Consider the following 116,607-nt stretch of genomic DNA (forward strand, 5'->3'; position numbering starts at 1 on the left):
TTCAAAACTTTTGCATGTTAAAAGCTCGGGCTTGCTTTTCCTTTCCAGCGCGCAGCAAAACGAAAGCTGCTCGGGGCGGTCTGCACTGGCTGCTTGGGGATTTTTTTTTAGCCCTTTTTCGTTTTTACTGTTTAAAAACTTGCCTCCTTGTGACCATGACGACAGTTTTGATTTGATTTTTTTTTTTTTTTCCCTTCCGCATCCCCTTCGAACAGACACAAAGCCAGGGAACGTGGGAAAGCCGGGACAGCGAAGAGAAGCAAAACACCCTGGTCCTGTCTGGCCAGCCCGGGGAGGGGTCAAAGTGAAAGAAAAATACCCCAAACTCAATAAAAACACCCACAAACACTCCTGAGACCAGTACAAGAAGTTTTACAAAATGTGGAAACTTTCCATTAACATTTGGGCTCAAAAAAGGAAAAAAAAAATGTATTTTTAATATATTTTTTCCTACTATTTTTAGATGCCCTCTCCCATGGGCAGGAGATGGGGAGTCAAAGCCAAGGGTGAAGATGCCCCGAGGGGGGTCGGGAGCTGATGTTTGGGGAACAGGGACCTTCCTCCTGCGTCCCTGGAAGCTGGGTTGGTTTTACACCCCCTCAGGAAGGATGGGCCAGGGGTGTGCGGCTGGAGGGAGACAGGGACCATAGGAGGGTCTCTTCGCTCCACGTGGCCTTGAGACCACGGCTGGGGCTGCCGCAGGACACGGTAGCTTTGCCGGTGAGCCTTGGGGTACTGAAGGTGAGAGCCCCGTGTCAACGGGCTGAGATTTGCCAGCTGCTCTTGAGCTATTTCCACCACCCCCACCCATGGCCCCACCAAAGCTCGCCCAGGGCTTTGAACGTGGTCTCCAGCGGCGTGCAAGCTCGTGGTGCCTGTGGCCCTGGGCACTGCAAGTGTCTCTTCCCCCGTTTTGCATTTCCCAGGAATAGAATAAAAAAGTCCACAAGTCAATGCCGAAATAATTTTATTTAGCAGCCCCTCGCCCCGCTGCACCCAGCAATTATTTGGCACCACAAAGCCATCCAGGAGCCCCCGTCCGCCTCCCATGCCTCTCCCCATTGCATGTGGCTGCCACCACCCAACTCTTCCCAGGTCTTCGCCGCATGGAAAATGAAGATGGGGGGAAAAAAATGGGAATTGGAGGCTTTGTTACCTACCTGGCCTCCCACATGGTGCTCTCTCTGACCTGACAGGCGCCTCCGCCACGCACATGGGGCACTGGGCCATGCGGCCCCTCTTCCCAAGTGCCAGAAGGACAGCGGGGACGAGCAGAGCATCCGCAGCCTGGGAAGGGTGCTGGCGCCCATGGGGCGGGCAGTCGAGCGCAGGCACCCTCCCCCGAGGCAGGCACAGCCCGTCCTCCGCTCTCAGACCGCGCGCAACTCGTGACGGGCATGTGGATCGCAGCGGTGCTCTCTTCTCCGTAGCCCACAGTACACTCATCCATAAAGTAGGAAACACTACACCCTGCAGTGCTGTTTAGTAGTGCTTTCTACTTTATGGGTGACTGCACTGTCTCTCAGTCGGTGTCCAGCGGTTGCTCTCCTCCAACGAAGTGCTCGCGTCCGCCCGCATGGGGCCATCTCCCGCACCCCACGTGGCCCGACCATGGGGCCACCTTCAGCGTCAGCATGGCCAGGGACACAAATTGCAGGGCTGGTCTTGCCCCAGGGACAGAGAGCCTCTGCCAGTGTCACCGCCCGCCTCGGGGAGCTGTGCCGGGCTTGGGGACATCCTCGTCCCCACGGGGGAGATCCTGCCTTGTGTTCCCTCATCTTTCCTAAGACCCCATCCTGGGCACAGGGGACATCCTCACCTTGTCCCCATGCACAAGACCCTACCTCATACCCCATCGTCCCATCTCGAGCCCTGTCCTGGGCACAAAGGACATCTTCATCTTGTCCCCAAAGCGGGGAAGCCACCCGATAACCCATCCTGGTCATAGGGGACAACTTCGACTTGTCTTGTCCCCAAAGGAAGGACCCCACGTCAGACCCCATCCTGGTCATAGGAGTAAGCTCTCACTTGTCCCCCACAGGGAGTACTCCACCTAATACTCCATCCTGGTCATAGGGAACCACTTTCACTTGTCCCTAAAGTGGGGGACCCCACCTTAGACCCCATCCTGGTCACAGAGAACCCAAATGCCTTGTCCCTGCTGGTAGCGACTCCACTTCAAACCCCATCATCTCCTCTCAGACCTCATCCTGGGCACAGAGGGTGTGTTTGCTTTGCCCCCATGGGGAGACCTTCACCTCATACCCCACCCCATTCGCAGAGGACACCCTTGCCTTAACCACACAGGGGAGATCCCACCTTGAACTCCATCGTTGCCCTTCAAACGCCATCCTGGTCTCAGAGGACCCCCTTGCCTGGATCCCAAGGGTGAGATCCCACCTCAAACTGCGTCATTGTCCCTCAGATCCCATCTGCATCACAGAGGCCCCCCTTGCCATGTCCCCATGAGGGGACCCCACCTAAACGGCACCCTGGTCACAGAGGACTCCTTTGCCTTGTTCCTGTAGTGGGGAGCCCATAGCAAACTCCATCCGTGTGATGGGGACCCCTTGCATTGCCTTGTCCCCATGGTGGAGATCTCGCCTAAATACCACTCTGATCACAGAGGACTCTTTCGCCTCGTCCCCATGGTGGTGATCCTATGGCAAACCCCATCCCCACCACCCTTGAAATGTCCCCATGGGGGCCCCCACCTCATCCCCCCATCCTTTACTGAAGACCCCCTTGCCCCAGCCCCCAGCCTCTGAGGCCACGGGAGCTCTGTGGACTGGGGCTCCCCATGGGACCCCACCTCGCCCCATCTGCCAGCAACACGGAGACCCTTTCGATGCGCCCATTGCCCTTCGGGCCATGTGGTGGGGGTCATCTGGAGGTCCCCATGCCCAAGGCCACGCAGACCCCAGCCCCGACAGCCTCACCTCGCCTGCCGTGCCAGCCTCCGTGTCCACCCGGTCCCGTTCCCGCTGCCACCGAAAACCCCCTGGGTGGCACTTCTGCTTTGGGCACTTCCCGCCTCCGCCCGCCCGTCCGCCAGCGCGGCGCCTCCTCCCCCTGCACCGTCCCACTGTACCCCGCTCCCCGGGATGGGGGAGCACCCCCTTACCTGCCATCAGCCCCCAGCACCCACTGCCCCCCTCGCAGCGGGATTGGGGCTGCGGCCGCCAGCACCCCAGGAGACCCCATGCTGCTCCTCGAGTGCCGCGTGGGTGCCTCGGATGGGTTCCCCCATTACCGGGTTGGGGCGCGGGTGGCCCACGCTAGGTGCCGATGGCTCATGCCTGGTGCTGGTGACCCACGCTGGGTGTTGGTGACCCACGCCGGGTGCTGGTGGTGCATGCCAGATGCTGGTGGCCCGTGCCGGGTGCCAGTGGCACATGCTGGGAGCCGGTGCGGTGGGGTGCTGCATGGGGTGATGGTGGTGGCTGGGGAGCAATGGGCCCCTGCGGGGAGCAGGGCCGCTTTTAACCCCATCCTGCCCACGTGGCCCCGACCACAGGAAGAGCCGTAGCTGCTGAGGAGATAACGGTGCACGGTCCCACCCAGCGCCACCCCGCAGCGCGACCGCAGCCGGCCCAGCCGTGGGGCGAGGGGCGGCCGCCGCCGAGCACCGGAAGCACCGGGGGCCGTTGCAGAGCAGCCAGTTACGCTCTCCTGGGCTTCGCTGCTGAGAGCGACAAACATGTTTGTGCAAAAAAAAAAGAAAGGGGAAAAAAAAAAAAAAGGCTCTTTGCACAGGGTGACAGTAACCGAACCCCCCCACACAGCTGCGTGGGGGCCGCGATGGCCACACGGCTCCACCGTGTCCCCTCACCCCATCCTGGTGTGGGACCTGCGCAGGAGCGAGATGACCCTGACCTCGGGGAGAGCTTATGGAGGGGCCGACAGCCCGTGGTGGGGGTCTGCAGGATTCAGGGTGCTGCCTGGTGGTAGGGGCGAAGCAGGTGAGGACACGGGTGCCAGCAGACTGCGAGCCCTAAACCTGCTCTTTAGGAAACGTGTTGCCCAAGAGACCTCCTGGAGCCTCTCACCCACCCAGTGCTCTGCAACACCAGATTTGCCCCGGCCCTGGGCAGCTGTAACGGCTGACGAGGAGGTGAGGCCCCCGGGAAGAAAACCAAAAGCTGGGTTTGCAGGGTTTGGACTCCCGGGTCGCAATGGCCGTCACTGCCTGATGGCACCGGGGCTGGAGCAGCCGCAGGACGCGGAGCAGGGGGAGTTTGCACAGCCAGCACCATGCCGCATGCTGGAAGCACGCCCTGCCCCAGTGCCAGGTGAAGCTGCCCATTAAACTAGATTAAAAGCTATGAGCTAAATCCCCAAAAGTGACTGTAAATGGAACCGCATTGAACCGTGCAACAGTTTTCATGCAGCTCTGCAAAAGGCGCTTTTTTTAGGCCAATGCGATTCACTCTTGACATTGATAATCTGGACGGAAATGTAAAAAAAAAAACCAACCTACTGGTGAGGGTTGCAGAAGGCAGGGGAAGAGCAAAGTCAAAAATAACCGAGCAGCGGCACAGTCAGAAGTGATTTGACTTGAGCAGCACGTGCGTTGACAACAGCAGGTTAGAAGGGGCTTTGGTGGAGAGGGAATTGGTCAGGAAACTCTTTCCAAACTGAGGTTGAACTGCTGGAAGAGTTTCACCGGAAAAAAACCCTCAGAAGTGGCTGGAGCCAGCCCGTCTGCCTGCCCAGCCGTCCCTGTGCCTCTGGTCCCCAGAGGGCTGCCCTGTCTCCCACCCTTCACCGCCCCTCTGCCCGTCTCCATCCCTTATGGTCACCAGGCTGGGGACATCGTGCTCCCCGCGCCAGTGAGCAATTCAACCGGGAAATCTAAGCGCCCATTGGTGATGTCCCCACAGGGTCTGTTTGGCAGCCGACGCAGCTCTGACCCAGGAGAGCACCCCTCTGCCTCACCGTAAGGCGAGCAGCTCCTCGCTGGCGGCGGAAGCCACCACGTGCACGGCTGGTCCCACGTGGAGGTGGGCTAGGTGCCTCCTGAGCTCCCTGAATTAGACCTCCTGGGGACACCTGAAATGGGTCAACATCATTTTGGGTGTGTGAGAAGGTTGTTCCCGACGCAGAGACACCCTCCCTGGAGACAGCACCCAGCGCTTGTCAGCCACCTCGGTGCCATGGGATGGTCCTCAGTCATGGTGGGTGCTGTCATGGGGGGGGTCAAAGTTGCACAGGGTACAGGCAACCATGGTCTTACAGCAGAGCTGAGGAGCCTTTTTCGGGGCAACCAAAGGGAGCTTTGGTCCCAGGGACTTTCCCCTGCGCTCCGGGGTCGAGGCCATGTCTCTTGCAGCGTGCCTTGCTCCGACAACAAGCTGGTCCTGCTAAATAAAGAGGGCTGGGAGGCAGGGAGTGAAGGCGAGAAGCCAGGGCCTCGAGAGAAAAGGTCCATTTAAGGCTCACCATGTTCCAAAGCAAGATGAAGTTTGTGTTTCCTAAAGGAGGCAGCTGGGACAGACCACGCCGGAGGGCAAGATGTCAGGGGGAAGGCAAGGCACGTGGCCGGTGCCAGGGCACGCTGTGGGGACCGCAGTGGGGAAGGAGCTGTGCCCTCCCGAAACGGGGCTCTCGGGCAGAGCACTGCGCACCGCCTGCCCGTGCTGCTGCCTGCACCCAACTGGGTGCCGGTGTGCCGAGGAGCCATGCGGGAAGGCCGCGGGCGTCTTCCCAGCAGGGAAGTGGGGGGAGGCGACGCTTCCTCTTTCCCTGGCAGCGCACGGACTGGGGGGACATGACATTTTGGGTGTCCCAAGCTGGTTTCCTTCTGCCAGCAGCAGCCACCCGCCGCCTGTGCTGCCTCTCGGAAAGGAGGAAATCAGCAGATCTGGTTCCTCGGGCTCAGACGAGGAGGTCTGAAAGTCTCCAACTGATGATGAACTTACCACATCCCCCGGCCATTGGTTAATTTTACCGACCCACAAGCGAGGCTGCAGGAGTTTCTCCCCCAGCCCTTGGCCCCGGATCGCTGGTCCTGCTCCGCTCGGCATGCCCAGCTAAAATAGCTCCCAAAGGGCTGAGAGCACAGAGGCCTTTGGGGGTTGGGGGAGGCTGAAACAGCTGCATTTCCTCTCCTGGGGACCTCGTGAGAGCGTTGAGTCCGCAGCCCTCCCGAGTCCCCCCCTGCACCCTGCCCACCTGCTTGGCATCACCCAGGGACTTGCCGACGGACCCCCAGGGTGCTGGGTGCTGCTGCTCCCCGACCCACCGCAGCTCCCCGGCCCAAACTGTCTCCCGCTGTGGCACCGCTCCCCCCAGCTCTGCCCTCCCCTCCCCTTGTCTCAGGGCACCCAGATGCAGGTCGGACACCCACAGCAGCCCCGTGCACCCAGGGGTGCCACCCGGTTTTTGCTCTGTATTGAGCACCGAGGGTGCCTCACTGCCACCACCCCCCAGGACCCAGGCTCCCTGCTGCCCCGCGGGACACGGGCTGTTGCTTTTCCAGTAAGTCGCCCAGTATCGGCGAGCGCAGGGCAGCGGGAGCCGGGGGCTTGGGGGGCAGCGGTGCCGCCAGCCCCGGCCCACGGGCAGGGGGAAGGGCCCTTGTCGGGCAGCGCAGCCCGGGCGCTGCGAAAGCGCTGATATTTCTTATCGCGCCTTGCAGCAACTTCCCCTCCTCGCCTGCGGTCGCAGTGCTCGCTGCACGCAGGGGAAGTGGCGGCCAGGCCGGCTGCCTTCAGCCCTGCGCCGTGTTTGAAGGAGACGAACGCCTGCCGGCCGCCTGACCTGAGGACACAGCCCTGTGCCAGGGGCAGGCAGCTGCCTGCTGCCCGGCCGTGCCCACGTGGCTCCCATCCATCCAGCACCGCGTGGGGCTGAGAGCTGTGCTGGAGGAGGAGGAGGAAGAGGAAGGGGGTGGCCTCACCCAAAGTCTCCCTCTGCTCCCCTAGGGCCAGTGGGAAAGGGGGTCTGCTAGCCACTGGGTCCACAGCCAGTAGCATCTTGTGACCATCATTGCGCCAGACCCCAACAGACCCACAGCGCCCCAGTCGTGTCACTGTTAACACTGAAGCCTAATGATTGTGTTCCCAACACTAGCAACCATCTCCCCTCTAAGAACAGGGAACAGAAGCACAGGGATGGGCACAGCTCGCTCTGCTTTGCAGCGCAAGGGGTGGCCTCTAAAAAGACCTCTGGGACAGAGGGCTCCGACCTGGCGATGCTCCTGGACAGTGTGGGGTGGGCTGCTGTTGCACCAAAAAAATCAAAGGTGCCAAAACCAGCTCCTAAGAGCTTTTCGGATGGGCAGAGGCATCGAACACCGCCATCCTGCCAGGTACAACAGGGCACAAGGAAGAACCACAGCACCTGTAGCATGGCCCCGCTTTCCCCGAGCACCCACCCCTGCACCCAAAGAAAGGGGCTGCTGTGCCCACAGGGCTGGGCTCAGGGTGAGACCCATCAGGGTGAGACCCATCGGGCTCAGTCACACCGGGCACCAGGATGCCAGTGCCGGGTGGGATACTGGGGTGGGCTCCCTGTGTGCTCCCAGCCTGACCCCGCTGCCTGCACCCTGCCTGTCCCCCTGGGAAGCGCCGCTGCCGGCGGGGCCGGGGTTGGAGCGAGGCCGTTAAAAGTGAGTCAACTAGAAACTGCCGGGTGAAACAGGCGGCGAGCGGGAGGCAAATGAGAGCGCGAAGGGAAACCTCAAAAAGCCGAAGTGACGCGCTGGGGCGGGCGCGGGGGGACACACGGGTTAACGCGGGCGCCTCGCTTTGCCCATATATAGACAAATCGTGGCCCGTCTGCGCCAATGACGGGCGCGGGACCGTTGGGCTGGCTCCAGCGGGGCACAAAGTGCCCAGTCATTTTCCATGTCACCTGCTGCAATCAGCCTCGCAGGTGGGGGAAGGGAAGGCCACGGGTGGGGGGCCCCGGCGCCCCCAGAGAGGCCCCCTGCGGCACCCGGCGCTGCACCGCGGCAGCGCAGATGGGCGACTCCTCTTTCCCCCTTTCCCACCTTAACTCAAGGGTTGCGCAATTTCCTGGGGTGCTCAGCACCAGGGTGGGCCCGTTTGGGATGGAGGATGCTCCAGGATGGAGCCTGGCGGTGATACAGGGAAGAAGGGATGAGAGCCGTCCTGCCGGGCTGTGGACCTCCCAGGGCAGGATGGGCTCAGGACACGTGGGGCTGAGCTCTGCAGCGTCAGTCCCTCCTTCGCCAGAGGTCCCTGCCCCCCACCAGGACAAGGCACAGGAAGAGCTGAGCCTCTCCAAAGTCCAGAGACCCCCAAGGAGGGGGACAGGCACCCAGGGCTGCCAGGAAGCATCGCCCCAAACCTGGCATTATGGCACCTTCCCAGAGCAGGCTGAGCCAGGCAATGCTGGGACAGCAGTATCAGAGCCCCCAGCCCGGCTGAAGGGCCGGATCCTGTGGCCACTGGGGCATGCTGGCACCCTGCCCAGCACCACACGCCCGAGCGGTTTGGGGACCCACCGGTGGATGTGTGATGTCCTCGTCCGGTGCGTGCCCCAGGGCTCTGCCTGGGCGCTCAGCGGCTCCTCTCCGACTCCCCACGCGGGAGGACCATTCCCACGGAGGGGACAAAGCCCTTTCCAGCCCAGCACGTGCTTTGGGCAGAGCCTGGGTGGTGCACACCTGGCCAGGAGGAGGAAGGACAAGTGCCACCCGGGACACAGCAGGAAGTCCAGGAGAGCTGGGGACGGGGCAGATACCGTCAGGTTCCCAAATCCCCCCGGTGACTTCAGCTGTGGTCTCGCGTTGTCATTTGCCCTAAGGAAACGAGCCCTCAGCACCCCCAGAGACCTCCACCATCAGGGCGAGACCTCACTACCCCACCAACCCTTGTCAGCTCCCTTTCCCGTGATGCAGAGCTGCAGGAGCAGACTGGGGACGTGAGAGGTCCCAGCCCAGAGGAGGTTTGAGACCCTCCACCAGCTTTTTGTGTCCCCCTCAGCCACCAAGACCCCAACTCTGTCAACAGACCAGTGGGTTTAGAGGGATCCACCATGAAGACAGCATCAGGCATGCAAGGGGTGGCAGAACCTTCTTTTGCAGGCCCTTCTTCAGGCACCAACAGCCCACCAGCCTGCCTCTCCTCCACAAAGCACGGCCTCCTCCTTCCACTGCAATTCCTGATGGGCAAACACCCAGAGGACCCATCTTACATCAGAGCTCCCCATTTTCCCTGCAGATTCCCTCAGCAGGGAACACATCCCAGTTCCTCGCCCACCCGTCTCCATCGCCAGTGCACCAGGAACCCCTTGGGACGACACACGTGGTGGCTGCGCCTCGTTTCTGCCACGCTTTGAAAGCTCTCATAGCTGCCTGCACCCCTGAAACCTGCACCCATCCCCTCTGCAGCCCGTCTAAACGGCTGCTGCCAAAAGCTGGTCGTGGGCCCCCTCCTCTCCCCGCCACATCAGACATGCTCGGGTGCTTTGGAGGCTTCTGCCCACGGGCCCTGACGCAGAGGTGATGGGCAGGATGGGCCAGCCGTTAACGGTGTGCACCATGGCTTTGCCATCTTCGCTCCAGCAGTGTTTCACCCCGGCCCGGCTCAGGCAGCATGGGTACCAGGAGGACAACCCCGATCATCTTCCCCTGCACCTCCACCCTGCCGAGGTCTCCTCAGCCAGTTGCCAAGGAAAAGAGTTTTAATCTGGGGTTTGGTTTTGTTTTTCCCTCCAGCTGCTAGCACCAAGGGTCCCTGAGCCCCGACTGCAGTCCCTGCACCGCTGCCTTAGCCAGCACCCCCAGGCGCACAGGGACGGCTGAGAGGCACTTTCCCAAAGTCCAAGTCCACACTCTGGAAGGCAGCGAGGCAGCAAGTGAAAGCAGATTTAGGGTGAAGCAGGCCTGATGCTGCTGCAGCCGGTCCCAGGCAGCACCTCTGCCTGCTGGCCTTCGCATCAGCACAGAGGTGACAACGGGGAAGGATGCCACGGCGTGCGCAGAGCATCCACGGGAGCAAAACTGGGGGGGCTCACCCCGCCTCACCCACAGCCCCGCTTGGCCAGAGCCCAACGCTCTCTAACACGTCCCCTTTCATCTGAAGCCCAGCTTGCCCAAGCTACAAGACAAAGGCCAACGTGAGCCGCTTTCATCCCCGGGCGGTGGGGAGCGGCGTGCGTGGGCAGGTCCCCGTGCCCGCGGCGGCACACGGAGGGGCCCCCACGCAGGTGGGGACGGCTCAGCCGGGCATTTCCCAGCGCCGCTGGCAGCTGCTTCACGTAGAAACACCGTGTGCTCTGTGGTTTTGGAAAGTCACTTTTCTCGCTCGGAGGGAGAGCCGGGGTATCGGTTCTCAAAAAGCGCACGAAGAAATCCACTGGCTCGTGCTTCCTGCTTGTGCTGCCGGGGGCTGCCCCAGCCCCCCCACTGCCCGAGAGCTGCCAGGCTGCTTCGAATGCCAAACCTGCAGGATTTTCAGGCCTGGCTGAAATATTTTAGCGTCATTTGGTGCAGGGGGAGGAGCCGTCTTAAATTGACTCAGATCTACAGCTCCCTGCCCCGTTGACGCTTTCTCTCCCGATTACAGCCCGGGCTGCCACCGCACATTTTTCCTCCAATTTCTTCAACGTGAGAGCTCCCTGCCCTACTTTTCTCAGCAAATAAAGCTCCCCATCCGTTTGCTTTTTGCTGCTACAAAACCCTGGCAGCTCCGGGGCTGGAGTCTAACCAAAATGCTCATTTCAGGTGGTTTGCAGAGGTCCAACGCTCAGCGCTGGCAGCCTGGGAGCAATGAATCACTTGGGCGGTGTGGGCTGGGAGATGCGGTGCATGTGTGGGCGAGCGAGCAAGCTCGCAGGGAAGAGGCTCACCGAGCCAGCCCGATTAGGGGCACCAGGTTCTTGGGAAGCGCTGTGAGTGCTGCAGGCAGAGGAGGTGCAGCTCTCTCAGAGACCACCGGTGTTCAGCCTGTTTGCATCACTGGTTTGGGGGCCCTATTGCACTTGCACTGCAGCCCCGGCCAGTCCTAACTCTATATAACCTGAAGCAGTTGCTGGGGTGAGGCCCCTGTGGGGTTTACAAGCCCCCTCACCTTCCCGGAGAGGCGCAGTGACAACGCACGCTGCTCCCTGGGGACAATTTCCTAAGCACAGTTCCCGGCCCTGGGCAGCGACCGCGTTACGGCAAGACTGCAGCTTCCCAGGAAGGGAGAGGTGAACCACCGTGCCTGCAGACCCACACCCAGCCAAAGCAGCCCACCCTGCCTGGGGTCCTGTGCAGAGCCCTCTCGTCACCTCCTCTATACGGTGGAGCCAGGGGACAGGGTGGCCTGGGACTGGGGAGGGGGTCCTGATGTGCCTCCAGCAGTGGAGCAGCTCCAGCATGGCCATGCCCATCCCTGGAGCCAGGGAAGGGGGACACAACCTGGGAAGCGAGTAGGGAGTGACAGGCGCTGTGAAATACAGCAGAAAATGGAGATGTGCCTCAGGTCCCTCTCGCTCAGGTCCATCTCCAGCAGCTTCACCCCAGCCCATCACCAGCCCCGCTCCACAAAGCCGTGCTGCCACCCCGTGGCACTTGAAGGGTGAGGCTTCGAGGGCTGGGCACGGCCAGGGTGGGTGATCTCTACCATCCCCAACATCCTTCCAACCTGGCTGGAGCCAAAACCTCACTCCCCAGGCCCATGTCCCTCCAGCTGGAGAAAGAGCCGCCCATCTCATCCTCCTCGACCCCTTTCATTCTGAATCTTGTCAGCTCTCGTCAACCTCACACGGCTGCCCCGACAGCACTGGCTGCAGCTTTCCTGGACCATTCTGCAGGGGATGAACGCACCCAGGGGGATCCCAGCTCACCCCGTGCTTCTCACAGCACAGCCGGTCTGAAATCGCCCTCCAGGGACCAGAGGTCCATGCCCAAATGTCCGAACCTGAGCATCCTGCGGAGTCATGCCCTGGGCTGCCAGGACAGTCGCAACTCCCTCCCACAGACTGGACCTACCGGGCATTTCCAAGGTACATCTCCTGCCCAGTCTCTGCAACCAAACAAGCCTGAAGGATAATTATCGGGAAACTCAAGTGCTTTGGACGTTCAGCAGGGATGTGTGAAAACCACGGTCAACTCCCTCCTCTGCCCGAGGACATGACCCTGCTGCTCCACCTTGCCAAGAGGCTCTAACCTGCACGCCAGGGGCTGAAGCACTCTCGGCTCTTCGAACAAAAGGCGATCTGCGCCTGGAGGCGTCTGCTGGAGCCCAGAGCCCACCAGCAACTTGAATTGGTCCTGGTCTGCACCAAGGAAATACTCTTGACTACAGCATCATGTCTGCAAGTCCCCAAGAGAAACACGGTTTAAGAGGTCTTTCACTGCAGTGTTTCGTCTCGACTAATGCTGCAGCCCCCACACAGCCCACCGTGCTCACAGGGGTCTTCTCCAGCCACAGGGGTCTTCTCCAGCCACACGTCTGCTCCGAAACACCGCAGGAAGCCATGCCATGCTCTGGCTGACCTGTAGCACTTGGGACTCTTTTTCAGGGCCAGCTCTACACCTCACAACCTCCGCGCTCCTGATAGCATCAGTCCCCAACAGCAACGCATTCCCTTCGCTGCAGCGGCTTTCATCCCAGATCAAATGCAGTTTTCAGGCTGTATTGGTTTTCCACTATTTGCCTACAGAAAACAAAAACTGATCCTTCCAGCTACAGGATATCTCAGGAAAAAAAAAAAAAGTGCTTATTTCAAAGAGCTACTGATGTAGGACTCTGCCCTTAGACAAGCCACCTTTGTGATCGGTGGCTGCTGCTGAACTGAAACAAAACAAATTAAGCAAGAGCCATCAGGTAAGGAGACCAAATCTCTCAGGAGCCCATGCAACACAGACGCTATCGAAGCTGACACTCAAAACAGCCAGACCTCTACAAATACGAGGCTGGATGGGTGTTTCCACCCCTGCTTGTCCATCCCTCCCTTCTGCAAGGCCCAGTGCTGCCTCCCAACCACACCAGCAACAGGCTCATCTCGCTTTGCCTGCCCTGGAGCCCAGCAACGGCCAGCTGAAGGTCCTTCAAGCCTGCTTCCACGTCCCTTGTACAGCACAGGGCACCGTGACCTCCAGATAACGACCTCCACATGAAATACTTAACATCATCTTACCTATTCCATCCAGTCGTGAGCTGTAAGGCACGGATTGCTAGCCTGCTTGTTCCTCCAGTGAAGTACACCCCAATTCAGCCGGGGCAGGATCTCCCTCTCGAAGCAGGAATGCGGTCCATGGCATAAGAAGTGATGGCAATCGTAGGCTCCAAAGTCTGGCAGGCAGGGGTCTGAGTGCGAAACCCCTCACCACACCATCCGCTCCCTGCGGCAGGTGAAACTAGTGACCGAGTACACAGACTCAACTCTGACCAGGCAGTATGTTTTATTGAAATATTTACACAGCTATATCCCAGCTCTCCTCTTCTCCACACCAACTGTAAAAAAGCTTGTGCATCACCATTGAACACCTCTTTCCCAGACCTACTCACGCCCTCCCCCTTGTCAAGGCTCAAAAAAATGTCTATGGTCTGTGTGGGCAGACTGTGGTGTGGCAGAGACCAGAGGTACTGAGCGAGAGGAGCCGAGGCAGCAAGCTCCCTCTGAGTCCAGGCTCACTTTCCCACACGCTAAAGGTAAAAGGTTTCGGAGCAGCGCCCCGTGCGCCCGCTGCCTCTCCGAATGCAGCACCGGGGAATTCTCCAGGCAGCACAAGAGGGCCTTAGGTTTTTATAGCTGTGTCTCGGGACTTGTAAGCCACGCCACGGCTCTTCAGCTCTCTGACGATCCCTGCAGCAAGGAGACAAACGCATTTCAGTATTCTCTAGGGATGAGGACCCCTGGAAAAATCTGGTTACTCTGTCATGTAGCCTTCATTGCAGAGATCAAGAACCGGACAATCATCTTCTTCATTTCTTCTAACAGAACTGTTAAGAGTGTTCCCTCTTCTAGTTTAAATGCCTAGATAGAGCTCCCAAACATCAACTCTTGTTTTGCCTTGGGAAAGAACCAGGCAGAGATGTTATTTACATTATTTCCTACCTGAAAATTGTTGATTATGACTGTACTGAACAGGACAAGCTCTTAAGGGTACTTCTTTCAGTCACTTCTGTGACCTGCCTGCATGTCCCACCTTCTCAGCAACCCCTTAAGAACAGGGATAGCAGAAGAGCACCATGGGGTTCAGCACGGCTCTCACCAGCACCACACACCAAGGGACAGCCAAATGAGTGCAGCCTGCTGGTTACCGTGCCCCCCCACATCCTCTCGCTCCTCCCCATGATGCAAGGATGGGCTGAGCGAGGCCAAAGACAGCATATCCCACCTGTACTCCCTCCGCCTGCTGCCCTGTGCTCCCTGCCTGCAGCTGCACTGAGCTCACACCGTCATCTGCGGCACTCCGGTTATTTCGGATATGCCCAAAGCTGTGCCAGCAAGCCTTGGTGTCAAGGCTCGTGATGTTCCAGCTCCTTCTCAACGCAGATGGCAGAGTTCAGGTCAGAAATAAGGAGCCTGGGATTCCAGACACAGGCGCCGCTTTCACCCTGGGGATACGGGATTGCAGCACTCCTGGGAAGGGGCACAGGTTAGGAGTCTGCTCTGGGGCCACGTACAGGGCAGGGGCTCTCAGCTAGACGGATGATGCAGTTTCTGCATTACAGAGATAAAGCCAACCCACTGCACCCTCTGCTGCACTTCTAAATGCACAAAACCCACCTGAACCTAAGCCCTCGGTGCAGTATTATGATGGGAAGGGGTATCTGCTCACTGAGATTGCCATAACAGCACCCTGTCCTGCAAAACTCTTTTCTACAGACAAACCTTTGAGTTTTCCTGTAGCTGAACAGTTTGAAATATGCCTGCTTTCTGGAGTTGCCTTTTAATCACAGTTTATTCCTCTGATAGCCTGCCTGGTATCACAGGTTTTAGTCAGCAGCATCTTCAGTATCAGCTTCTGGCAGGCACAGTGCTGAATGACTGCAGGTAGAAAACCTGCCTGCAGAACCCTCAAATCACCCTCCCATTCAGCATCTCCTTCCTGCAGTCACCTTGCCAATCCCTTCACCCACACGGCGTGTGCTCTGTTCACAATACACAGTGTTCACTGAGCCCCCAAATCCTCATTTCATCACACAGGTACAGCGCAATGCACCGCCCAGTCTGCCACGTCGGAGACAGCTACAGCTCCAACACCTAACGTGCAGAATAATCCCACAGCTGCCATCCGTGCAGGAGCCTCCCCTCAATACAAGCCAGCAACGTTACCTTGGGGTAGGCGGCCGGTCACAGACACTGCGTAGACACCTGGCTTGAAGTTACCTGGGGGAAAGAAAACACCGAGTGACCCCGCACGGCAGCGGCCGGGTGGCCAGGCATCCCTGCCAGCCTCCGCCTGTGCAGATGCCCCCTCATCGGGAGCATAAACCCCCTCCACAGCCCAAAGAGCATCTCCCACTGCCCCAGAGAAGGGTTTGCTGGAGAAAAGGGATCTCCGGCTCCCAAACCAGCTGGGAAAAAAACACTCACTGATACGCTGCCACTTGGAGACCCAGCTGTCCTCAGGGCTCATCATGGCGATGATCCTGCAGGAGAGATGGGAGTGAGGGGACGTTTCCCGGCCAGGTGACACCGCGGTGTCACCACGGCATCCCCAGGCACCCCGGGCAACGTGGCGGGCCCGGGCCCCACTCACCCGTCGAAGGAGGAGCTGGTGCAGTCGTAGACCATCTCCCGGTTGCCCTTCATCTGCAGGTAGGCATCGCAGTTGTCGCAGCCGTCGTACTCGAACTGCTCGATGGTCTGCGAGGGACACAGGCGTCAGCGCGGGGCCGGGCGAGGAGGGACGGGGCCCGGCCGGCACCGGGGCGGCCGCAGGGGCTGGGGAAGGAGGGGAGCGCCGGGCAGGGCCGGCGGGAGCCAGGGAGGCCTGCGCCGGGGGAAGGGAGGGAGCCCCGGGAACGCGGGGGGAAGGCCCGTCCGGGCGGGGAAGCGCCCAGAGGCCGAGGGAGGCCCGAGCGGGCGGTGGGCGGGGGCAGAAGGGCCCGGGCCGCGGCAGGGAAGCCCCGGCCGGGCGGGGGAAGGCCGGGGCCGGGCGGGTAGCGGGGCCGGGCCCGCTCGCACCTTGACGAGGGAGCAGAGCAGGCAGGCGCGGAGGTGCCGCAGGTCCTTGGGGACGGTTTCCAGCGCCATCCCGCCGCCGCCGCCGCCCGCGCTTCCGCCGCGCAGGCGCAGAGCGGGGCCGGGCCGGGCCCGGCAGCGGCGAGTGGGCCGTGTCCGCCGGCGGGCGGGGCCTGGGCCCGGCGGGGCGGCAGAGAGCCGTGAGCGGAGGCGGGGGGCGGCCAGCACCGCCCGGGCGGGCCCCGAGGCCCCGAGGCCCCGGTCACGGGCAGAGGCGGCCCGCGGGCCCGGCCGGAGCCTGCCGTCAGAGCGGGCCCGGGCCCGCCGCTGGGCCGCAGCCCCTCTCCCGGGGCCGGGGCCGCCGTCCGAGCGAGTTCTTGCCGTGGCGCTGCGCGGAGGCGCCTTTGGCAGCGCAGCCCCGGTGGGTCGGTACGATGAACAAAAGCAGGCGAGCAGACCAGGTACATGGATAAATATATTAGTAAATAAATATATTTCTGAGCACATCAGCATATTCACACATCTTTGTTTGTATCGGACATAAATACACAGTTTTGCATATATATAAAACATATTCTTCCTTTTTTGGGGGGTCATAATTTATTCCCAAGCCCGGCGAGCCAGGACAGACTCAGCAAAAATAAAAAAACCAACAACACAACAAAAAAACCAAACCTATATTCACATTTCAAAAGGATCTGAACATTACCAAAGGGAGAGCGGAGGCTCTGTGCAGGAAGGGAGGAGGTCCAGCCAGCCCGGCCCTGGGAAGGCCGTGGTCCCTGGGGAAGGGCTGGGGCTTCGGCTGCGGATAGAGGGAGTTTGGGATGCTCTTGCTTCCATCAGTTTTCAGCTGGGACTTTGGACGCAACGAAGGAAAACGAGCTCTGCTTCATTGCAGTGATGCTGAAGAAATTCGGTGATGGAGCCCAAGGGTACCGAGCACTCAAAAGCATCGCCCAGAAGTGAGAGGTGCAGGAACTGAGAGCAGCTGTTCCCCATTTTCTCAGATATTGCTTCTTCCTTTCCAGGCAGCCATGGATGGCAGTCCATCTACTGAAGAGGATCTTAAAAACCACCTTCATGGAGAGTTCCTCCCTCTCCCACCCAAGAACCCGCGGAGGCAGACCTGCACGCTCTCATTCAGCTCAGCAAGCCCCGGGGAGGGGGCCCAGCATGGATGGGATGGCCGTTTTCTAGATGAAAAGGAGCAGCAGCATAACATCAGGAAAGGAAAACACTTTAAAGCCGGCATTGCCCTGCACAACCTGGTAATACTGCAGTAGGGAGTGGAAAGGGTGCGTTAGTGCTGACCACCTTCTCCAAGAACCTTGGGGCTTGCTGCAGATTCAGAGCCCTCCTTTTTTTTAAGGATAAGGAGGGAAAGAGAGGAGGACTTTTAGACTGCAAACTAGACGCTCATTCCTTTGAGGCAGTGAAATGCATCCCTGGAGGCTCTCAGCCTTCTTGACTCCTACAGTAACCAGTGGGAGCACCCGGACTTCATCACCCTCCCCTCTGTAAAGTCATCTGAGCCCTCCAGGATGGTCAGGGACGTAGGGAGCTGGTTGAGACAAGCCATGGACCACACGCACAAGAAGTTGAACAGGGGGAATCTAGACCTGCTCCTGTGGTTTCTTCCTCTAGTTTAAGACTGACTTCCCTGCAAGGGAGAAAACATTGGAGCTTATGTCTTCTGCTTGCTATGTAGGACAAGCAAGAGGAGCCTGGAAAGGTTAAAATATAATTCTGCTAGGTTCTTTGATGAAAGAAATTCAGCTCTTCTCTAGACTGAAAGTTCCTGCAGTGGCTCGGTCACAGGAGACAAGAAATGAACACTAGCAAGGGAATAATGTTTTGTTTAAAACAGTGCTATTGGCTGACTTGTTAATACCGTCACTTGAATGTCAGTGACTGATTAACAGCCGGGACAAAGATGCCTTTTTCAAAGATTAAGGGCAGCAAACCCCGTAAAAAGCTTTCCTCAGCAATGAAGGAAGGCAGAGGCAGGATTATCCTGAACTGGGACTACATAACCAGTGCGCTGTCTTGAACTGGAGAAGCTGCTGCTTCAAAGGAAGACACAGAAAGCTTAGTGAGCACTGAGCAGATGGGCAAAGTCTGTCCCTACACCGGGTTTCAAATTGTCAGGAGTTACCTTCAGCTCCAGTGTTGTGTCCTCACCAATGCTCCATTGGCATTAACTCTGGAAAAACTTGGTGCCATATAAATGGGCACTTCACATGGGAATCTGGCTAATTCTTTGGTCTGAATGATCATTTAGGGCAATGAACTCGACAGTCTAATTCCCTGCTGTATGAAAACTGTTTGGGTTCTATATGTTTTGAATTTGGCAGGTTTTATTTTATTCGAATGTCCCCAAATAATGAGATGCAGGAAGTAAGAACTAGTGACATTCAAAAAAAAAAACCCCACAAGTGGGAGGCAAAAAAAGTAATAAACCAAGCGCCTAGCAATTTTTCAAGTTTTCTATCTCCATCATCAAAATGCTAGAAAAGGCAGAAGGCTATTGTGAAAAATTCCTTCGCAGGATCATTTCAGGTGTCTCAGAAATATGAAGATAAGGCTGGGTGATGGATGGGGCTCTGCTCTGCATTTATTATGGATGCTTCTGCAGGGAATTTTTGCTGTGTCTTGGGGCAACGAGGGAGGAAGGAGAGAAGCAGGAGCCACATGAACTCAAGGATTTTCCATGACTCCTGTGATGGGGGCATCTCAGGTATGACATATGCTCAACAAATAAGTTAACAGGGCTGGCCATCACACCTATTTTGAGGGTAGGTGGAGGAGTTAGAGGCTGAGTGAGAGACTTGTTCACATTGCCAGATGAGAGGGTGGATTCTTTGCAATGGGAAGAGCGTGATCCAGCTCCTTCCCAGAAATGCTGACATTGTCCCTGTTGTCTTCATCTCTCCTACTGCTGGCAAAATGCAGCAAATGGCTGAGATGGCGTCAGCTGTGGGACAATGAAGTGATCAAAAGTGGTGAGAGCTGTTGGTTTCCAATGAAGTCAGAAGAAGCACCTTGCAGGGCAGACGTGTGAGTGGTGTGATGTCCTGTGTCTGAAATAAGAGTGGAAAAGATAAATGAAGAAGTCTGGCTTTTGACCTAAGTGAGGAAATGAAGTCAGGAGCTACCAGGCCACAGAAAGTCATTTCTGCAGCTTTTGGTCTCGAAGGCTTGTTTATTTTTGAAGTGTTTAGCAAAACCTTCTGTGGCATGAACATGCCAAAATAGCAGCTTGCACTCACTCCGCGAGCTCTCCAGCTGGTGACTCCCAAGACCGATCTCGGAGCGAGCCAGCCCACCCAGGTAGATGCCACAGAATGAAGATGTGCTGCTTGTGGCTTCAAAGGAAAAGGGAACCTGGAGAACACGGCTCTGTGTTTGTGTGACCATTGCAATGTGGGAACGTGTGAGGAGACCACAAGTGTCACATTGCTTATTTGCAGTCCGCGTCTTGGCGTGGGCCATGCAGGTCAGAGCTGGTTATTACGCGTTGCCTGTGCAGAGAGCAAGATGTGAGCTCCTCTACGGCTGGTATGCTGAACATCTTTGTCCACTCCAGCTCTCCAGTAAGCAAACAGGCTGGTGTTTTATTAAACTGAGTGCTCATGGATATCCTGGACCTCTTCTGCAGATCCTGCATTCAAAGAAAAGGGAAAAGAAAAGTGTCAGCTGCAACTAGCTGAACATTCCCGGACTCTGCAGCTGCTGGGGCCTTGACCCTGCAATACAGAGAACAGATGCTGTAGTGAAAGCCACTAAGTTTCTCCCAGTATTTTGGAGGGACTTTTCTGGCCACCTCCCCAATCAGTTTATTCCTCTAAGTTAAAGCACAGTAAAACATAAAGATAAGACATCAAGCTACTCTTTAAATATTTCAGAAGATAGAGGCTAAGGGCATGGTACACCCCAGGATTCACATCGCTACTAGATGTTTATTTTTGAGGAAAATCATGGGTTTTTTCATGTTTGATCTTTGAGGAAAATCTGTACAGCTGCTTTAAAAATTATTAGCAACAGAAAGTAACACCAATTCATATTCACACAGTGCCTTGGCAGCACCTTCCAGGGACAGGGGACAGCAACAACAGAAACTCCAGACAACAAAAGCAGACTGCAAGTGATGCATGCATGCAAGAAAGGGATGGCACATGCATTTCACGATGTTCAAGAGATCGCACAAATTGCTTCTGAGTCCCAGACAAGCCAAACCCAACAAGTGGTGGTTGGCCACAAACGCCAGTCCATCATGCCCAGCCAGCAAGGACTGCAGCTCATGCTCTTCACCAGCTCCTTCTGCCTGGTGAATTATTGACAGGCAAGTGCTGAGTAGTTTACTTTGAAACATTCAACATAAGGGCTGCCTAGAAATTGTGTACCCTGAGTTACTGCTTCAGATAGTCCCTTTCTGTCTAAGTGACTGAGTGTTGACACACACACACCCCACGGTCCCTTTCGCAGACGTCTCTCAAGTCTGCCCAGAGCTCTCACGCAGGGTCAGCATAGCCCAGTAAAGACATACATGCGTTATTTTTCACATTTCCTTTTTCCTGATTGTTCCTGAGATCAAAAGGAAACAAATGCCCATATAGGCATTCACAGAGAGCAATTCAAAACAACTTTTCAAAAGTCACAGCAAATTCTTGTTTGTTATAAATTTGTTTGTCTGTAGGAACAGGACCTCTGAAAATTAAATATATGGGAAGAAAACAAATGAGATTCTGCTTTGAAAAGGTAGCTAATCAACATGGGAAAATTAGTGCACAGACACAGTGTTATACATATACATATGTGTGCAGGCATGGCCAAGGTACCAGAAGACAGAGTTTGAGTCTATCTGGCACTTGTGATTTGTGTCACCAGTACATTGAATAAGCCATTACTAACTGCTTCTCATGTACGCCAGCTTCTGTGCAACGCAAAAGAGACTGCACAGCTTCGATCAGTCAGATGCCCTGAATCTCAAATAGCATTATTAAAAGCATTATTAAAAGCATTATTAAAATATTTTCTGAAAACCGTGCCTGTGTGAGTGTCCTCTGTTATACAAACAGAAAGGAAGGTTAAAAAAAGGTCTTGAATTGGGAGAGGTGGTAGAGCCTCAGCTGCTAAACTGGCCATCGAGACCCACACAGGGCAGTGACCTGAAGGAGCACACCTTGGTGATACAACAGAAATCTTGTTATTTGGGTATTAGGTTTTAACAGTGGTCTTTTTCTGCCCTCTAATCCCTTTCCTCCTCTCTAGTAAAGATCAAAGACATCACATGAAAGGGAATGGCTAAGAGGATGAGCAGGAGATGGAGGAGAGGGGGAGGATGCTGACAGCGTGCTGCAGGAGGTGACATTTCCCAGAGAGAGAAATCAAGAGATTTCATCAGCCTGCGCTGGGAGTAATCTGGCTGTTCTGGGATGAGATCTGTGCGTGCTGGGGTGGTTTAGGAAGCCATCTAGCTGTAATTCACTGCTAGTTGTCTGACTTCTCTTAAAAGGATCCATTCAGCATTGCTTGAGGACTGATTCTTCAGTGCAACAACTCCCAGGTTTAGTCTCCCAGGCAAGAGAGGAAGGGATGTGTCTTTATGCAAACCCCACCAAGAAAAGCTAGTGGAGGTGCTCAAGGAAGCGGCATAAACTCCAAGATCATGCAAGCATCTTTGGGATCACCTGCGGTGCCCTGGTGATGGCTGCTGGCAGCGTTATTCCCTGTGATGCCAGTGCATGGCACTGCCTGCACAAGTGGAGTTTCTCCAGGGGCTGTGGACCAAGATTCAGCCTCACCTTGCAGCTGGGTGAGGTAAGCACACACCTGGAGGGTGCTGCATCCCACAGGAGCACCGTCAGCTTCTGGAAACCCTGGTTTAGGGACTTCCTGAGCCAGAGAGTGTATTTGCATCCATCTCTGCATTTGCTAGCTCTTGATCTAGGCTCTCGAACCCATTTTACTTCTGGCACCTACATCCTCTGGGCAATGAGCACCAGTTTCACTACACACTGTATGTTACCTTACCCAACCTTGGATGTTCTAAAGCTTCTGGTTCCCATTTGATGCCACCACTTATTTTGTTATAAGCACCAGGGAGGCTCTCTTATCTGCCTTCTCCCCTGCTCTCCTGATTTCATATCCTCTCTCTCATATCCTCTGCTAATCATCTTTTTCCCACATGAAAGTCTCTATAGTCTTTTTGTTTTCTCAGAAAAACCTCATCACTGTGATTGTACTCGATACCTTTCTGCACTTCTCCCAAGTCTGCTGTACCCTTTTTTGAGAAGCGGTGATCAGTGGCAGATGCTGGCTGTGAAAGCACCACAGATGTACGCGGCTGCATAACGGCACTTTCTGCTTGTTCCACATTTGTTCCCAGCTAGCTCCTAATAATAATTTGATTTTTACTTAGAAGCGGTTCTGCTCATGTCTGGCATTTTGCGCTACTTATATGGGATTTCATCCACCACTCTATTGCTCATTAACTCAGCAATGGGAGATCCTTCTGTAACGCTTTGTAACCAGTTTTGAAGCTGACAGTCCTGAAGGATTTTGTCTCTTATAAACTTTGCTATCTCCTCTCCTTGTCCAGGATATTTATGAGCTTGCTGAAAGGTGCAGACAGTTGGAGAACTCTACTTTCCTCCTTCTCCGAGTAACTTTCCTCCATTAAGATTGATCTGCACTTTGTCTCCTATTTTTTAATGAGTTATTTACCTATGAGAGCACCTTTCCTTTTATCCTTTGAGAGCTTCATTCCCCTAAAAGATCTGCGAGGCGTTATCTCTCTCTACAAAGTTGTGTTGCCTCCTAGCCTGGTTTTCACATTTAGCCATCTGCCTACAAGTCAGACCCTGTATTTGAATTTTTAACAATTTGCTTGGCAGGAAAGTCAGGCTCATCGTTCTGTGACTTCAGCTATTTCAAGCTGATATTGCCCTCAGCTCTTCCTTCTGGCTCTGGGCATGGGTAACAGGCTGCAGTGCCCGTTGGTGATTTAGCAGTTTTGTGCTTGAGCCCCTGCACGATGCCCAGGTGAGTGATCTGTAGCCCTGGCAATTTGTTACTCTCCACTTTATTGACGTGTTTCGGAAACGCTCAAACTGATGATTTGATTTATGAGGGATCCTCTACCCCATGCCCTGAACGGAGATGTACCAGGTGAGAACCTCCTCAAGCACTTCCGCGCTGATCACTAATGCAATAAATTCAGTTTGTTCTTCTGCTGTGCAGTTCCAGCCCTTGAACATCCCTCTTAGACATGCGTTACTCCCTGGACCTGCAGAGCCTCTGGCAGCCTTCTTCCTTCTGATGGAGTTGAAAATGTTTGCATTAATGGTCTCTCTCTTTTTCACAAGTTGTTCGTAGAAATCTTTCCTAGCCTGCCTCACCATGGCTCTGCACGTAGTTTTGCATCCAACTCTTTTCTGATTTCTTTGTCTAGCCACACCTTCGCTTTGGAAAAACGGCTTCTTGCTTCTAATTGCTCTCTCTGCTCTGCTGCTTGGCCAGCCCTTTTCTGGGGCTTTAAATGATCCCTGTGCCCAAAAGCATTTTGCTCTTTTGACTGCTTCTTTAAGTATTATTTGAAGAAGATTCTCATGCATATGCAGGCTCCTCTTTTGCAGCCTGTGCTAATGCAGGGTATTATAACCCTAATACCATACTCCTCCTACTTAGGTGCAATTGGGGATTTTTGTGTTACTTGTCATTGGACTTCACACTGTCCTTAACGCAGTGTCCCTCCCATGCCACCAGAAGAGAGACACACTTCTCCTCTCTGTAATTTCACCTGGGAATTACAGGGTCCCACTATTTGTTTTTTTTTTAAACTGGGTTTCTGAAAAGTTTACGTCAAAACTTCAAAGCCAGGCTTTCTAATGCATCCACTTATATTTTTAGCCTTACAACATTTATCTGGAGGCATATATGCATTTCTCCTTGGTCTCCTTGTCTATTTGCTGTGTCCTGCTTACATGGGACTGTCCATTGAGATTGTTCTTTGCTCTTTTTACTTGTTCTGTATTGATTTATGTCCAGTCCCTTTCTAAGATAAAGAACGGATGTGATTATAACTCAGAGGTTGCGTTATGTCAACAAACATGTTTTCAGCTTGATGGCTTTTCTGCATAAGCCCTGCATGAGCGCCCGCTCTCTTCAACTGTCCTCAGTTCCTAATAAAGTTAAATCCTTCCTTTCTATGTATTTTCTCGATCTTACAAGGAGATTCTGACTCTCTGGCTGGTCCTGAAAGCATCCACAGAAGCTATTGCAGTCAAACAGACATAGGGTCACATGGCTTTCAAACAAATTCGTCCTTCTAGCTCCTGGTAAAGGGAGGTAAGAGGAAACAAACGCTGTGTGTGCTTGGCAAAGCACGCTGGCACTGGCTCTGGGTGGGAGTCAGAGAGCCTTCCCCCATCACGGCATCAGGAGGAGGGCATAGATCTGGGCCGCTGGGACCATCTACAAAGAGACAGAGGTGTCAGAGCACGGACCCTTGCAATGCCCTGGCCACTGCAGCATCCAGCGCCCTGCGTTAGGTGCACAGACTCCTGCTCTGGTGGCCTGGGGACTCCTCCCAGTTTCATTTTGAAATGGGAGCTCAAAGCAACTCCTGAGCAGCCTGCCCTCGCTCCAGCAGGGCTCTCTCCATGTGGAGGTCCCCTGCTGTGATCCCGGGAGGGCTGTGTCCCGGCTATACCGCTGCCCACCGCCTCCAATTCAGGGGACATCAGCACTCAGAGCTACCTGCAAACCAGAGAGACATCTCTGCCCTGCTGCCTCCTTATCTCTCGAAACGGCAGCATCCCTCCGGGCCCTTTGAAGAACCTCCCGTATCACCTATCTGCAGTGTCAGGCACTTCTGCGCCTGGGAAAAAAAAATCTATTCCTGGGAGTCTGGGAGCCCGGAGCGCCGCAGGCAGCCAGCACCATGCCCCATCCAGCCTCTCCCCATCCCTGTGCCTCTCGGCAGGCGCTCCACCACCAGGAGCCTGGGTGTGGTGTAGTGCTGGATAGACGAGCATGGGGAGGAAGTTATTATCTCCGTGGCACAATGGGCACGGTGAGTCACGAGTTTAAGGCCAGCATTTTAACAGAAATTAGGCAGCTAGATCTGTATTTGGTACCTAAATCAAAACGATTTGCCGGAGGACCTGCAATGAGTCAGTGGCAGGGCGAGGAAGGGAGCCAGGCTCTGCTCCGAGCCAGCACCTGCCCATGCTGACTCGCAGGTTGCTGTATTCAGAGGAGCCTGAGAGAGCAAGACCTGGGAGCTAAACTCAGTTAGGTTCTTTCAAACAGCCTCATCTCAAACACATTTTCCCTCTCTCAGTGAGAGATGTACAGCAGTTAGGCAAAATGCCAAACTTTAATTACATCTGATTTCCAAAAGACACTAAAAAGCAACTCCCACGCAACAGAGGCAGGTGAGAAATGACGGATGTGCAAATCCATAAACTCATTTAGTTTGTTCTCCTACTACCACCGGCCATGCACACTTCCTTCCTTATTGATTCCAGTTAGCTGGGGTTGGCTAAAACAATTAGAGCCCAATAAGCCTTAACAATAATGACTCTGCCAGTATGACCTCCAGACTGACGTAAGGTCACTGAGAAACGTGGTCCCAGCCCTTACTTTGGGAGATACTCAGCTGCTAGAGATGTTTAGTTAAAAATAGCCACCTTATTTCTCATTTGTATTATTTTAGGATGAGACTGCAGGGTTCAGTGCACTCATTAACAGACTTGCTAATCGTTCAGGCCATCATCTCCAGACAGGTGAGCTCTGAAACGCTTCTTCTTGTCAGTGGTCCTGTACGAAAGCCCACCGTGAAGGTACCAGGTCTATTGGCAGCCAGAGTACCTTCGGCAAACCACCCTCATTCACCTGCTTGCTGCAAGAAGAGGCAAACACCAGACTTACCCTGACTACCCTGCTGAGACGGGCAGTGAAGGTGAAGACTCAGACTCTGTCTGTGGGTGCCCGTCCCTGAGAAATCAGCAGGAACTGTGCGGTTTCCCTCCCGTCCTGACAACCCCTCCTCCTGCTTTTTCAGCTCTGAGCCGGACTGCGGCACTAAACACTTCCAGAGCGGCCGAGAGCCCAAGCTGCAGGGCAGGGGAGCGCTTGGGATCAGGGGCTGGACTTCGGGCGAGCAGTGGTAGCCAGCGGGATGGCTGTGAGGAACGTGAGCATCGCAGGCTTTGGGCAAGGCTGAGTCCTCGGGCAGGAGAGCGGGGTCGGGCTCCAGGGGACACTTTCTTTTCCTTCGGTGATGACGGCTCTGTAAGCTGTGTCTCGGGGGCAGCGACACAGGGGATGTGCCAGCTGCTCCGGATTGTCTGTTGGCCTCTACACTGAAGTCCAACCTGTTTGGAGAAGCGGAGGGGGCATGAGGGGGCTCCCGGCCTTGCTGTGGACAGGCTGGCTGTCCTGCCGGAGCTGCCTCCCGGAGCACAGCGCTGCTTTCCAGAGGCTGCTGACAGTGATGGCTTTTCTCAGCCCTTTTTTGTGTCCGAGCACCATGGAAGCCAACTTTGGCCCCAGAGTACCGGGCTTTGCGCTGCCCAGGCCCCTGCCCGGCTCGCCCGGGTGGACACTCTGCATCTCTTCTGTAGTGATGGTGCTGGTGGTGGTGGTAGTGGACGTGGCTGAGCACCTGGGGCTTGGCTGGAGCAGCACCCCCAGGCACCATCAGGTCCAAGGACCTGGGCCGCGTCTCCCTTGGCTGCCGCGGCTGCTCCTGGCCATTGTCTGTGGCGGGTCCCTCCGAGCTGCAGTACACGAAGGGGTCGTAGTCACTGCTGAGGGAGCTGCGGAAAGTGGAGCAGCTGCCGTGGATGCCCTGCAGACTGACGTCTGTGCAGTTCAACATGGAGTCACTGGAGGAACCGTGGCAGGGCCCTGAGCTGGAGTCACTGCCCGGCCCGTCTGCCAGGTACCCGCTGTGCTCCGTGAGATAGCTCTCCCCGGAGCCGCTGCTGTTGTGCTGGTGCCCATGGCCGATCCCCCGGCGCAGGGCGGGTGCACGGTGCTGCTTCTGCGCCAGGGCTGCCTTCAGCCCCAGGCAGGGGGGCTGGGGCTGGAGAGAACAAGTCCTGTGGGGTGGCAGCGTCTGCCCGCACGCCGAGGGGTTGGGATGCTGCTGGCCCAGCAAGCCCGGGGATGGGTGGCCGCAGGCGAGCAGGGAGGTGGCTGGCCTGTAGGGCATGTAGTGGATGGTGCCAAAATCCAGCTGGGAGAGCTCCGGAGAGTGGAAGAAGGGGTTGCCATGGGCTGGCTCCGGGGGAAAGCTCCTGAGGTTCCTCTGAGGATACGGGTGTGGGAGGTGGTAAAGGGCATGTCCCGGGTGCTGGCGGAAAAGGTGGAGTCGCCGTCCGGGCTCCATGTCCCGAGGGGCCAGCCTGGAGCCAGCAGCCGTGACCTGGTCCACCGAGTCTCTGGCTGTGGAGAGAGAAGGGAGCATCGAGCATACGTCCCACAGCCCAGCTGCAGCAGCCCCAGCACCAGCGAGCCTCCACTGCACTCCCACTACGGTTCCACGTCCCACCCATGCCCTGCAACTCCTCACTGCCACCGCCAAACCGTCTTGATGGTCCTGCACACTCAGCACCCTCCCTGCTGCCCCAACACTCAGATCCCACCTCCCTTCCCCTCAGGTCCCAGGACTGGAAACCCCTCCTCTTGGTGCAGGTCCCAGCCCAAGCCCAGCACCTCGCTGTACACCGTGGGGGCTCACACGCACAGGGGCCCCTCTCCATGCACACACCGCCCTGTACACCCCCGTGCACAGAGGCACATACTCCTGCTGATGCACTGACCATATGCATCGCCCAAGGGTACGTGGACCTCCTGGGCACAACCCCTGCACCCAAGCCCATCCCTGGCCAGGAAATGCTGTGTCTGAGCCCTACCAAGAATATTGAACATGCAAAGCGGACACGTGTGGTGTTGCTGCAGCCAAGGGTCAACACACTCCCGGTGAAACTCATGGGAGCACGAGATGATCCGCAGCTCCTAGAGAGAGGTGGGGAGAAGAGGAGGAGTGTGAGCAAGGAGAACCGTGTCCCAAGACCTGGATGGGTCTTTCCTGAAGGAAGCGAGCCCTGTAGGATGGAAAGATGTCTAAACGTGAGTGATCTGCAGCCCAGCTTTGCATGGAGGAGGCTGTGCAGCAGCCTAGCAGCTCTGGTTCTGCTTGCTGCATCCAGATTTGGTTCTGCTCGCTGCGTCCAGCTCTGGTTCTGCTCGCTGCGTCCAGCTCTGGTTCTGCTCGCTGCGTCCAGCTCTGGTTCTGCTCGCTGCGTCCAGCTCTGGTTCTGCTCGCTGCGTCCAGCTTTGGTTCTGCTCGCTGCGTCCAGCTCCGGGGTGTGAACGTCCAGAGAGGTGCTAGCCCTCCGGAATGGGAGGGGGTGGTTCAGGCTGAGTGCTTTGGAGAAGCAAACCCTGCTTTTGCCCTGTTGTTTCAACATGGACTTATTATGGACATTTTACCCTACAGCGACAGCTGGAGACCTGTCTTCAGGGAATCTGAATCTGCGGGCAAGTGACTTGCAGGGGCAGGGCTTTTTTGGCCAAGGGGCACGCAGACCTCCATCAAAGCCAGTCCTTTTCCAGCCCTCAGGAGTTGCTGAAGGAAACATCCCAAGGGCCTCCCACCCCTGTCAGACTGCTCAGCTCCCACCGCAGCTCCCACCTGACTATGGCCGGGAAGCTCAGAGCCGTGGCTAACAGCAGCCGTGCCCACAGCCTACCTGGCCCTCGCTGAACTCCTCCAGGCAAATCGCGCAGACCGGGGCTGAGCTGCAGCTGCTGGCCGAGTCCCACCGCGACGCCTGCCGGCACCTTGCCTGGTACTCGCGCGTGGCCAGCTGCCCGATGGCCTGCATGGTCTGCTGCTGCAGGGAGTCCTGCCGGGGAGAAAGGAGGCTTTAAGGAGAGGATCGGCCTTACATTGCCATTCTTCTCATTGCCCCTCCATTTTCAAAATGGGATTATCAGGAATTTGGAGGCGATACTTATATCCAGAGGTGACTTTTGGTCTAACCTGACTTAGCCAGAGTAGGGTTTGTCACCAGCAGGAGACATCTGGCACTGGACATTCAAAATCACTCAGCAGTGCTGAATTTTCGAGCCCCAAAGGCTTGTCTTTCTATAGGACAAATGGGGTGTTCTCAAATCTGGAAATATATCTAACACTGGAAAGACGATTATTTAATTTGTTAGTTTCTATTAAAAATACTAAATCTACTCTCTACTAATATAGACAGTACTGTTAAAACCAAGAGCTTGTGGGCCATGTCTGCAGCTTTGGGTGCTGGGACAAGCTCTGAAAGGTGCTGGGACTGCAGGCTGCAGTGCTGGTCGGGCGGGAGGAGGAGAGCAAGGCCACGGCATGAGGGATGCTGCCAGCCCCTCTCAGGATCACTCCGCTCATCCCTGGGCTGCTCCTGCCTCATGTGGCCACATCTTCATTTCACCCAGGGGCACATTTTTCCCCTCCCAAACTGTGTCTGTTCCTGCCCTTCACGCGTTTCTGTTTGCTCAGACACATCTGCTCTGTGAGATTCCTACCTGAGTCCTGTTCAGCTGGCACTTCGTGCGGACAACAAAAATCAAAATGATGACAACCACGGTGCTGACCACCGTGAGAAGAATCCACACGTCGTAGTCTGGCTGTTGGATAAAACAGGAAAGGAATTACTCTTGTGTGGCAGGGGAGGGAATTAGAGGTTAGGCAGGGGAATCCCGATCTCTTCCTGATCATCAGCATTTGAATACATGATCCTTGGCCAAGATCTACCTCCTTGCTCTTTAGAGGTAAACGAAAAAGGGTTCAGTCTTTTCTGCACGTTCCAGCAGGAATGGAATTTCTCTGTCTTGTAGCATCTCAGCTCCCTAGAGGCCATGGTCTAAGGTAGCACAAGATGAGAAAATCAAGGTTTGGTCTCACCTGAAGAGACAGGGAATCCCCTTGCCTCACTCGGGACATTTAAGCAAAAGAAACTAAATAAGCTGAAAGCGTTTCTGAGCCTTTATTTGCAGCATGTCATCTGAATGCTGCAGACAGGCAGCTCCTGTGAAGGGCTGTGATCTCTGTCCCTGGGGAGGGAAGCTCAGCGTCTTTGGGAAAGTCCTATTCCATGGCACAGCAGCTTGGGAGGGAAGATACAGAAGGCAGTGGGAATGGTGTGTCTCTCACCCAAGCTGGTGGCTCCTTGACCTCTATCTTCACGTGGGCTTCTCTGTTCTTGTTCACGACACCCATGAGAAGCTCAGCATCGTGGCCCCTGATCAGAACCACAGGCTGACTCAGACCTCTGGGCTTTCTTAGCTGTAAAGAAACAAACACAGTGAGAGATGGACCAGAACAGCCTGAAATAAGCACTACCCTGCCCCCCCCAAGCACGTCTGATTCCTCCTGATGCCTCTTGCACACACTTTAGAGACTGACTGCTCCCCCAAACTCGCACTATCCCTCTATGATGAAATCAGATGGAAGCTCTTCCTCTTTTACCAACTCTTCAGCATGGCTTTCTTCATTTCTTCCGACAGTGCCTCCTCATGCACAACTGGACATTGCTCAGTGTCTCCTGTGCTCTTCTTTCAAGCCCCTGTGCAGAAGTTCTTGGTCTCTCCTCTTCCACGTGGTAACTGCCAACAACCCTGCTGAGTGCTGCCTTCTCGACAGAAATGCTTCCTCTTCTCTTCCTGTGAGACCCACCAGTGTTCCCCCTCCTCCCTCTGTGATCTGCAGGACATTCTGTTTGTTTCTGACCATACCGGCAGTCTTCCACCACGGCCAGGCAGCCTGGCACGGGCTGGCTCAGCAAGCGTCCGAGTCTGCTCGCTCCCCCAGACCTGAATCAGGGTGGCTATATGAGCCACTAACCATTTCCCATACCCTCACTGAGCAACCTCAGCATCACCTCATGGGCCTGCACTTGCTGCTGCATTTCTCTGGCATCAGAAGTTTAGTTGTAAGTGCATGAAAGAACAATGAGGGGTGGATCCAGCGAGCAGAAGTCAGGCCAGAGTTTTGATAAGCTCAGGCACCAGCTCCCCTATCTGTCCTCTTATCTAATGCTGGATGCTTTTCACTATCCCTTGATTATTTTGATGGGGAACCTATTCCTTTCCAGAGGTGATGGCAGTGTTGGTGGAAGGGACCTCTGGAGGCCTCTAAACCAATGTTAAAATTGCAGCAGGAATATCAGCAACAGCACAGCAGGGTGGCCGTGACTTTGGCTTGAAAACTCGAGAAATCACCAGGGCTGTTTGTACTACATGGGATCGGGTAATCTGTGACTTCCCAAGAGGAAGCATTGACCAGGCAATGTCCTTTAAGAGCAGCAAGGTGTTGTTTCCAAGCTGCTGCTCTGCTTGTGCTGTGTGGAGATCTGGACCTGCCACGGAGTGAGCAGAAGAGAAAAAGCACTGTCTGTGTGCATGGATGAGCTGGGTAAGAGCCAACGTTCAACGCCAGCCTGCGCTATCCTCCTGGGACCTCGCACTGCGTGTCGGTGGCTGGTGGGTCCTGATCTGGGCACATTTTGGGATGGGACAGGGGCACTGTGGTTTAGCTGATAATATCAGCGGGGTTTGTACCTGATCAGCAGCACTTTCATCATCGGTAATGTCAAAAAGGATTGCACGGGCTCCACGCTCCCCCGCCAGCTTTGCCTGTCCAAAAGAACAGAAGCTTCAGTAGACATTTTGTATTGTACATCTGTATTAACATCTACCATTTGGATATGTATCTGCCTCCCTGGCTCTTCACAGGAGAAAGAAGCACCTGCTGCTTAGATTGAGAAAATAGCTTACACCTTGGTTTCTGTACTTGTGTTGAGCTGCAGTGCCTGCTCTTGCTAGAGATCTGAGGTTCATGGATGGTTTCTCCCTATAGTTGTGGAGGCAAATTAGTTGGTGGGCTTGTAGTCACAGCAACCCATAAACCTAAACGCCAAATTCCCCAGCTGTCCGTGCCATGTGCCCCTTTGCTTCAGAGCTGGATTTGCTGGGGAGGGATCTGCAGCCCCATTAGCCCTGCCGACTGCTACGCAACCCTCCCGTCCCAGGACAGCAGAAGCCTCCGCAGGTCCCCTCTTCTCACCGTGGCTGCACCAGCCGTGGGCTGTCTATGGGCCTGACCCACACACGTTGTTCTCCCTGGTCCCCGTCCCCCACATTCATCAGGGAGAAGCTCAGGCAATGCCTGGGCTGCAGGTTTGGTCTAGGATTAGGAGTGGGATGGCTTTTCACAGCCCACCGGTTGCTGCACTCCGAGGAGGACATCTTTGAGGACCCCCCCCCCCAAATGACTACACATGTCACCCTGGTGAGGTCAAAGCACAGTGCCTGGAGGACCTTGTGGGGTCACCCACGTCCTCCCACCAAGCCCATCGAGCCCTCCCTCCAGGCAGGCAGAGGCAGCCTCTTGTGAAAGGGAGACGGGAATGTGAACAAAGTGCAGGGCTGGGCCGCTGTTACTCATGCGGAGCCCTTTGATCTGCGCGTCCCCGAGCGCCTGTGCAAACAGGGAGCTGCCGGAGCTGCTGCGGCAGTTTACCCACTGCATTGCCAAACCCCAGCTCAGGGGCCAGAGGTCAGCGCCACCGCTTCCCAGCTGCAATATCAAACGCAGGGTGCCGGCTGAGCAAAGGGAAGGGGCATTCCTGGCGCAGCAAGCAGCGGCGGAGCAGGTTGAGCTCCATCCCTCGCTTGCAGGTGCTGGTCACCTCTGTGCACCTCATCGGGGAGAAGCTGGGTGCCAGAGGTGGGTGCCTGGGTCTGGGGACAGGGACGAGGATGTGAATGGTGGTGCAGATGGTCGGGAAGACCACGGAGGCAGGGCTGAAGGCTCTGAGCTGCTGATAGGATTTGACGCTCTTGGGTTTGGTACACCAGATGGGGAAGCTGGAAAAGTGGGATCAGAGGCTCGGGGCAGGGATCAGAGACTGGGGTCCTGCCTGGGATCAAAGGAGCCTCAGCATTTGCCAGCACCAAAGAAGAAACAGGACTTTCAGGTAGTTACTTCCACCCGTTGGAGCCAGTCAAGCTTTGATGAACAATGAACAGCTCTACAAAGACTTTATCCTGCTAAAGACACCAATGATGGGGAAATGAACAACTGAGACTGGACAAGTGACTCTTCCCAACATCTTTCTGACTCCTGTTGCAAAGGACACAACTTTTGTTCAAGCTATTCATAACCTGCTGCTGCAACCATTTTTCTGAGTGCTTGCTGTCTTTGCGTTGGATCTCTTGAGCCACATGGCACAGCTGACCTCCCTTTCTGAGGACTGAAACGCTTTTGGTGCAAATACGTATTTACAGGATGATTTAGGAGGTTTCAGCAGTCTGTCAACCAGACTTGCAATCAATGGTTCACTCAGAAAAAAAATACACCAAAAAATTAACAAACGATGCCTCAGAAAGAAAAATAAATCACTTTGAATTGATTCCAGAGGTATTTTCCATGCCTTCCTCTCCCCTTGCAGACCAAACACCTTTCCTACTGGTTTATGCTTTGGAGGCTGAAGCAGTGCTAGAATTTAAGAGAGGAGAAGCAGAAAAGTGCATCAGGTGGCTGGTGGAGTTATCCTCGTGCTGGGCTGGACGGGGTTGTCTGTGTGCACTGCTTGGCTGGGTGACAGCTAAAGCAGAGGTTATGATAACACTTTGCACATGGCTATTTTTATCATCGTTGATATAGCACTGCAATTCAACATGCAGAGCTCTACCGCAAGAAACACATGCCAGGAAAAGAAGGCTTCTGCTCCAGTGAGCATCAGCCACATCCCACAGCTACATCCCTGCTCTTGAGGAGAAGCATTGTCCAGGGATTTTGAGGAAGAGAACTGTATGATGTTGGAGGGACAGAGTTTGGCAGAGGCTTCAGGAGGATGGAAAAGCAGCCAGACTGCAATTGCAGAGGGATGGAGATACCAAGGAACAAGGCAGGGCCTGGGGATGTGGCCAACTTAAGAAGCATCTGCCTGTATTTCACGGCTAAACTAGTCCTATTTGGGGGGAGAAGAGCTGTGAGCCTCCCTGGGTGAGATCTTGGAGCAGGACTACCTGCAGGCAGGATGGCAACCGATGTCATGTTCAGCTGGATCTCAAAATCTCGTGTTGGATTTGGCTCTGGTAACAAAGCAATGATGACTAAAGACCAGTGAACTGTCGCTCTATCAAGCCATGACCATGGCAATGAACTGAGGGGTTTATTTGTTTGGGGGGGGTTAGTGGTCCTGGAGAAGGGATCAAGGCTAGTGAGGATGACCACAGTGCAGCAGTGCACCATGTCTTGCCCTCCCTGGGCAGACCTTCCTCAGCTGATCCCTGGACTCAGTAACACGCTGGTACTTCCAGTACTGTCATCAGAGACTCAAAGGTGAAGGACAAAACTAGCTAAACACTTTGTAAACCTTTTAGGTTTTGAAGTGGAAGATGAGTCTTTGAAGCTGCTCCTTCCTCCTGTCCAAGATCCTCCACAGTAGCTGCACCGACCAAACCAGCCATTGCTTCCCTCGACCCCCAGCATCCTCCCCTGTGAGATGCGGCGACCTGGGACCACTGTAACGCGATGGTCACGTCCGGATGGACATGGGAGAGTTGGAGTACCCTAAGGCACCTGCGGAGCCCTTGCTCTCACGTCTATCGCACGCTGCACTGGAAGCCTTTGGGTTCACTCTTTATCCCACCACCCTCGTGCATCACTAACACCCGCAGGTGGGACCAGGCCATTTTCCAGATGTGGGATAACTGATAGCAGGTCGGTAACTCCAGCACACTGGCTTGTGCTAGCAGCTGGCATCAGCTCCAGAGCAGCAACAAACCAAACTTAGGCTTCCACCCTGGTCCAGAAAGGGATAGGCATTGCTGCCTGGCTGCCCATGCAGCTGGGAGGGGGGAAGCAGCCTCAAGGTGGCAAATCCATCACAGCATCACATCCCTTTCCTTGCTTTTGTTTCCATAGCCTCTGCGAAAAAAACTGCTGCGCAGGAACAACTGCTTGGTATAAGTTTTGCCTGCCCTCTTCAGCCAAGCTGCAGGGTGGACAGAAAAGGACCCTGTCCCCATCCCCAGCACGTCTCTGCCAGCAGAAGGCAGACAACAGGGGCAGCATCACCTGAATGCAATCCCAATAAAGCCAAGAAGAGCTAAACAAGGGGTTTTTTTCATGTTTGTACAGTGCTTTTAGAAAATAACACAACATTTAGTACAAAGACAATAAAAGGACGCAGTGAACCACTGAAGAAAAAGCTAATGTTAGCCTTATCCATGCAACTTTATCAGAGACACAAAGATTTTAAGGCTTAAAATGACCCTCGTTCCTATGGGACTTCCTTATTACCGGAGAATTGTACCAGTGACCTCAGCTTTTTACACAGTAACTGCTGTTTCACTAAGGTACCTCTTTCACAGGAGACCTGATCTGAAGACGTCTGAGATCTCCCATCCCTTTGTAGGGCAGATGGTGGCCCGTGCTGTCAGAGTCACGTCCCCCTGCTAGTTTGTCTGGTTTGCATGTATCTGCTCAGCACTGATTCTTCACGTGCCTCATCCAGTGAAGTATTACAGTATTATTTTTAAAGACAGGACCACAGAAGATGTTTTCTGTGTCCACATTTTCCCACAGGACAGAGGACATGAGGAAACATAAATCCCCCCAACAGGACAGCAAGCAAGGGGAGGCTGGAAAACAGGAGGGGCACGAGGCTGTAAAGCGTACGGGATGCTGGGGAAAGGTCTGAGCTGTCCCAGAGCAGTCAGGTTAGGGAAGACTCCACACCTTTTACAAAGCCAGGCAATCCAAAAAATAAGGAGGGATGGGTATTGGGGATGGCTGGCACAGCGTCTCTCCCAAAGGACCCCTTCTGCCAAGGACCCTGCTCTATCCTTGTCCTTTTCTCCACCTTCCAACAGCTCTTTCCTACCCTGCTGCCTCCTCCTGCTCTCACTCTTCCCTGCACCATAGGTTTCACCTCCCGGGTTGGTGCCATTGGGGGCATTTTTGCACCTACCTTGTTAGCCAGCGACAGGCAGGGGTTGGGATCCCGATCCGGCTGTTCAAGCTTGACAATGGTGATGAATCCCGATTCAGTGTGTTCATCCTCGCTGGTGTTGCACAGGGACAGCGGGTGGGACTGCAGGATAAAAGCAAAGGGAAACTCAGATCTTGGGGCTCAGCACTGCAAAGGGTGGCTGAAGCCCACCACAAACTCTGTGCCGTAAGGACCTGCCCAGAGGGTGTAGGACACCCCTGCGGTGGGCATCGCCACCGCTCCTACCTCCCATGGACCTGTCTGAGTGTCAGTGAGGCTTTGAACGCCACAAGAAGCAAATCACTGTCAAAGTTTTGGTCCACCAGGAAAATGTCCCAGAGAAAGGCGGAGTTTCTACCTTCCTGGTGGCTGCACTCAGGTCTGACTTTGTCCCAGTCACAGATATGCAAAGCCAGAGCAGCCTGGGAGACAACAGACCTTGACTTCTGGGACAGAGCATCCCAACAGCGCAGGTCCTGGTGCTACAAGCACTGCCAGCATCCTCAGGCTGCGGGACTCTCTGCCTGCAGCCAGCTTGCTCCCTGCCAGCACTCTGGGCAAGGCGAAGGGACCACAACAAAAGCAAACTTCTGGTGCCCTCAAAGACTCAGCACTTCTTGTTTCTCAGCCACCAAACTCAACAACTTTATGATAAATCTGCAGAGGAGAAGCCAAAGGAAGGAGTGAAAAAACTCAAAGCAGGTAGAGAAGTAGAAAGAATGAGAAGGGAGAGGAAAAGATCCCAGTAACCACATCCCCAGTGAGTCCTGGAAAAATGATCATCAACTTGAGCCAAACCGCTGGCAGCGGAGACTGAGATGGGACGGGTTCGAGGCACCGGGTCTGGGTACACCCCTCTGCAGAGCATCCTACAGAAGGGGATACGGCGTGCCCCAGCATGTTATGGGGACACAAGCTGTGGGGCTCACTCCTGTCAGTGGCACTCAGTTTGGGTTTCAGTGGTCAAGGCCACTGGAGGCGAGCCCATCCTGCCGCCGGGGCAGAGCTTGGATGGGCAGTGCGGGCTGCCCATGGCTGCACCTCGTTCCTGTGCATTCACCGTCCCGAGGACATCCACTGGGCACTGCTCTGATCCCTGCCTGGAACGTGTAATTGCTCTGATTTTCCAGTCTAGCAGTGGAGGGACAATGGTCTTGTGCTGGATGGCAGGAGGTTGAAGGAAACTGCAATTTGGCTGTTGGCTCCCTCTTGGGTGTCCCATCATCTTGCATGAGCCCCCCCAGCTCTTTCTGTAAAAGCTTCCTCCTCTGTGACTACGTTGCGGTGTACGAAGCACACAGGTTGTGGTACAGAAAAGCCTGTAAATGCTAAGGTTGCTGGACAGCTTTTATTACTGCATCACTGTGTGGAAGTGTGGGAAACAAGCAAGAAAGCTCAACGTTATAAATCAGGAGGATTAGGGCAGGCTTTGTATCTGGTGTCCATCCAGAAGCATGCCCGGAAGGCTTGTCTACCCTCCAAGCAATCCTGCAACAGCATCCCAGCGCTGTGAAAAAAAGGCTGCTGTCTTGGCAGATTTAAAAACAGGGGGAGGAATTGTCAGAGCCGCCCAGGGACACCCCTCGCTCTCCATCCGCACTTGGCCGTGCCCACGCTGCCTCAGGGGCTGCGAGGCAGAGTTTCTCCCATCCTCAGGCTGCTGTGTGCTCCAGCATGAACCCGGGGCACCCAGAGATGGGGGTTCACCCCTTGGCACGGGGCTGGCAGGAGCTGGGGAAGGGGGCAGGCTGGGAAACAGCCAGGTGATGTTTCCTCCTCCCTGCCAGCTGCTTACCGCAGAAATCCAGCTGTGGGGGAGAGGGAGAACGGGGCTCATTTCACCTAACTTCAGACATGCTGATGTCGCCTTTAAATGTCCGAGCGGGTCGCGGGAACTGGTCCTTCAAGGGAGCGGGACTCACGGGGGCTGTTTTTAGTCCCGTCCTTCAGGAGGAGATGCGCCGTGCCCATTTCTCGCTGCCGACAGTAAAGGAGTGTAGACGATTGGCGCGGATGCAGCCATCTGTACGGAAGCCTTCAGAAGCTAAAGGAGACAAGCACCCCCTCCGCTCACCCGCAGATGCCAAATGTCCTCGCTGGCCCTCCTGGGCCTGGGGAGAGGAGAGCTCTGCCTGTCGCAGCCTCTGTGGCTGGAGAGGTCGGGGTGAACGGTGCTAAAACTGGCTGGGGCTGCGTACCCGGAGCTGGTCCAGGCGCAGGCGGGAGCATCCTGCCCTGCATCCCCCCCCCCCCACCACCACCACCAGCCCAGAGCCCCCCGAGAGGTGCCGGTCTTCACCCCACCGGCCCCGGCCGAGCCCCCGGGGCTGCAGCAGGAGCTGCCGCCGCTTGGTGGGGCCCTTGGCCGGCTCCTGCCCCTCCCCGCCCAGCGCCGCCGGGGGCTGCGGGGCAGCCACGGGGGACGGCGCCGGGGCCGCTCCGCTCCGGCCGAGGCCCCCCCCCGGGGAGGGGTGGGGGGGGGTGTGTGTGCTGCTGCCGGGGACCACAGCTCCGGGACCCCCATCCCCGGGGCAGCCCCCCCGCTGCTGCTGACCCCGCGGGCACCGGGGCTTCCCCGGGAGGGTGATCCGCAGCGATCGGCCCTTCGATCTGACGCTGTGCCGGATTTGGCGTTCGAGAAGCAGTCACGGGGGTGTGTGGGGGATGTGTGTGGCATTGTGGGATGTGGCTTGATGGACATGGTGCTCTGTGGTGGTGGGTGGGTTGGGTTTTGGTGTGTTGTGGCTTGTTGTTGTTGTGTGGTGGTTGGCTTTTTTTTTCTTTTTTTTCTTTTTTTTCTTTTTTTTTCTTTTTTTTCTTTCTTTTTTTCTTTTTTTTCTTTTTTTTTTCTTTTTTTTTTCTTTTTTTTTTCTTTTTTTTTTTTCCTTTTTTTTTTTTTTTTTTCCCAGGTTGGACTTGATGATCTTACAGGTCTTTTCCAACCGTAGTGATTCTGTGATTCTGTGATTCTGTGGCTTGATGGGCATGGTGGTGTGTGGTGTTGGGTGGGTTGGGTTTTGGTGTGTTGTGGTTTGTTTGGTTGGGTTTTGGTTTTTTGGTGGTTTTTTTTTTTTTTTTTTTCTTAGGTTGGACTTGATGATCTTACAGGTCTTTTCCAACCGTAGTGATTCTGTGATTCTGTGATTCTGTGGCTTGATGGGCATGGTGGTGTGTGGTGTTGGGTGGGTTGGGTTTTGGTGTGTTGTGGTTTGTTTGGTTGGGTTTTGGTTTTTTGGTGTTGTTGGTTTTTTTTTTTTTTTTTCTTAGGTTGGACTTGATGATCTTACAGGTCTTTTCCAACCTTAGTGATTCTGTGATTCTGTGATTCTGTGTGTGTGTGTGCAGCCTGTGCTGGGATACACTCCGGCACCAATTCCGAACGCACTGCAAAATCAGGAGCTACGAAATCATAGTGCTCCGTTTTCTAGCACTAGTCTTGGGCTACAAAACAAGAACAGGTCTTACAAAGCCATGAAAGTGAGTTAAAACGCTGAGGATTAAAAAAAAAAACCCCATCAAACCCACAAGCACAGACGTTTGCAAATTGCCCAGGCGGTGAGGCGGGTAGTACCTACAGTCAGAAGGGCATAAAGACCTCAAACCCCAAACTCTCACCTAACCTTCAGGAGCTCGCAGACCGAGGTGGAAGAGATGGCACCACAAGTACGAGCTAAGACATAACCTGCTACACTTTAAAATACTGCACGGGGTAGCTCGGCACTGATGAACTGCTGCGTGCCTTTGACTGGCAGTCCCTCATCCATCTTTCCCTTGGGTCTTCCTCTCTAATCCTTACTGCTATTAGAAGAAAAATGTCAAAATGCTATATAATTTAGACTTCAAACTTAAAGACGCTAGAGAGAGTGCAATTGTACCAAGCCAAGCACCCTAAACTCTAGAAATTCAGGCTTCCAGGGAAGCAATCCAATCTGTTATGGCTTGGGAACGCTCAGGGAAGGCTCCCAAATAACCCCGTCCTTCACTCGAGCAACGGTAGGCGCTGCCTCCACACCAAGACCAACACGGCATTGAAGTGCCCGCTTTACCAAGCAATGTCATTACTTTTATACTCTTGTTTGTTTGACTGGGAGTTCTCCGGCTTTTGGTAATATATCATTTTAGTAATCGCAGAGAAACACAAAACAGGAAATGCAAAGAGCGTGTCTCGTGATACTTCTAATAATTCAGAGATAACCCTCCTGCCGGCGTTATCAAGCCTTCACCGGGTTGCTCCCGGAGCCCGGAGGAGCCCAGGCCACCAGCGCTGGGGAAGAAGTCGCACCTCCCGGCGCTGCTTGGAGCTGTGTCTGACCCTGGGTGGGAATGGCTTGGGGTGCTGTGGCGTTCCTGGGGCAGCGACTCTGCGGGGCGAGGGACAGTCCTGCGTGCTGAGCACGGAGCAGCCTCTCTGTGATGGGGATTGCTGGGCCTGATTGCAGCATTAATGATAAACACCGGGAATAAGAGCAATGAGGTAAGCTTCTGCAGCTCCAAATGAGCATGGGGAGCATACATAAAATGCTGGCAGCTGTTCTGGAGGGGGACGCAGTCGGTAAATCTGGAGAAGACCTGCTGGTGAATGCACCAAAACCTTCCCTTTGATTTTCTATTAAGGCTGGCACTGTGGTCTTTTCCTCTTTCCTTCTGGGACACCCACCCTCCCTGGCCAAGCAAGGGTCCTTTGCCTCGGGCATTCCTGCCGGGGCACAACTGCACCCACGAAGGGCATGGCAGGCAGCCGAGACAGCGTCGGGAGAGCAACAGCCACACAGGATCCCTGCCAGCCGAGACCCTTCCTCATGTGGGCAGCGGCCCGCGGAGCTGAGGCAGAGTAGTAGCCCCCTCGTTATTCTGTGACAAGTCCCTCAGCAGACACTAATCACCTCTGGAGGCTGAGAGTCCAGGTGCCTTCCTCAGCACTCTGTACAAGATGACCAGGGAGGATTCTTCTTTGTGCAAGGGACACGTGTCACCCACCCAAGCAACATGCTCCACTCGTCTCTCCTCCAGACCACCTCTTCCCTCTCTTCCTACCATATTCTCCTCCCATTTGGTGCTGAGGCAACACCTCAAGCAGCAGCAAAGCAGCAAGACCTTGCCCTTACTGTCTACATCCTACAACCACATTTCTTGGCACTTCCACTGCCCCTGACCCTTGCATTATGAATGAGCGATCACGGCTGCACATCGTGCTCACAGGACAAGAGTAGACTTGAAAAATAATTTAAGGACGATGCAGAAAACCAAATATATGAGATACCTCAATGCAGAGGACTCATGCTCTAAGAGGTGGCCCTGGCTGCAGAGTCAGGATCCCTCAGTCCCTCTGAAATCAGACCTGTGCACACATGACTGCAGACGGGCTCACTGACAGCAGGAGCGAAGGGTTTCTGCAGGCAGAGCATCCCCCGCTCTGCTGGGCTGGGCACCTCTGTAGCACCGACTGCCACAAACAAGCCATTTCTTCTTACAGAAAGCCTCTCTGATCTAGTATAGAATCACAGAATCACAGAATCATTAAGGTTGGAAAAGACCTGTAAGATCATCAAGTCCAACCACCAACGCAACCCCACCATGGCCACTAAACCATGTCCCGCAGTGCCACGTCCACACGTTCCCTGAACCCCTCCAGGGATGGCGACTCCACCACCTCCCTGGGCAGCCTCTTCCAGTGCTTCACCACTCTCTCAGCAAAGACATTTTTCCTAATATCCAGCCTAAACCTCCCCCGGCGCAATTTGAGGCCATTTCCTCTTGTCCTATCACTTCTCACAAAGGACAGGCAAAATCCAGTCACTGGAGAGAGGAGGTATGTTCATATCCAAAATTAAAGAGGTCTTGTACACATTGCCGAAATCCCACCATGGTCCTGAACCAGCACTCCCCGCTCCCGGGGGCTCCTGGTCAGCAGAAGGACGTCAATGGGAATTACGCTGGATCCCTCAGTGCTGTTCCAGCTGGGGCTTCCCCGTTCGAAGTCACATCGATGCTCTGCCAGACCCTTCTCCCAGGACGATCCCTGCCTGGCTCTGTGCTGCTGGGATCCCAGAGGTGGGGTTGGGATTAGCTAGTTCCCTGACAGGGTTTGGACCCGGTCTTGGGCGATTCAGCCCTGCCACCTCTGCCCGTACCCCGGCCCTGGCACTGCTTGTAAGACACTGTCAACCAGACCTGTGAACCCACTGGCTTTGTCACTCCATCTCTCCCTGTCACCACATCCCTCCTGTCACCCCTTCAACAGGATGCAGAGCTCCTCCGCATCCCTGTCTGCTCGCTACCACTTTTTTATTTCCCTGTTTCCTTACCCTATGGCATATCCTTATTTTCTACCTTTTCTGTCCACACCATCTCTCCTAAAATATTGAATTTCTCTTTCCTAACTTATCCTTGCCATCTTTCCCACTTTATTCCCACTAGACCCACTATCTTCACACCGACCTGTCCCTCCCGCTGTGCCAGCATCACTCCCAGGTTGTACCGAGCAGCCAGGAGCTCCCCTGCAGAAACGCGGGGGACGTGGAAAGGTCCTGGGGAAAGCCAGGCACAGAGAGGTGCTCGATTCTCACTTGGGGGCTTCATTTATAAAACAGCAGAAAAAAAACATGACCCTGAGAGGTCATCTAGCCCACTTTGCTGCCCGAAGGCAGGATCAGCCAGACCTAAAACATTCCTCAGAGACACTCGCTCAACCTGTTTTCGAGATCTGCAAAAAGGGAGACTCCTCACCCACTCCAGCGCTGCCTTCTCCTCGACACCGGAAAGTATTTTCTAGTGCCTCATCTGAATCAATTTTGCTGCAGTCTAAGCCTATTAATTCTCACTGAATCAACTATGCCCATGGAAAAGAGATTATTTGCCTTCTTTTTTCCTCAAGACCCATTTAAGCATTTCTGTTCCCCTTTCTGTTCACAGAAGAGTCTTTAGGGACAAGGGCTGAAAAAGGACTCGGAGAAGTAAAGTCCCTGACAGCCTCAGTTTCCTCTGTAAGGGAACTCAGAGTATTTCACACCCTTCCTTCGTGGGGGATAAGTCAAAAGGATTGATTTGATCTGAAGTGGCAGTAAAAATTCTATCACTAACCAGTAAGGGGCATGGAAAAGAAAGGAAGAGAACAGGACAAGACAGTGTCCACTGAAGGGCTCTAGAAAAATCATGGACTAAACTGGTGAACCGTTAACACCAACGTATAACTCATCATTAAATTGACCACAATACCAGAAAAATTGCAGGTAGCAAACACCAAGCTGAATTTGGAGAAGCTGAAAGCAATTTGGAGAAGCTGAGAGCTCTCTACAACTGCCTGAAAGGGGGTTGTGGGGAGGTGGGTGTTGGTCTCTTCTCCCAAGTGACAAGTGATAGGACAAGAGGAAATGGCCTCAAGTTGTGCCAGGGGAGGTTGAGGCTGGATATTAGGAAAAATGTCTTTCCTGAGAGAGTGGTGAAGCACTGGAATAAACTGCCCAGGGAGGTGGTGGAGTCACCATCCCTGGAGGGGTTCAAGGAACGTGTGGACGTGGCACTGCGGGACATGGTTTAGTGGGCATGGCGGGGTTGGGTTGAAGGTTGGACTTGATGATCTTAGAGGTCTTTTCCAACCTTAATGATTCTGTGATAATGCAGGGAATGGCAGATCGATAATCCTGACTTGCCTGCCAAAAAAACCTGGTAAAACCCCAGCATAATGAAGAGAAGGGAAGAACTAACAGTGCTTTGGAACAAGAGAGTGATGCTTCACAGACCCACGGGGTTCCTCGAAGCAGTCAGCACGTGTGGGAATAAAGGTAGTTCAGTTAACGCTGTACACTGGTATCTCCTCTTCTGTTCTCCTACAAGGTCAAGGCTATGGAAGATGACAGAATATCATGCAGTACTACCCAGGGTCATCTCCAGAAGTAAGAAGAGAAAAAAGCAAGTCAGCCTTTACAATGGAGTGAACTTACCAGAGCAGTCCAAATATTGTCCAAATATTCACAAAGGACTTGGAGAATGAGAGGAATGGTGAAGTGACCGAGTTTTTTAATAACACATAAATATTCGAGTTGATAAATACTAAAACTGGCCGCAAAGGGATCTTGTGAGTGATGGAATTATAAAAGACGTTAAAAATGCAAATACGAAAACATGTATCTAGCTATTTTACACAGGGATGAGCTCTAGGTTAGGTGTTAACAATCAGGAAAGATCTTGGAGTCATTGCAGAGAGTTTTATGGAAACGGTTGTTGAATCACTCAAAGCAGTCAAAAGGCAAATAGACTGTTAGGCATTACCGGAAAAAAAAATTAAAGAAAAAAAAAAAGAAAGAAAATCTACTAGATAAAGCTGCAGTGTGTCAACATCTTGAATATTATAAGAAGTCCTGCTCACTCCATCTTAAACAGAGAGCACTATTTCTGTACAAGAAGAGATTAAGTGAACAAGAATTCTTCAGCTTAGTAGAGATGGGATGTTATTGCTACATAAAATCATGAAAAATACAGAGAATTCATGGAACAAAGGACTACAAAGGGCTGTTAAACGCAAAGATGCAGGCACCAGCCCTGGCTCAGGCCGTCTCTGAGCACAGCCTGCCAGCAGCCAGGGAGCTGCAGAGGAGCATCGCTCGGTATTTGCCCTTTCCCTGCACATTTTGGGGCTGCCCAGGGGAACTGCAGACACGGGGGTTCTGCCCGCATCTGGTGCACCCGCGTGGGCGCTCGCCAGGCAGCACCACGGGCTGCATGCTCACCTCCCCGCTGGAAGACTTTTCCCACAAGTATTTGGGCTAGAAACCAACTATTAGAATAAAGCTGAGATTCGCGGTCAGTGCCAGAGAGCCAGGAGAGCTTTTTCCACCCTGCGGGCTCCTGCAGAACACCGGCAGAGCCAGCTGCTGCCTTACCTACGGGGGAGAGCTGTGTGACTTCTGACCGTGACCCAGCACCGGTTCTCCTGCCTTTCCTTTCGCAGGCATGCCAGCAGCTTGAATCCCACGCAAGACTTTGAGAGAATACTCCAGAGTGCGGGGCCAGGAGAAGCGTGCAATGATTTTGTTCAGGACAGCAAGCCCTCCCACTGCTGCAGCTCGTGCCAGGACCGTTTTTCATGCGCCATTGGTGCCGCAGTCCGCAGTGGATGGAAATGCCTTGTTGGAAAAGCTCCTTCGCAGGTGAGCTACCCAACAAGACAGAAAGGAGCCTGGCAGCAGCGAGGAGCTAAGCCAGGAGCCTAAGGCACGGCGAACAGCGGCCTTTTGAGGGTACGCAGCATCTCGTGCCACGTCTGCTTGTCGTTTGGAGATGCTCACTCCCCGCTGACCTGCTTGCTTCACCCAGTTGTGCTGCATCACTGCCACAGAGCATGAGCTTGTGAGGGCAGAATACGGACATTTCTATACTTGTGGATATCAATGTCTGGCCCAAAACACCCTCTTCCCTGCTGGAAGTCTGTCAGTGAGGCTCTGAACTAAATAAATTATATTTCTTTATAGGTTTACATTTCTTCATAGGCTTCAAAAGCGCAAGTGGAAGTGCTCTGCTACCCTCCTCCCTGTCATTGCTGCTACCACTGACCTTGCTGTGAGAATTATTGGGTAAGAACCTCTGCTGGGGTCTTTCAGGAGACGGAGATGGGTAACTTGCGGTAGGATTGCCGCAGGAAGGAGCAGGGCAGACGTACCAGCTCTGAAAGCCAGATGTGCACCTGCACGGCGCATCTCCCAGAAGCATCAGAGCACAGACACTGTCACAACTACTGGCACCAGGGAAACCTCCGGGGACCTCTGCACGGCCAGGGTGCAACAGGGCACGTGCGCTTCCCGCTCTTCTCAGTTACACACCACGTCACCGAAGCACTGACGGCCCTTAGCAGGCTCAGTCTGCGATGCGGGGCAGTGCTGTGCTCCCGCGGCACAGGGCAAGCCCGAGGAACGCTCCTGCCAGCTACGCGGTCCTGCTGGGACACCCCAGTCATCAGATCCTCCTCCCCTGCTCTCCCCCAGCGCTCACGCTGCGTGAAAGTCTTTATTCCTGTGTAAGAGAGGCTCTTCCCAGTTTATCTTAACCCTGCAGCTCTATTAGCTCAACAGAAGCCCCTCTTACACCAAGATCACTCCGCTCTGTAGCTGTCACTCTATCGCAGACACAGCAGCAGGAATGAGGGGATGCTACCAAAGGTACAGGAGATGCTGCCAGGAGGCCAGCATGCAGCTACAGCGGAGCTGAAAAGTGCTGTGGGATGCTGTTGGAAGGACATAGGAGAATGAGGAGGGATGAGGCAGGGAGATGAAGTGGATGTTAACTGTGAAGAAGATGGAAATGGCTATTTGGAAAAGGAAGAGAATGGCAGAGTGGTTCAAGGGGCCCGAGGAAAAATTGCAGCTTCCATGACTCCTGGGCATGAAGCTCAGCCATCAGGATATGGAGCTTTTTAATTTACCTGTATAAAGTTTCAAGAGCTGTTATAACAGCAAACACACCTTACCCACATGTGAGTCACAGACAAACACGTGCACTGATAACAAACGCATTATTCTTAGAGAGACTCAGGTCCTACCTCAACGTGCGAATAGCTCACACGACCATCCGCGTCCCCTGAAGGAGTGGCAAGAGGTGGGAGAGGAGACAAAAGGATCTACAAGCTGCCAATGCAATACTCCTGTGCGTGTTCCCTTACGCGTGCTCACGAGCTTCACTATCTTTGGCCCGTCCCAAGGGTCAGCAGTGCCCGAGGGTTTGATACAACAAATCAGTCCCTAATCAATAACTGCACCTCCTTCTCCTTTTCATTACAAAGCTGGTGAGCAACAAAGAGAAGTGCTGAACCCCGAGAGGGACATTTATTTGATTATCACATGTGCAGGATTAGATGGTTTAGGTGAGTCATTAAGTCTAATTGCACAAGCATGGCCATGGTGTTGGAGAAAACTCTTGCGACACACCTCACTGTCCTACTGACAGCTCTGCTGAAGTTTGCTCTCCTATGGACAGAGAGGTCCAACACAGGGGAAGCAAGTGTCACTTCTAGCACAGCCACCTTGATGACAGTATGAGCCAACAAGGAAATTTTTGGCAAAGTTTCATCACGGTGTCTGGTTAAAGTCTCTCTCTCTGGTCTACACATCCATTTTGGAATACCAAAGGCAAAGGGAGGTTCTCTGGTCAGCCCTGACTCACACCACTAGATGAAAGTAAAGGCAAGCTGGCCCAAGTCATGGGAGGACAGCTCACGCTCCTGCTGCCTCCAAGCACACTGCAAGCAGTCTGGATTCAAAACCCAATGAACAGCATTCAACCCATGTTGACCTGCTCAACCCATGTTGACCTGCTCAACCCATGTTGACCTGCTCACCTCATACACCTCAGAGGGCTCAACTTGTCCCCGCTCTGGGGGACAATGCCACTGGCAACCTCCATACTTCAAGGCCCTCTTACACAATGACTGTGCTGACAGTGGTTTGGAGGTTAAAACCATTCCACAAAACCCGGGCAAGTCTTGCCCCTCAGCAACAGCTCAAAGCAGTGGCAAACCCCAAGCTGTGCAGGCAGCACAGCATCCCAGTGGCATCCTTCCTACCACTCAAAGCACAAAGCTGTATTGTCACTTGGGACCAACTTAGGGGTGGCACAGACATGTGAGGTCTTCCACAACTGATATGTCAAGCACCTTTACAGGAGACAGCTCTGACTCTAAAAGCAATTCTGCAGCGATGGGCCAGACACTCACCCAAACCCAGATCACTTTACCGCAGAGACTGGAGTATCATTTCCTCAACCAGCAAGTTTCTACAGTGGGTTTCAAAGTTAAAGCCTTGAAAGTGGATGCCAGAAAGAGCATTCTTGCTCTTCTAGAAAGGAGATAACAGATCTAGAAGAGCAAAGACTGACAAGTAAATTCTCCTTGGGGCAGATTATGCCGTAATTTCTTCTGAAGCATCAGACATCTCCAGGAAGGCTGAACTGCTCCTGGAAGGAGACCATAGGGCTCTCCCGAGGTTGACATGGACTGGGGAATCCTCTAGGACTCTTCTGAAGATGAAGCTCAGCAGCAGTGTTGCCTCCAGCATTGCTTGGAGATTGCGGGGCCCTGATGTGGACCTGAACCACCACTGTGGCCATTTCTGGAGAAACCAGCAATGGCCCAGGGAAGCCTTACCTGGTCAGGAGTGAAACATGGGCATTTGTCACGATTGCACACGAACCTGTGCTCACCAGGGAAAAGCTGCAGGCAGGAGATGGGCATGGGGTGGAGGAGTCTCCCCTGCTGAGCCTTCCCCGGCTGGCGCTGTGCCCCGGGGCGAACGCTGCCTGATCCCCTCCCCCTTGAATATCCCTGGGCTCCATCGCTGCAGCCAGGTGCAGAACAAAAGGAAACTAATGATTTAGTTATTGCTTCAGCGCCGAAGGTTTGAAGGTCAGCCATTCAGCGCGGCGCTCATTGTATGACCAAGCACTGCCTGCACTGCCTGCCCTGCCTGCAGACCTGCAGCTACAGTGGGCTCAGCAGGGGCCGGTACTGTACGGCTGGCTTCTGAGCGGGGAGATGAAAGGCTTTTTTCTAATGTAATAACTGACGGCCTCTTCAGTGCCGTTTGAACTGTTTACAGACCGAGTTAACGATTACAGGCAATGTGTACCTTGGCTGCTGCCCAAAATTCTTACCCGCCCGTCAGATATTATCAAAGAGCCCTTCACTGCTGGCCTGGAGTCCTTCCAAAGCACAGCGCTGAAATGCCGGCGTAGAGGAGGGGCCTTCGGCGCTCGATCATGAAACCCAAGCTAGAAAGTCACAGATCTGCTCTGGCGAGGTGTCCTGGGGACCGGCCGCCGAGTCACGTAGAGACACGGGAACACCCAAGGGGTTCCTAAAGCCGCTCGTGCCCCATGGGTCCATGTGGGGTGGGCTGTTCCCTGCAGGACATCACCTAGGTCTTCGCCTGTGCTGGCTTCCAGACTTTATTAGAGGACACCACACAGCCCATGAGCTCTGGCTGTCCCGGTTTCCCTCCCCGCACCGGGTCGCTGCCGTCCATACCTCGTTCTTTACACGTAGCCTGGGTGGTTGTGTTAATGCTGGTGGTTACACAGCTTAAAGCTACTCCTGCCAAAAGTGTTTTTAACACCCTCATGCCTAAGAGTGTGGACAAGAACAAACCAGGTGGTGGGAGATTAGATAAAATCGCTTCCATTGTTATTTGTAGCTGGAAAAATGCAGGTGTAGGTATAAGGTCTGGCTAGATTTGGGTTAGAAAACAAGCCCCAGCTCTCTGGGGCAAACTGCACCAAGTCTGGAAATCCCGTTGAAACGAAGGGATGAAATCAAGAACTGGCAAGCTGCTCTAATTACAGCTGAGTAACACAGAGCCACATTCAAGCAGCACTGAGGCTACAGAGCAAACTGCTTCCGAGGCAGGAAATGCCGCAGCTGCGGAGGACGGCTCCGTCCTACCAACGGTCCTGCACCCGCCGAAACCTGGGGAGGTTCAGCGAGAGCAGAAGCTAATCTCCGCGCTGCGCGTTGCTCCTGGAAGTTTCTGTCAGCGGCAACTTCCCAAATACAACTAGAAAAAAAATTCTACAATCTCCATTTCAGATAGAAACATGCCTCATGGACCATCCGTCCCCCTTACCACCGAACTTCAGGCTGTAAAATGCTATGTCATACTGTTCACTAGACCATCTGCAAACTGAGCTACCATGGCTTCAAGGTACCTGCAGACCACTGTTAAAAAAACCTCTGCTTCAGTCCAGCTCGGGATTTAAAACTCCCAGCTACACCAGCGGCATGAACTGATGCATCCCATGCCTACCAGGAGGCTGCAGCAGTGCTGGTATGCCATCATCCAAAAGGTCTTTGTAGAAAAGGCCAGATAATAAAAATATGAAAATTTATGTTAAAATTTTCCTCCTGCATTCCCAAAACGAGGCATTTTGTCCTGCACAAAAAATGCAAAAGCATCTCTTTCACAGGCTGACAAGAGGTGGAGTTTCCAAGGGATGCTTTCCAGAGAAGGGCTGATGTCTTCACATGGTGCCAATTGTGTGCTTGAAATATGATGTATGTCAGCAGGTCCCAGGCATAAAGGCGAAGATTGAATAGCTAAAGGAATAAATTACTTGCTTTTTAATCACATACCATACCGGCTTCCCATTGTTTTATTGCTCAGATGTAGTTGTTTTAAATAGGGATGAGAGAGTGGCTGGTGACGGACACAAGTATCTCTCTTGTTGGATGTTGTAGTATTGCCAGGAGACAGAAATGTAGATGCAAATATATTTGCTGTGATTTGATTCAATAAAACTTGCTAGTACAGTGCAGTACACTACAAAAAATGGTTCCTCCTACGCTTACTTGCTAAGACATGAGTTCAGGCCCTCTGGGATCCGCAATTCCCTGGCTGCTATCGATGACATCACTGACATCTAAGGAGCTGCAGGAATGCCGAGAATGCAGCTCCGGGCTCCTGGAGATGCTGAGCTCATCGGCTGCTGCAGGAGGCAGGAAAGATGGGGTGTCTGGGTCATAGTCCCGGCTCATTTACAGCCTTCACCTTCCAGTGTACATGCGCGTGCTCTTTTTAAGGCAACACAACACACGGTCACAAAAGGTTGCACCAGTTTAAACAGCAAAGTTGGAATTGTTGGAAAATTTATTTCACTGATGTCTTCAGATGCTGAGCAGAAATGAGAATTTCAGCACAGGCTCAGGGGGTCAGACCCAAATTGACGTAACCCCGTGACTCGTCTCTCAGAAGCCAGCAGAGACCACTCAAAGAGTCGTCTTCCACTTTTCATACCTTTCCAGCATTACTGGAGTTACTGATCTGGAGGACGTACCCAGAGCAGGGTGGTTAACAGCCTGAAGGATTTCACAAACACACCTCATTCCCTTTTTGCCTATTTATACTTTCTTCCACAACATCTTCTGCGAATGAACTCCACAAAGGATTTCAGCTAAATCAATAATTATTTTTTTTTTGTCTGAAGATATCTCACAGGAGACTTCCAAGAGCGATCTCTGTAAGCTCTCAGATGCACCGTTGACTATTACCATCCTTGCTGCACGTAACGAAGCTTGCATCCTGGGGAGTCCAGCTGCTGAAGATATCACAGACGTTCAAAGAGCTGGGCTGGCACACTGAAAGGAGCTTGAAGCAGGTAAGCATAAAGCTCTTCCCCTTAGTTTCAGCCTGTTGGGAGCCTCTGAAGACTCCAGCATTCATCACCAAAGGGCATGTCTCCACGCGGAGGTTCTTAGGGACGAGGATGACACAGCTCTTGGCCCAGTACTCAAGAGGTTGAAGCCAAAAAGGTGAAGAAATTTCCGTTTTCAGCCACCTCTGCTGCAGTGTTCAGAGCAACAGGGAGCTACAAATACGCAGGATCAAGCACAAATGGGGCAGAAAGTGAAATAACTTCCCCGCTCAACAGAATGTGATCCAGTAGAAGATTACCTACCCACTGTCTTTACTCGAGGCCACCCAATAATTTGACCAAAGGTTATTTTAAAATGGTACAGACTGACTGGGATCTAACAGCTTTTTTCACTCTGCAAAACGGGAAGGGAGCCATTCACAGACCATTTGTTTGAGGCAGTGAAAGTAGATTAGTTGCGACATCACCTCCACTGGAGGATCCAACTCTCATCAACCCACGTCTCATCAAGAGGACACAGAGATCGAAAAGGAGGATGAGTGCCGGGATAACGAGGACACCTGGAGTCACAGCAGTTAGGACTAAAAGAAGTTCAGAAAGGAGAAAAGCCCTCCTGCTTAGGGGAGGGAAGTCTCTCTCTCATCTCTGGTTATTGCGGATTAGGAGACACGATGGACGGAGCTGCCAGCCTGACACCTGCCAATTCTACTTTTTTTTCTGCTTTTTTCTTAACAGTGACACTGGTCCCTGCCAAAGACCACTGGAAATGAGAGTCTAGCACCGTCTAGAGCTCTGATACAGCTGCTCAGCGACAAAACTACACTACGTTGTGTTAAATCAGCCATCTACACCTTGAGTTGACTCGTGCAGACTCCGGTTCCTCGGCTTGATTGCTTTTTCTCCTGGTTCTGAAGGGTGGAGGTGGTTGTTGCAATCACAGATTCTCCCTCTGTATCTGCTGCTTTTCATCTTGCTGTGCTCCCCCTCACCGAGGCAGGATGTCTGATCAAGGGTTTATTACACAGCCACGCTGGAAGCACAGAGAATGGGTTTTTAATGTTCTGTCTCATCCCTCCATGCCATAAGACTCCATACTTCTGCCCTGATGGCCTGTGAAAACGGCAGGTGCCCATCTCCCAGGGAAGGAGAGAGCTTGTTCTCACAGCTCCCATCGCAGAGCCATGCCTGGTCCACGCAACGTGAATTTGCAGCTCTCTTTGCACAAAGCAAACTCTCCATACAGCTGTGCCTCGCTGGCATTGACATTACCACATGGAAACCGCTGAAGCGTCCGTTCACGACTGCCTGCAAACTCTGGAAGGGACAATCCTTCGTTACAGCCCAGTTGATTTCTCCCCCGGTACACTTCAGTTGATTTTCCCACCAATACTCCCTAACGTTACACTGACCAACACGCATTTACACTGCCCAGTACACCAAGCCCTTGGCTTCTTCATGCAGTCTGCATCACTGCCACTGTGTAAGGACAAAAAGCCATTGTAACCAAAACCTTAAAGCCTGCAGAGCACTGCTTCCACGGTTCCTGTTGTTTTAGGAATCAGTGCAACACTTGAGAACACAGGGATAAATCATTAACAAGTCATTATTGTTCACAGGTATTTTTGGCAGGAAACCATTGAGGTCAGCTTGGACAAACTGCTGTGGGGTAGTGGGGGTGGCACTTTTCCTGGAGAAGCATTCAAACCCTCCTCTAATGCCAAAAAAGAGCCTGGAAGTGACCTTCCTTGCTGAATCGAATCGACATGAAGAGTGCCACAGCCCCTCCTTCCCGCTCTTCTTGGCCTGAGCTTTCTTCCCCCGTCTGTGTCCGAGTCCTTACGTCTGCAAAGCGCCCGCCACTCTTCTGGCACACACGAAATGACAGCGCAGTTAATGACGAGCACCCTCCACAGCGTGGGCAGGCTCACAGCCCAAGCAGTATTTCCCATTTACCCATCCTATAATCTCACACCTCGCATCAATCGCTTCTGCTACCAGGGGCTGGGGAATTCCCAAACACTGCTTCTTCTCCTAGAGATCTGTCCAAGGATGGCTGTTTCTCATTCTTTGGCAACCGGCAGAGACGCCACTTCTGTACAACTGTGTCAACCATTCCTTCCATCCCCAGCAAAACCCATCGTCTTAGCGGGCAATACAACGCTCCTGCTCCTGCAGGGGCACAGTGTGTGCGGGGAGGGGGTATGCATCCATACGCCGTTTGCTCCCACGGCCACCACTGCTGGCAGACAGCTGAGCAACCACCGAGAGCCCTCTCCACGGTTAATATTCTGGAGGCTGATCCGTCCTCACAGCTTCTAGCACTGTCAGACACTCCAGCTCCATGAAACACTATTTATTCTCGTTGTCATTCAGTTTCCTGCTTCGGTGGCCAGCTGGCCACTGACCCCATTGCTATTTAGCTGTTGTAAATCAAGTGCCAAAGGACACTTTCAGAGCATCATGATGTGGCAATCCCTCCGATTATGTGGATGTGGTCGATTTAAAATTAAGTAAGCAAACAATTCTGACACAAACAGCTCAAAGGCTGTTGTGTGTTGTTCAGTGTGTGCTCCTGGTTAGGAGATACGACGTCAGAATGGGGCTGCCTTTAAAGCCCTAAAAATCTCCTACAAAACGCCACGGAGTCAGCCCAGCTGCTCAGACGGGTACGCGCCCAGCCAGTTCTGGATGGCTTGGTGGTGATTTTTTTGCTAAGAAAAAGTACTTTCAACTTTGACATTTAAAAACCGCCTTTCGTAAGCGCAAAATAATTCCTTTCCAAACTCACCAGCTTCTGGACACACTCATGGAAGCCAAGAAAACCAGTCAGGTAACGGAGTCCAGCTCCTGAGCCCACGTTTCCACCCTTCCCTAAAAAATATTGACTCCACCACCACAGACCCAGGCAGGGACATTTGTACTGCAAAGGGAAGCAACGGCTGCTTTACAAAAACCTGAGGTATGGTCAGATAACTCAAAACAGTTTTTCTGCCCAGCCTGAGGTTGCCAGCTCCCCACTCCACGTGTCCCGGGGGTGGAGGCTGTGTCCCTACCTGGAGGCCCTTCCTTCTGATGACGTTCCTCAAGCGCCCTGCCCCGTCTTCACCCTGCAACCACAACCGGGCTGTGGGAGCCCCAGCTTTTTCTGAGCTTTGAGAAATTTTTGCTTTATGAGGCTGAAAACATACACGTGGTCGCAGCCTGAAAGGGCAAAGAAATGAACAACAGTCACCAGCTTCACGGTAGGACTATGAGACCTGGGCTACAAATGAGGCTGTAATACGCACAGAAACAGTGGAAATAGGATTTGGAAGCATTTAATATTTCCATTACTTAAGAGGAGACCGCAGGGCATCTCTCTGATAAAAATGGCAAGTTCTCTATCTCCCACCATAAACCGTTTGTAACAGTGATGGCAGACGGGTAACTGCTCCAGGAGATGCTGGTGGCAGCTGTGTTTCAGAGCTGGTAGCACCTGCACGCTGACCACACGTGTTTCACACTGCTGGGGACAGGAACGACGTCTGTCCTTCCCAGCTGTGTGCCAGGAGCACTCCCCAGTACCTCCACTGGCCGGGACAAACTAAAACCTGTTGGTGACCCACGTCTAGGTGCGGCAGTTCTGAACACCGTGCACTGCAAAACCCACAGTATGCGTTTTCTTCAAGGAGAAAACGTCCTTCTTTCCCTGGGTTGTCCCACAGCTCTTGGACTTGATGTTGATGAGACCTCCCCAGGCTGTCATGACATCCCACTTCTGCACCTCTGCAGAGAAGAGAAGATTGATGGCAGGGCAGCCATCAAGTAGGGTTCAACTAGACCGGTTTCTCCCTGGAATGACGACCAACAGTGTTCAAAGAAAATCCTTCTGAGTTTGACACGGTCTTATTGATTCTGAGGTACAGCCCAAGCTACAATCAACACTTCAAGGATCTCCATGTGATGGAGCACCCAACAGAGATATTAGAGCCCAGTCACAGAAGCTGCGGGAGTCAGTCCTCTCAGCCTACCAGAGCACGTACCAGGGATCCCCCAACTCTTTCTTTCTAGGGACTGTTCCTTTTTTGGCACTTTGTCCGATCGCTCCCACTCCTAGAGCTGCACCTGAGAGCTTCACTGACTCTGGAGTGCCCCCAAAATTCATCTGCCCCGTCCCAGTAGAGCTGTGCCACTGGCTCCTGTCCCCTGCTTCCACGACTTCCCAGCTTCATTTCCCCGGTCCTTCAAAACCCCTTTCATACCCCAGGACTGGGGATGAACATCAAGTTGATGATAAAACAATTTCTTTTGTTGATAGAAAATTCTTTGCAGGGCGTGAACAGCAGGAGAAAGAAAGGACTCCTCTGAACTTCGAGCTGGCTGGAAACCCCCGGAGGGCAAGAATCTGATCCCTCGTCTTTGAGGAGCGCAGGCCTGTCTGTACAGGCTGCAGGAGCAGCCGGCCCAGGAGAGCTTTGTGTGTGCAACGCCGACAATAACACACACCAGCCCTTTCCTTGCCAGCACAACGCGCGAGGTTCATCAACAGCCTGCAGTTTCTGCACCGTGCGCGGAAAATGGCTTCGTTCCTCCCGTTCGCACCCCTGGACAGACCTAGTCCTCCTCGCCCCGTTAATCCCCTTCCGCAGAGGCAAACCTCCTCCCCAGCATCTCCCAACCCACCTGCCCCGCACAGCCTGCCCCGCCTCCCCCCCGGCCCCCACGCGCCCTTCACCAGCCGGATCATCCACCCAAAAATAAATCCTTCTCTCGCGCTGCTCAAAACCTCCCTATGCATCCTCCCGGAGCTGCTCAGGGGGAAGAAATCCTCCATCCACTGACCACGACGCCTGGCCAGGGACACCCACCCCTCTATTAAGTATCAATACCCCACCAAATCACCCTGCCGCTTGCAGCAAGCGCTGGACGCGGTGATTCTGCAGGTGCCACCGAATAATCCATGACTGCCTAAATCAACACTTACAAAAAGAAATCCTGAGGATCATAAAGCGCCACCGTTTTGCAAACGGGGCGGAACATGTTCCTTAGGAGCAAGCAATTTGTTCATCAGCGCTGAGCTTGAGAAGCCAAGCTGCACAGTTTTCGTGGTTTTCAGCCCTACGAAGACGCATCGTTCCTGTACTTTTCCGAACGGCTGCTGCGATTCGCAGACTTGGGCAGCCAGCCCTGCTCTGGATCAGCCCCATCTCCTTCCCATGAGGACCAAAGTCCTTCAAAGCGGGACGGTACATTTCAGTAAAATAAGAAATACAGACCAAAAAAAAAAAAATCAGCAATGCAGAAATCTTTAAAATGGGTTTGAAATTCCCCCTGAAGATCTCTACGTCGTGAGTAATGGTAACCCCACTAGCCCACCAGCACCTCTTGACGCAGCCATGCTGTTCCGAGCAGTCCAATTAGGGTCAGACCCCTTCCAGCACCATCTATGCCCCACATCCAGGAAAACCCACGGGTCTGCGGGTTGCCCCTAAATGTGTTTTCTTTCTCCCTCTACTCCCACCACACAGCTTCGCTATCGGGTTTCGCATTCTCTCATGTAGTCCCACTAGCTAATATAATAATATATATAAAATATATAAACTAATAGCTGCATCCCAGCTGTTCTGCTGCTCACGATGTTCAGTACCAGCCTCTGAGCAAGGAGAAAGCAAAGCCAATGGACCTGGGACAGGGGGAAGGAGCTGAAACTCCCCGTTTCCGAACCCCGGCGTTGCAACTGAACGTGGGCTGAACGTCTGCAGTTCCCTTTACCTCCTCGTCACCTGCGGATTTCGAGTGGCCACGTGGTCCTCATCAAACCACAGCTGCTCTCTGCTTATTTCTGCTGGCAGCCCTCTGGGTCGGGGCTCTGCTCCTCCCAGTACCCTCCAGCCCCCCAAGGCACTACACCCAGCCCAGGGGGATGTTCCCACAGGCCAGTTACAGCCTTTTCCACCGTTGCCATCCTTTCTGCAAAGAACGCTCCGTGCTCATTCCAGCTCCCCTGCCGCAGCCCCCGCGGTCCTCTGGCAAAGGACGCCCTACAAATTAGCGCAGCTTCAAGCTCCCCAGTGTCCTGCTAGAAAGCCAAGGTGGGGAGGAGACGGCGACGGCCGTCCCCCTCTCCCCACTGCGCCATGGCTGAAGAAACGCTCCTGCTTGGGTTTCGCCCTCCTGGCGTCGCTAGAAAGGCCGCCCGGTACCTCCACTGCCACCTCGAAGCGCCAGCCGTGACTCGCGGGCTGGTCCTCGCAGCCCCTCGGCAGCAGCGGGGCTGGCGGGGGGCGGAGGGGACTGGGCAGGGAATGGAAGGGCTGGCAGCGAGGGAAGGTCTGCTCAAGGAAGCTCAGCTAAAGTCTGATTAGGAGTGCGACGGGAGCTGAGAAGAAAGCGTAGGGTGTGGAAAAATAGGGAGGAGAAAGATTGTTTTGGAGGAGAATAGGTCCAGAGCTCTGGGCAGTTTCATTAGAGGAATATTAAGTAAATGAGTCAGAGCTTGCGGTGCCCGAGGCTCGGGAAAGCTGCTGCTGGTGTGAAGGGATGGCAAGGGAAGACGAGGTTCGTGGCATGCTGTCTGCATATGAAATTCAACCATAACAAAACAAGAGGAAACATGTTGCCTGCCTAATACTTCTATTAACATTTGCAGAGATTAAGTACTGCCGACGTTCGATCGGTGCCTTCGTCTGTACCCGATTCAAGCTCTGCCCCTGCCTCCCTCCGGGCTAGCAACTTAAGCGAGCGTTTCCCAATTCCCTGCACTTTCAGAAGGCGATGCAGAGCACTCGGCGCTCCCCTCTCGAGCAGCACCCACCGCACCGCACCGCTCTTTTAGATGCCAAAAGTAATTTTGTACATCAGGCTTTATGCATTCGTAGCTGGAATCTGGATATAAAATTTGCCTCTTAATTCCTGCACCTAAGAAATTACACTGATATCCACCCCGCAAGAACGCTATGTGTATCAATAAACGTAAATCTTATGTGTGTGTATATATATAAGTACGTGTGTGTCTATATCTATATAGATATATACATCTGTGAGTATATATATAAAAACATCTAGCTTGCAAACACAAAATCCAAGCCTGAAGTTAAGATGGGTAAAACAAAATGCCTACTTTTAAATTAGAATATTAATTTCATAAGCATCTGGGAAATTCAAGGTAAGGAAGTTAATCCAGAGGATGCTGTTTTACTGGAGATACAGGAATAATACAGTAGACTGTACTAATATATATTTAAGTGTATGAAAGAGTTCCAAAGGTCTGTAGCTTGAAATTCCATGCCTGTATGGAAAAAAAAAAGTATTAAAGCTACCAACCGACCACCTATCCGTGGTGATGCCAGCGACCAGGAAAGGCTAAGGGAAGTTAGGAAGGTTACCAACGTGGAAAAGCACAGTATTAATGGGTGACTTCAATCACCGCCCCACAGACACGGCAAATGTCGTATTGAGGTCTGGCCAAAAGACAGCTTTAGGTATCTTTATCAACTTCTCTACGGAGCAATGTGGAGAAACCTCCAAAGTAAATGCAATCCTGCATAATACACAGGGGTTTTGGTTGAAGATAGATTATTTCTGTAATAGTGACCATTATATATTCAAATTCCCCTATTCGTAGGAAAGGAAAATAAAAATGAATAAATAAATAAAACAAAACCCTCAAACCATAAAAAATTATAAGACTAAGGAAAGTAGTTAGAAAAACATTTTAGAAAGCAAATGAGAAGGCAAAATGTTTCCAGGTGATACAGAAATTGTTTAGAGATCTCCTGCTAGAGGCTCAGAGTAAACCTACGCCATCGAGCAAAGGACCCTAGCTGGACCCCAAAAGCCCAACAGTGAAGAGTAAAGGAAAGGCGAATACCAGAAGGAAAAGGCAACCTTTGAAAAGTGGAACTTGCATCCGAATGATGAGAGCAGAAAAGACTAATCCCGGCAAGTTAAGGAGACTGGTCAAAAGAGAAGAAGATGCTAGGGGCTGACATACACACAATAAAGCCTTTTTCAACACATCAGAAGCAGGAAGCCTATTAGTGAGTTTCTGCGGCTAACAATTACACAGGCAATGAAAGATGCACTCAAAAAATATTTGCAAAAAAAGCTAAATTAATTGTTCGCATCATGGTTCACTACCGAGGAAGTCAGGAAGTTCCCATGCAGAGTGTTTCGGCATGTTCATAAATTACTTGGGAAAGGGTACATTAATGAGGTGACAAAATTTGCAGATGAAACAGTATTTTTTTTGAATTATCCAATCTCAAGCTGATTGTGAAGACTTTCATGAAGGATCTCGGGCTACTCGGTGCGTAGTTTTATGAGCAACAGGATGCCAATAGCTCCCACCTCCTCCCATGCTCCTGGCCAAACGTTCCCCCCCTGCTTACCCGGTCCTTGACTTCTCCATGAGCTCACTTAGCTTATGAAAACATCAGAAAATGAACCTAGCAAATAAAGTCGAGCATTTTCTGCAGTTTGAATGAGTCGGACAGGTTTGGGAAAGGGTCTCATAAGAACTGGGGCCACAGCAAGTGAGAGATGAGTTATGACATGGAAAGTAGGGGCGGGGGAAAACAGTAATTAGGGAAGAAAGAGAGAAGAGCAAGTCGTCTTCCTTTCAGCAGCAAGGAGCCATCAGTTGGGATCAGCTGTACGTGTAACTGCAGCCTGAACGGCTATGGGATAAAATAACAGGTGAAATTCAGCATCAGTGAGTGCAAAGGGATGTGCCTGGGAAACAATCCTTCTAATTGTGAGGACAAAATAACAGGCTTTAAAACAGCTATTTAAACTTGGAGAAGATTCTGGAATCATTCTGGAACATTTTCATTTATTTGTGTGCACTGTATGTATATTTTTTTCTATATATATTTCTGCACTATCCAAAAAAGCAAACGACGTTTGGAATGTATGGGAAAAGAGGACCGGGAAATCCCATCTGTGGTACACTTAGAGCTGACCAGTCCATTCAGTAATGGTCACCCTGTTTCAAAATGGAGAAATATAAAAAAGTACAAAGGTAGCAAAAATAGACAGGTAGCAACAAGGTGTGGAATGGTTTGTGTGTAAGGAAAGCCTAGGATGCTCCACCCAGAAGAGGACAGAGTCTTGTAAAATTGTGAACATTGTAAATAATACAAATACAGAATAATCATTCACTATTCTACATAATGCAAGGATGAAGGGGGCACCTCAAACCACTGCCAAGTAAAAGGTTTAAAGTAAACAAAAATCATTCTTTTCACAGGGCCAGAGTTACATTCCCTGATGAAAGATGATGTGGAGGTGTAAAAGAACCGGAAAGCCATGTGGGCAAGATCCATCCCGGCTAACAATCCAAGTGTCCTGTCTGTCATTTCCAGCCCGGGTGCCCCCAAAGCCACTGACTGCTGGAATTTGGGAGGACGTAGCCACCTTGATGATCTCCTACTGGGCTTTTTCTCCTAACTTCAAGCATCTACCACGTATACCTATGTATGTAGCCCACGTACTGCTGAGCTAGTTGCCTCGCCTCCCTTTAGAGACAACCCCAAAAAACACTGTGCCCTTCTTATAATAAATACATGGTTCATTTGCCCCGTGATAGACGCCTACGCTGTATTAGATCAGTTGACCCCAAGAAGTCCCAGTCCTTTCCAGTGACTTTCCACAAAAGGGGTAAAACTCGTTTGCACACAAGACAACCTTTTGGAGGGACCGAGTCTAACAGTATGGACTAGATTCCCTGAAGAAATAAGCATCATTGCAGATCTTATTTTTCACTTCCAGGTAAAGACATCTTTGACTTCATGTTCTCCAACAAATGTAAGAAAACTATTCTTTTAAAACCAGCAAAGCACGTCACTCTTCTACACAAATTTTTTTACCCTAAGGAGATGATGACAAAACAAGCAATTTATGAACGTAGGTACCCATGTTGCTCAGTGTGCTGATGGAAGAGGTTCAACACTATCTCATACACTAATAAACAACGTAGAAGAGCCTACACAGAATTAAACTCTTGACTCAGGCTTTCATACTTCCTTTAAATCTGGCTCCAGGCTTTGATGTCAAATAATTAAACCAATCAGGCGGTTTAGCAAGGCTGGGGTTATCACTGGTATCTCCGTGGGAGGCCCTAGAAGAGGTGCAGCACAGTCGCTCTCCTGCTGTCCTCAGACTGGTTTAGCTCATTCCTGTCAACCTCCCTTTTCAGCACGTTTGCAAGGTCACTGGACACCTTGGAAGAGCGAAGATGCAATACCATAATCTGTATTTGGTTGGCTCCAGACAGTATTATGCCTCTATAAACATTGACTGAACGCTGTCCAAGTAAGGCTGAAACGGTATTACCAGGCAATAAGAAGAAAGAAAAAAGGCATTATCAACTTGACTTTTGTTCAGTTATCCGAATTTACAACCTTGGTTTCTCATTTGATCCTAAACTTCCAGTCAATAACGGGCAAAAGTACATTGCATTCTTATGTTACTACAAGGTAGCCATCTCCTCGCTTCTTGATGAGATTGCATCGCGGTTATCTAGGTATTTCTTTATCAGGCAAGATCGCTACAGCGAGCTCTGAGGATGCAAAATAAACCTAGTACTTGCTTAGCTCATTTTGAGAAAGCGTATCACATCTGGCTTCAAGAGACAAAATTGTTTCCTAGTTTATTTAATGTGGAACTTTAATTATTTCGTTTTAGTCATAAATTCCTTTATGGTTTGAATCTTATATATACTCAAACCTATTTCTTTTTCTATGCTGCTCTGCAGCAAGTCAGATGAGTGGCAAACACTGAGTTTATAACACCTGGATTGAATTTTCAGGGGACTAAGTATTTTCAGTGAAAGAACTTTGAAAACCTGAAACTCACTCAATTCCCACCTCAGTGTTTGATGATGTCAAATTTCCAGGCATCTGGTAAGCATCTCTGTTTACACAGGTTGTGTCTTCAGGGAGTGAGTTCAGAGAAATTACTGCTTTTTTTTCCATTGGATGCTCTGAGGAGCTTTTAATGAATTACCTGAGATGATAATATGATTAAGTGCGGGCTCTGTGCGCTGGTGTATGTGGGCTGTACACCGAGATCTTGTAATAAATGAACAGAAGAGCACAGGAAATCGGTCACTAGAGAAGGCAATTACTGAAATGAAGGGGAAATACATTGAGAGATGCTTATCTTGTTAAAACATGGTGGAAAACAAAGCAAAACAAAACAGAGAAACTAAGAGAAACCCAAGGATATCAGCTTACGGGTGCAGCCTGAGTGGAAATGACAGCTATCTTTTCCCGGTAAATATATCTGAAAGACAGTTGAATTCCTGAGTTTACTCTGAGCTCTGGCAAAACACAACTGAATATAAAAATTTACAGATGAAAGAGAAATTACTTAGAAACTCAAAGTTCTCCCCATCCACCAGTGCTTACAGATGTCTTCTGTGCAGAAATCAGCACTTGACTCAACCAACTCAAACAAGCTATCTTTTTTCCTACCAGATGACATTTTTATTTTAAAAACTGTATGATTTCTATATTGCAAGTCTTCATCATTGGAGCAGTCACAGACAAAATGACACAGATTCCTTCAAAGCTGGGTGAACACATGACTCAGCTGGGCTTTGCATCAACTGAGCATAACAAAAAGAGTAACTTCTACAAAAACATTGAATAAACTCGGTATATCAGTTAGTTCTTTACACCACTATTTCCCATTTCTCAACTGAAGAGAGAAAAGGAAATTTGGTAGACACGCACTTTCTTAATGAACAATTCGGGTATCTGCAACAGCAGCCTTCAAACACTTACATGGACAAGACTCTACACACTTAAGTATCCACAGGTGAGACATAAGGTGCAGACTAAACCAGAACAGCATTCAATATGCATACACATCGTTCTGTTTTCTTCACCCTGCTCTAATCACTTAAGTTTAATCTTTTTAATTGAACTGAAATGACGTAATTTAAGAACTCCCTATTTAACTGGAAAAGTCAATCAAATGGAGAAATGTAGATTACTTCCTTCTGGCAACCTTGCTGTAGATAACACAAAGTCCTGCACCATCACAAATAACGTCAAAACCAAGGCTTGCCACCAGCTCTGATGTCTCAGCCACATGGAACAATGGACATTTTAGTATGTCCAGATATAGTCACAGACAGCAATATAATACCAGAACGAAGAGCTCACAAAATACTCAAAGGGTGAGAGACTTGTACCCTTGAAAACACCGACTCTGAAAACAACCAAAGGTTGATGAAAGGACAGTATCATGATGAAATAACAAATGAACATACTCTGCCAGTGTGATATCATGGTCAAGAGGTCAAATGTGATCCTCTGAGTACAATTCAGACTGAGGAGACTGAAGATCACAGGAATCGCCATACTGGATCAAAGGAAAACCTTAACATACTCCCAAACCACGGACTGGTTTGCACGGCCAAGAGGCAGCCAGACTGTCACTAACCTCTCCAGATGAACGTGATGTCTCCACCAGGACACAGACAACCTGCAGTTCAGCATAAAATCTTCCTAAATCTCCTTCAAACCTGTGCTAACATAAACACATCCCAAAAAAATCCCAAAAGGTCTTAAGTGTCAGTTAGCAGGTTTCACCTGGGTTCTACAGGACTTTTCAAGTCCCACATGAACTTTAGAGAAGCACAGGATTATTCACAAAACATCTACAGTTCTTCAGCCCACCTACTTAAATCCATGTTCATACAGATGCTTAACCAGAGTTTATAAGCTATTAAAAATCTCTCAAAGTTCTTAACATGGTCAACAGAATTAAATAAACATAAGGAAGTTTGCCTTCATGGAAACATCAGGCTTCTCAATACCGGCATTCATCTTGTTTGCTCAAAGCAGTATGTCCATCCATAAATACCACTGGTTTCATTTCACCTTTTTTTCCCTCACTTCATAAGTCATGGCACAAGGGTCAGATTACTGCTGTGGAAGATGAAAAAAAGTTTACCATCATTAAGCAGTCTTCTTTGAGATGCACGTTGTCAATAAGTATGTAAGCATGGATATACTCTTTATTGTGGGCCTGCAACTCATCCCAACCACAAGACTTCGGTGGAAGTGGAGAGAGCAGTTAATGTGGATTTGTACTATACATCTCAAACCAGCCCAATTACTGTCACGTTATCGTCTTTTCTTCTTCAAATGACAATCCACATACATATTCAGAAGGTAATTCCAAGCAGTAATTCCCTCTCTGTCTCTTCCCACAGGTAAGTGGGGAGGGGCGTCTCAAGCATTTTAGAGGAGTCTCCAAACCACAATCTGCCTAATTTGGCACCATTCCTGGAAGCATCTGCAAGGGTAGAGAGTTTAATGGAACTCCACACACCGGCTCTGCTGATATCAAGAATGGAGACATCCTCTGGAGAGGCTATTGTACAACTTGACCTTTGATGGAATTTACTGATGGCCGGAGGCATGAACACTTAGGCAGTATCATAACATCTCCTGATACAATATGTTATGCAATTACCAGTATCGCTGCACCTCTTTATCTCCCGGCTCATTATACAAATGAACAGAGGCCACCTGACAGGTTTGGTTCTGTGCAGACAGGAAGGAGATGGTCTGCTTGACATCAAACGTCTGAGGAGACATACCACTTTGTCCATGAAGGTCTGGGGTTTGCTGGGGGGAAAAGAAGGGCTATTTTCTGGCTCCAGTGAAACTTAGATATGACCTCAGGAAAGCATATAAGAAACCTTATCTAGGAAGGGGGAATAAAGACACTGGATGTTAGACATTTAGCAGTGGGTCTTTCTTGCCCTCTGGCAGAACTTCTTGCTACCAGGACAGTCACATTTAAGAACATGGGTAGAATAATAAACAAGCTGCCACAGGCTCACGTTATTGCGCTGTCTGGATGGTGAGACCCTGCTTAACATCCCATGCTGGGACAGAGGTCAACACTCTTTTGCCAAAGCTCCATACAGAATTTTAGGACCACAGGGTCAAAGAAAATTGTAAATCCCTCAGATGGACAGAGATAGTTGCTCTGGTATCTGCACTGATGTAATCTATACATTACTGCTCGTTAGTCCCAGTGAACAATCCAGAATCACTGAAACACAGGTCGATGTAGGGACAAGAGGTCTAAGATGAGACAGGCTTCTTCTGATAACAACCACTATCTAGCATCAAAATCTAGAGGTAGGAGTTCAGAGGATGGACTGGAGCAAGTGTCTGGACTTCTGTGCGAGTCAGTCTAGGAGGATGGGCAAGCTTCTCTGACAACTCTGGCTTCAGTGTTTCCTCAGCCTGTCCAGCCAGACTGAAGTCTGCAGGATTGCCACTAATGCATCTTGCCTTATCTTGCAGTAGGCTTTCAGGGGAAGAAGGATTAGACAGATATCAATTAGTCCTTCAGACTACAGAACCAAGAATATGTTTACCAGGAATCCAAGAAACAGGCTGGCCTATAGGCAATGGAGCCAGTAAGTGTTGGCATCTGAGGAAAAGAAGTCAATTTTGAAAAACCCCTAGCTTCTGCAAACCGTCCTCTCAGAGGTTATCCCACCTTTCTCATGTGTAGTCTGTCAGCTAAAACAGCTTTCTACCACCGATATATTCAGCATTCCCGTCGCTGGGTTCCCACCAGGCACACTGGATTGCCTGGCTTCATGGCTTCCAACAGAAAGGACGGGACCTCAGAATATTGTGTTTGACATTACCTGAACATGAAGACCTTAAGATGCAAATGGTACGGTTGGCGAGGGTTTGAAACTATTTCTGACTTAACACATCACTTGGTCTTCTTGGTGACCAAATACCTGATGTTCTCAGGTACCATGATTCATTCCCTAGGCAAGGAGAGAGGTATATATGCCAACAGACCTGTAAAAAAAGAAATCTCTAATATGTAGAGAGGCTCTTATTTCAACCAGAGGAATATCTGACTGTTACTGAGATACGGTTATTATAAACAGAAGCTAACTTGCAAGAGGATGTACTCTGCCCAAACTCTCGGGGAGGTGTCAAAGATGCAGGCTCTGTTGCCTACAATGTACCATACGCATTGGGAACGTGAGGAGGGATGAATACGTTTGGTGCTAGTAAGCAGTCTCCTGCCACAATGGTATCTTGTGGCAGAGGTCCTTGAGAAGGTCAGCAAGCTCCAAAATTGAACAGTATACATCTGATGCTTCCTCCCTAGCACTGACTGGGTGCTATGGCATTGGCCCCAGCTGGGCGCCTAGGCTGTGCCCAAAACGGGGGAAGAGGGAGGACAGAAATGGCATAAACAGGTGGAAGGAGTAAGATCTCTTGGTTATAACCCGAGATGTGGTGCACAGGAGCAGGATGTTGCAAGGTGCACTCGAAGGTTTAGGTGTACAGAACTGCTAGGAGTTTTGTGACCGGTTCTAGAATTCAGCACTGGCTAATGTTGTTAGAGAGGAATCATAGTCCTGATGAATGCACCCAATATTGGGGTGTTTCTGCCAGTACCAAAGATAAGATTCCTAAAGGACATAAGCAGCACATGAGTTCTTCCGTGAGTTAAAGACATGGTGCATCCTACTAGTCTACACCCTTGAAGTAAGTCTTCCATAAAGACACTTACCTCTTTAGGAAGACTAGACTTCTAAAGGCACACTGGATGTACCAAGTCAGGAGTCACAAGAGACACATCTAGTGTTGCCTACAGGGCCATTCTTGCTATTCCTGAAGGCTATTTAGAGTTGGGGACAATGTCATCCCAATATTAGGAGAAATATACTCAATCGAGCACCTAATCTAATCACAGATGGAGAGCATGCAGCAAACAAATAAAACTCAATAAAATAATTCAATAAATATTACTTATCTACTCTGCTAGAATTTGGTTGCCCAAACTCTGAACTTTGCCAAAACAGGAGCATCCAAGCTGGGGTAGCATAATTCAGAAGGATAATGGTTGTCCATTCTGCAACGAAAAGGGCAAAATATTCACAAAAATTGAGAGGGGTTTTGTTTGTTTGTTTGTTTGTTTGTTTTTTAACAAGATCTTAAGAAATCCTAAAGTCATCTTGGTACGCCTGCCAGACAGGACGATAGGCTTTATTCCAAAGGGGCACAACAAATTTATGGGGGATGAAGCCCATGAAGAGGCCAAATGTAGCTATGAAGCTGTTAAAGATGAGAATTAGCAGTGAAGGTTTACGGCTAAGAATTTCCACATCTCGTCCTACGTTCGTGAGATACAGCCAGCCTGGCCCTACCGCATATGGGAATGCTGCCTCTGTTGCCACTGGGGTTGAAGTTACTGTGCTATTTCTCGAGGAATACAGGATTTTCTCCACCTTCACTTACACATTTCAGGCTGTAAGTGAGCAGGGTATGGCTGGATACAAAGATGGACAAGTAAGAGTCAGAACACACAGACAGAGTCACTCGAGCCATTCTGAGGAGCAGGCATTGCTCTGAAAAATAAGAACCTATAGCAACATTTGGGTTGATATTTCATGAGGTGAGTAATACCGCATTAAAGAACAAAGGCAGGGGCATACATGACCAAATTACAATGGTTACTATCCTATCAACAGTTGACAGGATCACACAGATTGAGGGATAAAACGATACACCCAGGAAGATATGAAGGCCAAAGTGTCAAGGGCATCAAACGCTGGTTAACAGCACCAGCTGAGGGCTACATGTTGAGGAGATTTGCGATAATGGATCCCAAGGAACTGTATGGTGCCTTCTAAGTGAATGAATAGCTGAGCTCCAAGTCAGTAATGGAGGATGGTGAAGGATGTTCAGGATATCGCAGGTTTTCCGCAGGCACTTGCCCAAACAGAGCAGAGGTGGACTGGAAGGGCTGGTGGTGGGCCTTTACGACTGAAAAGGTGTTCTGTAGAAGATGAGAATACAGGAACAGCAGTGTGGATTCAGACCAAAGGTCCATCTAACCCATGATCTTTGCATTGACAGTTGCCAACAATGGATTTCTGAAGGAGAAGTAAGAACAGAACAAGCATGTAGGGCTTCTCCCCAGGACACTCTCCAAGCCTCCAACAAGCTGCATTTTATAGACTTCCTGAGGCAAAACTGGTACCGGTTATTTAATAGCCATTGATGGAGTCTTCTCCCATTCCAGTTCCAGTTGCTTTTTGAACCTCTGTAAACTTTTAGCATCCGGAGCAGTTCCTGCAGCAAGGAACTGTACAGGTTAATTGTACAGTGTATGAAGAGCACTTCTTTTGGTCCTTTTGAATCTGGCTACTACTAGTTGCTTCATGGGATGTCCCGTTGTTTGCATATTGAAAGAAACGAACAGTCAATCCCTATTGATGACTCTGCAGATCTTTTTCATATCACCCTTTGGCTACCTCTTTTCCAGCCAGAAGAGAATTAGTCCCATTAGTTGTTCCTTGTATGAAACACATCTTACAATTTTTCTTATGCCCATGTTCTTCTCCAAACCTCTTCCAATACTGCTACATCTTTTTTAGAGGTGTGGAGAATGGAACTTCATACAGTATTCAACACGTGGATGTATCCTGGTTTTCTACAGGAGCTTAAAGATATTCTCTGTTTTATTCTCTCCTTTTTTTCATTCCTAATGTTCTCCTTGTCTTCATGACAACCACCAAGTACTAAGCTGACACTTGCATGGAACAATCTATTATAACCACAAGATACGGTTTCTAAGTGGTAATGGACAGATCGGAGCCCAGCACCCTAAGGTAAAGAAATGACTGATTTTCCACATGCATATCCCTACAGTATTTAGTCTCGTAAGGTTCTTCTGCAATGCTTCTTAGCTGATCCTTGTCTTCGTTACTTCAAATTAGCTAATGTATTGGAAAGCTCTAAAACATTACCAAGAGCTCAGTTTCCTTGTGCTTATTAAACATATGGGACAGCATGGCTACCAGCACACACACCTGCAGAACTACAGCCATCAGCTTCTTCCACTGTGAAAATCTACCAGTTATTCCTACCATCTGCTTCTTACTTTCTCATAACTATTTAGCCAAGAACCTCCTTATTCCATGTCTTACTTTCCTTAAAAGCCTTTGCTGAGGGACTTAGGCATTTTGGAAATTCAGCTGGACCTACCCAACTGATAGGTTTGTTGACTCCTTCAACCCACTTACTACACTGCATTATAGTTTCTACCAACTTACTCCATACAGACTTTACAGCATACTGGTCTGGGTTTTCGTGGATGACTCGGAGCCCATAGAAAAACTGGTATCACATCAGCCACCTTCCAGTGATTTTAAACTAGAGTTCATATACATAGTGAATAGTTCAGCGATTCCATCCTCCACAACTCTTGGGTGAATACCATCTGATCCTGGCGACCGATAATGTTAATTTTGTCTGTCTACATCACCATCTCACCTATAGACATTTCAGCTTGAGACAGATGAAAGCACAAAAAGAATTGCACTCATTTTTCTGCTATTGGTTTAGCTGCCCTAAGTGCATCTTTTATTTTTAAATTTTGTATAAGACCTACAGATTGTCAGGCAAGCTTTCTGCTTCTGATGTGACTGAAGACAATCTGTTATTAGTAATTTTATCATTTGCAAGCTATTTCTGGTTTCCTCTCTTCACTGTGTTTTTAGCTTGTTCCTCTTTTTCTCATTTTACCCAAACTTTTGCTTTTTCAGGATGCTTTCATATACTTTCTTACCCTTATGTTTAGGTATGCTGATATCCTTTTATCATATTTCAAGTATTTCTTGAGAGGTACATTTGATCTTAATTCCTACTGTAGTGTCCTCAAATACCTTCATGCCAACTGCAAGGATGTAACTCTTAGTTGCCCTCTCAGCTTCGTTTTAACAAGCGTATTCCATTTCACCTAACTCCGCTTCCTGAATTAAAACACAACTGTGGCCCACTTTTTGGCCACTCTCGCAACATCTTTGCAGGAACAAAACACATTATTGCCACAGTTACAGAGCAGCTTTTCAAAAGCAAGATTTTGAACGAGGTCCTGGGAAAGGCCAAGGCCAACATTGCTTCTCCGCTTCTTGGTCCCCTGTCTAGCAGCTCCCTGAAGTGTGATGGATGTAGTTGAAGCTTCCCATAACCGCTGCTTTTCCTACCCCTTGATCTCCCTCAGCCCATAGAAGTTACCAGCCGCTTGAAGGCTCTGCAACGTCACGTGGGCCCAAGATGTTCCGCTCAGGTGTCTTCAGCAAGAGAAAGCTATGGCTGGTTTTCTCAGGGAAGAAAAGCCTTTGTTCTACAGAGAAAACCACCATGAAAGAGGCAGTCAGCGATGGAGCACGAAGACATGGGCTGCCACCAACTCAGGCCACAACCAGGTGCTACTGTCAGAAATGGCACGCGGTGATTTCTCAACCAAGAACCTACACAAATTATTTTGATGATCTTTTTTAACATAGGGCTTGTAGGAGCTGCGTGTTGTACAAGTACATGGGGTTCATCCATCCCTCAAATCAAGTATCTGCGTCTCTCATGGAGGTATGGACTTTGTCCAAAGTTTACAAACAACAGCTTTTTGTACAGCAGTCTTCCTCTTTAGAGACAAAACAGATGTCAGAGGTACTCTGAAGGAGACAGCAGAAAGACCAGATGATCACTGAGAAGAATGGAGGAGGGCAAAGTGGTGGAGGCAAATGACACCAGGCAACAGCCTGAACCATTCGGTGCACCAGCAGTGACCAAGAAGACCACATATAGAAAAATAACAAGAATAAGCGTTGTTCTGAGAAAAAGTAAGATGCAAATGTAAGGGACAAAGATAAAGGAAAGAAACTTTGGAGAGTAGATGAGTAGGAAAAAATAGCTGAGGGGAACTATATGGCCTGGGGTGTCTTTAAGTTTATATGAAGGAGACCAGCTGAAATAGAGGGTAATGGGGAGGACAGAGACAGGAGTTTTGTGGCCCTAGGGAAAGGTTCAGGCAAAAGTCTCCGGCATTGACATTCAGGGACATCTGTGCACCCACAGCATGGCTACAAATGAGGACTACCATTCAAATAAGACATTTATGGAACAAAAAAATAACCGCGGTACAGCACGACAAGCAGAAGAGGGGGAATTCTTTCTTATCTCTTCAGGGTCTTTATGAGGTTCCACTTATTTTGGAATAATACTGCCTTAGTAAATAAAAGTTATTCAGACAAATTTGCAAGTAACATGATTCAAGACTGAAGCAATAACAGATGTATATATGTCAGCTCTCTTACTACTTTAAAACATAGTCACCATAGGGTTTCTGAAGCTGTATTTCTACGCTGGCTGGTGATCTAAAGAGACTAACTTGCTAAGCATTAACTTCTAATTCAAAGTCACAGGAATTGCCCCAATGCATTCTGTTATTGATTTTCATATCCTTAAAGATGTTTCCCACATTTAAACAATCCAAAAGCAATATTAACATTTTACCCAAGATCCTGCACAAAATTCCACCAGTGGAAGAACCAACGTTCTCCATTCGCTGCTAGAATATCTCCTCAAGTCACCTCTTCTGTTCTACCATGGGGCAACCTCCCCAAATCCTTTTTCAGCCGGTGTCTTCACTGCACTTGCTCTGCTCCATCATTGGGCGTTTTGGCCTTTGTAAGGAAAACCGCTTCACGTCTGTAATAGGACTGGAGTGCTATTCATTTTTCATATCTGGATCCAATTCAATCCCAATGTCTTTCTCTCCGAGTTTCTGCAGTGTATGCATCCCTTCTAGAGCGATGCACCAGCAGTCTTGAGCAAATCCACCTAACTGAACAAAGACCCCATGGAACAACAGTTGCTGAAGTGCTTTAGAAGTAGGAAGTCCACCTTCTATTTTTTCATGTAATTTTGAACTAGAATTCACATACCATTTGGCAAAACAATAGAAAATTTAATCCCCAAACTGCTTTACTTACATTTGAAATTAACACATACCATAAATGAGTTTGGTATAAAAACTTTTAACCTGTTTCGTAGAGTTTATGGCCAGAGGAATTAACTCAACTATGTAGTCAGAATTTCTGTATATGACAAACCATTACATTCCTGCCACTATCCTGATACTGAGCACAGTAATACGCATTAGATTAACCCATTTGATCACTGGAGACCAAATTACTGCAATGGAGAACAAAAGAGAGATCAAAGGGCCACTAATGCCCTTAACTAGCCCCTTTAGGGTTAGGGAAGTGATGAGGTGAGAATACATCCGTTGATCTAGGCAGATGATTCATGTCTCAAGCTGCAGAGGAAGAAGATACACACCCAAAATTTCTGATAATTTGAACGGGTGGCTGCAGGGGGGAAGAGAGTCTTCCACTTAAATCTGGCGATCTGTTCCGTCTTGTGCACGGGAGCAACCCATACAACCTAAGCACTTGTGAAACAATATTCTCTCTACCACCTTTGAACGCTGACCCATATGTTTTAGCGCCTTGTTTCCAGGTAAGGCCAATCCCTGATGTTCCTAAAAAAAGGGTGAAAAAGTCCCAAGATGACTCTTGGCCAACTCCCGCCTGACCCGTGCTGGCAGCAAGCCCGAAGCTCCGAAGCATGAGATGTGATTACGATTCTTTAATGCAGACTGAAAGTGTTAAGGGCAAACGAAAGGCGGTACAACGCTTCCTGTTCTTTACAGCCATGGAAATAAGGGAGAAATAAACAGATATTTAAAAAAATAAATCACAGAACTCAAAGAGAGGAGAGACCACCATGACCATCCACGCCCTTATGCCTACTTTATACCCTGTCGTCCTGTCTATATCTAATCTCAAGACCTAGAATGGAGGGAAGCCCAAAAGGGTGATAAAATAAGAATGTGCATTGCTCAAGTGTGATATATACCCCTGTACTGAGGTTCAGCTTACAACTCTGCTTTGTTTGCAAACTAAAATTTCACATATTTGACTCTTGACAGATTTTTATGATACTGAAAATAGACAGACCTAAAGATCAAACTACACTGAACGTTTTCCATTGCACTTATTTGTTACTTTTTTTCCTTTTAGGTTAAAACTTGCTTGTTTTCAGACTAAGTAAGACTTTTGGGGAAAGTCCACAAACAGCTTTTAGGCATGTTTGAGAGCTCTATGCATGGAAAAATACAGAGTTATAATACATCAAAATGCATGCCAATTTTTGTTCAAAATAAAGTCTAATGCAACAGACCTCCCTTTGATCATACAAAGTTTGTGACGTTTGCATTCTTTTGATAATTCTGAAAGTTTTCATTTAAAAATAATGAATTTGTATGCAATTCAGAATAGCCTTCCATAATCTGCACGAAATGCCTACCAAACCTTTAGTTTTATGGAGGCACAGAACAAAAAGTAATTTCTCTAATGGTTCAGAACCAGCCAGGCCAAAAATCCAGCCTGGCTACAGCCAACGGGAATGACTGAGGCCCGTTTCTCTTCACCTGTAATCTCACCCCTCTGCCAGCTTATCTTTGGGAAATGTCCACTTGCTCCTTGGATATATTCCAGGATGGGTGTGTGGCCAGAAGTCCTTTGTTGACTGTCACTCACTCCAGCCCTGTTGATTTAGCCTTCTGACCATGTATCTGTGCTCTGCTGCAGTTGGGTTTGTTTCTTCTCTTTATGCCTGCCCCATGTAATTACTTGGGCCTCCGGATCCGTGACCTTTTTAGTACTGAAAATCTTCAGTTCGGGATGGGTCTACACCTGCACGTGTCATAAATAATTCCACTGGGACAACGACCAGCACCAGACAGCGCATTGGGGACCTGGAAGATTTAGGTTTAAAGTCCTTCAAACCCCTTCTTAACAGAGAACAGTTTCCCACCACGCGTTTTCTGGATCAGGAAAAGAGAAGACACACCAGGCAAAGCTCCAACTCAGCCTCTGCATGTGCTCAAGAGAGGGATGGAAGTTCAGAAACAGCCTCCAAGCTCAGCTGAGGCTCCCTACTCTGCATCTGGATTTTAATGGCTCACCTTTCAGACACACTGAAATCCCATACTAATTCCATACTAATCTACGCTGCAGGTTATACCATATACTATGCCAATCCTATACTCTATGTCCAATTTTTCAAAGATCTGTTTGGCCCAAATGGGTTCTTGAACACTACCAATGTATTTGTATTGGGTTACTACTGCCTTTTTGATACAATGCTTTGTACGTTTCCCAAGACTGCTTTTACTTTCCTGAGTAGTACCTATGTGGCATCTAAAGACCTTTTTTTTTTTAAGCTGTAAGAGCCATTCGTCGCACTGTTTCACTTTAGTGCGATTTCCCGTTCTAAAGGTTAGTGTCAGAGTTCCACTTTTTGGTTCTTGGGCAACAAATTTTATTACGCTGCAGTCAATGCAAGTGGCTCAATTATGGCCAGCTTTTGAGTCAGTTCTTGCACATTACCTAACACTAAGTCAAGAATATCTTTCTGTGTACTCTAGCACTAGCTGTTCCAAGAGGCAGAAACTGCTTCTTTGAACTCACTCTTATTGTGCTATCTGACCAGTTTATTCACAGGTAATTTAAGTCCCCATTATCGTTTGGTTAGACTTTCCCACTTCTTTGATCTCTGTCAACATTATGCACTCAACATCCTTTTGTTGATCCAGGAGCTAGTAGTATAGAAGACTATACTACTAATATATTTACTTTCTTAGGGGTTGGGAGCGTCACCCTCTATAAGCAGTTAAGTAGGTGATTATAATTCTCCAACAGCACTGTGCGTTGCAACATTGGAAACACTCTCCGTTCCCAGAATGATCACGTTGGGTTCATTGTAGCAATGTCAAGGGTTAATTATCATCGCTGTTATGAAGACGCACCACGCTTCTTTTCTGAATATATCTATGCTTGATTTTCAGCTTCTGAATTGTACACAACACCTAAAAAATGATGATGCAGGATCCTCCTCTAATTCTCACTCATTCCACCCAAAATAGAAGATTGGCTTTAAAAATAATGGGGTTTAAGTAATTTATTTCTTTGGGGGGAGAGGAAAGAGGATAATCTTTGCCTTTGGGGTTCAGAGACTTTAGGGGGCTTGTTCTGTGTTCTCAAGGTTTTTTCCTGCAGTCATAACATAAAACAATGTGCTCAGTGGGTAAATGAAAGTCGACTTTCTCCTACAATCACCTAACTATGTAACTGCTAAGATTATACGGAAATGAAACAAAGTATTGTGAGACTTGCGATAAAATAATGCATGTTGGGAAAACTGATTATATACTTTTGCCTGCTAAATAAGACGACTGTTCCACTCTTCTACATATCTACATGTTTCTTCTACATGTAGGCATGTAAGGTGATTGGTGATGGATGATTGCTTTGCCTTCTCTATAGTAAATACAGTAGTTTGAGTTTATCTATCTCTTCTTAAATATCATTGTTTGGGACTTTTCCCAAACTTTTAACATTATTTCCAAAATGCTAGCCCCAGAACTAGACTGTAACGATCCAGCCACGTCACATATTCTAACAGTATCATCCTTCCCCTTGTATACAAGATTGGGGTTATATACACTCAAATAAAAAGATACTAACGCTCAGTTTTAATTACGTATGCTTGCATATACGCTTTACTAAAAAAAAAAACCTTTAAGTGCTGAACTACTTCTCAAATAAAAAGGTTTTTTCTTCCACAGTTAGATTTGCATGTGAATTCAACTGTAATTCAATTTGGAACAATCTTAAAACTCCTTCTCTCAAGTCTCTACAGCGCTGCTCTCCTTTTCTTTCCAAGACATTCCTTATTTTCCTATCTATCTTCAAACCAACTTCGTCAACTCTCTCCAGTATCAAGTGGAGACTGAAGCATGGGCAAGAAGGAAACCAAGATTTATTCCTCAAAAACCAGCTAACAGAACAGCAAAAATACCAAAAGCGGAGGCTGTAACAATTGCATTAGCAATCCTATTAAAGGGAGTTGATCTGCAACCAGCTATAGGAATTGCAATTCGGAGGGCGTGTTGAATCCTTAGCTGCTCACGGATTGCCCATTACCAGTAAGATCCAAATACATTCTTTCCAACCTATTTGTCTAAAAGGTTTGGTTCTTCCATCTGTAATACAGGGCCATCTTCTGACTTCCCTGGGACTTTTTTCAGAAGTCCAGGCTACTGCAGTAAGGTCGTGAGAGATCTAACCTGCCAGCCGTTCGGGAACGGCAAACTAGTTCACAACGCTACTTCTCCTGCGTTAAGCAATAGTTAATGCTTAGAGCATGTGCTATCTGCACAAGCTTGAGCTCTGAACAAGCTTGAAGATGATTTCGGTAAGAAGTCTAAGGTGTTGGTTTTTTGACCTATAAAGTCTTAAGCGGCTCTGCCTACTTGAGAAATTCCTCTCCCTTTGCATCATACTGCATCGTGCGGAGTGCCAGAGGTAATGCTGCCTGGGTTAAACTGAAAGGGGCGGACGGCAGGCAGGTCCCGGGCAGCTGCCTGGCATCCGCCCGCTCACCCGCCGCTGTTCAGTGACCTGCAAAACTGAAAATCCAGAGATTTCCCAGAAAAACCGGTCACAGGGGCAAGGGGCGGGAGGAGGAATTTGACATTGGGGTTATTTTATCATAGGTAGAGAAGATAGATAGTTTTAAAGTTAGCTTCTAAGAACATAACACACTATGATCAAAGTCTGCTTCTGTAGCTGATCCTAGAGGACATGGCAGGGAGAAATGAGACCAAGAAAATGTTCTGGTAGAAGGAAATTCGGTGAGGCTCCATCAGTTACGTGCAGGATCTTCTCTATTAAATTAAGAATGTATTTCTAAAAATATATTGACCAGAGCACTATGAAGATAATTATATGTTAAAGAGAACTCTACTGGAATACAGGGCTAACTCTGCACCACACTTACCCTTAAGCAATCTTATTATACCACTGAACTAAGAGGGCATTGCTTTGAAACCAGGACTGGGCCATCCACTCTTCTCTTCCAAGGCAAGCTCTGCAGTTTGTGTTCTCCTGCCACGGGCGTGAGGGCTGACTGCATCTTACAGGGGCTGACATCACAGTTAAGCACCTGACCTAACGTTTTTGCAAGACTGGGATGCTGAGAACCACATGTAAAAGGAGATGTCCCAATAAAGCCTAATTCAGGTGTATTTAACATCCGACTATTTACATGCGAGCTAAAAATAGTTCCTCCCATTAATTTCTCGCTTATTTTGTACCTTAACAGTTACGGCTCCGTTTCCCATTTTGTCTTTCCAGAGGCAGGAACACACTGCAGGATCAGGACTCAAACAATTTTAAATGGCATTTTATACCCCGAGTTTCGATATGTAGTGGCAGAATTAGAAACTACACCATAAGATATACACGAGAGGTCATAGGCACACTTGACTAAGCTTTCCCAGAGCACGGTGCCTGGCACCAGGCAAACATCCTGCTGCAGAAGGCACAGCCTGACCCCCCGATCCCAACATTGCCATCTGAAACCAGACCTGGATGATCTTCCGCACTGGATTCAGCGGGATACAGAATAGGAACCATCACCCTTGGCGGAATCAAGGCCTAAAAACATATACAGTGCAGGTCAGGATCTATGTACACAAACTCAACAGATTAGATTAGTGTTTCCCCAACCCTCCCCATTTCGAGGATGGTTTTTATAGGATGAAGTCCATTTCTAGATCTGACACTATTCACGGCTTAGCGTTCAAAACGTCTCGTTTGTGCTGCTGGGATGGCAGGCGATAGAAAAATCCCCCTTCGTATCACTGCATTTGGTTAAAAACGTCCACACATCACACCACAGAGGTCACCATCTTCTCATTTCGAAGAGGTCCACACTCTATACTTTGTGCTCAGTTGCAACACCACTGTAGTTTTTGTAAGGAATAAATATTGACTTTCCTGGACATTGCCTCACGACAGAACAGGACCTTGAGTACATTTGTCTAAGATATTTTTTTAGCCTGGTAATACAATTTAATAGCACAGCTTTCGTTCTGAGTAGTTCAAAAGGCGTGGAAAAAACAGGCTTTATAAATGCCACAAATTGCCCGTTTTCATTTTCAGACAGGTGACCATGTTCCAAAGCTGGCTCAACCGTATTTCTTTTCTTGTAACACTACACAAAATGTATTACTTTAATTTAAATTTCCAAGCTACAAATTTAATTAGGATTACAACATACCACATTTAGAAAGTCAAGCCTGGAAAAAGCCATGCAAAAATTAAGATTTAATATTAATGCAGGCCGCTTTGTCTTTTTTTTCTTTTCAAGAATAAAGCACACGACTGCCAAGCAAATTACCGACAGAAACGAGAGAGTACACAGCAGGTCTCAAGAAACTGAGCTCAAAACTTAGGACCTGCAGGAGATCGGTCTGTTCACCGAATAGATGCTCTGGCTCTTAGCAGCATCTGCACCTCACGGCGAGATGTTCAGGTGCGCTCTCCTTAGTAAGGGTCGGAAACCAGCGTTGATTTCAATTCTAAAAATACGCGGCGGTGACACCACAGGAACCACTGTACGGGTGAAATTCAACTGTCAGGTACGGGCAATACACAAGACAAGAACCAGCAGGGTCAGCGTGGGGCAGGGTTGGGATGTGTACTGAGCTGTAACAGAACTCCAGCTATCGGCAGAAGTGTGTAGAAAACCTTACGGATTTCACCCCCCAAAAAAAATAAATCCTGTTTTCTGTCAAATGTTTAGTGTCCCACCATGTGACTCGACACACTCAGCTTTATAACATCAATTAAGATATACAATAATCTGCGTGGGATCAACCGACCGCATCCAAAATTCAACATTAATACAAGCACAGCTACAGATGGCGACCGAATGAAGACTCAACCATTTGCACGATCCCTTCTGCCTCCGAACAGCGCGAAGGGCTGGGGAGCGGGAACGCAAAGGAACAAAACGCACCGGTGGACAGCTCACGTCAAAAAATGCCTCCTTGCTTCGGTTATAACTCCGCAGTCGGGAAATAAGATCAAATGCGTTGTGGTGGGAGCGGAAGCAGCAAGGAGAGGAAAGGGGAGAAAGGAAAGGAGCGGGAAGGTAGGGCAGATGGAGTTGGATAAAATAAAGCTGCTCTTACCTGGAGCAGTTTTCCTTCGGCCGGCGTCACCTCTGCAACGTTTGCAAACTCCCCTTCCAGTATGATCGGCTCCACTTTCAGGGGGATCACCCTAATGATGGCTTTCTGCGCCGCCGACCTCTCCGACTCGACCGCCGCCGCCAGCACCAGCCCTGTGTGGCCCAGTCCTGCCTGCAGGGTCGCCATGAGCAGCCAAGGCCAGAGGACAGCCAGCTGCAGCTGGGGGCCAGCACTCATGCTACCAGCTGCAGCAGCGGGCTCCGGCCACACATACCGCTCAGGAACGCGTCCTCACCCTGCGGCGGGCTCCAGCCGTCGGCAAAGCTCGTCGGGTTTCCGAGCGTGCGGTCCCAGCGCCGGGGAGGCGGGGGAGAGAGGAGAGAGGGGCTCAGTCAGCGCCAGTGCTGATTACCGGACAACTTCTCCGTTCCTCGCCATCGCCGTTTCTCTTCCTTGGTGCCACGTGCTCAAAGGCCGCTGGGAGCTCAAAGGCATATTTTAAACAAACAAACTAAAAAAAAAGTATCCGAAATTAGGAGTCCCTCCTCCAGCAGATAAATCCGGAAAGATCAGCGGAACAGGTTGCAAGCAAAAAATCAGTTCAGACACACAGGAGCACCAGGGAGCATTAGGAACTCGTCAGTCCCGCGGAGGCGAGGCACGGGGAGAGCTCCCCGCGGACGTGGTGTCCTCGCGTCTCCTGCCCGAGAGAGAGGAAGATCCACAGGTCCAAAACATCCATCTCAAATACCCTTGAGAGACACCTCACCTTCTCACCAGCATTCCCCACAACATAAGCTCAAGCTCTTCACCTTGAACGTTACCTGCAATTACCCGTATCCTTCTCAGAAATTATGCGGGAGGTATTTCTTGAATTTACGGTGAAAAGAAAGTTTGCTTCTGTACCGTTCTCTTCCAACTCGAGTTGATCCCTTCCATCCTTCTCACGCCAGAAGTGCTTCATTCACGTCTGGAGATCAACTTTACTTTTCTCCTGGTTCAGAGTCTGACTCCGGGTGCAGTTCTCCAGGCTAATTAGTAAAGCACGGAGCTTTTCTTCATAGTTTCAAGTTCCCAGGAAATCAAAAGGCCACAAAACACTTGAAAAGTTTCGATACCCAGCCAAACAGGTATCGAGCAAAAAGTTACAGCATATCTGGTTTCTCTCGCACTATTTCTGTGCACGCCTGAGTTCCGGTATGACCACTTCCAAGCACACATTAAGAAAATCCCGACTAAAGGCCCCACAATATAAAATATAAAGTTCCATGGTCTGCCCGAAGGTCACGTGAAACGTATCGAGGAGTCTTCATAACTGGGAGAAGTTAGAGAGAGGGTATTTTCAATTAAAACCAAAGTTACAGCGATCACACAGCTATGAAGAGAAAAAGGGATTGGGGGGGGTGGAAAAGAAAAAAGATCTGCAAACCTGTTAGGCAGTGTGCCTGCTGGAGTCCGCGGGGGCCGGGACGGGTGGAAATGTTGCTGTAAATCCTGGGTAAAAGTTATTTCCAGCAGTTTAAGAAAACCGTGGGGGTCTGATGAGGTTTGGTTTTGGTCTTTTAAAAATAAAAAATAAAAAAATCGGTATTTGAAATAAAAAAATTGGTATTTGAAATAAAAAAATCGGTATTTGAAATAAAAAAATTGGTATTTGAAATAAAAAAATATCTAAAAAGAGAGAAGGGGCTCTCCCTCGCACACACGCAGCAGGCAGGTAGGTGCGAGCGGAGCTCCACAGCCCAAAAGAGAATGCAGCCAGATCAAAGGGAGAAGATTACTGCAGACAGCAAGCTGCGGGGCAGGCATGGCTGCAAGTGAAGTGTCCGCATGCAGCCGACAGACCTGAGAAAGAACCCAAAAGACCGGGGAAAAACTCCTTCGAAACACCAGAGCCTCTCCTCCCGCTACCGCAGACGCAGCTTTCGGCTCCAAACGCAGGGAGCACGAAGGAAAACAGAGCCGGGACCGTCAGCGGGCACCCGGCAGCGGAGCCCGCGGGCTGCCTGACCACGACCGGGGAGGCGACTCCCTGCCGCCGGCCAGGGGCTGCCAGCCGCCGGCCCCCCCGCAGCTCCTGCGGAAAAGCCTTTCTTCCAGAGAAACACACCTACGCCCGAGTCCTTCGGCTCGGCCCCGCCGAAGGCAGGCTGCGGCTGGCCGCCTCCTCCCGCGGGACGCCCGGCGCTCTCCTACCTGCTGACACAAAGTGAGGGTGGAGCAGCCGGAGCCGCCGCCCCCCCGCGGGGCCGGGACCGCGGGCTCCCCCTCCCGCCCCGCCGCCCGCCTGCAGCGCGGCTCGGCGGCGGCCCGCGGTGCACGGGCCCGGCGCGGGCGGAGGGGCGCAGCGGCATGGCACCGGCGCCCAGGGGGGAGGACCCGGCGGAAGCCCGGGCGTCCCGCTCCCGCGGAGGGCGGCCAGGCGGCCTCCCCGGCGCCGGAGCGCCCTGAAGCGCGGCAGCCGGGGAAGGGCTCCGGCCCGGGGGAGGGCTCCGGCCTGAGGAGGGTTCTGGCCCAGGGGAGGGCTCCGGCCCGGGAAGGGGTCCGGCCCCGGGAAGGGGTCCGGCCCGAGGAGGGCTCCGGCCCGGGAAGGGGTCCGGCCCGGGGAAGGGGTCCGGCCCGGGAAGGGGTCCGGCCCGGGGGAGGGCTCCGGCCCCGGGGGAGGGTCCGGCCCGGGAAGGGGTCCGGCCCGGGAAAGGGGTCCGACCCGGGGAAGGGTCCGGCCCGGGAAGGGGTCCGGCCCGGGAAAGGGGTCCGGCCCGGGAAGGGGGGTCCGGCCCGGGAAAGGGGTCCGGCCCGGGAAAGGGGTCCGGCCCGGGAAGGGGTCCGGCCCGGGAAAGGGTCCGGCCCGGGAAGGGGTCCGGCCCGGGAAAGGGGTCCGGCCCGGGAAAGGGGTCCGGCCCGGGAAGGGGTCCGGCCCGGGAAAGGGGTCCGGCCCGGGAAAGGGGTCCGGCCCGGGAAGGGGTCCGGCCCGGGAAAGGGGTCCGGCCCGGGAAGGGGGGTCCGGCCCGGGAAGGGGGGTCCGGCCCGGGAAGGGGTCCGGCCCGGGGAAGGGGTCCGACCCGGGAAAGGGTCCGGCCCGGGAAAGGGGTCCGACCCGGGAAAGGGTCCGGCCCGGGAAAGGGGTCCGGCCCGGGAAAGGGGGGTCCGGCCCGGGAAGGGGGGTCCGGCCCGGGAAAGGGGTCCGGCCCGGGAAGGGGTCCGGCCCGGGAAAGGGGTCCGGCCGGGAAGGGGGGTCCGGCCCGGGAAGGGGGGTCCGGCCCGGGAAGGGGTCCGGCCCGGGAAAGGGGTCCGGCCCGGGAAAGGGGTCCGTCCCGGGAAAGAGTCCGGCCCGGGGAAGGGCTCCGGCCCGGGAAAGGGCTCCGGCCCGGGATGGGCTCCGGCCCGGGGAAGGGCTCCGGCCCGGGAAGGGCTCCGGCCCGGGAAGGGCTCCGGCCCGAGGAGGGCTCCGGCCCTGAGAAGGGGTCCGGCCCGGGAAAGGGCCCGGCCCGGGAAAGGGTCCGGCCCGGGAAAGGGCTCCGGCCCGGGGATGGGCTCCGGCCCGGGGATGGGCTCCGGCCCGGGAAAGGGTCCGGCCCGGGGATGGGCTCCGGCCCGGGAAAGGGTCCCGGGAAAGGGGTCCGGCCCGGGAAAGGGGTCCGGCCTTTCCACGCGCTGCCTTTCTCTGGCTCCCGCTTGTTTAGCTGCAGTAGCCCTTTCCCAGTTGCTGCTGCGAGGAGGTTTCAGGTCAGGCTGATGTCAGAGGTCTGGAATTCAACTGTTATTCTCCTCTGACATCCCTGAGAGGTGAATAATACTGTAGGTCAGACCTATAACCTCAAAGTAAGGTTGCAACTGGAAGTCTGTAAATCGGCGTGTGATGGAGTGGTGCTTCAAGAGGGCACTCAGAAATTAATGCAGAAACAATGCCCCGTGCGTGGAAGGTGTACGATCTACCCAGCCGTCCTGGGAGTCATTCGCTATCGCTCCCGGTGCTCATGGAAAAGGGCATTCGGGAAAGCGAACAGATTAACGAGGGCTTTTTCTTACACATGCGGCCAAACTAATCCCTGGAGTCATCCCACAGAAAGTAATAAATTACACAGACGAAGAATTGGCCCACTTTTTTCTACGCTCGTCCGTGTAGTAATGGTTATTTGTTGATAAAAATGTCAGCAAGAACTACTGAAACATGAAGCATTTTTTTCAGCTATGACACTCTATCATTTGTCATTTAAAACACAGAGAAAATACAAATGCAATGCCCATTCCAGTTTAAAATTTTAGTTTATCGCAGATTGCTGCAACCATGCTGCCTAAGCAGTGGTACAAAAGAACATCCCCAAGGTAAACTAAATCCCACTCTATTCCCTTTAACAAGAATATAGTTAAAAACATCTTCTTACAGAAGTTACTTATTATTTACTGCCTGAACTACATTAAGGTGCTGAAATGCTCGACATTCAGTCTGGAGTTACCCGAGACTTGTGAGGCCTTGAAGAACATTACACTGATTTCCTGAAGCAGCGAGTGCCCTGTCTCCTCTGCTCTCTCACAGTACGTCGGTAGGTTGGTTAAGGACAAACAGAGTTTACATGCACGTGTATTCTGAAAGGGCTGTACTGCAGGAGAGCCAGCTCCATAACCTTTTAAAATTAGCATATTAAAAAGTTTTAATACTAAGATTTCATCGTGTGTCTTTAGAATCATAGAGCATTAAGACACTAAGACTCCCCTCACTTAAAACTCCGGAAGTATCAAACCTTTCGGTGGTAAACAGGAGCAAGAAAGGTAAGCTAAGAAGTTCCCTTTGTCTTTTATTTGAATTAAAGAGGTAGCAGCTCCAGTTTGGTAAGGCTGAACTCCTGAGATCCCCACCTCCCTACACCCCGACACCCGGAAGGCTAGACCGACGCTCTCAAACCCCGTTACAATTACCGGCACAAACTACCACGGGACACGCAGACCGACCACCGTTTCCAGGGCGTATTATCCAAGGGCCTCAAGCCACCTCAACTGGGGAGCACAGAACCAAACTCAGGCGGCAGAGCTGCAGCACCGTTACCAAACACCTTTTCCTTTTAACTACCCGAATAGTCTGATTCATTTAGAAATGCTTTCCACATTGATCCCCTTGAGGTGGAGGATTTGAACGTAAGCACCTGGCCTTTCACTAGTCACATCAACTGGAATTGCACTGCACATAGGTAATATCTGATAAAGAGTAACAAATCCGAGGACAATCAGTATTGCAACGCTCCTGCTCGCCCCACCTAAAAGCATCCTCAGATTGCACTTGTCTAGTTTGGACTGTTGGTGAATAATTAAAGGTCTCACCTCAGTTCGTCCAACTGCTCAGTGTTCCCTTCGGATATCCTGACCATAGCCAGAAGCTGCACAAAGCTCTGAGGGTATAACTGAGGTAGTCCTGACAAATTCTCTCTGCTCCTTTCTTGTGCATTTTGCTCAGGGCTGGCTCTAATTACTTATAACAGAAGTATGAACATACACGAAGCAATTAAATTCATGTTTTAAGTGCTCTTCCACATTATTTCACCAACAACAAAAATACAGCATGTGCTCCCTTTATCCTTCAAACAGGTTTTTTTATTATTTTTTAATAAATACAAATGCTATTAAAAACATAACAATCGCTATCAATATAAATACTATCATATTTTTACAAGTTAAAAATCTATTTTGAAGACCTATTTAAAACAGAGTACTAAAACAACAAATAACTTATCACTACAGATACTATTACAATAAAATTAATATTATTAAAACAGAAGAATTCCCTATTAATGTAAAAGATCAGCAGCTGTCATATGTAACAGATACCCACTGAGAGGATACACTTGCTGCTGAAACAGAGCATTGGTTTAGGAAGGAAGAGCATTTCGTGCTTAATCACTCAGAAAATTAGCTCATCTTTCCTCTAGCTGCTCCCCCGAAATCCCCGACCTATTCAGACCTAAAATCTTGTGACTTTCCTACACTTTTGTTTCATACACAATTCCCACTAAAGGGCCACAGTATGACTTCAAGCAAAGACAGCGAGAGCACCAAACACTGGCTATGCCGAGCATACTGTGGCTTCCAGCAATGTTAAATAAAAAGATTCTAAATACAGCAGTAAAAAACTATTTTGTTCCCAGTAAGAAAGTTTTGACAAAGTTTTTAAGGCTTCCTCTTAACAACAAGTTCAGACTTTCTATATCTAAAAAAATATAAGCAGCTAAGTAATTACTACGTATTAAATACTCTGACCACTAAATGCTTTATAACTTAACAGGTAGAAAATGTAATGGAAGAGGTATAAAACATGGAACAAATAATACCCTACAAAGTTAAAATGAAAGCAAAAAAATAGACTTTTTTTTTTTTTTTTTAAAAAAGACAGTTGAAATGATCCGAAGCGTCTGTTGTGTGCAAAGCACTGCCGCTGGAGCCTGACAAGGGAACCCAGCTGGCAGCTGCTGCACATTTTCACATAGTTGTCATCCACTTCTCACTCTCTTGTTTCCCCCTTCCCGAAGCACCGCCGCTTGCAGGGGACCGGCAGGCAGACATCTAGGAAGAAAAAGGAATACTGAGTAAGGATCAGTCCTCACGTATGTTCACTTGGCAGCACATGTAGCAACTGGACTTCTACCAGGTACTATAAAACACGGCCTGAAAGGCAGACTGTAACTTGAGAATTTGAGGCCTACTGTTTAAAGAACAGGAATTATTCTAATTTTGCAGAACTTTAAATACAAAACAACAAAACAAATTATAAGAAAAGTGCTCCCATTCTTCAAGATCTATTATTTATATGTGCACTCACTACCATGGATACCAACTGCCAAATGTTCGTTACTATAAAACCCTGGCAGGACCTACAAGAAATGCCCATTCTGCTTGTGACATACACCTTCGTTTCCCTGTAAAAGGCACAACTGCCTCGAAGTACGCCATGCCTGGTGCCAAGATCCTAGAGAAAACTCGTGGTGTCACAGACAGGACAAAGAAAGAGACTCCTTTTTTAAAAATTACCCTGATCAACGGCAAATTGGAGATACTCCCAATGTATGGCCAGATCTCACAGGTCAAGAAAGCGAACAAGTGCCCTGGTAAAGTCACAACAGCACTACCACTGCAAATGTCACCCGTCTGAACTTTAATCTCTAACGAGACACATTCACATCTTCAGAAAAGTACTCCAGCCCTTGTGCTTTTTCCTGCCCAACAGACACCAGTTCTGCACTTGCTGACATTCGCCCCCTGTCAAAGCAGACTCTGTTGGGAAGAAGTCTCGAAAATGCGCAGGGATGGAGAAATGAGGGGTGTAGTAACAATGCAACTCTGAATTACATGAAATCAGGAGACAGTGTCTAACATCCACTCATCCAAAATAGCAGACTGCCAGGACAGGTAATTTGAAAGTCCTTCGCTGAATATATAATGAAGTAAAGGTAATGGCAACTGAGCTGGAGCAAGAAGTTGCAGTTCAAACTCCTGACAGCAACTTCACTTTGGGCTTCAGACAGGAGATGTCGAAGAGTTCAGGGCGAGGCCTGTCCCCACATTAACTCTTGACACCTTTGTAGGAGATCTCACCGTCACCTATTAGGAACACTAATGAACTCAATGAAACTATTTTTGTCTGGAAGGTGTGAGGAATCATTCAAGGGAACATATAACAGCATGGGAGACCTTGCCTGAATGAAGATGTGAGCCTAGCAATTGCACGTGTATAGATCTATTTAGCTTGGAGTGAATGAGAGGGAATGCATAGTGTCACAACTGTAGTGGCATGGGAGTGGGTGGTAAATGTCTAGGGCATTTTGCAGCGTGATAATGATGGATTCATATGAGTCAGTGGCATCTCAGTATTACGTCTGTGTTCTTGTAGCAAAAAAAAAAAAAATAGAGGAAGTTGCCAGATTATTTGAAGGACTGGACAACTCACAAAAAATATATGGCCAGCCATAGAGAAAGCAAGCTTTTTCCTTAACGTGTCAGTATCAGCTTAATGCTTAAGTCCAGAAGGAACAAATTCCACCTGCTCCACTCTGAGATCCCTATTTCCAGAAAGAAGGGCTGCAAACAAAAATTTCTCCAATCAGAATCTGGTCCTTCTTATGTTCTCTTTTAGAAGAGGAAGCACAAACCACAGGTTATCGGGTCTAGTACAGCTATATTCACTAGCTGAGTGTACCTGCGGGGTAGAATGCAGAGGAGATGGGGAAGGACACGTGAAGAATTTAGAGAGTTCCTATCAATCATTCATGAAGTCCAGAAGGACTCCTGTTGCAAATGCGGACGCTGCCAGCACGAGCAGACATATTTATTCCAAAAATCGCATTTTCTGGATCAGCTCAACTAGAAAGTAGCAGAGAAAGAAGATCCATCATCAGCACCTTCAAATCTATGTCCTAAGAAAGAGCCTGGGGCTGAAAAAAGCAGTGCCTGAAAGGTGAACTATCCCTCACACCTCAGTGTGATAAACACACCAGGAACTAGAGAGCCATACCCACTGTGCCTGAAGAAAAAGAGTGGGAAGGGAACAGATGACGCAGCCTATACTCATTGGCAATGATGTATCTTAGTGCTGAATTAAGGTCTGCACCCTCTGTTGCAGCCTCTGACTCCCGGGAGGACTCACAAACAGCTCCTCTTCTCCTGCTGCTACCAAAGAAAACAGGGTCCCTCTGCCAAATTGTCAGGTACAAAGACAATTAGTTCACGAAGAGTAAAGATATGGTTAAAGCAAACACTTGCATTCAAAACAAACAAAGAAGAGGGCTCTTCACCCACTGTGTAATTAATGTATGTTAATGACATTAACTTAGAAAAAACACAGTGGATGCTAAATGTTTGCAGGGCTTCAAAAAGTGACTAGAAAAATTAATTGAAGAAAAGTTTACTGAGGCCTTTTCTACTTAATAGTACAAAACCGCCAAAGATACTTTTGGAGACAGGACAACGGACTAGAGAGACCTTTCACCTTGCCCCTGGTTGGTAGGACGTTCTTAAAACTGGTAAACTAGAATTTATTTGGAAAAGTTGTGTAAGTATATTGTTTTTCATTTGAAGAAAACAGATAACCTATTTCAGTGATTTATGGTGCTGCAGAGATGGGCTGGCAGCTATGGAGGGAAAACCTGGGGCCTGCATTTTAGTAAGACAACAGCTGTCTCTCTTGCTGCAGGATAGCTGCAAAAAGGCAAAGAAATCTGGTCTAGTTCTTCAAAGGCAATCAACACCTTCTCCACAAGGGAGGGTTTGATTCTTGGCTCACTTGTACAGATTATCACTTTGGTTTCAGCCCAGAGCTGCTCCCAGTCACAGAAGTGACTTTTCCTTCCATCTTCATTGCAGCGGCCTGTGGTACCACAGCTCTTGCTGCGTGATATCTAGAACTTGGTGTCACCACATAACAAAGAAAAGTGAATCATGTCAGCAGTCTACTGATATAGATGGAACAAAAGCCTTCTCTATAGCAGGATACATATCAAAATGCAGGCTCAGAAAACTTGCAAATGAGTGCCCAAAGGAAAAGAGGAGGACGGACAGCACTCAATCGCTTTCAGAGGGTAAGCTGTGAAGAAACACCTGGAAATTTTCATGATGCGATACTTCAGCACAGAAAGATTAAGGAAGAAATTGCTTCCAAAGACTCACAGAGCAAAGGAGGTACTGACAGAAAAATATGTAGCCAGAGCAACAGAAGTCAGCTTACATTTAAACCTGTCTGCTTCAGGCTTACAGTTGAAATGCAGGAGATGGGCTATGCCAGCTTCCAGGCTTGTATCACGTGCCCAATTTGTTTTGGGCCAACTTGAGCCTGACCATGTTTGGCTCAGGTGTGCTGGCTGTCTCTACCCTTTACACGTACTCCAAGCATAAAAGGTACAACCCTGGCAACATAGACCTGGATGACTATCACATTTCCCAGAGAGTAGACTCTATGCTAATTGTTGCTAATTAGCATTAGCGTAACAGTGTTTCATCTCTGTGGAACAATCCCATGGAAATGCTTTCCAAAATGTTCCTGTACATAACTTTACAACTGGCATATTAAGCAAATGTTTTGCTTTAGATATGAAAGCTGAGAAGTTTGCTAATTATCCATGATACCAGGAAGTAATTGAACAAGAAGTCTCAATTCTGTGTTTTAAACAAAAGCTTGTCTTCTTTCAAGATGGCATCCAACCTTTTTTCTCAGCTTCCTGGCAAAAAGACTTTATTCCTTACTTAAATGTTTGAAACTGATGGGCGTTACGAGCTGTAATTATTAACTAGCATCATTATCTGGAACCTAGAAACTACCCTTTGAAGTGAGCAACAGCTCTTCAAACTCTACAATCAGCTCTTTGATGAACAGCTGTGAGGGAAATAGCTTCTTGCAAGACTTGCAGGCTGCACCAACTTCTCCTCTAGAACGGATCCAAAGTACTCTTTGGGTCCTCTGATGTCTCTCCAATATGTGGACATTTAGGTTTTTCCTTTAGTTACTAGATTTGAGACTTGTTTGGCCTCAGATGTTCTGCTGCTGTTTTTCTTACGTATTTCAGCATACACATCAGCAGACTGGTACAAAATTTAATTAGTGATCTGAGACAAAAGGTTTGGACTTCTACACTGACTTTATCAGTTTGGTGGTTTTTTTCCCTTTTTTACTTCAATAGTCACCTCATTACTCAGTGTTTCCTTCGTAGTGCTGTCACTCTCCAGCAAACGTATCTATGGACTTCATCTCAATATTGTGACATCCAGGTTCCTGACACAACTCCCAGAACTTCAGGTTTTGTTTACTGATATAATTTAAACCCTTTTCCACGTAAGAGTGATTAGCTTAAGGGTATCTATAGAAGCATGTTGGTAAGTTGTACAAGTGTATTAGTTTAACTGAAGGCACAATGAAGTACTTACACTGCAGACAATAACTAAACTATTCTGATCTCCCCTTTCTGTAATAGTTAGTTTCAGAGTAGCTGTCTCTGTAATCTCTAAAAAAACGTAGAATCTCTTCTTACCAGAGTTGCTGTCCTCGTCTGAACTGTGTTTCCTCTTCCTGCTTCTAGCTTTCACAGATGCATCCATCTCTTTCACAGAGTTGTTCACAGGCTCAGTTCCTGAAGCGAATTGACTCTCTTCTGTCTTTGATGTACTGTATTCATAATTAACAATAGTATTCACCTTAAAAAAAACACAAACAAAAAAAAAAATAAACCCAAAGATCACTCAATATTTTCTTGTAATCACTTTAGGGATAAAATAATAACTATTCTTCTCCACTCCAAAAGGACATCTAGCAAGTGTTCAACACTGCTAGATGGTTTACACAGGAAGTGTTTTTAACTCAGAATTAAGGTTGCCAAATAGAAACTCAAGGTCTTACAAAATGTCACATTAAGCAAAACATGAAATCAGAAAACTAGAATGTACAAAGTTAGGGTACACGTCCTCACAGTCTGAGCTTTGCCCTCAGTTATCAAACTAGCTGTAAGAAATAAGCTAGAAGAAATCCAGGTGCACTCATTGTTACCAACACGTGTATTAGTAACGACAGATCTAGCTCAAACAACTTGACAGAGCTGTGTGATGCAAAACTACACATGCGAGTCACAGATTTCTGGTTGGAAATCTCACCCCACCCAATTGTTAAGACATTAAATTATAATGTGTTGCTTGCTTTTTGGAGCCCTCTGCTGCTGCTCCATATGTATTTTGCAGGCAGCCATTTACTGAACTGGTATATTTCCATGATCATGTGGCAAAAATCTGTAGGTTTAAAAAAAAAAAAAAAAAGGGCACCAAACAACCAAGTTATGCTCCCATTCCACTGAGGAAGTAAAGGCCCAAAGCTAAGCACTCGGAGTTCACCTTCAGACAGAAAGATGTTCTCACTATCACCTGTTCTAGAATATTAATCTCTTCTGCAAATATCCTATTAATCAATATCCTAAAGATGAATGATTGTTCAGAGCCTGCAACATTCCCTTCTATTAAGGAAAAAAAAGCTTTTGAAAACTGGTATGTGTGAGTTTACAGAAGCCAAAAGGTCATCACACTTGGTAATAAGATATTAGTAATTCCATAAATCACACTCTCCACCTGGAGTCTGTCGTTACTCAATGTTAAGTATACAAAAGGCAATGTGTATGCGTATTACTAGAACTACATATACATTCTTTGACAAAGTTGTATGACAATATCCAAAAAAGCCTGTGCGAATACAGTAACTGAATACTCAAGGAAGAGCTAGTTCCCCTCAACACACCTCCTGCGCTTGCTAGATACCCACTTTACTGTAGTAGGTGTTCTTTGAAGTGTGTTGTCTGTACGTATTGCATTAGTACTATTAACAAGGCCACGTGAAAACCATTTGGCTAGCAATGCATTTTGTCCAACATCTGAACCGGAACTCCTTCCTAGGCATAAAACCAAAGACAAGGAAGGAGGACTGTACTTCACTACCTTCACCAGCTAGAACCCAAATTTCATGAGTGAGGATCTAAACCTCTCCATTCCTGGTGACATTTACGTAATAATAAGTTCTAGAAAAATAAGTAAGCAGCCTTAACCAAATAGTGACAGAAGGGAAAATTTCTCAAGTAAGCATCCTAATTTGGATAACTCCACAGGACAACTGTTCTAGAAACAATTCTACAAATGTCATTATTTAAAAGAGAAAAATAGATACACTATGAACTGAAGAGCCATTATCAGACAGGGGATGCAGAACTCAAACTGCATTGTTTGATAAACAAAAAACACATGCATGTTGGGATAACCAATGATGACTAGCCTACGTGCTGAAAGAAGTCTAGAAACTCTGACTACCAGTTCTTCTACAAAGGACCTGGGGATGCTGCGGTGCCCAGCAGGGCTAACGACACCTTGGGCTGTGTGGGGACCAGCCTGGCCAGCAAATGGCCAGCAAATGGCCAAAAAACTCACATGAATGGGGTTTCCTGGATTAACCTTCACCAAAGAAAGCAAGAGTTTCAACCTTCAGATAGGTATACTGCCAAGAAGACTGAACAAAACAGGAGGCAAATTCCTCTTGATCAAGCATTACAGAAATGCTGTATTTCCACTTGAAGAAGAAAATAAAGTATTTCTTATGAGTAGGAGTGGAATAAAATATGCCCATTAAAGGCCAAAACCTGTAAAAGTCTAGGACAGGAATTCGCAGAGGCTAAGAGGACAACTCTGGATCTGGACCACTGCATGTACTAACTCTTTTCACGTAAAGAATTGCTCTTTAATTTGCTATCTTTTAGGAAATCAGGAAAGCAGAATAAAGCAGGTTTCTAATAAACTGTGAATTCTATGAGGAGGGCAGTTCAAGGCTCAATAGCTGTCACAAGAGCAAGTAAATGCTAGGAAATACTGTGAAAGAAATAAGAGAACAAAGCAGCAAACATCTTTGTGCCACTGTAAAAATGGATAGTTTTCCCACAACTTCAATGCTCTCTTCATTTCAAAAGAAGGATGTAGTAGAAATAGAAAAAGCTGAGAACAAACCCAAAGCTAAGCAGAGGTGCGGAGCAGCTGCCATGCAGAGGGAACTACAGCAGGACTGTACAGTCTGGGGAAAGACTGCTGAGGAGGCTGTGATAAGAGGTCTGCACAACCACAAGTGACATGCCCTAAGCGGCCAGGGATGACAGCTGAATGTCTTGTCTCTTCTGAGACAGAAACCAGGAAGCATCACAGGAAGTTAGTAACAGTCATGCTCCAAAGGAATAAAAGGAAGCTCTGTGTGCAACAGAGCAAAGTATCTGTTTGGTCAAAGGATGCTGTATGCTAAAATTGACATGGTTTCAAGGGCTGACTACAGTCCTCAGAAGATTAAGTATACGGTATCATTCCAAGTCCTCAAGTTGAAAGTAGTTGGAAAGTATGAGGAGGAATGCCCTGTTCTATTTGCATGCCCTGTTCTTGCTCTTCGCTACATATCAGATTACAGCTATTGTCCCGAGACTTGACACTGGGCAAAAGGGACCTTTGATCTGACCCAGCAGAGCTGTTTTGATGTTCCTGTATTAACCCTGGAGGAATTTGCTCCTCCGGGGCTGCTACACAGACGAATAAAACTGTCTTCTGTGCACGGCCACTATTCTGTCGTAAGCTTGCTTTGCCTTCAGTGGCAATTCTCAAAATACTCTTTTTTATTTAAGACAGTATGTTATAACCTAAAAAAGCTTCCACTTCATCACCATGAATACATCTGCACTATGTATTTTTCCCATGTAAATGAGCACCCTACCTTGGCCAACAAGGGGATACTTTTTCATTCCTTCTTCTTTTTTAACTCTTGCTTTACCAAGCAAAACCCTTCACTGTCCATTAAAAGCTTAATTAAAGAAGCCTTTAGTTCTTAAGCAGGCAAGAATATTAAAAAGCTATCAGTCCAGACCCTAGCATTACTATTGAATACAGTTATCTCAAAAAAGATGGTGATGATCTCCCTTTACTCCTTACCTGCTCTGGACCGAACAGTCCTCCCTCAGCAATCAATGCAGAGAATGGATCTGGGTAGTCATATGGCTGTTCTCTCAGTTCGTTACATGCTTCCTGTGTGATCACAGATTCTTGCATTATTTCACCAACAGCACTTTCTACAAATGCATTGGTAGGGGTAGCACAAAGAAATTCAGAAGGCTGAAGTGCTGCTTGTTCTGCTCCCATCATAAATGATGCACCTGGAGCTACAGAACTAAGAAATTCCAGCTGGTTTTCCTCAGTTGAAGAAGACAGTGTATCACTACCCTCGCTATTAACCAGCTGCAGTTGATCTCCGTTACACTGAGGGGTTGAATACTGGCTCTCCCGAGGTTCCACTTGCACCGCTGCATCTTTGAATGATGACTGCATCTCATCAACAAGCTGAAACACAGCTTCAAGATCTATTTCTGGAATCTTGTCATCAGATAGATCAGAAAGCCAGTCAGAGGGCAGAAGTTCAGCTGCATCAGATGGCTGCAATGGAGGACCCTGGAAGAAACAAAAAGAACTTTTCTATCAAAAAATTACAGTGACAGGATGTGTATTCGTTCTGTAAGGCTTTGGAAATGAACCTGAGCAATCAACCAAAGTGTTCATTTATCCAAAAGCTTGAAAGATTGTCTGTTATTCTCAGTTAAAACAGCAGGTTTAATTAAAAAAAAGAAGGCTACTACTTTGTCTTGTTTTTCATTAACCACCTTACTCTTGGCATGCTTGCTTTCTTCTATTCACTGTCTATCCCAGAGAGAAGGGAAGGTTACTTACCAGTAGCTGTATACTCCTTCAGAGGCATTGTCTGCATACCCTTTGCACTGCAGGTGTAAGTACACCCAAGCATTCAAACCTGAGACTTCCAGTCTTAGTAGGACCTGTGGGGGTACATTAGAACCCCCCCTTCACATGCCACGTATGTGAGAGAAAACGATATAGCAAATCTACCTGCCTTCAGTTCTTCTAAAACTCAAGCACTCCCATTGTGTGCAAAATCAACACAAACCACAAGATTTTTAAGCAAGAGAAAAAGAAAACATATGCTGTAAATGTGCATATGGAGAACACAACTTGAGGAACTCAGTTACTTACCAGTAACATCTTTTTCTTCTTCAAGTGATTGTCCCTATACGCATCCACACAAGGGGTGATTCCCAGGGATGCTCCAGTCCCAAAATGAACGGGAGTTCAGATACCTATGAAAACAAATACTGAAGAACTGCCCTGTCTGTCACAGCCTCACGTCTGGACACTCCTGTCACGACACAGTGACCCACAAATGCACGACTCAAAGTCTGCATAAATCTGTGTAAAAGCCTTATAGATCCTCAGGTCAGAAACGCTTCTTGGAGAACTTGTAGAGACTGCCTTTGCCATCACAGAGCAGGTCAGAACGCTACTAAAATATTTCACTGTAATGACATCACAAGATGACAGGACACAGTCAGCAATCCAATGATAATTTTTTTAGTAGAATTCATACAAATCAAAGAACATTTAAAGCAGAAAGATGACAACGAAGAGTTTTTCAAAAGTAGCAAGTCCTACCCAAGTGAAACGATAAATCACATTTTAACAGCCAGTGTCTGTATTGCTATTTCTTCTGGAGATGACTCAGAGTTAAAGGACACTGGAAGGCTAATTTCTTCTGACAAGTCATATAATGAAAATGAACAGAAACTCAGGTATATTTAAAATAATCCTATTTTGAAAGAGATCTAGTATGAAGGATTATCCCTTAGTGCCTGATTATCCTCAGACCTTCTAGCTGAGGTAATGGTTAATAAAAAGCTACTTCCATAGATGCATAAATTAGAGAACAGGAAGCCACAGGATCACCTACTAGGAAAACCATATCAGATCAAATGCCAGTGAAGGATTTGGTCTCTCAGCAGCATGGACATCAGAAGTCACTGAAGGAAATACCACAAAGAGATGAGATCCCTTCCTTTGGGTGTATGAAGTCAAGTTCTGTTGTGGATTCATGTAGATATGCCAGTCTGCAGATAGCCATAAACTTTGGAGGGTGGGGAGGGAAGAAGGGGAAGATAAAACCTGGAATTTGAGAAATTAAGGTTAAGTTAAGCAAAGTCTTTCCATTAAAGGCAAGCCACCTTTATATTTTTATGATATAGATTTAAATATAGTTCCTTTCATTCAATATTTTTCAGTTGTATTTTTCAAAATATTAACAAGGTGTTTCACTTTTGTTGCATTGCTTCTTTATCGCCTTTTGCAGCCAGGATTTTAAGTAGGATCGGGGTTACCAAGCCAACTGTCCAGGGATGAGATCACCTCTGCCAAAAACAAACAAACAAACCAACAAACAAACAAACCAACCCACACTGCAACTTCTGCCTCTTCTTAGGGGACCTCAGCTTGAAGCTGTTGTAACACATGTCATCTTCTTGGATGCACTACAGGATCTCGTACACATTTCCAATAGGAGAAAGTGCTCACACAAAGATACAGTTTAAATCCTTTTGGTTTATCTAGAGAAGATGACAGACAAGGATGGGAGGGAGGCAGCAGTGAAACAACAAAAAGTGATAAAAGATGGAGAAGTCGGGACTCAAAAGACTAATAGTTTGCTGGTCATTTGAGCTGAAGAGGAAAAATGGTCTAATTTAGCAAAAGTGGTGAAAGGGAAGATGGGCATTTGACTTACAAGATTAGCATAGTGTACACAAGAAGTAAAGCACAGGCACACCTTTTTAGGGGCTGCTAGGACTAAAACAATCTGGCTTGAGCGCTTGGGCAATCATTCAGAAGTAGTTCAGACTCAATTTCATTTTGAAATAATGTGGCTGATTATCATCCTTATTACAAACAAAAGCAAACTACTTAGGGCTGCTTTTAAGGTCAGGAAAGTTTTTCTTCTTTTTTTTCTCCCACATTTATTTCTTCCATTTCCAGTTACCTCTTGCTTCAGTTCCACACGGAAATACTGACAGCTTAATAACAATGCTAACAGCAAGAATCACACAGCAGGTCTACTAGTTAAAAAGAAAAGGAAAAAAAGGAAAAAAAAAAAATCACTAAAATCCAGTATGTGGCTTCGGTTTACACCTATGATAAAGCAGCAGGGAAATACTGAGTTGCCAGAACTGCTGTTGCAGAAGATAGCAGGAGTCTTCTCTCACAAGACTCATTCCTATCCAAGGACACCGATTCATCACGCTGATCCACACCCCACTTCCGGAGAACCCAAACAAAAAAGAGTATGAAGCTGTACCTGAGCTCCCAGTTTTGTAACCAGTTGTGATGAGAGTGCAGTACAAATCTCTGAAACCTTGATTTCAGAAACCTGACAAGAGATATACCCTAATCAGCCACTATGTCTGGGTATAACTGTCTCTATCCCCTTGCTGTTCCATGAGGTAATTCTCTGTAGCTTCTTCTGGAGAGCAAACCGCTGGCAGACAGACATTCACTAACTGGCCTTGTCTGCCCGTGTTCCAGTCGGGGTCACCCAACAGTTTCAGCAGGTCAGGTGTGTACTGTACAAGCCTAGCAGCTGGCTGCCAAGCCCCAAGAAACTGTACCTGTCTTAATCTCTCCCAAACTTGCTCTTGGCAAGACTCAGTAAGGACTAGCACAAGGTTTAGGCTTTCTTGTCCAACAGTGCCTGTTTTTTCTTCTGAGACCCCAAAGCACTGGCTGGATCCAACAGAAACAGGGCTGATGATCAGCTTGCTGACTGCCAGTGTGCTGATATGGCTTACTGCCTTATGGATTGGTCCAGCAGTTTTGTATAGACTTTGCCAGTAGTATCTAGTAGGCTGCAGCGTGATCAAACAGTCTTCAACAGCAGTGTGCTGAATTCCCGCAACTGGTGGAAGATATCGAGTGGAACGATACAATGCAACAGTTCTGGGTTTTGCGAAGAACGATAAAAATGCTTCATTAGCCAGGGCTGATTAATTTTACTGCTTTTGAGGATTTGTGCAGGTGGTTACTGACGATCAATACACAAGCTGGGCAGGATGATCAGTACTGTCGTTGTCTGCATCCCTCAGCAGAAGTTTGGGGAAGTATCTACCCCAGAGCACAGAAAAGGTAAACTGATTATTCCCCACAGCTCAGTGAGAACCACAGGCAAACCGCTGTCTTCTGTGCTATCTGCATAGCCCATCACCATGTTCCAGGAGAAATGATCTATGCTTCACTAAGACTCAGAAATCTCAGGAAGTCCTGCTGATCCATTCTGTATGATATTTGTGTTATCCTGCTCAGACACAGCCAGTTACTGACCTGGCAGAACTGACTTATGCCACTGCTTGCGTTTGGGCTGCTCACACAGAGGCTTACCTTCCAGAAATCTCCGTCCAGATGCACCAGCAGCTTTTGACTGGGAGCTTCCCAGTTAGAGTTGTATTATCAAAGCATCCACTAGTAAATGGCCTAAATCTCTTTTGACTCCACACACTGCCCATGGACGTGCTTCTCCAAACAACTGATTTTTGCTAGACCCTTTGGACAGTGTATTTGTAGTATCTTTCAATCTAGCCACAACAACACCCTTGACGACTCCTTTGGAATGATTTGCTATCCCAAACATTGATCTCAGCCTGCCTTCTGAGTTAGGAAGTTATTTGATCGTAACTTCCCATCACTCAGACTGGTCCTCATGTCCTGGGTGAAAAAGACGCCCATGACGAAAGTCATCATGATAAAGATGCACTGTGTGAAAAATAAATACTGGAGCTTCAATGGCATGATTGGCCACTGGCTATTTATATCCTTACACCAACATGTTATCCTGGCCATAACTTGGCCATCTTGGATAAGCTTATGTAAAAAAAAAAATCATGAATAAATGACAAAGGTTGATATTTGCAAGACAGGAAACTGGATGATCAAGCTTGGGTAGGTCAACCCTTTTTCAACAGACATAAGCATAACTTGCTTTGCTTGTCCTCTGTGACGAGAAAAAAAAAGTATATGCATTATGCTGTAACAGAAAAGGAAGTCCTTGCATTTTTACTTCAGATCTTTTTATATTTGATAAGCCAGGCCCTCCAAATAAAGTGCAGTTTCCACCGGAATTATATAAAGCATTTAGAGTAAGCACCGTAGTTATCTTTAATAAGACAGCTCTGAGGTGGGGCCAATTCCAAAAGTCACTTTGTTTTTTCTCATGCATCAAATGAAACTCAGGATTGCAGAAAGCTGTCTGGGACAAAAAAGTGGAGCTGTTTCCCAGTATTTTCATAATATTAAAGAATCTCTTTTTGTCCAGGCAAGGACATTCTTCAAAGATAAACGTAAACTCGTTAACTAAAATGAATTCTGGTGAAGTCAAGCAAAAAACTTGTACAGAAAAAAACACTCCACTGATGAGGACACCCACTATGCTGCTGCCCTGACACCTAACTTGGATTACACAACTGCCCATTTAATGTTCAGCAGTTCTTTGAACTAGATATTTGTAAACCACATTACTTTCACTTTCTCAAGCAGATCAATTTTCAAATTTATATCCTTCACTCCAGAAGTCCATAAATGTACAGTTTGTTCATTCATACAGCCTCCTTTGCTTTCACCTGGTTTCAGTAAGCTACACTAACCTGGAAAAAGCCGGACTGGGTGTTTGTCGAAGTGGGAAGACTAGCACAGTCTGGCAGAGGATCTACTTGGGCAGGTGCCGAAGAACACTGCAGTGGAGCTGCAAGAATTCAAACACAGTTATCAGACTTCCAGAATTTGTGTTTGGCATGCAGAGTTCTATTGCTTACTTTGATTAAACATTTCAATAATCACACAGTAAACTAAATTCCAGAAATGTACTATTACCTCCCGAGTGATTTTAAGATTCATTTCATCATCTTAAAAAATATTTATTCTGATATACGTGTACATATATTAAAAATATATATATTATCAAATGCATATACACACACATAGAATCTTCACAATCACAGTCTTCTGTACCTTAATATCACCTTTTTGCTTTGGCTGCTTGACTTTCTCATCACAACATACCACAGAAGGTGGATTCACATAAGAAGAGCCTAGATGTTCATACACACACACCGAAATTAAGCAGTGATTTTATTCTAAAGAGCAACTTTGTAGATGAGGCAGTATCCTGCAGCCATTATTTTTTGGTGACACGCAGAGATAATTTAAAAGTAAAGGCATTATTCGCAGGACAGATAATCTTAAAATCTGCAATCATTCTGAGAGAGAGAAATCCTTGATGAAATCAAATTTAGTCCAATGTTCATAATAAGTAAATGTAATAAATGTAATTTGAGATGGCAAACAGATCAGATCAATTTATTTGCAATGCTTGACACTTACACGGGATTTCACATGAGACAGTTGCTACAATAACCAGTATGGTTTTTTACTATCTATACCTATTGCCCTTTTTAATATGATGTTGCTGAATTTTTGTGCAGTTTGGAGCAACAAACACGGGAGCTAAGCAACACAGAACGTACAACGTTTCTTGTAACCTGCTGGAGTGATTCTAAGAAAAAACAAACACATATTACAAAGAACCTATTTTCTAAGAAAAGAAAAGGAAGGACCTGAAGGGAAAAAGTGCCTGTGAAATAGTAGGTAAGTGTAAAACATTAAGTCCAGATCATATGCTACAAAAAGCTACAAGTAAAATATAAATGACAGTATTCTTACAGTTAGTAGAGCCTATAGCAAAAGCAACTCATTAATCAAACGAATTGTCATGTTTGTAAATCAAAGTGGGGAGAACAAAAATAACTGTGTACAAGACTAGACTGCTGACCGATTCTGAATGGTTCTAAAATGTAGGATGTTGCATAAAAAGAACAGTTTGCACTCACAAGAACTCTTGTTTTTGCCAGCTTATAGGCTATGGCAGTGACTGCTCTAAGAGCAAGAACAAATGCATCTGTGGAAATATCATGGGAGACACAAACGTAGTCTTAACGGTAGTCAGTTAAGAAGCAAATCCACCGTAAGATGGAGGCCAATTTTAGATTAAGTACCACTCATCACCTACAGTCACAACAGGAGAGTCACCATATATCCAAACAACTTTTTAAATGACACTGAAGAAAGCATTTACTGACGGTCAGTGTTATTAAAGGCAAAGATGTTGATTCATTTTTAATACTTCAAGTCTTCAAATTGAATCGATTCAACAAACATACCGGCTTCACTCACATGCTTTTGTCCTACCCTGTTTATTGGAGAGAAGAAATTTCTAAGCTCTTTTGTCTATGATAGAGTTAATCTAGTCATGCCCAGAAGAAATTACCAGCTAAAGCACATTCTGTCACCGGCTGTCATGAAATAACTGACACTGAACATGGATCTCATTTGAATATTAAGGAGACAGGGATGAATGGCATCTTATGGAATAAATGAATATTCACTGACTAAATTAAGAAAAATACACATCCCCTTCCATCAAACAAGATGGATCAGCCTCAAAATACATTTGGTTTCTGCCAAAAAAGAGATGTACAAGCTATGGATGGAAAATTCACACACTCTTTAGGACACAATACGCGGAATACGAACACTGATTTATGAAAAAGGAATTGCTGTCAACGGGGCTATAACCAACCCAGCAACGGACCCCTGAGAACAAGCGGAGATCAATGAAGAGCTCAGTTCACAGAACAAGGAAAGGACTGAACACTCTGCATCACAACTGTTCTTGCACAGAAGTCGAATGACCATATTTCAAACGTACTGAAAATATCTTCAGATTTCCAAAGAGGTTGCAAAGGAATCAGGCAAAGAAATCAATACTTTTAAAGGAAGTTATTTAGAAGTATGTTGACAAAAAAATTATAAGCAAATACAAGTTATAAATCTGACAGTTGACTCAGAAAAATTAGAAGGAAATGCAATGGAATAGAGAATTCGTTGACACTGGGTAATATATAATGGGGAGGAGTCAACAAGACTTCTTTTTGTTTAAGAGAATTCACCCTTCACTGCCCTCTTGAAAGACCTCCAGCAGGTAAACATGGCTAACTGTGATCTTGCTGATACGCTATTTAGATTGCCAAAAAGCTTTTAACAAAGTCATCATCAGAAACTCTTACGAAAACTGAGCAACAACAGCACAAGAGGGAAGGCTGTAAATTTAAAAAATAATCTGTTTTAAAGATACGACACAGAAGATAGGAATAAATAGTCACTTTTCACAGGCAAGTGAGGTCACCAGTGGAGGTCCCCAAGGACCTGCACTGGAACTCATGCTGCTCATCATTTTAACAAAGTACTTACTTTAAAAATTGAGTGAGTGAGCAGTGAGGTGATGCTTGCTGATAATACCAGGTTATTCACATCAGAAAAGAGCAGTCAGCTATGAAGATGTGAAAAAAAAGCCCTTATAAGTTTCCCAAAGCCACTGCCCACCAGATAAAGCTGTGCACTTAGGAGAAGTAAACTAATTTCACACAGAAAATGATGGGTTCTTAGTTGTCAGTCAATAATCAGGAACTAGATCTTGGTATTCTAGTAGAAAGTTTCAGGAAGATACCAGCTTGAGACTCAGCAGCTGTCAAAAAGACCTCCAAAGTCACAAGTGAAACAATCAGATTGTTAGGAAAGAATACAAAAGCAAACAGAGAATTAAATAGGAACATTATTACTCCACTGTATAAATCTGTGATTCACCCATACCTTGACCACTGTGTATATTTTTGGACTCTACATCTCAATAAGCAAGTAACAGAAGAGGTTACAGGGAAGGCAACATGGATGATGTACAGAAGACCTTCCTGAAGGAGCAGCTACGTGGGGCAGGACCCGCCATTCCAGAGAAAATGCAACTGAAGGAACTTAGATAGAAGTATTTAAAATCATGACTGGTGCAGTGAGAGGGATAGGGATATAGACACATTCACACAAAAACCAAATGGAGATTTAATGAATATGCAGCAGGGTCAAAAGAGACAAGAAAAGGCAGCTCTTTCCACAAAATGCAGTAAGGCTGTGAAATGAAGTCCTTGTCACAGATGTTGTATATGCCTCAAGTCTACATCGGCTGGGAGAAACAGACAAGTTCATGGAAGTGAAACCACTGAGGGCTATTAAATACAACTCATCTTATGGTTTATCAGTTCCCTGAGGCCACACTGTTGGCGTATTTTGGAAAAGCTTGCTCAACTCCTGCACTCCTCCTTGGGCATCACTGTCAGAGGAAATGATGAGCTATATGGGCATTTGGTCTGATCAAGGCTAGTATTCTTATCTCCAAAGCAGAGACTATTAATTAGAGAATTATTGAGACATTCACTAAATCGTGTTTTCTCAACACTGGAAAAATGGGATGAATTGTGTAAAAACAAGCATGTGAAATTTACTGAAGGGATGACAATATTAACATCCCATTCTTACACACATCTTCCTCCTCGAGACAATATTATTTTGTGGTCTCTCAATGTTTCAATAGAGAAAAACAAATCAATCATAATCTTTGCTGAAGACATGAAAGCTACAGCTCTACCAGTGAACTAAATGGATCCAGATCCATTCTCTGGCACAGAGTCTGTTAATACTATTAAAATCTCTTACTCTTCCAAGTCAAAACAGCCACATCCGAACAGCCTGCTGGGAATGGTCCCAAGCCCATGCCAACTGCTGAACGAAGCACAGCACTTTTGGGGGAGAGGGCTAACCAGGCTAACTGTCGAATGCTAGAGCTGCTCGAGACACCCAGGCACTTTTCCTGGCAAAGTCTAATACAGCAGCATAGACACAGACAGCTATGCTTCAGCTCAGCCATGGTTTTAGCAAAGATCTGTCTTGCCAAATGTATCCAGAAGTTAGAACCTAAATGTAAATAAAATCTAAGAATATCAGAAAGCCTCCATGCTTACAGTTTGATGTGTACACATTTGTACTGCATGCTTTTCATAGGTTCCAGTACTACATGCAAGCTCAGGAAAGCTGAAAGCCCAAAAATAAACGCACACCCAGTATGATCAGCAGCAGATCTTTTCCAAGCTTGAACAACCACCATGATTTCTCCAAAGATCTGTTGGAAATTGGAGGAATGCATGGATCATCTCTATGCATTCAAGACAGCAACAGCCATTAATAAGCGTTATTATCAGCTCAGCTGGGCCAAAGGGCATGAGACTGACACTCTCCAGCATCTGCCATTCCACTTGAGCATGCGCTACATGGGAAATACCAAGGAAGAACCTTAAGACCATCCTTTCAGTGTCAACTTATCATGTCAGGTCCAAAAGTTATGCCTAAGAGAAGCTAGTTACTCATCAGACAACTGGGTCAACAGTACTCAAAGCTGTGCAGGAAACTGGGGCATGCAGCTGTGCCTGTTCCTGCCACATCAGTGAATACATGGGAATGGGCCTGAATACAAAAACCATGCAAGCTCCGATCCTTTACCAACCAAAAGACCGATGAAAATGAAGGTGATACCCAAGGTCTCTTCAACAAGGGAAAATGGGAGAGACAATGTTGTTTCAACTTAGACATTTTGGTGGGATTCATTGCCTTACTGCTACATAGACTCAGATGTCTAGCAGTGGTCAAGTCTCTGCACAGTCAATGAATAAATAGGCTCATCAGAAAGAAATTAATTGTCTTCCAAGGTGTATGTCTAAGAAAGTTAGAATGACTCAGCCTCTGGGAGGTGCCCCTTTCTCTCCACTGACTATATATGTAACCTAGATGACAAGCCCAGGCATATACAACTAACTATTACACATTCAGATGAATCTTAGGCAAGATGAATCCTACAACTAGTTTTACAAGTGCATTAATAATGCATCTAGTCTGCTTTTCTCAAGGGAAAATATGGTGCTATTCATACTGTGTTAAAACTGATGTTTTCAGCCGCTTATTTACCTTAAGAATCCCCTTTTGACCATGTGAATTTTAAGCCTTTCATACAAAGAAAATTATTTATCTTAACAGAGGGTGTATCATTCAGAATAACATGGCTACTCCTAAGCTACCACTCTCCAGAAAGGCTATTGTATGTAAATGAACCTGACAGCCACAGCCGTACTCGGAAGGCATGACTGGACTTGCAGTGTCAGGTGGCACCAATAACTAACATTTCTCACATAGTCTCCTTGACTGATTTTTCATTATTAGGATACTCTCTGATAATAAAGCTTCACTGCATTTCTTTGATGCAATCCTACTACTATCAAAGCTTTTGCAGATAGTTGAAAGCAAACAGAACTAAATCCTTAAAATAATTATGGTCTAATGCTAGCGGGGAAAAAAGATCCAGATGAGCATCTTTTATTTTACTGCCCTTTCAATAAGAAACATAATGAAAAACCAGGTAAATCTTTTTGTCGCTGAAGTTAACAAACAAGTTTGAATATACATAAAAAGAAACCTTTTGACAAAGTTCTACTTTGATTTAGTTTAATCGGACTTCAAAAGTAAAATGAAAAGAGTCAAGAATAAGATTGAACATATATTCTTTAGTCCCCTCACTTATGAAATACATATTTTAAGATTAAGTATCACTTTCCAAATAAGCTAATCTTGGTGCTGTGCTCTCAAGATGAAGGAAAGCAGACTTTTTCATGTGGACATATGAAGAAATAAGCTTTCAGCATTCTATATGTTATAATATACAGAAGAAAGGATAGCGGAGAGATTAAGAGATACACAGGAACAGAAGTAAAAACACTGAGACAGTCCTAAGTGACAGTGAAAATTAAAAAATTTATAATACTCTCTAGTGAAATGTCGAACTTACCTTCTCAGAAGTACTAATGAATTCATTGGAGTTTTCAAAAGCCTCAGATTCCATAAGTTTCTCTATTTTAGTTTGAATTACACCTTAATTTTTGTACCTTGCAAAATTTGGTATGCTTTCATCATGCTCTCCCCTCCACCTCCCGCCCCAGAAGATTTTACCTGTACAACATAGCCAATTTATTCACTAAACTTTTATAACTCCAGTGAGAGAGACTAGCGTCATCCAGTTATAGAGATCTACATATTCATGTCTAAATCTGCGCTAGTCTCCCTCAACTGCTCCACAGTCAGTACTGCAAAATGGGCACTTCCAGGATGTGAGTAATCTCACCCCAAGACAAACTCTACACCAAGGTATATGAATCGTGCCCTAGAGATGCCCACTGCCTTCCCTTGACTATGGAAGAGGTCTGGGGGTCTAGCCGAGATCTAGACAGCTAAAATTCAGTAGGATGAATTTCAGCCTATGCTCCGTAACCCACAGAAACAAGAAGCAGGGACCATCTCCCACCTTAAACAGGTATTCTGGATGAAGCTCTGAGCAACCTGATCTAGTGGAAGGTGCCCCTGCCCATGGCAGGGGGGTTCGAACTAGGTGATCTTTAAGGCCCCTTTGAACCCAAACCATTCTGTGATTCTCAGGACACCCTGCTCCTGGGGGGAGACTTAATAGTTTGTGGCTGGTGATGCAGGCTCTAGCCACCAAAGTAATCTCTGTAAGTAGGTTAGCCTAACACTGACTAGTTGTGAACAAATGTTTTTCTCCTCGCCCTTTAAGCTCAACAGAAAGGCTATTGGAAAATCACCAGGGGATGCTCAAAATCTGGAGGAAGGACAAGGAATACCAAACAGAAAATCTTTTTGCTTTAAAGGTCTCTCTTCCTTTTAGACTTTACACTTTCTATCTAATTCTTGCTTGAGATATACACATGACAGAGAACTGTAGAAAAGTATTTAAAAGCATCACTTTTAAGTATCTTTTTAAAAAGCAAGTGTAGAAATGTTTTTCATACCTGTTGAATAGGAGGCTTGTGAGTACTGCACTGAAGATGCGCAGGTGCTGTAGTTTGGAAGGGAAGTGCCAATGGTTCGAGCCCACTGCTCAAACGGCAGAATAGAGCAAACAGTCTTGACTGTGTACGTGACCTCTGTTAAACACCTTCGGAGTGATGGAAAGGCAGGCCCTTGACCTGGAAAAGCTGGGATAGCCCCATGGCCTGGAATCCACACAAAAGAACACTGCCGTGGTCTGGGAGGGACTGGAGTGCGATCTAAACTTTTTGTCAGTAAAGCGCCTTGGTTCTGGGATGAAGTTGGTACGTTGGAGTAAGGAGAGAAACTCTGTTGACAAGGTTGATGGAACTGTCCTACAGCCGTCAGTCCTGCAGTGGGTACAAAATAAAGTGAAACGTGTTGAGGAAAGGAGTTTTCACAGGCAATGAAAGGCAATATGAGGAGCCAAGGCTCTACAACACTATTTGGGAAGACTACCTGTGCTCCAATATACTTAATCCAGAAACAGACTGTATTCTTACACCTGAACGTACAGTAACTGCTGCAGTGGCATATTAGTGCAGTGCCAACACACAGCTGTCTACGTAGCATGTAATCTCCTCGAACTTGCAGTAACACATTATCAGTATTTAGAAATGTGCTATAAATCAAAATGCATAGTAACTTACTAAACCAAACAAAAGTGATTTACAAAGTACCGTGTATTAAATCAGACAAAACATTAAAAAAAAAAAAAAGAAGAGAAAGGGATATCATAAAGCTAGATTTTACCAAACTCCAATGCTGACAGCTCACAGACAGCTAAGGGAAGGGCAACATCAAAATCCCCCAAGTGACTTTGAAAGTACCTTATGACAAGTAATTTAATTCATCAAGAAAAAAAATTCAAAGCCAGCTTTTTTTCCAGTCAGCTCAGTTTAGACTAAAATATCCCAAACTTTGCCATTTTGTTATTTCCTAGATATTCCTTCTATTCTTCTCTTAGTTTCCTCTCTTAGTCAGTTACTATGTCATGAAATGGTATTTGCTCTTATACCGTGACAGCTCGACTTCCATTGGAGGTTTCGGTGACTTTGTTGAAACACTGACAGTAACACCAAGAATACCTATGCTCATCGAACTCTGAAGAGAACTACTGCATTTGTGACTTTTCTCCGGTGTTGTATATAGCCATGCTAATTATAAGTTTCAGGACAGTTCATGTCAACAGGGTTTCTCTAGAAGTCAGGCTTTCTCAGTCCTGCAGTTCTCAATTCTCACTCTAAACGACTTTTTTAAAAAGCCTCACATTTACCTCTTTCACTCCTCTGATGGGAACTAATTCAAGAAATGGGTAACATACAGTCATTATTCTGCAAGTTCATATTAAATTACTAAGAATCACTAAATAAATACCACCTGGTCCTGAAAATTTATTAAGAGTTAATGGATAGGACTGTTTATTTCCTGTTCAGTATTTTTACCATATATAAACAGAGAAGGAACAGAGGTGTGAGAATTCCTTTGTTTATATTTTACCTTTGGATAGGGAAATTAAGATTATCTAGTTTTAACACATAAACAAGACACCACAGGATGCCAAGTTACGAAGCACCAGTTGCTTTGCAGGAATTGTTCCTGGATGTTTTAACACAGAGTTACGTGTTGCAAAACATTTGGAACAGACTGACGCTTTGCAAACAAAAATATCTTTTATCTATCAAATTACCTCACATTTACAGCAAAGACATGCCCCTAAATAGTCAGTACAGAGCGCACAGTAAATTGTCAGCCTGTCAGAACTTGACTGCTTATAAAACCTGATGTTTTCCTTGTTCTTTCTGTCTTTCTAGAAACTGAGACTCCTAGAGCAAAAGCTCTCTAAAACTGCACCCATAAAAACAGAGGCCAAAAAATTAAAAGGCTGTATCTTTCTTAGCATTTACTCTACCAACAGCCTGCATTACAGCAGTCAGACCAGATCTCATTGAAGAAGTCTGTAATGATTCATGTCAATCTTAACAATGTTAACACCAAATCTTTAATGTAAATGCTTCCTAGCCTCAGTATTGAAATAAGTTCCTTCCCTTCTCAAATGCTTCATTTTGTTTTCTTGGTATTTCAGGTGCAGTTCCACACACATCATAGAAAACATTGCATGAATTAGATGACGATTCCTACTCTGAAACAGTAACCAAGAATAAGTATCATGATACCCTCCTCTGTTCTAAATGTGGGCAGGTGCTGCAGGAAGCAGCACCACCAACTGCTTCTCCCCCTCTCCTGGTCGCACAGTCCTGCCACTTCTCCTGCACCGAGCCTCACAGCTCTGCACCCACGCGGTGCATTGCCCTGGTCCGAGAGCCACCCGCAAAAAGGCCGCGCAAGTCTTCTCCTCAGATCATTGTGTTGAACCAACACAGTTGCTGGATCAGCTGCAAGGAAGATGATGGTTAACACATGACCAAGGGAATGGGAAGTAGGACTGCTCTTCTGGTAGCAGTCCACAATTCAATCAGACTAAGAGCATCGCAAAACAGGATGTTCACATCTTCCTTACATGGCATCAACTACAATGCTCTCAAGCTTATATGGAATTTGTGGAATAATCCTCTGAGAGCTCAGACTTGTCTTGGAAAACTCAGATCCTCTCAAGGAGGGTTAGAAAGAAATAAAACATGTTCTGGGACTTTTTAACAGTATTATTTTCTGTTTAGCTCTCACCTACTCATTCAATCCTCTTTAAAAACTATCTAGCTTGTAATTCTTTTTCAGGAGACCACTGGGTCCTTTCTCCTTTGCACAAAACTTAGTGGATGCTCTAGTTGTCACTTCACATGACCCATCATTTCACACAGATTTAATGAAAGCTTATTAAGCATCCCTACTGATGGGCAAGGACGAGTCACTTTCACCTGGTAGAGCTGTGCCAGCTCCACAGAGATGGGGCAACGCAATATACAACGAAGACTGTATTGACACGTGAACCACATAACCCATGCTTACTGGTAGCAGATCTACCTGCATGAAGAACAACATTTTCCTACACCAGGTGAACTGAGCAGCCACTAACAAGGACAAGTAACACTTCTCCCTCAGCAGAGTGCTGATTTTCAAATCCCATGCCACCCAGCGCTTCTCAAACCCACTATGGCCCCACACAGCCCACCCTGCCTCACTGGACTTGTCAGCCTTACCGAGTGTCGAGGGTGTCTGCAGCGTGTCCCCGTGCAGCGATGTGCCCTGCAGCCTCTGGGAGCGGTTGGGTGGGCGGCTGTTCACCTCCAGGCCAGCCGCCAGCTTCGCCTTGTTGGCGCTCGTGAGGCGCTTCAGGTGCACGAGGAGATCAGGGCGGTCACGGCGAAAGTGGGGGCTCTGGAAGTGGTGCAGGGGCCCGGCAGAGCCACTGCCATTGCCGTCACCATTGCCAGCCCACAGCCCCCGCTGAGGCTCGGTCCCTGCTGCACTGCCCGGCGGCCCCATCAGCACCTTGCGAAAGCCGTAGAGGTTGAGCTGTCGGATGAAGCTGGCGAAGTTCTTGGTCTTGAAGAGCTCGGTGGATGCCTGATCGTCAGCCAGCCCCGTGGCACGGCCCGGACCGGCGCCCAGCAGCTCGTACTCGAAGAGCGTCTGGTCGATGAGAAGCCCCTCGCCGCGGGCGTTCCAGCAGATGGACCGGAAGCGCGGGCTGTTCACCAACTGCCACAGCTTGGCCGGGAAGTTGTTGGGATTGAGAAAAGCGGGGAGCTGCGACTTATCCATGTCAGCAGAGGGCGATGGAAGCGGCAACTGCTAGTACTACAACGGCCGCGGCGCGAGGGAGCCCCGTCGAACTCCCGTCGAACTCCCGTCGAATGCACAAGGAACGCGCAAGGAACCCGCGCGGGGGGCTCGAAGGACGCGCTCCCCTTCCCGCCCCCCAGCGCGGGCTGCCCGGCGTACCGCTCGGCACGCGCCCGGCTTAGGCGTTGCTCGCCGCTGCCGCCCCGCTCGGCCCCGCCGCGCCGCTGCCGCCCCGCTCGGCCCCGCCGCGCCGCTGCCCCGCCAGCCCCGGCATCGCCTGGGCACACCGGCAGCCCCGCCATCACCTTCAGCTCCCCAGTCCCGTCAGCTCCCTCATCCCGCTTAGCTCCCCTAGTCCCCTCGGCCGCCGGCAGCCCGCTCGGCCCCCGGCAGCCCGCTCGGCCGCCGGCAGCCCGCTCGGCCGCCGGAGGCCCCTCGGCCGCCGGCAGCCCCCTCGGCCGCCGGCAGCCCCCTCGGCCGCCGGCAGCTCTCTCAGCTCCCCCAGACCCCTCAGCTCCCCCATCCCTCTCATCTCCGCTAGTCCCCTCAGACCCCGCCATCCCCCTCAGCCCCTGCCCTCCTTCTCAGCTCCCCCATCCCTCAGTTCCCTCATCCCTCTCAGCTCCCCCATCCCTCAGTTCCCTCATCCCTCTCAGCTCCCCCATCCCTCAGTTCCCTCATCCCTCTCAGCTCCCCCATCCCTCAGTTCCCTCACCCCTCTCAGCTCCCCCATCCCTCAGTTCCCTCACCCCTCTCAGCTCCCCCATCCCTCAGTTCCCTCACCCCTCTCAGCTCCCACATCCCTCCCACTTCCCGCCATCCCTCTCAGCTCCCCCAGATCCCTCAGCTCCCACATCCCTCTCAGCTCCCTAGCCCCCTCAGCTCCCCCAGTCCCCTCAGCCTCCTCTCAGCCCCGCCGTCCCTCCTCAGTCCCCACCGTCCCTTCAGCCCCGCCATCCCCTCAGCGGCGCCATTGCCTCAGCCCCGCCATCTCCCCTCAGCGCCGCCATTGCCTCAGCCCCGCCGTCCCCTCGGCGGCCCCCAATCCCCTCGGTCCCGCCGTCCCCTCGGCGGCCCCCAGTCCCCTCGGTCCCGCCGTCCTTTCAGCGGCTCCCCGGTCCCTCCAGCCCCGCTGTCCCCCTCAGCCCCGGTGCCACCGGCAGCTCACATGGGTCCCGTGAGGGAGCGGGCCGCCGAGCCCCGGGGCCCAAGCATGCTGCTCGGAAGGGCCCCGCCACTAGCCCGCAGGCGCCGCCGGGGGAGGCTGGAGGTCTTTGGCCCAAGGCGTGGGTGGACCAGCCAGCTTAAAACTGCGGCAGAGTGGGAAATATTCTTCTCGTGGGGTCGGCGCCACTCGCCCGGGGGTGGGGAGGAGGGCTCAGGGGGGCTGCGGCGGCGCCCCGAAGCCTGGGCCTGCCGCACAGGAGAGGGCCGGGCAGCGCGGCCGGGAGCGCGGCCGGGGAGAGGGCCGGGTGTCCCCGGAGGGGGGACTGAAACCCACCCCCCTGAGCAGCAGCCCTGGGAAGAGCCTGGGGAACGAGGCGGGGGTTCTGCTGCCCATCCTCACTTCTCCAGGGCAAAAGCGCGGGGAAGGGCTGCAAATCTACCTGCTGGCACTTGGGGAGTGGGGAGAGAGAGCGCTGGAGGGCAGGAACCGCGGCGCTGGTAAAGGTGTCGTGCACAGCTGTAGCTTCACGCACACGGTGACGACCTCTGAACTGAGGATCACCTCTCACGAAAGAAATGATGAAGTTAGAGCGGGTGTTTGAAAGCGTCAGCTTGAAATTTGCTGGCAGTTCACAAAAGGGAAAAGAAAATGAGTTAGAAGGGATTGGAAGAGGAATAGAGAACAAATCAGGAATTGTAAGTGTCACATTTGCCCCCCAAAAAACCGTGTGCGGTTCTGATCTCCCCCACTCCAGAATAGATTGGGTAGAGTTAAAATGGGATAGAGAAAATCAGCATCAAGCACATGAACTAGCTTCAAGAGAAGGAAATACTGAAGAAAAAATCTTCAGAGGGGGTTCTATTATATAAAAAGGTATGTAGTGAAATTGTAGGTAGTATAAAGGAGGTGAGCACGACTAATGCGGGACGTCAAATAGAAGAAATCAAATCAGGTACTAATTGCAGGGAAGATGGGGAACTAATTGCTGTGGGGTGTTTTGGGTACCAAATAGTTACTTGGCTGGGGGGAAAAAAGAAAAACCCAAAAGATTTGCTATATTCACAAAGAATATAGCTCTTAGAGGTGGCACCTTTGTCACTGCTAGTCCTCGAACTGGTGGAAGTTCAGGCGTCACACCCCAGATGTACTAGCACATGTCTGCCATCTTAAACCCTCCTCAGGGTTCTGCTGTTAGCTATGACAGGAGGCAGACTGCAGGGACTTTGTTTTTTCTAGCCTAGCATAACCATTCTTACTGTTTTAGAGCAAGAATCTGTTACGAACCAAAAGGCGAAGAAGAGCAAGGAGCTGGGAAAGCAAGAGTGTGGTAATCTCTCTCTCTCCGCTTGCATCCTGTCCGTGGGTCACCACCAGCAGTGACAGAGGAAGAAAATGACATTCCTCTGTCTTGGCTGCCCTCAGAGCAAGAAAGTAGAAGACTGGGCACCTGCATATTTCATGGCCTTAAATACATTATGTTAGAGTTGTCGTAAGATTTCATAGCAAGAAGGTACAAAACCAAACCCCTTCTTTACCTGAAACTGTCCTTATTGCTTTGGTTTACAGCACAGCCCAAAACACCAAGGCAAGTAAAAGTGCAGTAAGTTTTGGAAAGGGGACAAAATTGAATAAACTGATGGGAAACTGTTCCTGTGTGTAAACTGAAAGTAAAATCACTCTGCTGTTCTGTATAGGTGAAGTGAGGAAAAAGATGTTAGACTGACTAGCTTAAATATTTTGGGTGGGGTTGCTAACAGAGTTCCCCATTTCAAATTAAAGCAGATGGGTAAAACAGGGAACAGGACAAGGAAAAATGATGATAAGGAGAGATTAGAAGATATTATTTCTGCCTCGTTTTCAGCAGACTGGCTGATCATTTCTCTCAGTCTCTGCCTGTCTTTGGCAGATTTAGCACATTTTACCATTATTCTGAGTCAGTAGCAACAGCAGGAAAGAGCAGAAATTTTGGCAGCACTGTCATCAAAGCTAAAATCCTGCACCATAGAAGGATGTTGCTTTACGCAAGGAATTAATGGCCTACAATTCCAGCGAACTCATGCCACCATCTTCCCAAGAGGCTTCACATTTTTATTTCCTCAGTGGTAATTTATTCTCTTAAGAATTATGTAATGGTTGCTCAGTGTAAACAGCCAAAATTCAAGTAAAGCATACCGAACACAAACCTGGAAAATCAAGAGAAAGTCCACTTCACAATAACATTTTCTCAGCATTCCTGAGACTGTCTTTTGCATTACTTCGATGAAGTAATGCTTCTCCTCTCTCCCTGTGCAGCAGGAGTGCAAGACTATGACTACCTGATGGTGCGATAGGTGAGTTTCTTATTGTATCATCCATAACTCAGGTCAGAGCCAGCAGTATGTGGTCCATAACTGAAACACAGAGACTGAATCCCTAAAACTAAAAAACCCCTGAAACCAAGGCCCAGAAACATAGGTCCCTTTTAAGCATTTCCTTCAGCACTTTGAAGCTGAGCCCGTAGCTGCAGAACAGATGACTTTAAAGACAGAATGATGTTTTTCATCAGCATCCAGAGTGCTGCATGCTCCCAGCAAAGCCCCGGCTTGCACCTTTCAGCGCCTCGCTACTCACGCCAGGTCACACCAGACAGTCTTACAGGCAGTGCGGCAGGAGGAGCATGAAGGAAACAGCTTCATCGCTCTCTGGCAGCGAGCACATCTGACTCGCCCAGCCAGCCCGATCAGAAACGAGGTAACGGTCCCTTTAGCTCTCTCGGTAGATCGGCCTCTGAGCTGTTCGTGCTGTAGACTTCATGCACGGGCTTCCCAGAACAACTTATTCTGGGGAACACTGGAAGTTTCCTCTTGGGTAGAATGGATCAATAATCATGAAATGCTTTTTAGCAAGAAATGTTGTCGCTCAGTCAAAAGCTGTCAGACTGCACAGGATTTACAGGTAACGTTGTCAGCTGACAACAGCGCCCAAGCCTTTCCAGCCCGCCTTACCGCTGCTTCCTCCCTCGTCTCTCCTCATGCACGCTTTTCTCTCCCCCTGCAGCCTTCACTCAACACCTGCCTTGTCACCCTTCCAGCCCCACACTGACCTACAGCATTCACTCTTTCTTCCCCGAACTACGAGAGGTAAGGGGCACAATCCACCCAGCAGCACGGGTTCTCTCCTCCCCATGGCCAGAGTTTCCTTCACTCACAGCTGTGGGTCTGACAGCACTGCTGCTGCCTCCACAGCTCAATCACTGATCCGGAACTGCAGTCCTATGCAGGAATTCTGGCTTTGTTGACTAATAAATTTGTTCCTCTTTAAACGCTTACAAGTCTGCAATGCTGCATGCCTCCCTTCTTTCAATACCACTGAAGTAAACTATTTTAGCAGATCGTTTACTTACCATGCATTCAAAAGGAAGATGGTCTGCACAGTGTATATCCTGAATCTGTGAAGCCACACGTTAGTCTTTATTTCTGACACAGCTGTGCCCAATGCTTTCCTTTGGCAAGTGTCTTCGCAGCCATTTAAAAAAAAAAAAGTTTTGTCTTTCTGCAAATTTAAGTGGAAAGAAATCTGCATTTTTTTCCGACCAAGAGTGAAGATACATTGTTCTTTGCCACTACATCAAATTTTCTAGCTTGTTTTTGAACAATATGACTACTTTATTAGAAGGTGACAGGGAGCACTTTACAGTCACAAAAGAGCAGGGGCAGTTCCAACGATGAATACTTTGTCCCAGGACATACAAAGCTTGTGAATGCCCCCCCAGCCAAGGCTTACCCTCAGGCCACTGTCATATAGCCTAAGTGCTCCCCTTAGCTGGGCCAGTCCAGCGGGGTCAGGCAGCACCCGGCTGTTCAACGCAGAGCTCGACACACGGGCTCAGAACTGACGGGGCATTCAGTAAGAAAGAATTGCATACAAATGCGGCGGTAAAAACTATGCTCATGTGGGAGAGTAAAGTTGCACGACTGGCCTAAACTTTGTGTGCTGCTTTGGGCAACTTTTTTTTTAATTATTATTTTAAACATACTGGAGATTGCATGCAGCATCTTTATCTGAGGACAATTTGGCTTATTAGTTTTAACTTAGGAGACAGAGAGATACCCAAGGTACCATAAATGGCAGTGCCCAAAGTTCACTTTCACAGAAGCCTAACATTTTGGGAGAGAAATATACTGCTATTTCTCTCTTACACTGAAAACTGAATGGACAGAAACACATCAAAGGCACCCTCAGAAAGCCTGCATCCTTCCTGTCTGTGTCTCTGACTTTAACCTGTTTCCTGCTCAGCGCTCGCAGGGTTCACAAGAAGGCCGCACATCACGTTCCCCTCTTCTTCTTTCATAACCGAGGCTTAACGTGTCTCTTCACATCCCCTGCAGTTTTAGCATTATCTATTAATGGCTTAGCAGCTGAATACCAACCATCACAAGCTTGACCTGGCTTCTCATTACACCTAAAATCTACGTTTATTTTGTTTGGTGGCTGATGAGATATTATAGTACATCATAAGCAGTTCCGGTTGTTAATTTGCGAAGAATTCATGGCAGTTAGTGCACTGATAGGGGAAGGCTTTGATCTCACTGTTTGTTCTAGGTTAGACACATTTCAGCGCACGTATAGATTACCTCAGGCTGAACATGTTGGCAAATTATGGCTTTATATTCTTTAAGTGATAATGCTTTGTTCCCTGCTCAGTAATCATGAGCGTTAAGTGCCCTTTGCTGGCATGGCCAGCCTGGCATTACAAGTCATGAGCAGCTCCAGCAAAATGCCTATATTCAGCTTTGAATGCACAGGGGGCAATTCTGCCGAAGCGCTGTCCCAGCTGGTGACGAGAAGCCCAAGGGTCACCCAACAGTCCCAGGAGCCAGCCTTCCGCCGCCTAGCAAGACGACATTGGAACTGTTGAGACCAGAGCCTGGAAGTTAATCAGTAGACTGTCCTTTCTTGTAAAAACATTGTCCATGACTAATATCCAGCAACATTGCCTCTGAAGACGACCATCTTCGGTGTGACTGTTTCAGAAGCAACGGTTAACTTTTAAATGTGGCAAGCGCTGTATCTTGCTCCTAACATTTCTAATACAACAAAGCATTTAGGTACTACCTGTCTGACATGAACACTGACCTGAACTATGGGAGCAGTTTACCAGGGATCTGCTCAATTTTAAGATTCCTGGATGCTTCCAAGTTGAGGACAGGCTTTCCGAAAGATTCTCCCCAGCTCCACCACAAACTATAACCTACCTGTATCACCCTTGGCATG

General features: G+C 48.9%; 3 protein-coding genes across 3 annotated transcripts; all 3 read right to left on the bottom strand.

The window, feature by feature from the left end:
• Positions 1-13,344: 13,344 nt before the first annotated feature.
• SUPT4H1 (SPT4 homolog, DSIF elongation factor subunit) lies at positions 13,345-16,177 on the bottom strand. Its single transcript, XM_059829374.1, has 5 exons — positions 16,099-16,177; positions 15,671-15,777; positions 15,505-15,560; positions 15,244-15,297; positions 13,345-13,767 (listed from the first exon to the last, which is right to left on the bottom strand). The coding sequence occupies exons 1-5, from the start codon at positions 16,165-16,167 to the stop codon at positions 13,700-13,702; spliced, it is 354 nt and encodes a 117-aa protein (XP_059685357.1). The 5' UTR covers positions 16,168-16,177; the 3' UTR covers positions 13,345-13,699.
• A 3,538-nt stretch (positions 16,178-19,715) lies between these two features.
• Positions 19,716-79,469, bottom strand: RNF43 (ring finger protein 43). The gene is made up of 9 exons (XM_059829433.1): positions 79,233-79,469; positions 36,141-36,263; positions 31,720-31,794; positions 30,314-30,445; positions 29,686-29,787; positions 28,866-29,021; positions 28,026-28,128; positions 26,035-27,555; positions 19,716-19,759 (listed from the first exon to the last, which is right to left on the bottom strand). The coding sequence occupies exons 1-9, from the start codon at positions 79,467-79,469 to the stop codon at positions 19,716-19,718; spliced, it is 2,493 nt and encodes an 830-aa protein (XP_059685416.1).
• A 6,253-nt stretch (positions 79,470-85,722) lies between these two features.
• HSF5 (heat shock transcription factor 5) lies at positions 85,723-110,165 on the bottom strand. The gene is made up of 6 exons (XM_009822101.2): positions 109,583-110,165; positions 106,424-106,792; positions 105,409-105,470; positions 93,693-94,205; positions 90,236-90,398; positions 85,723-85,784 (listed from the first exon to the last, which is right to left on the bottom strand). The coding sequence occupies exons 1-6, from the start codon at positions 110,163-110,165 to the stop codon at positions 85,723-85,725; spliced, it is 1,752 nt and encodes a 583-aa protein (XP_009820403.2).
• Between the last annotated feature and the right edge of the window lie 6,442 nt (positions 110,166-116,607).

The sequence above is a fragment of the Gavia stellata genome, chromosome 25, assembly GCF_030936135.1.
Source record: "Gavia stellata isolate bGavSte3 chromosome 25, bGavSte3.hap2, whole genome shotgun sequence".
Lineage (NCBI taxonomy): Eukaryota > Metazoa > Chordata > Aves > Gaviiformes > Gaviidae > Gavia > Gavia stellata.

Bases quoted from the DNA above. Each gene is read 5' to 3' on its own strand.
- SUPT4H1 (XM_059829374.1), bottom strand. From the start codon at position 16,167: ATGGCGCTGGAAACCGTCCCCAAGGACCTGCGGCACCTCCGCGCCTGC. The intron at 15,561-15,670 runs GTGAGTGGGGCC...TCTCTCCTGCAG, and splicing joins ACCAGCTCCTCCTTCGACGG to GATCATCGCCATGATGAGCC. The intron at 13,768-15,243 runs GTAACGTTGCTG...TCCTTGCTGCAG, and splicing joins GACCGGCCGCCTACCCCAAG to GGATCGTCAGAGAGCTGAAG.
- RNF43 (XM_059829433.1), bottom strand. From the start codon at position 79,469: ATGAGTGCTGGCCCCCAGCTGCAGCTGGCTGTCCTCTGGCCTTGGCTG. The intron at 28,129-28,865 runs GTAGGCTGTGGG...ACCTCTCTCTAG, and splicing joins AGGAGTTCAGCGAGGGCCAG to GAGCTGCGGATCATCTCGTG. The intron at 19,760-26,034 runs GTAAGTCTGGTG...CTTTGAATGCAG, and splicing joins GTCTCAGCAGGGTAGTCAGG to GATCTGCAGAAGAGGTCCAG.
- HSF5 (XM_009822101.2), bottom strand. From the start codon at position 110,165: ATGGATAAGTCGCAGCTCCCCGCTTTTCTCAATCCCAACAACTTCCCG. The intron at 94,206-105,408 runs GTAAGTTCGACA...TGTTTCTTCCAG, and splicing joins TCATTAGTACTTCTGAGAAG to GGTCCTCCATTGCAGCCATC. The intron at 90,399-93,692 runs GTAAGGAGTAAA...GTTTTTTTTAAG, and splicing joins GACTGTTCGGTCCAGAGCAG to GTGAATACTATTGTTAATTA.